Source organism: Carlito syrichta, unplaced genomic scaffold, assembly GCF_000164805.1.
Source record: "Carlito syrichta isolate Samal-C Ts95f unplaced genomic scaffold, Tarsius_syrichta-2.0.1 Scaffold309042, whole genome shotgun sequence".
Classification (NCBI taxonomy): Eukaryota; Metazoa; Chordata; class Mammalia; order Primates; family Tarsiidae; genus Carlito; species Carlito syrichta.
This window is the reverse complement of record NW_007253138.1, coordinates 308,233-416,654: the sequence shown is the minus strand read 5'-3', so window position 1 is coordinate 416,654 and position 108,422 is coordinate 308,233. Positions and strand designations below refer to the sequence as shown.

The following is a 108,422-nucleotide window of genomic DNA, read 5'->3' as shown; positions in this document are numbered from 1 at the left end:
ATATATATATATATATATACACATATATATATATATACACATATATATATATACATATATATATATGAAAATTTGGTTACTAAGTGCATAAATGTTATTATACACATTGAAAATTTCCCTAAAAATAGTTCCCAAGATGATTTAAAATTATTTAGATTTACAAATAGAATAATAAGATTCTATTATTATAATAATAATTAAACTGAATTTTAAAATCATAAGAAAGAAGTAGGTTTTTGGATTTTTAACTTTAATAAATTGCTTGCTAAATTTTTAAGCAAAGTAAGCCTCTGAATAATCTTTTCTGCATACAAAAGTCACTTTTAGGACAAAAATATTCACATTTACTAACTGCTACCTGCAGTACCCTCCTATCAACTCCATAGGGCTAAGAAATACATGTTTTCAATGGACTGCTACATATAAATAAGAACAATTCATGTGAAAAATTGGCTATTTGGTAAAAAAAAAAAAAAAAAGTAAAAAGCCCCAAAATTATGAAGATATACTTAACTCATAGTTTTTAAAAGGCAAAGGCTCAAAGTGATCCCTTCCAGTGTCAGTCGGTGAAAGAGTACTCTCATATGTAGATAAGAATTCAAACTAGATCTACCTTCTTGGAAGACAATTTATTAAAAAACTATCCAATTTTTAAATGCATATATTCTTGAACTTGATGTTTTTTACTTCTGGGAATTTACCATATTTGTATCATTTGTGTATTTTATCCTGCTCATATTTGAATGTGTTCACAAAGGCATTTATCCAAGAATGTTCACTACAGCATTGTTTGTATGAAAAAAATTGGAAACAATCTAAATGACTATCAACAGAGGAGAGGTTAAAAAAAAAAGACTATTATATGCATGCGTTTGGCTTACTATGCAGTACAACCGTTAGAAAGAACAAAGTAGCTCTTTGTGTGTTGACATTAAAAAGCTTAAACTACATTAATGAACAAATAAATAATAAAGTCAAGTACAGAGCCCTTTTTTAATATATATTTTCAAAGTATACTGGAAAAAATATGTTTGTGTGTACATCCAAATGCACATACATATATACATAGAAAATTCGTGGAAGAATATAAACTCACAGATGATTTTTCAAGGTGGTTAACTATAAAGAAGGTGTATTAGTTTGTGAGGGTTACTGTAACAAAGTACCACGAAGTGGCTCATTTAAATAACAGAAATGTATTATCTCACAATGCTAGAGTCTAGAAGTAAGAAATCAAGATGTTGGCCAATTAGGTCCTTCTGAGGACAGAAAAGGAGAATCTATTCCATGCCTCACTTCTAGCTTCTGATAACAGCTAGCAGCTCGTGGCATCCCTTGGCTTATAGAAGTGTCATTCCAATCTCTGTCTCCGTCTTCACATGGCCTTTTTCCTGTGTCTTTGTGTCTTCACATGGCGGTCTTCTTACCAGTACAACAATTGTACTGAATTAGAAGCCCACCCTACTCCAGCATGGCTTCATCTTAACTAATGATGTCTGCAACAATCTTATTTTTAAATATAGTCATAGTCTTACGACTTCAACATCTCTTTTTTAAGGAACACATTCACCTCATAACAAAAGAATATAGCCATTCTAAGCTTGGAGGAAAATCTAAAAATCAATTAATAAGAAAAGACTGCTAGTTAAGTAATCCAGGCATGATTAAGTGTTATTTATGGTCCTGATCCTTTCTAATATAAGCATTTGAAGAACAAATACCATGGTATAAACTGGTTGTCCAAAACTCAACATTATCATTTGGCATTCAATTAATTTTTAACAATGTTTCTCTCTCCCATACAGAAGACTTCCTTTTGGTTCAAAACAGTCTGAAGTTAAAACCCAATTTCCCTCAAGCGATATTTTTGTTTCACGAAGTCCCTTAGCTGGAAGGGCCCGTGGAGAGCTTTTAGTATGTGCCTTCAGTATTTTGACTGTATCTTCAACAAGAGACTCAGTCTTTACTTGAACACCTCTAAAAGTGAAAAATCTACTGCTCCCTGAAGCAGCTCTTTCTATGACAGGATAGTCTTGATGATTAGAAAGAAAATACTGAACTGAATTCTGCCTTCCTAAAATTTACACCAATTTGTCTTTGGTCTGCTATCTAAGCCTCACAAAATTATATATGTGTTACATACACATGAGGGGGATCCCCAAAAAAACAGAACATATTTATTACAAATTATGTAGTTATTCCTACACATTTAAATTTCAGTCACTTTTAAGGTACTCTCTGTTTGATCCAAGACACCTATTGAGGCGCTTTGTCCACTGCTCAGAACAGTTTTTGAACTTATCCATTTTGATACCTTTTAGTGCTTCTGCTGCTTTTTGTTTCACCTTTTCTACATCAGCAAAATGTTTCCCTTTGAAGGCTTTTTTCATCCAGGAAACAAAAAAAAAAAAAATTGCTCAGCACGAGATCAGGTGAATAGGGAGTGTGAAACACAGGGGTCATGTGGTCAAAAACTGCTGAACACTCAGCATAGTGTGGGCAGACGCGCTCGTAAATCACCCATCATGAAATGGGGAAACATACTGAAAGAATCTCAAAAAAAAAAATTCATTGAAGCCAAATGCAGTCTCTCACAACAATGCTAGCTGGTACACTGATGCTGATAGGTTCCTAGAACACTTACCTAGTGGGGGAAGCCTGTACCATAATACAATGGACCCACCATCCAAAAGATAATTCTGGTTTTTTGGAGGTTCTCCCTCTTATTTATACAATATGTATATAAAATAAATATACATAATTTATGTGTATATATACATATATATGTGTGTATATACATATACATATACATACGTGTGTGTGTGTGTGTGTGTGTGTGTGTGTGTATTACATAAACCTTGATACAACTCCTCAAACATTTGGGGGCACCTTTTGTGTTCTATGTCTTATCTGGGTGGCAATTATAACCCAACTTCTCAGAGGTGAATATCAAAAATCAAAATTATAAGTATAATAACTAGATAAGGAAAAAATAGTGAAGCCAGAATGAAAGCATCAGATGGCACAATCTTTGAGCAATAGTAATCAACTGTCAAAAAACAAATAACTGGCCATATACTCATGGACATTGACAAATATTTTGGGTCTTACAAATATATTTGTCACCAGAAAATGCTCATTATGTAATTTGGTCAACATTTTTATAATACTCAATATAAATACAAGTTTAACTTTTCTTTTCTTTGAAACAAGTTCCTCTTATTTCCAGAATGTAACATTTCCGAATGAGGTATATTCTTCTAGGAAGAATGCTAAAAACAAGAAAGTCATTTCACGTATATAAGAAAGAACTTAAAGCCTTAAAAATAATAAGGAAAATTGTGTAGGAATTTTGCCCAGTAAATCTTTTTGAAAATGTAAATGCTCCAGGCAGCTTGAACAAAGGCATAGATTCTATGTGTGAAAAAGTTCCATAAAATTGTGACAAATTGTTCCATTCACAGTTGCTATGCCAATTTTTGTCACACAGTATGAGAGACATTAATAAATATATGTCAGTCTGTCATTTCTTCACAAATACTCCCTTCAGCCAAATAAATAGGCTTGTTTGAGGCTACAATGACCACCTTTGTCTAAGAAACACTCACTCAGTTTGTAGATACATGTTTGCTTGAAGCACCAGTTCACACAAAACTCTTTATACCTGGGAAAATGCAACAGTGATGCCTCTTTGGAAATATGAAACATCTCTAGAACTCTCAGAAATGCTGTTGGAAGGGACAATCATGAATCACTTGAACTTTCAGCAGCTGTCAATCTGAGTGTATACTGTCTAATAAAGATGAAATTCTAGAAGACAAAATGAGCTTAGCACCAAAGTAACTTTGCCACCCAGTTGTGCAGTGAGGTGGCTCAGAAAAGTGAAGCTTCAAATGGACCCCATTTCCTTTTTTTCCAGATGTTATAAAGAAGAATATTTCTTTATTACCACTATAATGTAAATGAAACTTTCCTTGATAGCTAAGGCCTGGAAATAATTCACAGTAAGGATGGGGAAAACGTGTTACTTAAAATATAAGAATTCTACCTTCACAACAATATCCACAAATGGCTTATGATAAAAACTAATGGTTAGACAATCTGTGAGCACATTAATGATTTAACTCTGAAAAAGCAACGCTCAGTCATGGGCTTCTTCCAATGTACTTAAATGGGATTTTCTTACCAAGAAACAGTTCATTCACTTCCTGGCAGTGAGCAGCTTATTGCCAAAGATCAGTTTACTCAGCATTAGAAAGAGACATTATTATCTAGCCTTTTCTAGAATTCATGCTTGAAAACTGGTTTGTAGTTTACGTCTCCATTTTCAAGATAATTTTTGTAGTGATGTATGGCCTCCTTTTAGAATTTAACAAAACCCAGGGAAAATGTAAAATTAAGAAAATTATTAGAAATCTTTTTTTTTTTTTTTTTGAGTTGGAGTCTTACTCTGTCGTCCAGGCTGGAGTGCAGTGGCACACTTACAGCCACTGCAGCCTCAACCCGCTGGGCTCAGGCAATCCTTCCACCTCAGCCTTCCAAGTAGCTGGAACTACAGGTGCATGCCACCATATCCGACTACCTTATTAGAAATCTTAATGAAAGTGTGGTAAAAGTAGGAGTACCTGTGATCAGTATATAGATTAAATTATATTTTGAGTTGAGCTTTTTGCTCATTGTTGTGATCCACTTAGTAGCAAAAAAGATCATGGATGAAAGTGTCACTTATCTGGAGATGTATACTATTAATTTGCTCACAAATTGCCAAAACACATTTTTTTAAAGCACAAAAAACTCATATTACTGTAACCTGCCCTCCCTAATTTTCACTAGTTGTTCAAAGGCAGGGTTTTTTTCTTCTTCTTCTTCTTCTTTTTCTTCTTCCTTTTGGACTGAACATTCTACTCTTTTTTTGAAAAATACTTTCTAAATATTGTCCCTCACTTGACTGTCACAGCCAGAGTTGATTTGGAACTGGGTTTTGCAAAATCAGGGGTTCTACCCAATGATGGTTACTTTGGATTTTGGTTTTGGCGTCGTGGCCTATAGGAATATGGAGGGTTTCCACTTTCCAAGTTTTCTTAACTGACTGGTGACGCATCCTGAAACAAGAATCCCTGTTTTTCTTTTCAATAATTTTTCCCCTTCTGGCAGGGTGGCCTGTGAAACCAAGTTAAAACATGTTATTTCTACACTACCAAACAATGAGTCACACTACCCTTTGCCTTTACCACTACTTTGTCATAAACCTGGGTAAGTGTATTGGTGTACGGAGCTTCTTCAGTCTGCAGCCTATCTTATTAATTTGGAAAAGAAACCATGACTTTTCTACACTGCTTTCATTCTCCTTCCATGACTGTTTCCTCCTTTCTTTGACATTCCCAAGTTCTTACAGTTCTCACCCCTCACACTCTACACGTCCAACTCAGAACTCAAATTCCATTGTATTTCATCACATACTGAGCATATACGAGGGGAATCCAAATAAACCCAGAATTTATTTATTAGAAAATGTATATTTATTCTTACATGTTTAAACTTCAGTCACCTTTAAAGTACTCTCCGTTTGATGCAATACACCTATCAAGACGTTTTTTCCACTGCTCAAAACAGTTCAAAAGCTCAAAACAGCTCAAAAGCTTGCCTATTTTGATGCCTTTTGCTTCTGTCATTTTTTGTTTCACCTCTTTCACATCAGCAAAATGTTTCCTTTTGAGGACTTTTTTTGGAAAGTCTTCAAAACAAAAACCAAACCAAACCCAACCAAACCAACAACAGCAAAAAAATGTTGCTGAGGCAAGATCAGGTGAATAAGGAGGGTGGGACAAAGGGGTCATGCAGTTTCTAGTGAAAAACTGCTGAACACTCAGAGCGGTGTGGGCAGGTGTACTAGTAAATCATGAAATGGGCAAATGCATTGAAAGAATCTCAAAAAAAAAAAAATTCACTGAAACCAAACCCAGCCTCTCACAACAACGCTAGCTGATGCTGAGGGTTTCTAGAATACTTACCCAGTGGGGGAAGCCTGTACTACAAGGGTCCCACCCTCCAAAACATAATTCCATTGGGGGGGTTCTCCCTCATATGTTGTATCTATATTTAACTATGTACTATAACTCCTTGACTTCAAGACTTTCTTGATTGCAAGATGCATCATTATTTAATCTACCCAAAGAAAGAATGGAAATGCTGCCAATTAAAAATCTATACTCGCCACCAAATGCATGACAGATTCTAATTTGAGATACTGAAATGAGAAAAAAAATGCCCAGGGCTCCCTAAGACTGGAGGATGGGAAGAAATGGGGTGAGCTAAGACCAGCTCATGAGTGAACTTGTGTACTGTGCAGGGGAGTTCAGAAATTGACACCAAGGAAGTCCATGAACCAGTGAAGGACTTAAGCATAAGTGAGACGATCAGTTCAATCCTTTATTTAATTTGTTTAACTTGTACTTTGTAAGAATAAAAGTAATCATGTTTAACTTTAAAATGTATATAGCAAGAAAAGGCTTATTATTATGAAAAAACGTTAATTTCCTGCTCCAGCCACCTCACCTTCCAACTCTGATCCTAATAAGAAATCATCTTTCATTCTTTCAGTTGTTTCTTCTTGAAGCTACCTCCATATCTATTTTTAAGCTATGCTGCCGGTTCTTCTTGATATAATAAAGCCCTTTAGCTTCTCCTTTGATCAGTTTTAGATCAGAAGTTCAAGGATGCACAAATATAGTTCACAGAAATTAGGGCAATAACAGAGCCAATAGTAACGAAAATAAGTTTTCAAAAGTAAAATAAAAGATAGCAGACAACTTGGAAATTTTGCAACGTTTCTCAATTTATGTATTGTTATTAATATTATTGTAACCCAAAATGAACAAATCAAGGTATGTTGCTCTTTTTTGACCCTTTCCCAGTTTAACCTAAAGATACTCACCAGTGGTGCTTGTGGCTGCAGTGTTTACTCTACAGGAAAAAAAACAAAATATAGTTGTTCTTCCCCTCCTCCTCCTCCTCCTCCTCCCCCCTCTTCTTCCTCTTTTTCCCTCTTCTCCCTGTCCTCCTCCTCCTCAATAGGGTTAGAGGCTAATTCTATTTAGGAATAACTCCAGGAACAGTTTTTATGTTTTTATTTTCACATTGAAAATCAGTCAAATTGGCTTCAGTCTCAAAGAGCATGTTTATATAAAATTAAATGAACATGGCCGCAAGCGGCATTTTTTTTTTTTCCTAAAAGGGTAAAGGGTTAATTTACAACTTCAGTTATTATCCAGTGATTTTTTAAATTTTTATTTCTGTAGGATTTAACTCTTGTACTCCCATCTGCACCTCTCTCATTTATCCTCTTAGCATTGTTAAAGCACTGTTGTCGGCAGTATAAGTAGTGTTCTTTAATGTGTTTAAATGCTCCACCAGGTAAGCCATCTTTGTATTTTCTTCTCTTCCCCTGGCCAGTTACCACATTAGAATTACTTTGCCAAACGTGCCTCTTCATTCATTCCCTGGTTTCCTCCCTCAGAGACACCTACATCCTTGTTCTCTAGTATGTGTATGACGCAGGGCTGTCATCTTCATCCTCTGGATTCTCTCGGTTATTCTCTTGGGTTGAAAACACTCTTCTTGGATCCTGGGTTACCCCTTATTTTGCTGGAGCACATTTTCCTTCCTAAGGAAGTGTGACAAGTGTAAATTTTCTGAATTTTTTTGGCGGGGGAGGGATTCTAGCATCCCTTTGATTAGTCTTAGTGTGACTCAGTTTGACCAGAGTAGTCTCGGTTTGGCTTGGTGTATTAATAGAAATCTATTTTGGAATAATTTGCTCTCATAAGTATGAGAGGTTTTTTTTTTCCCTCATTTTCTAACATCTGGTGTTAATGTTTAGAAGTGAAATTGCTAAATTTCAGTCTTTGAATGTAATCTTTTTCTCTCTCTGGAAGCATTTTGGATTTTCTCCACAGCTTTGACTTCTGAAATTAAATGAGCTTTGGTGTGAGTCTTTTTCATCCACTGCACTGAATACTCATTTTTTGCCTTTGCCATAGAAGCCTATCCATCAGTTTTGATGAATTTTCTTGTAGACTTTGAAAATTTCTTCCTGTAGCATCTCTTTCTGAAACTCCCACTTATGAGATGTTAGACTCCTTAGACTGATCTTTTATGATTTATATCTTATTCAAATTTTCCATCTCTTCATCTTTGATCCTACTTCTGGGAACATACCTTAGAATTTATTATCCAGCCCTACTATTCATTTTTTATAGAGGGAAGAGCACTACCATATTTTTCATCTCTTTTCACAACAGTCTATTATTGTTTATGGACTTAATAGCCTTACAAATCTCCCAAGACTATTATAAACAGTTTTAGTATTTGTATGATTCCTGTGCTATCTTTGTTTTCTACTCGTCCCTTATTTTCACCTTGTCTGCTTTGGTCTCTCTCTTCCATGGTGAGGGTTTCCCTTCACTTTCTGGTGATCTAAGGTTGTCATTTATATTTAAGTGTGGAGCTTTGGAACCTGGGTGGAAGCTCTGTGCATAGGGCCAGGGTTAGCTGACTTCCCTTCTGAGAGATCCTGTAGAGAACTGGCTATTCTATAAGAGGTTCCTTGATCACTAGTATGTAGGGGTCTTTCTTCTGGGTGATTCAGTTTTTCTAGAGAAGTAATCTTTCTATCTTTTGTCTTGGGGGCAGCTTCCTGGCTGTGGTATTCTGTGCATGGGAAGGAAAATGGAATGGCGACAGGAGGAATCAAACTATTCTAACACTTTGGGAGGCCAGGCAAGTGGACTGCCTGAACCCACGGATCTGAGACCAGCCCAGGCAACTTGGCGAGACCTCATCTCTACAATTAAAAAGAAAAAAAAAAAAAATTAGCCAAGCGTACACCTGTAGTTCCAGCTACTTGGAAGGCTGAAGCGGAAGGATAGCCAGAGCCCAGCAGGTCCACTCTGGGGTGGCCGTGAGCATGCCACTGCACTCCAGCCTGGGTGACAGAGTGAGACTCTAACTCAAAAAAAAAACCCCATTCTAGCATTTTCTAACGAAAGCAGACTTCTATTAGTTCCCCTGTAGTGCACCTTGCGTCTTACCTTCATCCTCCACTATGCTTAGTGTTTTTGTTGTTGTTGTTGTTGTTGTTGTTGTTGTTGAGTTGGAGTCTCACTCTGTCCCCAGACTGGAGTGCAGAGGCTGCTCCCGGCGACCGCAGCCTCGACCTGCTGGGCTCCGGCGATCCTTCCGCCTCAGCCTTCCAAGTAGCCGAATTACAGGCATGCCCTACCATGCCCGGCTGATTTTTTGATTTATTGTAGAGATGAGGTCTCGCTGCCCAGGCGGGTCTCGAACCCTCGGGCTCAGGCAATCCACTCACCTCAGCCTCCCAAAGGTGCGAGATTACAGGCTGAGCCACCGAGCCCGGCTGCTTAGTGTTTTTTAATTACCAACCCTTCTCGCTCCATGTCTGCAATTAATAAATAAAGGTCTTCTGTGGTAATGATGAGAAAAGTGGGGAATACTGTAGTCACTAGTATTCTGTTCATGATGGTCATTGGGGAATTGGAAGGACCTAGTTATCAATGTTCCTTGGGGAGAGGATCAATTTATATAACCTTGCTCTCCACTCCCCAGTCCGTCCCAAGTCTCACCCCTTCATCCACCCACCAGCTACTTCTGTGGTTCTACCCTGTGAATTGCTTTTTCTATGGTGAGTGCACTCCCTGCATGTACATGAGGACTGGATTTTTCTGCTCTCATAAATCAATGTCTACACTTTCATCCATGTTTCATCATTCAATGATCTGTTCAAATAGTTTGCCTGCTGAATCACTTCTTCTATTCTGTCTTTTTGGGTTTATAGCCTTTTGTTCCTATAATAGCAGTTTAGTGAGGGCTTGGAGGAGAGAGAGGATAAAGATGTGAGTTCTGTCTGCCTTCTTTAACTAAATACTGTATTTGCAATTTTGGTTTGCAATGTTTTAGCTTAAGGAATTCCTTTGGCTCATGTATGGAATAAATATATTTTCTAAAGTATAAATTAATAAATATTAGAGACGTAAAGACATGTATGAGAAACATAAAATATTTGAAGTCATAACTATCCTGAAAAATTGAAGTATCAGCCATAGTTCTTAGCTAATACCTGTTCTTTGCTTTCTTCTATCTTTATTATATTTATGACCTTAGTCAAATTTTCTAAAGTCATAAGCCAAAATAGTAATGTGTCAGAAATACCAGAACCCATTACAACTCTCACCCTCGCTCCCAACTTTCTTACTTGGTTTACCTGATGTACTTTCACCAATAAGTCAATGAATTTATTTATAACATTTTAGACTTAGACAAATGTTTATTCTAGGTAAAGGTCAACTTTTCCACTCTTAGCTCAGAAGGAAATAGGCTTTTCCTTTTTCATATTTGGCACAGCACAAGTGAGCTGACAACCAAGGTTTTCAAAATCTTCACTTTGTGGTAGGCTCAGTAAATTAAGTCCAATGCTCACTGTTCTTTTGTTAGATTGAATTCCTCCCTTTTCCTTAAAAACTTCTCAACAAATGCATTCTAAATGGGGCACACCTGAAAAGATTCTAAAACACCCAAAATTATGAAATATAATGTATGTGTCCTCCTCAAAGAAGGAACATACTTTACTTAAAATGCCTTGATAAGCATTTGGAGTGGACAACAAGAACCTGAGGGCATGAGGTGAAAGTAATAAAGAAATGTCAGTGTGTCACCAGCAAGGATTTGGCAGCTGACAGAGACTGGAGGGAACAAACAGAAGAGATACCTAAATCACTTTTCATATGAAAAGAATAGCTATTTGAGAATGAGAAAAGGGAGTGACTGGGAAGGCAAGCAAAGAATAAGACTTTTAATTATAGAAGTATCTAATATCAAAATATGTGCAGTCGTGTCACTTAATGAGAATTTGTTCTGAGAAATGTAAAATTGGTGATTTTGTCGTATGAACATTCTAGAATGTACTTGCACAAACCTAGATGGTGCAGTCTACTGCACCCTTAGGCTGTGTAGTATTGCCTATTGTTCCTAGGCTACAAACCTGTCCAGCATGTTACCATACTGAATACTGCAAGCAATTGAACAACATGGTATTTGTGTATCTAAACATAGAAAAGGTACCACAATAGCTCCACTATCACTAGGTGATAGGAATTTTTCTGCTCCACTATAATCTCATGGGACCACTATGGTATATGTGGTCCATTGTTGACCAAATCATTGTTATTCAGTGCATGACTGTATGTCAAAATAAATATATATGTATTTTAATATACATTAAACTAGCTGGGCATGGGCTCACGCCTATAATCCCAGCACTTTGAGAGTCTGAAGCGAGAGGACTGACTGAGCCCAGGAGCTTGAGACCAGCCCGGGCAGCATGGTGAGACCTCGTCTCTACAATAAATCAAAAAATTAGCCGGGCATGGTGGCGCATGCCTGTAGTTGCAGCTACTTGGAAGGTTGAGGCAGAAAGATCGCCTGAGCCCAGCAGGTTGAGGCTATGGTGGCCATAAGCAGCATGTCACTGCACTCCAGCCTGGGCAACAGAGACTGATTAAGGGGAAAAAAAATTATATATATATATGTAATAAATTCATATATATATATGTCAAAATAAGCTTCATTCCTTTCTACACACCTTCAGAAAAGACTGCTGCAAGCACACAGGTCTTGGTTTAGAAAGGTTTTATGTGGGCATAGAATGAACTGATCAAGGAAGGGTATAAAACAGACATGACAGACAAGGAACAACACAGTGAACCAGGAACTGAAATAAATAATCAGTAGAAGCAAGAACTCCAAGCCAGCAGTGGCCAGGAAAACTGTAAATCATCTCTCCTCAAGAATCCTCAGAGAGACAGGAAGGAACTCAAGGTTCCCACTCAGAGTATATCAGCTGACATCTGGATGAGTTTTATGCAAGATCTTTGAGCCTAAAAAAAAAAAAATGCAAGCAAAGTCTGTAGCTGACTAAAAGAGACTGAATTCTATAATTATTATATATATATTTTATACATATAATTATTTTAGAATTTTATGAGGACCAAATAGAAAAAATATTCACAATATTTTTTAATAATTAAGAACACAATAGCATGCCCACATCCTTTTTGCTGAATATCTTCTAGGGAAAGTTAAATAACTTTTTCGGCAAAAAGTACAGATGGGAGGGAGGCTGGACTAGGTAAGCCCCAGAGTTCCTTAAGATCCTGAGAGGCTGTGGTTCTAAGAGCTATGCAGACTCAACACCATTTCAATTTTCCCCAAAAGTAATTAAACTCATTTAGTGTACAATGCCTCAAAGCTCTCTTAGCAAAGTTCAGTAACATATGGTTGTCCTTATTCCTGTTCAAGCCAGTGATGGGGAAATGGAAGTCTTGCAAAAACTATTCCAGTATTTCCTGTTGGATAAACCCTGTCATTCTCGAAAAACACCAAAAGGAGAAGTGAAGCGAATAAACAGTGGAAAAGCTTCCAAAACCCAGACAGTGTGTGCCAGTTTGGAAGATCAGGGTCGGCCTTTTACACAGAAGTCTCCTCCTGGTCAGGACTGGATTTTTCTTCCTGTGAAAAAGGTCCGAATGTTAAATCATTACATGTATTTGTGATGTTTTCTCATAAACGCCCTCTGGGGACTTGCATTTTAATTCAAGATGCAGGCTTTATTTTAGGGATAAATCAGTAAAAAGGGTCCACACTAACCTGTCATTTTCCTCTTCTATTTTGAAGCTCTTCTTATGGGAGTTAACCTCTCCCAAAAAAAGCATTTGGAAAATTCCTGGTTAGGCCACTTGCTTGTTTTGTGAATGACGTTTGTGGTCAGCTATAACACATATAGCATGCCTTCTTATTGCTGCATTTTTTAATGCATGTTTTTGTTATTTTGGCATTTTTATGGAAGTAATTAAATATTATTTGGTTCCAAGCTGGTGAAGAAACTATGGAAATGGAGAAAATATTCTCTAACTGAAACCCAACAAACATATAACACTACACACACACACACTTATGCATACAATATTCCTAAAATATGTCCAGATATGTTTTTGTTTAACGTGGCTCTTTTTTTTTCTTTTATCTTTTTTTTCCTTTTCTTTCTCCTTCTGTCTCTCTCTCTCTCTCTCTCTCTCTCTCTCTCTCTCTCTCTCTCTCTCTCTCTTTCTTCTGAGAGCATGGAGGGAGAGAAATGAAAGAATATATGATTTCCATTTCACTTTAGACTTATTTCTAATAGAGGCTGCATTGTTTGGATGCCCAAGCCTCCTGCTTTTACCCTGAGTTAAATGTTGCAGAAATGTTTTTTCAGTCTTATTCAGAATGGCTGAAATATTTTTGCAGGGTGTCACTTTCCAAGCCATCATTAATGTTTACAGTTTTAATAGCAAGTTGCATTACTATGGTAACTTTTGTAGGAATATTCTTTCCCCACCTGCCCCACCTTCTCAAAACACATAAAGCTAAAGAGAAAATAAATCCTGGTGTTTAGCCCCAAAATTCCCGATACACTGATAGTATTCAGTAAGTTCCAAAAGTGCCCCTAAAAAGCAAAATGTTTCTTATTTTATTACATCAATTTTATATAGTGTTGTATTATAAAAATTAACAATTTTAAGAGAAACTCTGTTTTTCATTATTAGAAAATTCACCTTCTGTTGACACTCAAAGAGAGGAGAGTATGAAAGAGTAAAATTGGGTCTCATGCCAGAATACATTTTTATGAGGAATTCTACAACTGTTAAAAGAGAAAAAAGTCCATTCAATAATCCATATCTGCCAGTAGATTTAACAAGAGAAAAAAAATCTATTCCATTTAAATACTTCCTAGAAGTTTTAATTGGAATCCCTGGCTTCATTGCTATATAACCCAGTAGTTGAGTCTGCATAATATTTATACTCAAATTGAAGGAAAGTTATATGTGGATACATTTTTAAATACACTGTTTATATCTTGTATTATTATAATAATGATTTATTAAAAACATATTCAGAACACTTTTTTTTTACCTACCTATATTATTTAGTTGCTAGGATACATAAGCAAATAGTCTAATATCATTATTATTAAATAGGTCATAAGTCAGGCGTGGTGGCTCATGCCTGTAATCCCAGCACTTGGAGAGGCTGAGGCGAGAGGATTACCTGAGACCACGGGTTCAAGACCCGCCTAGGTAACATGGCAAGACCTCGTATCTACAATAAATAAAAACAATTAGTTGAGCATTGTGGCACATTCCTGTAGTTCCAGCTACTGAGGCAGAAGGATTGCCTGAGCCCAGCAGGTTTAGGCTGTGGTGGCCATGAGCATGCCACTACACTCCCACCTGGGTGTCGGAGTGAGACTCCAACTCAAAATAAATAAATAAAGTAAACAGGTCACAATCTACTTTCAATTTCACAATGCCAGTGTGTTTATTTCAACTCTGTAGGTATACTATATACTCAATGCAAATAACATCTTCTCTACCTGGTCTTTCATTTGCAATTTGGAGTAGGACTAAGAAACATAAACTTAGCTAATACACACCCTAAAAAATAAGATGATCTCTGACTCAGAGCATTGTTGAATTATTTTCAGTTTAAAACCATTTATGATTTACATAAATCAATTGAAAGCAAAAACATAGGTTTAACTCTCCTCTTCACAACACGAATGTATAATGATAGTTGTTTTTAAAAATAGAGATATTTTAAGAACATTTCTGTCATGAATTGATTTTTATCTCTTTTATCATAATGCACTGCTGGCACGGTGGCTCACGCTTGTCATCCCCTCACTTTGGGAGGCCAAGGCAAGATGATTGCCCAGGAGTCCAAGACCAGCCTGCACAACATGACAAGACTTTGTCTCTACAATAAATCAAAAACTCAGTCTGGTGTAGTCGTACAGTCCTGTAGACTTAGCTATTTGGAAAGCAGAGGCGGCAGGATCACCTGAACCAGCAGGTTGAGGCTGCGATGCCATAGCGGTGATCATGCCACTGCACTCCAGTCTGGACAACAGAGTGAGACTCCAACTCAAAAAAAAAAATAAATAAACCGGGCTCGGTGGCTCAGCCTGTAATCCCACGCCTTTGGGAGGCTGAGGTGAGTGGATTGCCTGAGCCCACGGGTTCGAGACCCGCCTGGGCAGCGAGACCTCATCTCTACAATAAAAATCAAAAGATTAGCCAGGCGTGGTAGCACGTGCCTGTAATTCCGGCTACTTGAAAGGCTGAGGCAGAAGGATCGCCAGAGCCCAGCAGGCGAGGCTGCGGTGGCCAGCAGCGGCCACTGCACTCCAGTTTGGGCGACCTAGTGAGACTCCAATTCAAAAAAAAAAAGAGTACCACACATTTTTCTAGTGTGTCCTCCAAATTTGACATTTGAGAAATTAGGCATCTGCCACAGGACATAATGCCAGTATTAGACACCTGGTCACCTATACACCAATCTTGTATACTCTCTATTAGACTGGAAAAAGTATCTTTTTTTTCCCCAACTTGAGAAATATCCAGCTTTAGGCTTTCTCGTTATGGATAAATTATTCTCTGATTTTGTTTCCCCATTAGCATTTGTGTGTGTATGTGTGTTTTTGAGATGGAGTCTCTGTCACCCAGGCTGGAGTTCAGTGACACGCTCACGGTCACCACAGCCTCGACCTGCTGGGTTCAGGCAATCCTTCTGCCTCAGTCTTCCAAGTAGCTGGAACTACAGGCATGCACCACTACGCCTGGATAATTTTTCTTGATTTATTATAGAGACGAGGTCTCGCCAAGTTGTCCAGGCTGGTCTAGAACCCCTGGGCTCAGGCAATCCTCGCCTCCGTCTCCCAAAGTGCTGGAATTCCAGGCGTGAGTCTCCCGCCCAGCCACATTTGTGTTCTTTAGAGTATCCTCTATTATAATTTAAGAAGATCCATTCAGTTCAATGACAAGTATCTTTACTTACTTCTTTAGTTGGTACAATATTTTTATTGTTTTAAAAATCCTTGGCTGGTCGCGGTAGCTCAAACCTGGAATCCCAGCTCTTTGAAACTCTGAGACGAGAAGATCACCTGAGCCAAGGGATTCGAGAGCATCCTGGGCAACTTGGTGAGACCTCGTCTCTACAATGTATCAAAAAAATAGCCAGGCGTGGTTGTGCACTCCTGTAGTTCTGGCTACTTGAAAGGCTGAGGTGGAAGGATCGCCTGAACCCAGCAGGTAGACGCTGGGATGGCCGTGAGCGTGCCACTGCACTCCAACCAGGACGACAGTGTGAGACTTTGACTCAAAAAAAAAAATCCTTATTATATGTATTATTTTATGTTGTTGTTCAGGCTTACATAGTAGTTCAGCCTGGAGACTACTCAATAAAAATAAATAATACAAATTCTCCAAAAAAGATTATTTCAGCCCGAAATGTTTCCCAATCCAAAAGCTAAGTTTTTTTTTTTTTATTAGGTTCATATCAGGTTTCATTTTTTTGTAAACAGCACTTCCTTGCCAGCCCTACATCTCTATTCCCTCACGTTTTCTCCTTGTTTGCATTGAAGGCTCCATCTCAGTTTGGCTCAGAAATGCTATAACTGGTGGGAATTCCTCAGCTGAAAAGAACCAGATGGCCAGGAAAAGATGTTAATGTTCCCCTTCACATCTCCTCTGGGCAATACTTCTTCACAGGGCACAGGTGTGAGAGACTTACACTAATCCAAATAACAAAGGACAGTTGTCCTATCTTGATGGCAGGCATGAACCAGAAGGATCCTACCATTATGTAGCAAGAAATTAACTTGTTTGGGAAGAGAAGGTTCTAGAGAGAAAAGATGAGGACTATTACATATGGTACCCAAATAATTTTCAGACCTAATTAAAATATTTTAGGCAAAATAGAAATAGAAAACACCATTTGAAATTATATTGCTTAGAGATACTTGGAGATTAAAAGGAATATGCATCTGGGGAGGGGCATTAAAATAAACTAAATCCTTGCTGGGCGCAGTGGTTCACACCTATAATCCCAGCACTTTGGGAGGCCAAAGTGAGAGGATTGCCTGAGCCCACGGGTTTGAGACCAGCCTGGGCAACTTGGTGAGACCTCACATTTACAATAAATTAAAAAATTAGCCAGGCATGGTGGCACGTGCCTATAGTCCCAGTTACTTGGAAGGCTGAGGAGGAAGGTTCACCTGAGCCCAGCAGGTCAAGTCTGTGGTAGCTGTGAGTGTGCCATTGCACTCCAGCCTGGGCAACAGAGTAAGACCCCAACTCAAATAAAATAAATAAAATAAAATAAAAATAAAAAGCATCCATGCTAATAGAGACATGGAAAGTTTAAAATCTCCAATATTTAAAAAAAACTTCTAATATCTATATCCTTCTTTCTTCCCCTTTATCAATATTTCGGAAATCATATAGAATAGTTGAAAAGTCACTGAGCAGAGTAATAAAAGTTAAGAGAATTGGTTTGAATTTTGATATCTTTCCCAGCAGTCAATATGCACTTGAAGGAGTTCCTCACTTCTCTGAGATCCAATTTTATCATCTTAAACCAGAAGCAATGAGAATAGCCTCACTTACAAATAGATACAAGGATCGAATGAGAAAATTCTTAAAAGTTTATTAAACTATAAAGTTGCATGCAAATAATGCAAAATCAGCATCATCTTCGTCACGATCAAAGTTGTTCCCAAGTTCTATCCCATTCCTGTTTCTACCCACGGGTGGAGGTGCTACTTATGCTTGACTAGCAGGAGGAGAAGTGAATGTCCCCTTCCCCAGATGTCAGCAGTGCCTTCACAATGTAGAAGTATCGTTTGCAGTCATCTCCTGGCTACCAAAGATGTCCTTCAAAGGAAATCTACTTGCAGCTTTGTAGGTTGATTTCCTGACTTAATGAAGCCAGCAGGAAAAAAAAAAAAAATACATCAGGGAATGTCCCATCAGATATGCACATGACAGCAATATAGACCTGTTTCTAAGGTTCAGAAGCCAAATAGACTTTGTACCTATTTGTCCTCCTTGGCCCCATGGTGTGAAGCAGACAAGAAATATTAGGTCGTTTGGCAAATCATATGACTCCATCCTGAAATCAGTAATCCAGAGAAAAAAGCACTTGAGGAGCCCAGGGTACCAAAGAAAGGCCCTGGCCTGGGCATTCTGATAAGTGCCAGTGTTGAACAGAGAGTAGTAAAAGTGATATAATTTATCCTTGATCTTGGGAGGTGCTCCTCCAGCACACACAGATGTCTGGGTACACCTCTGAGAGTTGGGGGATAGGGCAATTGGGGAAATAATGCCAAACACTCTTAGTCATAAAGTACTATGATTTTCAGAGTCTGAATTCTGAGCTTCTAACTGCTGAAAGGATATTGATTTTTCTATAAAATATTTTAATGTAGAAAACCCTATAAGATAAATCACAGAAATGCTAGAGAGCGATGCTTTGACTTATCTTCAGTACACAACTGGAAACCTAGTAGTAACTAGTTCATCAGAAATGTAGAATAAATGACTGAATGGAAGGATGCATAGATGGATGAACTCCATGAGATACCAGTGGTAGCAGTGATCTTTATTTTTCTTTCTTACAAAAATTTTCAAACATAAACAAAAATAGAGAGATTTATATATTTAACTCACATGTTCCCGTCACTCTGCTTCAACAATCTTGTTTTGTTTATTTCCTCTTATTTTTAGGTGTGGGCTAGTTTTTTTTTTTTTTTTTAATTTTAAGACACATCATTTCACCCACAAATACTTCACTATACATCTCTAACCCATGAAAATGATGCAATCACACACTTGACAAAATCCACAATTTCGTAATATCTTCTAAAATTTCAATTTCTCTTCCTCAAAAATATCTTCTAACAATTAATTTGTTAGCATGAGAATCATTGGCAGTAGTTGGACACTGCCAGGGAAGGGGGGGGGCACATAACATCAATAAGGGTACTTGATCTCAAGCCAGGAAGAGTGGGGACCAAAGAGAGGCTCAAACATTATTATTATTATTATTTTTGAGTCTGAGTCTCACTCTGTCACCCAGGCTAGAGTGCAATGGCATGCTCACGGCCACTGTGGCCTCAACCTGCTGAACTCAGGTGATCCTTCGACCTCAACTTTCCAAACAACTGGAACCACAGGCATGTGCCACCATGCCCGGCTAATTTTTTGATTTATTGTAGAGACGAGGTCTTGCCATATTGCTCAGGCTGGTCTTGAACCCCTGAGCTCAGGCAATCCTCTCGCCTCTGCCTCCCAAAGTGCTAGGATTACAGGTTTGAGCGACAGTGCCTGGTGAAGCCCAAACTTTACCTGTATGATAACCACCTATCAACCTAATCCTAAATTGTACCCCACATCTTTAAAATAAAATAAAATATAAAATAAATAGATAAAAGCAAAAACTGATAGAACTGAAAAAAAATCAGAATCAACAAGACACACAAAATTGCATTTTTTTGATCCAAGTGTCCATAGGTCTATAATAGTCTTTCCCACCCTACTCCATTTTCTTACGTCATTGAATAGTTGGAGAAAGCAGGTCTTATGCGCTATAGAATGTACCACATTCTGGATTTGGCTGGCATGCTTACTAGTGTCATTTAAGTCAATCTTCTACCTGTGTATTCCCCCCATGCTAATAGATATATCTACAGATTTGATTACATTCAGTATACTTCAAGTCAACTTCATAGTTAACTTGATCATAGAAATGATCTTTTAAAACATACCAAATGGCAGGAATCAATTTGGCCTGTATAGAATATAGTAGGTCTATATTCTGAACCTACTAGAAACCTACTAGAAATCCTCAAATTAACATTCCTCAAATTAAACAATATATACTCTCTTCTTTGGGGGGGAAGGCTGGTTTGTTTTAATGGATCTATGTTGAGGCAACAACGAACTATATGCAGCTATTTTCTCAAACTAGGGACAAGGAAACAGTAGAAGTTGGACAAGTTTCTCTGGCATTTCCCTTGTTAGAGGAAGAGTGTTGTTCATGTGTGGATAAAGATTCCCAAGTTGGAAGAATAGTTGAGAAGGGACAGTTAAATCATAATACTTGGGGACTACAGTGGTTTGCTGGTAGTCATAGTCAATGAAATAAATACATTGCTTAAGGAAACCTTAGGAATCAGCTAACTCTCAGTTCGCCACAAGTGCTATGGAGAAAATGTAAATCAGAGAAGAAGGATAGGGTAGTAGGGCAGTAATTTAAATATAATGGCTGTATTAGCTTTCTAGGGTTGCCATAACAAATTACTTAAAACTAAGTGGTTTAAAATAAATTTATTCTCTCACTGTTCTAGAGATTAGAAGTTCAAAATTGACACCATCAGGGCCATGCTTCCTCCAAAGGCTATTGGGAAGAAACTGTTCTGTGATTCTAGTTTGACTTCTGGTGGTTTCCAGCAATTGTTGATGTTCCTTGGTTTGCACTCACATTCCTCCAAACTCTTCCTCCATTTTCACGTTGCCTTCTTCCTTGGGTGTTCAAATTTCCGCTTTCCTATAAGGAAACTAGTTACTGTATTTAGGGCTCACCTTTATTCAGTTTGGCCTCACTTTAACTTGACCTATTTTTAAATAAAGTAACATTCACAGGTTCCAGGTAGAATTTTTTTCAACCCACTGCAAGGGTCAAAAATACTCTCCATGAGAAAGTGACATCTGAGAAAATATTTAAAGTAGGTAAGGGACCTAGCCAGTCACTAATCTAGAGGACGACAATCCCAGCAAAGAATAGCAAGGGTGAAGGTCTGAGATTTCATTGAGCCTGATGTGTTCAAAGAGTACCAAGTAGACCATTGGTTGAAGTGAAGCAAGTGAAGGGAATATCAGTAGGAGTAGGGGTTAAAAAGTTAAGGTGGGGTTGGGGGAGCAGATCAATAGAGCCTTGGAGGTCATTTGCAAGGACTTTGGCTTTAACTCTGATGAGGATCACTGGCTGCCATGCTGACAACAGACAGTAGGAAAGATAAGAGCAAAACCAATGTGAGGGTATTTCAGTAATCCATGTGAAACACAATGATGACTTGGGCCAAGGTCGTAGAAAAGATGTAGTAAGAAGTTATCAGATAACAAGAATAATACATTAAAATATTTCAAGTTTTTTTCTATCAATAATACTTACCTGCTATATATCCAACTGGTTTGTCACCTATTAATATTCATTACCAAACAATAGAAGCAAGCATCAAAAGTTTAAAAATCCTTTTTATGAAAAAACTTTAAAATGAGAAGAACCTGTTTTCTTTTTTTCCTGTAATTCATAATGATAGCTACCATAGGGCCAAGATTTTATTTTTACATTCATTATTATATTACTTTATCCTCAAAATAAACCTATAGCACAAGCACAATTTTCTATTTTATAAATGAAATTTTTCTTTTTTTGAGATGGAGTCTCACTCTGTCGCCCAGACTAGAGTGCAGTGGCCGCTCCCAGCCACCGCAGCCTCGACCTGCTGGGCTCCGGCGATCCTTCCGCCCCAGCCTTCCAAATAGCCGGAATTACAGGCATGCGCTACCACACCCGGCTGATTTTTTGATTTATTGTAGAGATGAGCTCTCACTGCCCAGGTGGGTCTCGAACCCGCGGGCTCAGGCAATCCACTCACCTCAGCCTCCCAAAGCGCAGGATTACAGGCTGAGCCACCGAGCCTGGCTAAAAGAAAAGTTTAAAGTTTAGAGAAGTTAAGTGATTTATCCAAAGTCATATGAATAGTTAATGATAGACACAGGATTCTTGTTCATGTATGCCTAATCTTAATCCCATGCTATTTCCATTGTGCTACAGTGTTGTATGAAAAGTCATTATTCTACTCAAGTCTCTAACCATTGTGGTCCAGATCTTTAAATACGATGTTCCAGAGAGATTTCATTTGTGATTCTTGATTTTTAACAAGTCAGTTAATCAATTTGACTGATTGTTATTGGTCAGGAATATTTTGGGAAAAGACTCTTCAGTAGTCAACTGTTAGAGAGGAAGAGACTAGTATATGTCTTATAACCAACCAGTGGTGTACTAATGTTCACAAAGAGCCAATTATGCTTATTTCTCCCCAACTCCGTGGTCAGTAATGCCACATGACAGTTTGAAATAAGCCATGGTGGGAATTTCTACCACACAGAAATTAGAAAACACAGAAAATTGAGGTTTTTAAATTCAGATATCCAGTTTACGAGCACATCATTGCCTATAACTCAAACTCAATCACAGCAAAATATAAATGTGTGTTTGTCTGTGTGTGTGTGAGTATGTCAGGGGAGGGAAAGCAAGAAGAGGAAGAAGAGGAGAAGGGAGACAAAAGAGACAGAGCATTATAGATATGCTAGATGTGGTAAATGTCTTAACAGTTTTTAAAACTGCCTGATGTTCAGTGTAAGCTATAAGAACAGTAAATGTCTACTTGTCAGATAAATGTATCTTAAAGTTTATTATTAAGCTTTCAGCAAAAGTAACTATATGACCTATACATTTTCAGCAGCAACATGGAGAATTTCCCTCACCTAGAATAGCCTTCCCAGGTGCTGTTTCTTCAGCAAACACAGTTTTGGTAGGTTCAGTTCTTCCCCAGAAGACCAAAACAACGGCAGCCTAGCAGAAACCCAGTTACGGGTTTTGGCAGCTTTGACTACCCTCTCAGCAGAAGCACATGGTGACATTTCCTTCTCTGGGTTGACATTTCCTTCTCTGGGTTCTCTGAAGGAATGTCCTTTCACCGAAAAAGACTGAGAAGGAGAATCAGTCTGAAAATTGACCAAATAAGTATGATTTATTTGCCATGGGAAAAAAAATTTTAGAGTAGTTTCATTTAATGGTGTTATTATATCTGAAAGCCAGGTAGGCATTGTTAGGGGTCCACTGGTTACTTTGAATAGCCACAACTTGCATCTTCCACCAGTATTCATTCTAAAAACCTGACCAGGAACAGTGGCTCACACCTGTAATCCCAGTATTTGGGGAGGTGGGAAGATTTCTTGAGCCCAGGAGTTCGAGTACAGCTTAGGCAGCACAGTGAGATGTCATCTCTACAAAAAATTAGCTGGGCATGGTAGTACCCACCTGTAATCCCAGCTACTTGGGATGCTGAGGCAGAAGGAGCACCTGAGCGAGGGAGGTCGAGCCATGATTGTGCCACTGCACTCCAGCCTTGTTGACAGAGTGAGACTCTGACAAAATAATAATACTAACAATAATAATAACAACAACCAGTATCTTATATCATCCTATATCTTATATCATACATACACACATCTGCTATTACCTCTACTTCCACCTAAACTCTCTTAAACCCTTTTTCAGAAAGGCTTCTTTTTTCAGTGTCTCTTCATTGCTGTGCTCAGCTATATGTATAACTTCCCATTTTCTCTTCTCCCTCTCACCAGTCATTGTTCAGTCAGGGCCAGACCCAGCCTTAAAGTCTTGTGGCGAAAGTCCAGATACCAGAGATGGCCTGGAAAGGGTGTTAAGGTCACAATCAAAGGCAAAAAAGTGAGTCCAAATGAGGCCACTGCTGCAGGGAAGAGAGAACAACAGGAGCTGAGGTGCAAAGCCAAAGCGGGATGGAGAAGGACAAGGGACCTGAGGGACTGAAGGCATGGAGCAGTGATGAACAAACAGGAGGAACATGATCAGCTTGCATTCCAAAGCTGGATTGGAGAGTCAGTGTCATTTTCAACCTTTTCATTTCATTTCTAACAGCTGTGCATGGGGGGTAAAAGCACAGACCCTAGAACCAGACTACCTCGTGTGAAGGCCGGATCTGCCATTTCCTACTTTGTGACCTTAGTCAGTTTCTTCATTTACAAATTAAACTGATAGGTTTTCACACACAGAATTGTTATTAGGTCTAGATCAATTAATACTGTAAACTGCTTAGAAGAGTGTCCACATAAACAGACATAAGAGTAAAACAGTATACACCCATGGACCCAGTATCAAGGGGAAAAAATGAGCAGTATGACTGGAGCTTTAACTTCCATTTCTCCCTCTACTTTCTCTCAGAGATAGTCACCATCTTGAATTTGTGATTTATCACTTTCATTTTTATATACATTTATATGAATATTTGTATTTCTAAGTAACAGATAATTGGACTTTTCATGTTTTAAACCATATATAAATGACATCATGCTTCTTCTTCTATAACTTGTTCTGCTTACTCAATCCATCTATGGTGATACAAGCAGTTCTGGGCCATACATCCATGACATTCCTGTTATCGTTAGAGTATTCTTTTTTTTTTTTGAATTGGAGTCTCACTCTGTCGCCCAGGCTGGAATGCAGTGGCCGCTCCCAGCCACCGCAGCCTCGACCTGCTGGGCTCCGGCGATCCTTCTGCCTCAGCCTCCCGAGTAGCTGGAATTACAGGTGTGCGCTACCACGCCCGGCTGATTTTTTGATTTATTGTAGAGATGAGGTCTCGCTGCCCAGGCGGGTCTCGAACCCGTGGGCTCAGGCAATTCACTCACCTCAGCCTCCCAAAGGCGCGGGATTACAGGCAGAGCCACCGAGCCTGGCTCGTTAGAGTATTCTTAATTGATGTGTCAACCACAAGTTATTAATCTATTTGCCTATGGATAGACACTCATGTTAGTTCTACATTTGGCAATTCTAAGTATTCTTAGACATATTTCTTGGTTAAATGAGTGAAAGTTAATCTAGGCTGTTTTAGGAGTAAAATTTCTGAGTTTTAGGGTAAGATTATTTTCATATTTAACTGACATTTAAAAAATTCTTCTATGAAGATGTTTGGACAAATTTGCATTATCATTACTGTATTATGTGCTAACTACTACTGTAAAACCTTCAGAAAAACTAATTTATTTAATTCTGATAACAGCACTATGAAGGAAGTTCTGTTATTTCCCTTATGTTATAGAAGTTCTGTAAAATTCTTCAGATCACACAACTGGTAAACCACGGAACTGGGATTTATACCTAGACACACTGTTTCCAGAGTTGTGCTAAATGTAAAATAGAATATAATAAAAAGCCAAGATAATCAGACCCCCAAAATATTACAAGACACATAAAAAAGTTGTATTGAAGGTGATGGAACTTCATATAATCCAGTATGACCTCACTTAAATAATTGCATCTGCAAAGACTTTATTTTCAAGTAAGGCACATTCTGAGGTTCCAGGTGGACATGAATTTTGGGAGGACACTACCCAAGCCAGTACAGGATCCCTTTCTGCCATCTGTGACCAAAGAGAGAAGTTGAATCTACTTTTTTCATGACAAGCCTTTGAATATTTGAAAAAAGCTCTGCTAGTCACAGATCTCCCCTCCCTGTCTGGCTTGCAGGCCTGAGGCTCTCTTGCTCTGGCTGCACATGCCCATTTCAGTGAGGCCACACTCAGAGCTCTCAGTAGCTCATTCCCAGAAGCAACCTTTCCCTGTCCAAGTGCCCCGCTCTGGACATCCTTCCATTTGCTAGTGTCTTTCACATGAGATTGCATGCATAACATAAAATGCTTTACCAGGTGTGGGCAGACCAACACAGGGTTCAGTGAACCTTAAGAGTTGCCATTAACCACTAGGATTTGGATAAATCATGGCTGCATGAGCTGTGCCGTTCTGGATCATTCAGGAGACTTAGCCAGCAGTTCTAACTCTGTCTCCCACTGTATAAACAGAAGTAAATCAGGGTTTCTGCACTAACATTTCTTAACCTTTAGAAACAATAATACTTGCCCTAACCTGTCTGACAATGATGTTGTGAGGATAAATATCAGATTGGTACAGGAGATTGAGATAAAATCCTCAGATGCAAATAAATAGAAAGAATGTTGAATGACTATAAACTGATAATGCAATGGAATTTAGCCTTGTTTTATGCTATGAGGTCCTTTGATAATTCAGTGAAATCTATAGTGTACCTCCCTCAGAAAATGCATATATACATGGACACACACATACACTTCACAATAATCAGGGAGTTAAATCACCCGGCAAGCCTGGGCACAGTGGCTCACACCTATAATCCGAGTACTTTGGGAGGCCTAGATGAGAGGACTGCCTGAGCCTACCGGTTCCAGACCAGCCTGGGCAACTTGGTCAGACCTCATCTCTACGATAAATCAACAAATTAGCTGGGCAGGGTGACTTGGAAGGCTGAGGCGGAAGGATCACCTGAGCCCAGCAAGTCGAAGCTGCAGTGACTGTGAGCATGCCACTGCACTCCAGCCTGGGCAACAGAGTGAGACGCCAACTGAAAAAAAAAAATCACCCTGCAGTCCAGATATCCCTTCCTTTCATTCTTAGTTAAGAAGTGACTTTGAGCCTGAGCATTAAATGAATACAGCAAACGATATTCCGTCTTGATTCACAAATGACTGTTCCTGGTTAGAACTGAGTCTAATAAGCCAGCCCAGAAACATAGGCACATCACATGCACATAATTGGAGTGGAATGATAGAACTGAGTATCTGTGGATAGTTAGACACCTTTCTCAGCAGTAGCAATGGATCTCAGAAGTTAAATGGGGTTGGTTTTTACTGTCCATTTCTCATTTTCTGCCTCCCCCTCTTTTAATATTCCCTTTTCAGCAGAAATGCACTCATCTCTCTTTGATGGAATGAAATTGGTTCATTAAAATAATCCTTGAGCCGGGCTCAGTGGCTCAGCCTGTAATCCCGCGCTTTGGGAGGCTGAGGTGAGTGGATTGCCTGAGCCCGCAGGTTCGAGACCCGCCTGGGCAGGCAAGACCTCATCTCTACAATAAATCAAAAAATCAGTCGAACGTGGTAGCGCGCGCCTGTAATTCCGGCTACTCGGAAGGCCGAGGCAGAAGGATCGCCAGAGCCCAGCAGGTCGAGGCTGCGGTGGCCGGGAGCGGCCAGTGCACTCCAGTCTGGGCGACAGAGTGAGACTCCAACTCAAAACAAAAAAACAAACAAACAAAAAAAACCACAATAATCCTCACTGCCGGGCTCGGTGGCTCAGCCTGTAATCCCACGCCTTTGGGAGGCTGAGGTGAGTGGATTGCCTGAGCTCGCGGGTTCAAGACCTACCTGGGCAACTTGGCGAGACCTCATCTCTACAATAAATCAAAAATTAGCTGGGCGTGGTAGCACGCGCCTGTGGTTCCGGCTACTTGGAAGGCTGAGGCGGAAGGATCGCCGGAGCCCAGCAGGTCAAGGCTGCGGTGGCCGGAGTGAGACTCCAACTCAAAAAAAAAAAAAATAAATAAAAATAAATAATAATCCTCACTAATATGTTAGAAAATCAGGGTTTCGGAATACACTACCCAAGAGGTCTTAAATTTCACTACAGTGAAAGGAACACAGTTATCTAAACACATGATTTCCTAAAAATGGGATTTCTGAGATTGGTGCTGGAAATGATTTGGGACACGAACACCTTTCCAGCAATAATGTATTTTTGGCATACTGTCTACATAATTTATTGCATTTTTATAGCCTCAGACTTTCCAAAGTCCTTTCACAAATATGATTTTCTTTGACTTTCAAAATTGTTAAAATAGGAGGGGGATATGGGAGAATGCCCATTTCATAGATAAACAAATTGAGTACTTGAGGACTCGGGTCCTAAATATGACAGTTAGTAAGAGATGGAGCCAGTATTTTGATTCAGATCTGGTTCTAAATCTCACTTTTCTTTACTATATCATGAAGGCAATTATGCATCTAATATAAAAATTCTAATTTTCAAATGGCCACTTTGAAACAAAGCTGTACCTCGGGGATGCTAGAGGGTTGTCCCAGGAGTTAGAAGTCCTATATTCTTCTCTCTTTCTAAGTATCTCCAAACTAAGTGCAGGGTAGAGTTGACAACTGCCTCCACCTGCTCAAACAACAAGGGAGGCCGGGCTCTGTGGCTCAGCCTGTAATCCCGTGCTTTGGGAGGCCAAGCTGAGTGAATTGCCAGATCCGCCTGGGCAACTTGGCGAGGCCTCATCTCTACAATTAAAAAAAAAAAAAAAAAATTAGCCAGATGTGGTAGCATGCGCCTGTAGTTCCAGCTACTTGGAAGGCTGAGGCGGAAGGATCGCCTAAGCCCAGCAGGTTGAGGCTGCGGTGGCCCAGAACGTGCCACTGCACTCCAGTCTGGGTGACAGAGTGAGACTCCAACTCAAAAAACAAACAAACAAACAAAAAACCCAAAAAACAAGGGAAAAAATCTGCCCCTCCTCTTGCAGAGATGCCTGAGATCTCTTAAACATTTAGAAGTGCCTTTTTATTCTACAGTTAGAGATAGGAGTGAAAATGCAAATATCTGGGTATATTTCAATGCAAATGACTGCTATCAGATCTTTGAAACAAGCTTTGATGGGGGAGTGGGCAGGGAGGGGAAGACACCACTAGAGCCCGGATCATGTCTGAGGTTTCAGGGAGCCAAGCTGGTGGTTGACCACTTGCGGCCCCTGTCTCTCAAACTTGTGGCTTTGATTATGAGTGAATCCCTGTCTTAATCTCTCTGCATAGTTCTTATCCCATACAGGAGAACAAAATGAGTAGCCTCTTGGCCTCAGGAGATATGCAGTGTTCTTCAAAGTGTGTCACTGAGAACATGGCAGCAGATTTACCCAGAAATGCAAATTAAACACATAGATCCCTAGTAACCCTTCCCTTCCCCCCAACACACACACACACACACACACACACACACACACACACACACACACACATTTCCTCAGGGTTCTCTGAGGCTGGGCCCAGGAATTTGCCCTTGCAGTCAGCTTCCAGGATGGCTGTTATGAACTTTAAAATGTGAGAACTATTATTCTAGAGGCTGAAACAAGCATTCAGAATGCTGATGAATACTCACTTTTGAAAGACACACAGGTAGACCTCCATGAAAGCTATTTTGAGAGATTTCTTTTACATCTCTTCTCTCTCCTCATCTTAAAACCATTAATGTGCATATATCATTTCTCTTATGCATCACTTTGAAGCATAAATGTGATGTATATCTACATCTGTATACAAGTTATTTTCATTTCTTTTCCCTTTTTGCATGACTCCCACCCCATTTCTCTGTCTTTGTCTCCACCAGTTCCCTAATAATCCATACTGAAACCCAGTCTCTAGTCTCCCTTATTATCCCATGAATACACACACAAACATATATTCTCAAACATATAGGAATAGATATTGCTTTTTGTATCACTAAAATAGAAACTTATTTTACATTCTTTTCTGTGTCTTGCTATTCTCACTCAATAAAACCTATAGAATCACTCCCATATTACCTGATTTGACTCCAATTTATTCTTTTCTTTTCTTTTTTTTTTGAGTTGGAGTCACACTCGGTCGCCGAGACTGGAGTGCAGTGGCTGCTCCTGGCCACCGCAGCCTCGCCTGCTGGGCTCCGGTGGTCCTTCCGCCTCAGCCTTCCGAGTAGCCGGAATTACAGGCACACACTACCACTCACGGCTGATTTTTTGATTTATTGTAGAGATGAGGTCCTGCTGCCCAGGAGGGTCTCGAACCCGCGAGCTCAGGCAATCCACTCACCTCAGCCTCCCAAAGGCGTGGGATTACAGGCTGAGCCACCGAGCCCGGCTCAATTTATTCTTTTCAATGGTTGCATATGACTTCACAGTGAGGGAGAGCCATAACCTATTCGGTCATTCCCCATTGATAAGCATACTTGGTTTCCAGGTTCCAGCTGCTATGAAAAATACAGCAATTAACATTCTTGTATTTTATACATATGCTTTATTTTTAGAGGACAGATTCTTACTGGTGGGATAAAGAACTGTATGTGTTTTATATAATGACAACTCATATTAGTATTGTAAGTTTATATGTATTTTTATATATTGTTGTTTTTGATCATTCTTGCCAGCTTTCTTTCCAAATAAGACAATATTTATCTGAGTGGCAATCCACACGAGTGTTTTTTGCCCTTAACAATTTGGCATTATCAATTCTTACATTGGTAAGCAAAGTGTAATTAGTTATATAACGGTATAATATTGAATTTTAAGTGTTTTTCATTTTTAAATGGTTCAATTTTTTCAAGTTCTCTTGTGCTTTACTGTCTGAGTTTCACTAATATTGTACAAAACAAAAAAAATATGTATTGAGTTCTGAGATGTTGCAGGGTTGTAGTCAAGAAAGCAATTGAAAGTAAGAAAATAAAACAAATGAAACTACCCTTCAGATACTTTAGATTAGATAGACAGACAGAAATATGAAAAAGCAGAAGCCAAATCTGATAGGGTCAGCTTTCTGCAATGTTCAATATATAGGAGCAGTCAACGTCAATGGACATTTTCTGGGAATAATAGTCATTGTCTTCTTTTTAAATATAAAAACAACATGGAGGAGGAATAAAAAGAGTTAAATAAGGCCTTTCTAGATTCACTTCAACCAATCCTTGTTTGATTTGAACATCCCTAAGTGTCCAGGAAGCCATCAAGCTGTACTGTTTGCCTTATGGCCAATTCCAAAGTTCCATTTATGATTAATGAAAAATGGCAGAATTCAAAACAGGAAGTTTAAAGAAGACAACAACAGGAAAGAACGGGATAGAAGAAGTAGAGAAAGAAGAGAGAAAGTATTAGGTCTGTGAGTTAAAAGGGGAAAACAGCTTAATTATGGGAGAAAAGACACACACATAGGATAGCTCAAACAGGCAGAGTTGCTGTGGAAGCACATTCCAGGAAAATCTTAAGAGATTACTTTAATAATAAACCATGCATTCTTCAGCAAGCCATCACGGGATTAACTACCCCTTTCCTAGGCTGAGAGCACAGTCGTTTGTTTTACTTTATTTTTTCCTTATCCCTCCCAGGCAGGTTTTATTCAAGGGACAACTGTCATTCAAGGACCATAATTTTTCAAACATTGCATTGAATTTTCCTCACCTCAAGTTTCTAAACATGAATTTCAGTGGTGATAAGAATATATCACAGTTTAAGTAGGGTGAGTGTCTGGGGTGGGCTCCAGAGGCAAGGAAGCAAGGATGATCATTTTAGACCTACTGAAAAATGAACAACTTAGACGTTACAAAGAAATGTTTCACCAGGGATAAAAAGAGTTAAATTTATTTTCATTCTTTTTTTTTTCTTAATGTGAGCAGGATATTGAATTACTGCCAGAAGCAATATCAGTGGCCTAGAGGTATAAAAATACACATCAAACCAGAACTCTCCACTGTGGACTCTTCAGATTTCTGGGTAAAACAAGAAGTATCCATTTTAAGTTGCATGTGTGAGCCCACTGCTCATAAATGAACTGCTTCTAAAATCTTCCTTGAAACTGCAGCTCATAGCAGATGAAATCATTTTCTTCCTCTGGCTTCTTAGACAATTCCTTCCATTTGGTGGGGTAGAGAAAACATAATTTAACTTTCTTGGTAAGCATCTTCCAATTTAAAAAATAGGCTTGGGTGGGCATTTCTGAGTTGAGAAAATATTACATACTGAGGTTGAAAGACAGACCCATTTCTTTAAAATTGTCAAAACCTCATTTGCCTGAAATCAGTGGCCCTTTTCCCAGCTACTTTAGAAATGAAACCATCCCTTTGGACTTCTAAATTTTAGAAATAAAACCCTTATAACATACCAGAGTTAAAGCTCTCTGCAAAAAATACCATTCTAGGACTCAAATTTATACACCTCTTGTCATTCACATGAAGTCTTTTAAAAACAATAATAGCAAATTACCTCAGAGAAATATTGAAAACTGTCATCACCACCCTCCCCACTTCCACACGCCTCGGTGTCTGACGATGAGAAATATTAGAAGCCAGGGGAGCAGACTTCTTGGCCAGCTGGGCTGCTCTGCACCCTCAGTCCCGCCTGCACAGTGACTGTTCCAAGCCTGACCTACTTGAAAGTAGACACTGTCACTCACATTGAGCCACCCCCAAATTACACAGTGGCTTTGCAATCGGGGCTAGGCGTGGACCACAAAATACATCCTTGGGGTCCCACGAGCCCGATTTGAACCCTCGGTTTCCAGAGGTAAAATGCAAATCCGCTGTATTGCTTACTCAGTAAAATCAATAACCCCCTCCCATCCAGGATATAATTGGCATTTTCTCGTTTACTACAAGTTGCTCCGACTTAAAAGAAAAGGAACAAGAAAACAAAGGAGACATGACTTTCACGAGAATAATTTCATAATTCTTAAAAGAGCAACTTTTTCAAGGAGCTTCTGCGGATGTTTTACAATTGTTCCTGATTTGAAAATCTGGAGAAAATGACTTCCCAGCTTGTTAAAGTTCATGAACATACTCTATGGAGTGCCTTCTACTGCTGAGTACTGGATGTCAATACTTTTAAATATTTTCTTACTGCTCATGTTTTTCACAGAGGTATGGAAAAATGCTATGCAAATTAGTGCCGATAAAGTCCTTTTATGTGTCGACATGTGGATGTGTAGCCACTAAAGGAAGCCAACATATATGTAAGCTCTGTTTATATCAGAAATATAGCTTATTTGGATAGGTTATATCGACGTGAACTTGTTTTGTTTATATCGATTTCACAGACAGAATGTTGTTTTTATATCTGTATATACAGGATTATATTTTATATATAAATAGAGTATGTTTTACATATACACCAATAGATCTCCGCAATTGAAGGGCATCCAAGTCTGCAAATGCAAGAGACACTCACTTCCTTAAAGGAGGCAACCGCACGTGCAACTTGAGACACAGCAGATCTGAGCTAGGACCCACGGCTCCCAGCAGGAAAGTCAGGAGTCAAGTCAGCCCTTTGTCCGAAGGGCCCCAACGGGCTGGGATGACTTCGCGTGCCACATCACTCAAAGTGGCAATCCAGGGAACGGATTTGCGAAGTGCAGCTTGGCGGGTCCCACCCCTTGCCTCCCGAGTTTCCCCTTCCTGTCCTTATTTGCACCCTCCCCCCGGCCCCCGGCCCCGCCCGCGTCGGTCGGGGGCTTCTGACTTCGCTCTCAGACGCGTCTCCGCCGCGTCGCTGGGCTCCCTGCGACCGCCCCCAGCTGGCGGGGCCCGCGGAGACCTGGGGCGCCGGGTCCTCTGCGCGGCGGCGGCGCTAGGTAATAAACAGTTAAGTTTGGAAGACTCAGCAGACACGTTGAGGGGGAGTTACCAAGCCCAGGCAGCAAAAACATCCCGGCACATTCCTGGGGAGTCCTCAGCTGCCAGCATCTGATTAGAACCATATCTCTCGTCGGGAGTGGCCGCGCGGTTCCGAGGCTCCCGGCCGGCGGCTATTTAAGCGGGGCCCGCCGTGTCGCCTGCGAGGCTGCCTGGACGCTCCGGGCGCGGGGACGTCATGCTGGCTTCGCAGACGCGCTGCTAGCCCGTGAGTAGCTTTCAGACCCTGCTTCTCTCTGGCTCCATTCTTTGCGATCTCCTTCTCTCTTTTGCGCCCCCCACACCACCAGCACCCCCGCTACCTTTCTTCGGGCACAGACCTCGGGCGGTGGAGAATCTTCGAAATGAGACCGTGTCCTTGGGGAAACGAGGTGTTGTGGCCTGCCATCTGAGGAATGCTCCCACGGAATGCGTTTTACCTTTGGGGACTCCAGATGCCCAGCTTGTGACATTTAACAAGCGCCTCCGTGTGTGTGTGTGTGTGTGTGTGTGTGTGTGTGTGTGTGTGTGTGTGTGTCGTGTTTAAAAAGTCTGAGGGCAGCCCTGGGAGGACGCTGCTGTGGCTGCTGACCGCCTAATTAACTCCTCAAAGGGTGTTTATTTTTGCCGTGTGACAAAGCCTGGGGACCTGGTTTGTGAGAAGCTTTTTCCTGGTGACTGACAACATATGGCATTAAAATGTGAACTTTGTCTTACACCGGCATTCCTAAGGAAGTATCTGCCCAAGGGACTTAACAAACTTGTTTTAAATCCCTGGAGCAGGGAGCAGGGTTTAAATGGTGCTTGCCTGTCTGCTGTAAGCTGGTTAAAAAGATTAAGTAAGAATTCTTGAAAAGGGGGGGAAAATGAATGGGTTAAAACCTTGGAGCCCCAGTCAACATAGCGGTTTTCATAGCATAGAGCTGACTCTGTTATTTGTTTCGGCTGTCTTTCCCTCTTGACTTAATTCTGAGCCTGGAATTCAGGTCCGCAGTCAGTTTCAGCAGGGAGCTGCTTGAGTCCAAAGGGAAATTTAACTGGATTAAAAACACTTAAAGAATCTGGATGTTATCTCTACCCGATCCACCCCCCACCTTTTCCCCTTTCTTTTGAGTTTGTATTTGGAAGGAAGGGAGCCCGTCTGTAAAACGAGAAGAGCAGAAACAAGCTTCCAGACACATGGAAAGACTTAAAAATTATGGAGGGGAGACTTCATGAATAGTAAATGTTGCTATTCCTCTATAAAGTGACTTAATGAAAAAATTTCTGGCCTTAATCAGGGAAAGCAGGGGAGTGGGGGAGAGGGAGGCAAGACATAACTAAAGCAGACAGAAGTCATGGCAGAGGAAAGGAGGCAGCAACATAAACGCCTTGAGATGTCTGATAAGGCTCCTGGAGTGGCTTTGATGAGATGTATAATTGATCCTCCTTATAGTCTTGAGGTTGGCTTCTTGCACTGAAGCACCCACTGGCTGTTGGGGCAGGAGGTACTAGCTGGGGATGAGAAAGCACTGCAGGTCTCAAACGGCTTACTGCCATGCTGCTCCTTACCTTGGGTAGGCAGCTCTTCTCTGGACCAGGTGCCCCGCCCACCCCAGGTTCCTGTCTCCTCTCAGGGAAGGGCCTCAGTGACACTGTAAGGGGGTTTATTGCTTTGAGAATTCAGGAGGATTTGAGGCTTGAGCCCTTCTTTATCTTTGGGGAAGGATCTTTTTGGTGAAGTGTTAGGTATGTTATACTTCCTACAACATGGAGAGTACAGTGAGCGGAGTCTCCTAGAGAAAGCATAACGGAGACCTGGGAGTCTTCTCCAATCTGTGTTTCTGGGACGGACCACTTCCTCCTGAGTCCTAATCACTTTTCTCCTAAGGCCAACTGGATTATTTTTCTTGTTATTGTAAACAACTTCCTCCTTCCCATCCCTGGCTCGATCAGTCCCTTCTTATCGAAATGACTACCCTAGAAGCTGATTCTTCTTAAGCTACATTCTCCTATGTTTTAATGTATGACCAGGGTAAATAGATGGTAGAGGAATGTCTCCCAACTTTGAGTTTGAACACATATGTATTTGCCATTCTGGGGATCTTAGACATAGCTGATCTTCACCTGAGGATATAAGTGAGGAAGGAGAACACTTGTTTAAAAGCCTCGACTAATTTGTTAAGGACAAAATCCAGAATTTGCATTTCTACTCAAGACTTTTTGTAGTTTTAGATTAAACTGAAAGTCCAAATTCCTGTGCATTAGGCTGTTTGCTGTCTTGCTCCAAAGGTTGAATGGATTTCAGCTGCATTGTTTGGGTTGAAGGGTATTGCTTTTAAGGTACTTCTTGGCAGGAAGGTGGTAGAGGGACCTCTGGCAACTGCTGACCAGCTGGTTGGGGGTGCTATTTATTGGCCTGCTCAACCATGCCTCAATTACCTGAAGAGTAAGAGAGCAAGAAAACATCTGCCTTGCCGAGTGACTCCTGGCCAGCAGGAGGCTTTGTGGAGACATGGACTCTTGGCGGTACAGTGAATGCATGCTATTTTCTTTCTGTTTCTACCCTCATATGTCCATAAGCCTAGTTTGCTACCATCAATATTTTACCTGGATGGTTTTGAAGGTTCCATGTGTTTCTCTTCCTTATTCTCTTGTCTTGAGGATATAATTATTGCTTTTCGTATCAACAAAGCTGAGATGCTGAAACACAGGCTGCTGAAGACTGAGCTCTCCTGGGGTTTTGAGTTGCCCTAATGCTCATCAGAACACACTTCCCCAGCTGGAAAGGTTTGAAAGCTGACTAGCCAGGGAGGGTAAGGTAACTAAGGAAACACATAAGGTTTTCTACCCTTCAGACAGAACCAGAATGGGAACCAGATTGGCAATATGAAACACCTGAGCAACAGGATGTGGTATTTTAAAATTCTCACTGGTGCTGCTATGTAATTCTGAAGTTGAAGCTGTGCCACTGAATTGCCCAGAGGTTGGCCGAAATCACCATTTAGATGAAATAGTTTTCACATCAGAGATGTGTATTTAAGAGAAAACTAACTCATGCTAATATATTATGACTGAATTAATCATGGAAATCAGAAGGAAAGCAAGCTACCACGTCTTTTCCTAGAGACAGAAAACAGGCCAATTCATGGCGAGGAGAACAAATGATGCCAAGTGTGGACACAGAGGGCTAACATGCGCACGCTAGCTATCTCTCACCTGGCACAATTGGGTAATGGTTGAGCGCACAGGTTCTGAAGTACCAATGCTCAAATCCCAGCTGCAGGTGACATGGCCTTGGGCACATTGCATAACCTCTGCATACTTCAGTTTTTGTATCTGGAGAGACTAGTAGTACATACTTAGAAAACTTTAAACCATCATATTTTGAAGCCTTTGTCTGTTTTTGTTTTTATCCCCCGCAAACAACTGAATTATGTGTCTTTGTGAAAACTAAAGGCAAATGGAAAATTTCTTTATCAAAATTGGATACCTCTCACCTACCTGAAAAAGGTTAATTATTCAAGCACTTAATATTAACAAAGCCAACATGTTTGCTTGTGCTCGTGCTAGAACAGACAGGGAGTTACTCTGTGTTCTCAGCACTTTCCTTTGGTCAAGCTGACCTCACTGGTCTCATTTAAGTTTCCCCCTACACCCTCTCAGACTCCCTACAGAGAAGGAGCAATTCTTCCCCCCTGAAGTCAGCATTATAACAGAAGGAAGTGGGAAGGGAGGGACCACCCAGACTAAACTGAGTGACTAGGCTAGAAATAAAAATTCTTCAGAATGTGTGCAGGCCCCATACTCTCCTTGCCCACATAGCTGGGCAGGTTGCCGTGGTTACTCTCCTTCCCATATCCTTCTACCCTGGAAGGAAGTCTGCTTCTCTAGGGCAAGCAGAATCTGAATAAATTGCTTCCTGGTCTAAAAATGGAAGTTCCTGAGTGAAGCAAAACCTCCTATCTACTTGTATCGCCCCCTCCCCCAATTTGTTTTAATCCCAATACTTAATTTTCTAACCTTACTTGTTCTTACATCATCTGGATAGCAAAACACAAAAGCTTATGAAATTTCAGGAACATAAAATTTACTGCCTCAATATAGAAGCAGCCTGGCAATTTTTTTTCTATCAGTACAAGTTAGCTAGGGGCAAGTGACTTTTAATTGCCTTAAACTGATAAGAATTCTGAGTGAATGGGGCAGGCTGAGTGTTAAGTTGTAAAGTTAGCAGGAAGCGGAATGTGTGAGTAGTGCCACTTAGATTTTCAAGTAACCACAGAGTACAAGGAGCACGTAAAAATGGGAAGTAAGAATCCTAGAAAGCTGGCTTTGAAACACTGTTCAACCTGGAAGAAATTTTGGTAATGGAGATATGGTTTAAGATTTTCTCTTGGTAAAAAGCTACCCTCTTTGTCCCTAGCAATATGATGCAAAATGTTAATCCCCCAAAGATTTACATCTTTATGTGACAGATGAGGTGCAGTGTGTCAGTTCAATTTAACAAATTAATTCAGCCTTTCAAGATTGGACACTTAGCTTGGTGTGTGTTCCACAGCTAGAGAGAACTCATGTAACACATGGTTCTCGGAGTATGGTCCTCAGACCAGCAGCAGCAATATCACCTGGGGATTTGTCCGAATTGCAAACTCTCCTACCCCTGCCCAGATCTACTGAGCCAAACTCTGGCTATAGAGCCCATTCAGCTGTATTCCAGCTAGCCCTCTGTGCGATCTAAGAGTAACTTCTAAAATTCAGCTGTTTTACGATTCAGTTGTTTAGTGAAAAGCATAACAAAGTATTTAAATTACTTCAGTTATAGAAATAATAAAGCATAAAGCATTTAAACACAATGCAGTTTCCCTAAATCTTAGGACACAAAAAGATGAAAAGCCATAGACCTTGGACATATTCTTCTGTATCCCAAGTATTACTTTCTAGATCCTAGGAAAACCAATATACTTTTTGGTTTTATCTCATCACTTCACTTCTAAATCCTTTCCCCTCTGCTGAGGTTTTTAAAGCGTATAATTAATCTCCATTTATTAGGAGACTGTCCCAGTTACTTCTTTTAAAAAGATTCCAGTAAACTAGATCATTACCCTTGAACCAGATGGCTTTCTTTAACCTATAAACTTTTTATTTTGTTTTTCATGCCATGTCCAGAAGTACAGATGAAGGCCTCTCTATAAATGAATCTACTTCACTTAGTTTTTACAGAGCTTTATGCCCCCATGAAGCACTGCCCCATTCACTTATTTGACTTTCACTTTACATAACTTGCAATTGAAAAGATATCTTCATTTCTTGGCTCCAGTATGATCAGTATCTTGCCCAAGGTCAGTGGTAGAGTCAGGATTCAAGCATGAATCCTTATGATTTGCCTCTTGGTGTTTATCTTAATACTTAGCAATTACCTATTATTTAAAGTATGATATTAGATTGGCAATTTAAAAACTCACAGTGAGAAGAAATTGAGAAGAAAGTCTTCCTCACCTGAGGCAAAGAACATGGAATCTGGAGTTCAACAGACTTGCATGGGAATGGCAGCACTGCCATTTCTTAGATATGACTCTCAATGTCTCTGACTCTTAGTTGCCTCACTAACATTGAAAATAGTCCTAAGAATGTGTGATGTTAAACAGAGATCATATCTCAAGCTGAAAAATGCCAGGGTGTGATCTAGAAGTATCTCATTGGAATTCTGGTTTTGAGGAACCAACATAAGTTAGTGGTTAAGAGCTTGAGTTCTAAGCTGCAAATGACAATATCCACAACCCAGCTTTGCCCTGTAAGACAGGCTATGCCTGAGCTTCATTTCTTCATTCAAAAAAAAAGAGTGGTCTCAATTTTAAAAGTAAAGAAGAAGCCTCTAAAAAGTGAAAACTGAAACAAAAGCAAAGTCTTAGAACTGCTGCTTTGCTGCTTTAGAAATGTACCTGTCCTGGAATTACAATTCTCAATGCAATAAGCTGATATATATAGAAAATGGTCTTTTCTCATTGTTTGTGAGTATCAGGCAAGCTAAATTCTAGAGATGGACACATTCAGCTGAAAATTAGAAGACTGTCTTTCCTATAGACTATGAGACTATTAAATGTGAATATCAAGCAGGAGAAGGGGGCAGGGCTTCCTCAGTCAGCAGAACCACACAACTGTTACCTTATAACCACTTAAACCTCATCTGGCCAGGACAGTTGGGTCCTCCTAAGTCTAGAGTTAAGCCACACTCAAAGAACTGGAAAGTGAAGTATAACTTTGTCCCCAACTGTGTCCATATTGAACACAGCTGCCTTCTCTGTTCTAAGCATTTCATCCAAATGACCTCACTTATTTTTCATATTTAAAGTGTCCTATTAGGAAGCCAAGACCTGTTCTAATCTTCTGTAATATGTCATTCAGATACTATAGTGCTTTTTGTTACCATTTAGTGCAGCAAAATAAGCCAAATGTCTTTGAACATATGTCAGAGTGCTGGCATAGTCATATGGAGAACGCTAAACCAGTTTGACTTTGTGGTGTGATGTTAAACTATCAGGGAAACATACAATTGCCATCTAGGTCAGAGGATCAGAAGTCACAGTGGTTACATATAGATGCTCAAATATCTGTCCTTTAAAAGCAAGTCTCAGTTGTGCTTTAATCACATTAGTATCGAATTTTGATGTTATTGTTTTTGGTTGTTCTCTCTCACCCCTTAGATCTAAAATTAAACAACTTGAATGCAATTTCATTTTTGAAGTAGAAACAAATATGTAGCCGATTGAACAGGCTCTTCCATCAATAGTTGGTTGATAATAAGGAGGTTCAATATTGATTTTTGCCTGGGCCAAGTTTCATCTATAGCTGAGGCTTTTCTGAAAACATACATGTACTAGAATTGGAATGACATATCATTTGATTTGCTGTCCAAGCTGCCTTCTGAAGGATATCTTGGTGCAGAGATGCTTGTTTAACTGCCTGATAACTTGTTCTTTGGGATTTCTGATTTATCTTGCTGTCTAAAGTTCCTAGTGACTAAAAGTTGGTGGTGATTGAAAGTTGGGTGCAAATATTTACCTTACACCTGCTAGGGAACACAGAGATGTCAATTGCTGCCTACAAATAATTCAGAAAAGAAAAACTACTCAACTAGCATATGGTTTTATTGTAGTTAAATGCTACAGAGTGTTACATGGGTCTGAAGGAAGTAAAAGACACTGATGTGTTAATGAAGTTGACCTTTAAAGGAACAATGGAAGTCAAATAAGCAAAGGTAGGAATAGAAAACAGAAGCCAGGAGCAAATCATGCAGGTGGGTGAATATACAATGTGCCCAAAGAACATTGGCCCGTTTGGTCAAGAGAGAGTACAGGGGTGGCAGAGAGCCGAAAAGGTGACAGAATTTGTAAAGGAGAGATAAATTGCACGGAGTTGTGGATTTCAGCACAAGAACTTGGATCTTTATTTGCTAAGCAGGTATCTTCATGAAAGCAGAAAAACAAAATGCTGACTCAGATAAGATAACCTGGCTACGTCAACAGAAGGAGTTTGAGTGGAGACTGCTTAGCAATTGTAGAAAAACCTGTATTTCATTAAAAATCAGCCATGTAGAGAAAATGTTTGCCCAACCTAATATTGAGGAGCAAAGGGAAATATGTATGACCTCTAATATTTTAAGTGCACTGCTCTTTAACAGATTGCATAGAGCCTAGAAAAGTAGGGCAAAAATTCCCTGCCCTCAAAAACTTTGCTGAATTGAGGAAAGAGTTCTGCTTTAATCAGGGAACGGGGTCTTGGCAAATGTAGAAAAATAATATGGCTAGTGAGAGGCCAGTAAGGACTTCCTTGAGACCTCACATCTTGAGTGGACTTTGAATGAAGGTCTGAATTCAAGTAGATGAAGGCAGTTAAGTATTACAACCTAGGCTGGCAATGTAAGAAGATAATGGTGTTTTTTCAGGGGAAACAAGAGATCAGCCTTTCTGGAGAGCAGGTGGCTGAGTATATGCAGTTTCCAACCTGATTAGGAAGGCTTTAAATCTCAGCTTGAGTGTGAATAGAAGAATTGAACACTGATATCTGATTAATACAAAATCAGAATAGCTAGGAGGCCAGTAGGGCATGGCTACAAAAATTCAGCCATAAAGTTAATACAGTATTAACTAGAGTCTCTTACAGCTTAGATTCTCATTGAAGCCATTTGGAGAAGCTGGAAGGAAGAGTTTTTGATGCAAGTGTTTTATATAATGTTTTAAGTGCACTGCTAAGGATTACCTATGCTACGTGTGTAGAAAAGCTCAAAATACACTGTAATGTGAATCAGTCAATCACGAGAAACAATGTGTGTGACACAAAGTGGGATGGCTTTTTGGGGAGAAGGAACTCAGCGGTGGCATAGGCAAGGTTGGGGAGGAATGCTGGCACTAAGTAAAACCAAATATGACGGGGAAGGAGGAGAGGTATGAAAATAAAGGGTAATTATGAAAAATAGAGGTTCAGAGATTCGCTAGATTCAGTAGACATGTAAACAGTTTAGGACAAAATCTTAACTTCATTTTAAGCTGCAGACAATACTATTATGGATCTTTTAGGCACCTCTATGTACAAATAAATTCTGTAATTTTCTTCCCAGTTAGTGTATAGTCATGCAAATTTTCTGTTTTGTGTACAAGAACTCTTTCATAGACACAATGGGCACAAAAATTTTCTGCTTTAGGATCTGAACTCTTACACTTCATGCAGCCAATATTTGTGGAGAACTCACTATTTGGGGTGATAATGAAGTCCATTTTCTTGGTGAAGGCTGACATTAACCAAGTGCTACCTGGTAGTTCCTTGCTAATGCTCTTGTAACTTGGTAGTGCTCCTTAAATAACCAAAGCCAGCTGCAGTTATGTTTTCATAATTTTGTTACATTGAAATCTGAGATTCAGGGTTTGGCCTGATATGAAAGTGATACTATTGTATTCTTAGAAAATCTGGTAATTAAGAGTTCCACAGAACAGATCTGGTTCAAAAACGAAGAAGTTCCCATCACCTCTGAATTGCTTGTACTTTTGCAGTGACAAAACTGAATGCCAAATGAGCTTAGTGTTTCCTTCTGATGTTTGTGAAGGTAACCTTGATTCAGAACTTTGGATCTTAAGATAATTTTGCAGGAATCATCACCAATGTTTTTTAATAGCCTCATGTACTACCAAACTCTTCTCTTCCGCTGGCACTGCCTCGTGGATGCTCTTCCAGATTGCAGTATGGTTACAGGAAACTCATAAACATTAAACATAAATATCCCCATCTAATTCATGTCTCAAGTATATATCATTATTTTAAAACTGCTGCAGAGGGTAATTAACCCTTAAGACAAAATTTGGATCTTTCCATAGAAGCTAATCAGTAAGAAAGTGATTTATGTGGAATTCCTTGAAGTAATGCTAATTTTGCTTTCTCTTACTAAGCATTATTAATGGCAGTGATGCTTTCTACCCTACTCAGAAACATTTCCTCCAAAACACTTAGCATCAGTTGTAACTGACTTGCTTGTTCTTTCTCCCCTGCCCATACCTAAGCCCCCTAAGGGTAGAGCTACATCTGTTTTGTCACTATGTACATAGCATAATGCTTGGCACATAGTAGGTGTTCCATAAACAATAGCTAGATGGCTAGATGAATGAGTAACTCAAACCACTCTCATTTACAATGTTAATTGGACTCTATTGTGGAATAAACAACTGAAAACTTTAGCTTGCCTTATCATCTGTTGGTCTATGTAAAGCAGTTCTGAGACCTCTACCCCCTTTTTTTTTTAACTTTAAGGTTACTTATAATGAGCAATATCCATATGTTCTTCTAGTTTATATCTGCTTAAAGCCTGAGAAAGGCAGACAGGCTGTTACTGAAATTCTCCAGATGGTGTGGTCTTTCCAAGCTGCTGGTTTAACTTTTACCAATGGAGTATTCATCATTGCTCATACATCTATCTGATCTGATGGATGTGATCACCTGGCTAACAATAGTTTGTAGTGAAGACTTTTCAACAGGATATTTCATCCAGAAACAACTTTTTATTGTCCTTCTGTTTCTCCTTTTAAAAGGGCCCACAAAATGTGTTTATAAAATAACTAATAAAAATTGAGAAAAAAGCTGAGCACTGGATAATTAAGACTACATTTAGACTTCATACCATTTCTACCCAAATCAAAGAAAACTTTTTAAAAAAAATTTTCTGTGCAAGCCAGGCTCGGTGGCTCAGCCTGTAATCCCGCACCTTTGGGAGCCTGAGGTGAGTGGATTGCCTGAGCCCGCGGGTTCGAGACCCGCCTGGGCAACTTGGCAAGACCTCATCTCTACAATAAATCAAAAATTATAGCTGGGTGTGGTAGCGCGCGCCTGTAGTTCCAGCTACTTGGAAGGTTGAGGCGGAAGGATTGCCGGAGCCCAGCAGGTCGAGGCTGCGGTGGCCGGGAGCGGCCACTGCACTCTAGTCTGGGCGACAGAGTGAGACTCCAACTCAAAAAATAAAAATAAATGAATAAAAAATTTTCTGTGCAGTTGTATTGTGAGTTAAGATATAATATCCATCAGACTCTTGAAAATGCTAAAATTAAGTTGCCAACTCGTTATTATCTGTAAGACCCCACTGTGTCCAAAAACCACAGGCTAGAAACCAATAATCCATGCCCTGACCAACTTTCAAAATCCTAGCATAAAAGAGTTTTGTGAACCCTGTTTACCATCTGATTCAAATCTTACCACTGAATTTCTAATACTTTAGAAGCTTTTCCCAACAACTTTGGATAGGAATCAGTTAATGATGGCTAAGATGATAGTGCAGAAAGCTGACTATGGGCGGCATTCTATATGCTTTCAAATGTTCTCCTTATGTAATAGTTTCTCTTGGCTGTCTAGTTTAATTTAAAGTAGTTGAGTCCTAGAGTGTCTTCATGAATCTGTCTTTAGCCCAAGTTAGACTATAGACTTAATGGCTACATTTTAAGTATTGCTATCTGACAAATTAGCACATCTCTAAAAAAAAAAAAAAAATCTAACTTTAAAAATACAGAAAGGCAGGCATATATCACTTAATTATCACTTATTCTAAAGGTATAAGAAGCAGAAATCTGTCTCTCATCCTTCTACCACTTTTCTTAACCAGCATTTTCTTGGCAATGATCTTTCTAGACTTTTGACTGTTCTATGGAAAAATATATAATATGGGAAAAGATGATATATTCTACTTCCAACAAGAAGCTATAATGACATGACTATTTTAGTCAACAGCTGCCTTTTACAAAATAATGTTCTTTTTTTTGTTTTTAAGAGGTTCACACTTCAAAATATTTCCTATATGTAAATGTTTATAAAATGAACATTAGGGGAGTCCTTTATAAGATGAAATGAATCTTAGAATTAAGACTGTAAGAAATAAAAGCCGCCGGGTTCGGTGGCTCAGCCTGTAATCCTGCGCCTTTGGGAGGCTGAGGTGAGTGGATTGCCTGAGCCCGCGGGTTCGAGACCCACCTGGGCAGCGAGACCTCATCTCTACAATAAATAAAAAAATCAGCCGGGCATGGTAGCGCATGCCTGTAATTCCCGGCTACTTGGAAGGCTGAGGCGGAAGGATCGCCAGAGCCTAGCAGGTCGAGGCTGCGGTGACCGGGAGTATCCCACTGCCCTCCAGTCTGGGCGACAGAGTGAGACTCCAACTCAAAAAAAAAAAAAAAAAAAAGACATAAAAGCCTTTGGCTTTTTAAAAAGCCACCTCCAGGACACTTTATTTGAAGTCTGAGGGTCACTGAGCATCACAGCTTGGCAAGATGGGATAACCTTGAATCTAACATTTGAAATTGTTAGACCTTAACCTTTCAATTAAAAGGCTTTGTTTCCAGAAGATTTGCCAAGTATTTAAATGAAAGAAGCCGGCAGTGTTGAATCACTCAAAGTGGCAAGACCATGCAACAATTACACTACAAAGCTATGTGACTCTTTGATGCCATGTCCCTGTACTCACATTTGTCAGCACCGCAACCTCCACACCATCACTCAGAACCTCAAAGTCTTCCCGTTACTGTCTGGACAAAACAGAATGCTGTAAACCCACCCTAATCCAACCTGACCCACCTTTCAACCTTTTCCCCTAGCATAACCAAGCACAGGCCCTGTATTCTAGCCAAGTAGACATGAATAATCCTTTACACATTGCTATTAATTCTTTTTCTCCAAAGGTATTTTCTGGCTAATGCACATTGCACCTATCTTTGGAAAACTAGCTTGAATCTCTCTTTTGCCTGTGTTGTTTGAAAACAAATAAATTAAAGCATATGTATTAGACCTGGGAAACTTTCAGAAGGTGGCTTCATTCTTGTGCTTCTGCTTCTTTTCTGGTCAAATAGGGATGATGATACCTTCTTTAGAGGATTCAATGAGAAAGCCTTAGCATCATGTCTGGCATATAGTAAGCATTCAATAAATTTGACTTTTAAAAATCTAACACTTTTTTCTGTGTTTCTAAGGAAACTGCCCAAGCCACCCTGAGCCCTGCACTCCCAAATTCACTTTAATCCGCACTTCTTTTTTCCCAGAGTATTTTTCGTCTTTAATCCCTGTGTGTTTTGCTCCCTGCTAGTAAAAACCCTGTAAGGGAACAGATCTTTATTTTGCTCATTGATGCATCCCAAGCTCAAGACGAATATCTTGCCTGTCACATAGTATGGATGCAGATTTATTACAGGAATTATTAACTTACTGGTACAGATCACTGGCATTCAGGAACAAACTTGGTTTCTAGCTCCTAAATATCTAGTGACTGAGCTGGGATCAGTCACTAGACCCCTTTGTGCTCTGAACAAAAAAGGCTGCAGTATTTGAAGACCTTTTTATTTTCTAATGGTCCTGGCTTCAGAGCAAAATCTAGGGCCGCTAATGACTTACATTTGCATTATCACTCTGATGGGGAACAATGTAAGATAAAGATAAACTTTTTTTTGAGTTGGAGTCTCACTCTGTTGCCCAGACTGGAGTGCAGTGGCATGCTTCCGGCCACTGCAGCCTGGACCTGCTGGGCTCCGGGGATCCTTCCTCCTCAGCCTTCCAAGTAGTCAGAACTACAGGTGTGCACTACCACCCCCAACTAATTTTTGATTTATTGTATAGATGAGGTCTCACCAAGTTGCCTGGGTGGGTCTTGAACCCTGGGGCTCAGGCAATACCCTCACCTAGGCCTCCCAAAGTGCTGGGATTACAGGCTGAGCCACCTAGCCTGGCCAAAGAATCAGATTCCCCTCAAGGGAATTTCTTAGATAAAGGTGTAAATGACTGGTCACTGGAGCACAAAGGTGGGAATTACAGTCATTGCTAAAGGAAGGAGGGAAGGAGGAGGGCTGAGAGGCACACCACCACACACAGGTTCCAGGTCCACTATTAGGGGGAAGAGGGCCTGCTAGAAGCCCAAACCTCACATGCACGCAATTTGCTTGTGTAGTAAATGTTCACATCTACCCCATAACTCTCAAATAAATTTTTAAAAACATGCAAGTTATGGATGGCATTTAAGGTAGGGAACCTCAACACTGGAGAGATTGACTTGGAGAAAGAAACTTTATTTACATCCCACATTTGATAATTAACCCTAAAAATAGAAGTTTGCTTATTTTAGAGAGACTAAGCAAACTTGCTAATGTTTCTCTCACTGTTTTCCTTGGTGGAATAATTGTGTATATGCTTCTGGAGTGTGTCAGTTAAGGAATACATTGCTAGCTAAAAAAACATTGCAACTATAAACATTTTCCTAATTTCAAATTTTGCTGCACTAAAAGGCTTCTGTGGGATGTAGAAGGGCTTGGTCACTACTTTTTGAGGATTTGTCTTAACCTCCTTGTCTGCAATCTTGAGTCTTTTTAATAAAGATTGGATTAGGAACTTAATAGTAGTTTTCAAAGAAGACTTATCTTTGCATAGGGCTATAGAGTTCAGCTAAGGAAACAAATGATCTAATTGCATTCTCTGAAGCTAGAAATGCCTTCATAATAGGAATAGAAAATAGCAGATGCCACCATGGAGTGCATCCTCCTAAAGCTTCAAGGACCAACTCAGGTTACTTTTATTGAATGACCATGATAACAATCATACAGAGAGGCTCAAAATGGAGCCCCTATCTAATCACTTATGTCCATCCCTCATTTTTCTTAAGTATTAAGTGTCAGTTGCTTAACAGGTACAGAATTTTGCAACAGGTCATTAGTGGTTCTGAGAACAGAGGAGACTGCTCTGACAACATAAAAGCAATGAAACATCTTGCTCAAATGTTACATTTTTTATTAACCAAGGACACTTCCTTTATAGTGACTCATTGATTTTGGCATTCCTGTGTAGACTAACCAGAAACCTTTTTATAGTTCAGTATAAATATGAACAATTTAAAAAGGGCCAAGAAGTTTCAGCTGAAGCTCAGCTAAGTGGCATTTGATGAATAATCATTCCTATGAGTTCACCTCATGGTTAGAACTATATACCAGAGAGTCACCCCCATGATTAGTCATCTTAAAGAGGTTGTGAAACCTGATAAGAATGGTATGCATTCAACAAGCCTGGAGAAGGAAGAACCTTCATTCCATCTGCTTACTCTAGAAGAGTCTCCCAGGGTTGTCAGATTTTTAACCAACCTTCTGCCCTAAAGTCAAGCCTTGACCATTCAAATGATATGTACAACTCTGAGGGATTGGAAATAATAACTTTTAGTGAAAAGAACAAATAACACAATTCTAGCCAATCTTCTGTGAAACAGAAAATATGATATAATTCCTAGAGTTTTTTTTTAACGCAACTGACAATTCAGTAATCTCACCATTAACATAAACCAAACTCATTTAATACAGTAATCTCATCATTAACATAAACCAAACTCATTTAACATGGAAGGAGCAGAGGGTTACTGAGTATTAGATGCACTATAAAACCATCTGCAGCTGGAGATGATTCTGAGTAGCACATTTTAAAAGATACAGACACAGATCTAATAAATGAGTTTTTATAGTCTAGAAAAGCAGAAAAACTCAATTGTCCTAGTATATAACTTTTTCATTTCAAATAAGCTAAGCCCCTTGGGAAGTTATAATTCATTTGGTTCTCTGTGATCTGATGATTTGTTTAATAAAAGCATTGCCTTTTAAAATATCCAAACTGAGTTGTTTATCAGACTAGTAGTATAAGGCTATAAGAAACAGCATATTGCATGGGATCTTACTTCATATTATACATTTAAGACACTATTACTTAAATCTAGTAGAATAATATCTAGATCAAAAGTAAAAAAGTTGGACTTGAGGAAGCAAACCAGTATTTTTCTAGGATTGTCAAAATCATTGATTAATACCTTCTCAGAAGCTTATCTAAAAAATAAATAAATAAATGGAATAGTCAAGGCTTGAGCCTTTTGAAATGTTGTCTAAGGCCATAACCAGATAGGTAGATATTCTTGGATATCATGTTATATAGCTCGTATAAATTTGATTTTTTTCCCCCTTCTTCATCCCTAGGATGATTAGAGATGGCTTAAAGAGGTGACTAAGGAAAAAAATCCTGTGGAATATGTGTATTAGAAAATCTTCAAAATCACTCTTTAAATCCCAAAATAAACTTTTTGAAATCTGTATAGATCAAGGTGACAACCTGAGGTCTTTAAGTTCTTAGATTATTACAACCAAGAAAGAAGACAGTGAGTTGTACATTTGTTTTCTAAGATGTTTTAGTTCTCAGATACACCATCATCCACTTTAAGAGTGGTATAGAAATTGACTTCCTGAAGTCTTCTTTAGATTAGGAACAATGTTTAATGCTTGGAATCACAAAAGGGTGATTATCTTCTGAAATCGCTACTACATATAAGGTTCCTTGAATTTCTCTTCCAAACTTGCTGATTGTGCTTTCTTATTCTGAAGGCAGATGTCTAGCCATGTTGGTGGAAGCGTAGACCAATTAATGGTGATGACTTACATGATTTTAACAGGTATAATTTTGAGTACATTAACTTGGATTTATATATAGAATTCATGAAACAAAATCTGCCTCATTTGCTTAGACTCCATTAGCAAAAGTCTAATGTTAATGGTAGGTGTTTCACTATAATTGGAACTTTCCATATTTGTCTGTATCTGCAGTTAATAAACTGGACACAGATATTTCAATACATTAGAATACTTGTCATTCAATGTAATTGCTCCAATTGTGCAGCTAATAAAATCCCACATCTGTTTCATATAGCATGGGTTAGTATGCTGTCATTTAGGATTTTTCCATCCTTCACTTTAAATGTACACTTACTTAGTTCCACATACATATTTCATCCACTACCATTTCCCAAAAGATGAGAGAATGATGGATATGAACTTTTGCTCAAAAATACTTGTCCAGCTGGGCTTGGTGGCTCAGCCTGTAATCTCAGCACTTTGGGAGGCTGAGGCAAGTGGATTGCCTGAGCCTGCAGGTTCGAGACCAGCCTGGGCAACTTGGCGAGAACTTGTCTCTACAATTAAAAAAAAAAAAAATTAGCTGGGCATGATAACGCATGCCTGTAGGTTCAGCTACTTGGAAGGTTGAGGCAGAAGGATCACCGGAGTCCAGCAGGTCGAGGCTGCCTTGGCCGTGAGCATGCCACTGCACTCCAGCCTGGGCTAATAGGAACACCAGTATTCTTAGAGATAAGGCCCAAATGCCCTGTTGATTGTGAGTATCTTCCTCAACCAGAATAGATCATATCAGATGTAGGAATGTGATCTAATGGCAAATCTCTCGTGGAAGGTTAATGCCAACTTTAGGGGCATAGTGTACTGAAAAGGTCACCTAGAACCTAGAGATATCTTAGAATCAGATAATTTAAACTGATCTATTGGTGAGTCTGTATAACTAATAATTTTTTTTCATGACTTTAGTCTAGATACAGAAATGTAACAAAAAATAAGTTCCACCTGTCTATATACAATTACTGCATATACCCTAGTTTGCCTGCTTTGTGCTAATGTTACAAGGCAGCTGTATTCTTCTTCCTTTAAAGTCTTAAACAGTATGTCTCTGAAACATGAGTTGCAGAAAGGGTATAGCAACACTCAAGCAACTGCTTTGAGGATTATAGAAATGTGGGACTCTGCCTGGAAAGGGAAACCACATTGGGATTTTATATAATTCATCCAAGCTATTAAAAAAGAAACCAAATATCAGGCAGTATTTCTTGCACTAGTTTTTGGAAAAGGAAAAGTTTCATATCACCTGCCCGCTTTTTAAAGTGCCCTGGTATATATCATAAAATAATTCTTCTAGCTTATGTGACTCTTCACTTACAGCTTAACGTTTAAAACACAGATGCTTCGAAATAATATGCTTTCTTTAACTCTTCTAACATCTACATAGACTTTCAGGATGACTACTGTCATGGCACTTTAATAGAAAGTGGGAAGTGTTTAACAATTAGAATTTATGTGCCTATGTGTCATAGGTGAAGTCACAGAGGAACACTGATGAAAAAATGATTGTATCCTGAAGTCCATATGCAACACTGCACATCCACATTGACTTAATTCAGGATGATTTCGTATAGGAAGGAGAAAGCACAACTTCATGTTGTATATTCTAGGAAATAAACTGTCAAGATTCATATCTATGTGTCATCTAGAAACTAGCCTGGAACTAAGAAAAGGAGTTAGTTTGGATAGAAGTATCTAATATAGCTTAGGAAGGATAGACAAGAATAGGATAGTTTGAGGAAGTAGATAAAGATACGAAGGAGGATTGGGTAGTGTAAGCATGTTGGCCTGACTCATTAGCTTTCACTACCTTTTGCTGTGAGGATCAAACATAACATTCATTGTGTATTTAGATGCAAAATGTAGAGTAAAACTCATGTATTTACTGTGTTTTTATGTCAGTTCCGCAGTGCTTCTTCTCAAATCACTGCCCCAAAGTTCCCACAATAGAAACATTCTAGAGACGTCCATGCCAGTAGCAATATTTTTAAAAATATTAAAAACACTGACCATTGCTTTGTTAAGCTCTGGTGTCTCCACGTGGCTCTTTGAGCTATGACTGCCATGTTTCCTTAGCTTTGGCCCCCTCCCCTACCTTGGGGAGGTGAGTCAACTTCTCTTGCTCTCTCTCTCTTTCTCTGTAACTTACTTTCTCAATAAATTTTTCTTGAAAACTTTAAAAAAATAAAAAATTAAAATAAAAATGCTAAAATTGTTCGTGTAGCTTGTTCAGTCTTTACATTTTCTTCCTTTGTGTTTAGGAGAAGAGGGAAGCAGAATGAAGTATAGGATCCTATTTGACCATCTAATGATACAAAATAGAATTCTTATAAATTCAGATTTTAAAACTTGTTTATTCTATTGACCCATTCCAGTTGTCTGTGAACACTTTAGCTTTTAAAAATTTTTCTTCCATGTGCTTTTTTGGTGTATGGGTTGGTCACTTGGGAACTAGAAGTACCAAACCCTATGAGGTCCCTTCCTGCTGTTGCCACCACAGCATGCCTCCAGTCTCATTGCAGCCAGCCAGCACAGGTGACTGTGTTGTCACTAAAACCTGGTGGGTTTTATCCACCAAAGAAAGTACTCCGGTGACCAGGACAGGTGTGGCTATCTACGGTCCTGCAGTAGTGTGTTCAGTTGCAGGGAGAAGTGCTCTGTAGAGTTCTATCATGTCCACACAGGCCCTCTGGTCACACAGCTATTTCAGTGTGTTCATGTGTGCCACATACTAGTTATTGCACTGAGCCAGGCCCAAAGTGCCCAGGGATCTTTTTGGAGAAAAGGTTTCAGATGAGAAACCTGATGCTTGAGCCCAGGTCTTTAGTCAAGACTGCCTACCTTCTATCCATGGGGAGTTTCCCTGGGTCCCCTGCCATGTGTCAGACCACTTCAATCCATTCATCATTTCCCAGAAATGCTTTGGCTCACTGTACAAACTTGCCCACCAGGTTCCCAGCCACCTCGGAGCTTGGAGCTCTAAAGCCCAAGGCATATGAGGAAGCGTAGCCTTTGCCAAGTCCCTCTCTCTCCCAAATAAAGCCATATTATCCTTTCTCCTAGAATAATAGTTTCATAATAGCCTTTCCTCTGAATTAATGGGAATCGCTCATGGCTCCTTCCATAGGTGACTTGATATCTCTTTAAACAGAAAGAGAAGCAGTTAATGAGGGTGATTCAAGGTGGTACTTAATACTGTGATTTTGGACTTAGTGATTCAGTGATTACCTTGCAAATCTCTCTTCTCTACATGGCTCTAGAGGACAAGTACTCAAGGGAGAATAGCATATAAGGAAAGAAATATCACATCATTAGAGGGAATCACTGCCTAGCAACCTCCAAATGCTGAGCTCTGGTAAAGCTGTGTTGCAGCACACTATACATTAAACCAGAAATTCCCTCTTCTCTTTTCCACTCAAGTTGTGCCTGCAACATTGCCCTGCCCAACTCATTTGAGATATACAGACAGCCTTTACCTAAGGTTGAGCCACATCCAAATGGTCCCTGGTGTAAGGCAGAGCATAACCCAAATGATCCAGTGCCAGCAATGTAAAGCAATGACAGAAATGTGATTTTTTTCAACCTTTGTAGTTCCCATAAACCAAAGCTTCAATGTTACTTCCTTCCCTTTGTAGAAGTGAGTTAAAGGAGAAAGTTGTATTCCAGTGTTCCTGCTCTGTTTCCTGTAAGCCAGAAGAGGTTATAGTTGAGAACTAGGGTGGAATAAAAGTTTCTTCTCCCACAGTGATTGGCTGGGACATTAAAGCTGAAATGGTTATACTCTCTAATGTCAATTAATTCAGCCTCATGTGTTCATATTCACAAAAATTCCACATGATCAAAAGACCAAAAGGACATTCCAACACTACCCTCTTTCTTAGAATCTGAATAAGTGTAAGGAGGGATTCTAGAATCAATCCTCTATGCGTGTCTTTGTTCGTACAGGCATATTAACTTGCACCCAGCTTTGCCAAGATGCTAGAGCATACTCATTATGAAGACTACACTTTCTATTTCTTCCAAGTCCAGTGGAGTTAAGTGTTCAAAGTAATAGCCATTGTACTGAAACAACTAAGAATATGATTGCAAAATTTATTATAAACTTAATACTGCAGTTAAACATGTGAACACTTTTCAGACACTTCCAGTGAATTGGGTGGTGCTGGCCAGACTAAAGAATGGGCCCTTATTTGGGTGCATAAAGCTCCTTTAAAGCTTAAACTCTCCTAAACATTCTTGATGATGACTATTTCTTATCTCTAATGGGAGAGATTTATAATAAAAAGTTAGGTTTTAAAAAATGGGTGGAGGTGGATACAAAATTAGGAGAGGTTCATAATGAGTCAAGAGTATTAAAAGTTGCCAACTTAAGAACTCAGATTTCTTATCATGTAAAAAAAAATAATAATAAATAGAAGGCCAAATACTGAATAGCAGAGAATGTACCGAAATAAATTTAAACGCTTTGATCTGTGAGTTGCGTCTCAGCCCTAGCCAAAGTAGCCAAATCAACATCAATGAGACAGTTTAACTCCTACTATCTAGGCTAAGAGAACTCCAGTGCCGATGTATAATTAGACCACGTAAAATCCTTTTTCTGTTTTGGTTCAGAAAGCATTTATAAAATATTATGTTCAAACTATACTGTTAAGTTATCTTCTTAATATTTTGCTTTGTGTATCTACTAAACGGAAGGCGTTTTTGTTTCAGCCCCCACGTAATGGGCTTTGTACAGCCTGCTTAAAAAATAGTTTAAGAAAACTGACGTATATGATTTCTAGGAATAAGGCATTAGAATCTCATGCTAGGATCTAGACCTTTCCTGGTACCAGCTCTCTTCTAACCTGCTATTTAACAATTAGACAAATCATGTACTCTTTCTTACCCTCAGTTTCCTACTAGGTATAATGAAAGGGTATGAACAAATTACTCCCTAGGCTTCTTCCATCTTAGTAGTCTAACCCACTTGGTATTTTAAGCAAAAGATTGTTGAAGTAGACCATTTGACCTTAAACGTGTGAGTACATTGAAATCATCTTAAAATATATTGATTTCTGGGTCTCTACTCCCAGAGATTCTGAATTAATTGATCTGAGTATGGCATAAACATCAATGTCTTATGAGCTTACCAGTAAACGTTCCCCAGGTGATGTGAGGTAGATCATCTAAAGTGTCCGTGATAATGACGTGAGCATGAATTTGACTCACAATTCATTAGAACAGGCCTCTCTGGGAAACTCAGAGTAGATTTTGTTCCTAGAGTCCTGTTCCCAGCAGAACTTACCTTCCACGGGCACAGATTTCAGAGTTGGGCAGGTGGTGGCTCTCACGTTGGTAAACACTCACTTTTTCACCTGAGCTTTATTCATTAGAATACTACATCATTCCATGTTTCTATTTACTAGACATTTGCACATTTGTTCTTACTGTTCTACAAGTGGTTAAATGCTTACTGTGGAAAAGCAGTGTTACAAACAACACAAAACTCTACACAACGCATAGCTTCCATGAAACCTAGCTTGAGTTTAATCATAGTTACCATTTGTTACGCACCTTCTGTGTTAGGCACAGAGATCTCTACATAAGTTCTTATTTTTTTTTAACAGCTTAGAAAACTATTTTCTATTTACAGATGAAGAAATGAACATTAGTTAAGTTGCCCCAGGCCACAGAGCTAGAAAATGGTGAATCTTGAGTAGGGGGGGACTCCCAGGCCTGAGCTCTTAACTACTAAGCTATCTCACCTCTACCCAAAATCAACTGTATGAGAGATCTATAAGACTGTTCTGATTGGTTCACAAAAAGCTTCTTGGTTCACAGTTTTATATACCTTCTAGGTCCCACCACATCCTTTTCAAGGGTTAAAAGCAATGAAACATGCTGCTGTAAATGCATAACTTGTGTACAGCTCATTGACTCAGGCATGGTCTATTACCGAGGCCCCCACAGCAGTGTCAGCATTTATAAGAAAATCTTCTAAGGACGCCTTTTCAGTATGCATTAACATAGTCTCATTCCCCCAGTGAAACAGGTTGCAAAAATCTTACTGTATGCTCAATGTGGGCTTTGCAGAGAATAACCTTCCTGGAAGCATAGGAATCTAAAGCAGTTAAGAGAGGGAAACTTTGCCTCAAGTATCCAAAACCTAACTTTGCTACAGCATCACTGGCAATCCTCCTTATTCTCTATTTAGAAGATAGCACTGAAGGCTATTTACTGCCCTCTTGGACCCAGAGGTCTGTCTTCGAGGTTAATATTTCACATGTCCTAATTCAGCACTTCAAATGAGGCAGGCAGAAAGTTCCAAAGGACAAGGAAGTACATTCTCTGTCCAGCAAAGATATTTACTCGTATGTTGCTTTGTTTTCGGGTCTCCTTAATTCCCTTCCTTGTTTCTAATTTATGTGACTCCTTATGAAAAATTAACTGGTATGTTAAAGTCAACAGGATTATGACTTTTTGAAAACAGTTTATAAAACACAGGCTAAAATCAGTGGGATTTAAGAAAGGAAAAAGACAAGAAAAATAGCATATATAACAGAAGAAGGAACAAAGACTATTCTCAGTTTTGAATTCAGCAGCTTATTAGAAATTGATCTTGTGTTGCTGTGTCCATTTCATTAATCATAAAATAGAGACACATCCTGTTTCATGGGGCTTTCCGAATAAGTGTTTTCAGTGCTTAGTGTTTGTCCCATTCTCCGTAACATTAAAAACAGATTCTCTACCATCTGTGAAATAGGACTATCATTAAGTCTCTAATTCAAGTTACTCCTTTTACCAGCATTTGAGACTGACCAAGCACACTGCTGCCTGCTCTGTATGATCACTCCAAGAAGATAGGCTTAGAGGTCAGAAGCGGGGAGGATGGTTGGCAAGTGTGTACCATAATATTTTTTCAGAACCCTGGAATCATTAAGTAGTACCACTGCTAATGCAATACATTCCTACTGGATAAGCAGGTACAGAAAGGTGACAGCCCAACTCTATCCTTACAGAGCCTAGAATGGTCATAGTCTACCATGCTAGCTTTTGCAGTATTCAAATGCTAGATATTTTATATGAATCATTTTAGCATGAAACAAATTATAGCTGATTTTTATTAGTGCAAAGGATATAGTGCTTCTAAGATGACTCATGTGGTCTTCTGGTATATATATCTCTCAGAGCCTTCTCAGAAATCAAGAGAGATGTTGCAAGATCCAAAATCTCTCCTAGTCATCTGTTTCTAGTGCTGTGAAAAAGGGAAATATCTTCATTTTTCAGGGATGTTTGTATTAAGTCCAAAATCCAAGTTAGAGATCTTCATTCAAATGGAAGTTAGCTTTATTAATCTAGCAAAACCTCCTTTACTATATTCTGTTATATATGAGGCCTTAAGAAGGAGTTAGGAATATAGGATCATTTTGTTTCCAGTTGTGTCATCTTATGTCTTTAAGCAAACCTTCTTCCACCCACCGTATGTCAGATGATGACTTGGATATTTGACAAGTTTCTAATGGGGGACTTGTTCTTTAAATCTTGGAGGACTAGAGAACTATCTACATGTGTAACTGGATGTACACTTTTGTTAAAATCTTTCAGTAATCTTGGATATTTCTTTTGTAAAGGAGTGTGTAGTCTTGGAGCCTCTGGGCAGAGTCTACCTTCCAACTGTTTCAGGAAACTGAGATATATTTTCAATTGTATGGCCTATAATGGAGACCCACCGTTAATTGTTGCAACCCAAAATACACATTCATTTTCTTTAGAGAATTTATTATGCTAAAAGAACTTTTTCTCCCTGTTTTTTTCCTCCCATGTCTCTTGTAACTGCTCATCTCCAAATGGTGAAAGGATATAGTCAAAGGAAATCAAATACCTTTAAAACAATCCAGTGCTGTGAAAAGTTGTATTTAAATGTTGGAGGAGAGAAGTTTTTGTTGTAAAAACTTACATCAAGGTAGCACCGCTCACTCTGGAGCGCTTCCATTTGGCCCAGTCTGCCAACATTAGACTTATACCTGGTCTTGATTTGGAAAGTAGTTATGTCTTGTGTTACTTTTATGACTAAACCCACATGCCACCATCCCCTCCCCTAAAGCTCTCAAAGTACTTTGTGGCACTTCTCAAATTCCTTTCAAATAGACTCACTTTAGAGTACAAATGGCCAGATTTAATGAGCTAAGTCTTTTTCTTGTCAGAAATAATATCCTGTAGGAAAGTATGATATCAGGCTTCAAAGATGGGTGACAGACTCTTATGCCCTAGTTACTTTTTCAGCTAGTAATTTTCAACCCGTTCTGGACCATCTTGCCTCTGCTATCAATGCATGCATTGTTGAACCCAACATAACACTGACTTAAGCAAGACAGACTTGAAGGTATATTCACACACATACCTCAGATGCCTCCCATGAAAAGAACAGAACGTATTGGAATACATTCGTATAATTTTTATTCTTGACCTAGGAAATTAAAAGTGGCTCCGTCAAAGTACATAAATATAGCCTTGAAAGCCAAAACAGTATAGTTTTTTGTTTGTTTGTTTGTTTGTTGAGTTGGAGTCGCACTCTGTCGCCCAGACTGGAGTGCAGTGGCTGCTCCTGGCCACTGCAGCCTCGACCTGCTGGGCTCTGGCGATCCTTCCGCCTCAGCCTTCCAAGTAGCCGGAACTACAGGCATGCGCTACCATGCCCAGCTGATTTTTTTTTTATTTATTGTAGAGATGAGGTCTCGCTGCCCAGGCAGGTCTCGAACCCGCGGGCTCAGGCAATCCACTCACCTCAGCCTCCCAAAGGCGCGGGATTACAGGCTGAGCCACTGAGCCCGGCTAGTATAGTTTTTTAAAACATATAAGGATTGATGTTTAAATGAAGCCCTTGAATCTGTCACATTTAAAGTATTTTTAAAGAACAGCTTTTCATAGTGTAAAATCAAAACAGATTAGCATTGCCATTGTATCGTTTGGAGCCCAGTCCACCCTAGTTATTTTAAAAGATCTTAATGTTTAGCATCCACTAGGTATAAAGTTGGTATAAAACTGAGAGAGAGTAAGGAAGGAACACCGAATCATCACTGGGTAAGCACATTACAAAAAGCAGCTACCATCCCTGTGGTTGGGGCACAATGGAAAGAAACTGAGATCACCAAAGCTTAGAAGCTTGGAAGAAGGTGTCTTAGAAGCCTGCTGCTCAGCTAGGGCTGGAGTCCCTGTGCTCTGAGGACCTGAGATCCACATGGGCTGATGCTGGTGTCTCCATGAAGGGCACAATGAGGCTAGTTCTGCAAGTGTAAAACCGATTTAGCCGCTGTTTTAGGAAGAAACTCTTGCTGCTGGGGTGAAAAAGCTCTCTGCTAGAGTCATACCTAAACGAGCCACAAATCTTGAGGAAGCTCATGTGGAGTAAACAGAAATGTATATGTCCCTTCTCCAGTTTGGCAGTCTCCCTGTAGCACCCCCTACTGGTGGAGCTAGCATGCAGTCAGCTGGCAAAGCAGAAAGTTTGCACAAACCTAGGCCCAACCTCCTAATGCCAGGCATAGAAGGGTGATTCTGAAGCTGAGACAACTTAATCATTGGCACAGACCACCCCTCTAGCCACCTCTCTAGCTACTCAGCATCCATGCACATCGTTCTGCATATTTCAATGTCTTCCCCTACAACTAAACAAGTGTTTCCATCTAAAAAGATGTAACTATCACTCATTCAGAGGATGTTTTCTCACCTTCTTCCCACACTGGTGAATAGGAAATAAGGAACCAGGTAATATGTACAAAAGTATACACATAAAAAGCAAGGAAGAAAACATGTATAGCTATAACAGTTCTCATTACCATCTACACAGATAGCATCTGTGTGCCAGACATTGAGAAATGAGTATCCTACTTTCAAGATTTAAGTCAAGTGGATGCACAGATAAGTAAGTAGAACTGTGTGTAAATTTTGCAGTGACCATGTTTCTTTCTTTCTTTCTTTCTTTCTTTCTTTCTTTCTTTCTTTCTTTCTTTCTTTCTTTCTTTCTTTCTTTTCTTTCTTTCTTTTCTTTCTTTCTTTCTTTCTTCTTTCTTCTTTCTTCCTTTCTTCCTTTCTTCCTTCCTTCCTTCCTTCCTTCCTTCCTTCCTTCCTTCCTTCCTTCCTTCCTTCCTTCCTTCTTTCTTTCTTTCTTTCTTTCTTTCTTTCTTTCTTTCTGTCTCTCTCTCTCTTCCCTCCCCCAGGCTGGAGTGCAGTGGCATGCTCACAACCACCGCAGGCTCTGCCCACTGGGCTCAGGCAATCCTTCTGCGTCAACTTCCCAAGTAGCTGGAACTATAGGCGCATGCCACCATGCCCGTCTAATTTTTTTATTTTTGTAGAGATGAGGTCTCACCAGGTTGCCCAGGCTGTTCTTGAACCTCTGGGTTCAGGCAATTCTCTTGCCTCCGCCTTCCAAAGTGCTAGGATTTCAGGTGTGAGCCACCGTGCCCAGCGACCATGTGTATTTCTTTTTCTTTCTTTTTTTTTTTTTTTGAGTTGGAGTCTCCCTCTGTTGCCCAGACTGGAGTGCAGTGGCCGCTTCTGGCCACCACAGCCTCGACCTGCTGGGCTCCGGTGATCCTTCCACCTCAGCCTTCCAGGTAGCTGGAATTACAGGCATGTGCTACCACGCCCGACTGATTTTTTGATTTATTGTAGAGATGAGGTCTCGCTGCCCAGGCGGGTCTCGAACCCACGGGTTCAGGCAATCCACTCACCTCAGCCTCCCAAAGGCGCAGGATTACAGGCTGAGCCACCGAGCCCGGCTGACCATGTGTATTTCAAGGGAAGAAGGGAAAGCTTCCGCGAGAGGTCTTACTTATTGTCTCTAGGATCAAATCTGCAGTGAACATGGCGTGAGGGGGAGCTCAGCAGTTTGGGAGTAGAAGGTGTGAAAGGGGTTGGTATGCAGGAGTGAGAAGAAATGAGGTTGAGGACAAGGAGAAGTAACATATTTAAGAGCCTCACATACAAAATGAAAAACTTCTATAGGTTTGTCCTAAAGTCAAAGGGGAACCATCACGGGATTAAGTAGAAAAGTTTCCAGCTTTATTCTGATATTTAGAGGAAACTTCATTCTATAAAAAAATCCAGATTACCTCAATTTGGCAAATACAAACTATGGACTGGAGTTTCAAGGTCATTATGGGAGCAAAAAGTAGAAGGGTTAAAAAGGCTCACAAATAGCCGGGCTCAGTGGCTCAGCCTGTAATCCCAAGCCTTTGGGAGGCTGAGATGAGTAGATTGCCTGAGCCCGTGGGTTTGAGACCCGCCTGGGCAGCGAGACCTCATCTCTACAATAAATCAAAAAATCAGCCGGGTGTGGTAGCGCATGCCTGTAATTCCGGCTACTTGGAAGGCTGAGGCAGAAGGATCACCGGAGCCCAGCAGGTCAAGGCTGGGTGGCCAGGAGCGGCCACTGCACTCCAGTCTGGGCGACAGAGTGAGACTCCACCTCAAAAAAAAAAAAAAAAAAAAAGGCTCACAAATGATACAGGTGCCTGATGCATGCAGTAGATACATCCAAAAGGATAAGAAGTAAAGAAATTGCATTTGGTCAGGAGGCCCATTAACAGTTGAAGTTGACTTTCTGAAAATAGAGTTGAGATTCACAGTCCTTTGAGAGGAAGGGAATATGAAAAGGCAGGGGGTTCAGGAATCCACCCATTTTAGAAGTTTAATCCTGGCTGAGCTCGGTGGCTCAGCCTATAATCCCAGCACTTTGGGAGGCCAAGGTGAGTGGATTGCTTGAGCCCTCGAGTTCGGGACCCGCCCAGGCAACTTGGAGAGACCTCGTCTCTACAAATAAAAAATTAGCCGGGTGTGGTAGCTCACACCTGTAGTTCCGGCTACTTGGAAGGCTGAGGTGGAAGGATCACTGGAGTCCAGCAGGGCAAGGCTGCGGTGGCCCAGAGTCTGAGTGACAGAGTGAGACTCCAACTCAAAAAAATAAGGTTTAATTCTGAAAGGATTATGAGATGGTCATCAGAGGGCTACAGGGCCATATGGAAGTGATTTCCTTTTTTCTCAGATGAGATATGAACAATTTATAAAGGAAAGGGCCCTCTAGGGAGAAGGGGAGGATGCAAAGAATGAATGTCAGTGTGCCCCTTACGTCAGAGCTTAATCTCACCACCTGATGCTTTTAATGTAGGTAAATAGCCACTTGATTTAGAATAAATTGTCTGAAATTTAAAAAATAATTATTAGCCTGAAATCAGAAGAGTGTGTATAGGAGATTTATGTATCATGTTGCCAGAAGACAAAACTGGGACCCACTGAAACTAATCAAAGCATACAGAATAAAGGTGTTATATTTATTTGTTAAGGCTGCTGTAACAAATTACTACAAACTGGGTGGCATAAAGCAACAGAACATTTGTTCTCTTATGGTCCTGGAGACAAAAAGTAAAAAATCAAGAAGTCAGCTGGGTTTGTTCCTTCCAGAAGTTCTGAGGAAGAACCCGTTCCATGCCCCTCTCCTAGCTTCTGGTGGGTGGTGGCAATTCTTGGCTTTCCTTGGCTTGGAGGTGCATCAGTCCAATCTCTACCTACATCTTCACTTCATCTTCTCCTCTGTGTCTCTGGATCTCAAAATTTCCCGTATCTTTCTTTCATAAAGATGTCTGTCATTGGATTTAAGACCTCCCTAAATCCAAGATGATCTCATCTTAAGATCTTAAATTAATTATTACTACAGAGACTCTTTTCCCAAATAAAATTGCATTCAAATATTCAGGACATTAAATGAGGTTAGCACTTGGACATGTTATTTGGGGGGTTACTACAGGTATATAATAAAGCATCTCTGTGGCAAGAATGCAGCTTCTCAGGTGAGATTCATCAGTGTAGTGTTGAGAAACTCTGGCTTGGGGCCAGTCTGGTTTAGAAACCTGGTTCTACCTCTTAGCAGGTGTGTAGTTTTAACATCTCTGTGCCTTGACTTTCTCTCTGAAACATGAAATACTCACAGGGCTACTATGAATTTTTTAGAGTTAATACAAATAAAAGGTTAATAGTGCCTGGTGCCCAACTAAGTCTTGAATTACCTACGGCTTTGAGTCTTCTACTAAGAAAGACTTTCAGCAGCAAAACAGTTTGTTTATGTAGCTGCCAACTAGTCAGGTGTCTTTGAGCAATATTAACTACTAAATCTCCAAGTAAAACAATTCAGACAACCTTAACCATACATAGATTGTATGCATGCATTTAAAAACTGTTAAGATTATAAAAAATATTAAAAACTCAAAGGTGGAGGAATTTAAGTATTGACCTCTCGGAAAACGTGAGATCTGTGAAGCAAGCTAAGTGCAATTTGAGCTGAGTAAAAACTTGAAACTCGTTTTATATTCTTTAAATATCTAAAAAGCAGCATATATTCCCATGCAGTGGGCTTGGTCCTTCAATGAAAAAGCTCACATAAATGGGTGATTTAGGCAAAGAATGAAGAGGGCTTTTTTTTGGTGGAGAAGTGTACCATTCATAGGTGGTCTTAACAGGCTTATGGAACAATGGATGGCTTTTCTTCGCCTTTGGTCTTCAGTCAATGTAGAAAATTAATCCTCTCATTCTAGCTCTCTCTAGAACTATGTAGAAAACGTTGACTCCTGGGAGGTGAAAGAAACTTTTGAAACCTTAGATCGCTTTTCATGTTTACAACAGCTGCGTTTTCTTGTTTTTCCTACTGTGATGCATGGGGAAAGGACTTTTTGCAACCACTGTTTGAAGGATGGTAATGCAAAATAATAGCACAAAAGTATTTCTACTCAATAAATTGCACAACTGGTACTCCATACATTCATTCCTTTTCCAACACATGTAAATGTTAACAACAAACATGGAAATCTTTTAAAGCATTGTGCTTGAATAGCCCTGGAGAGCATATGCAGAATATTTTTTAAAAACAGTTGTCCATGTAAATAAGATAAAATGTAAAACTCTACTGTTGTTTCTGCCTTTAAAGTTAGGTGATTTTGTGAAGAACTGAAATCTACAATGCCCAATTTCAGACCAGTTGCAATCTTATCAGGCTCAGCATTCAATTTATTTCTATTTTGCTATGAAACCTAGCAAGTTTTTTGATCCTATCTTTAGTACTAGATTTTTATGCCAAAGTTCTAATGCAAACTGCCGAGCTAGATAATCATTAAATGTTACTAGATATCTAGTGCTTAAAGCAAAACCTATTAAGCACACATGTTCCATTTTGGAAACTACAAAGGAAATGGCCTACCCACTCCCCCGCTTTCAGAGTTCAGTCCAATAGAGGAGGAGAAGGAACAAAATGAATCTAAAGAACTACAAGAGAAAGTCACTAGTTGTAGGGCTGTTATGGCAGAAAGTCTAGGTTTGCTGCGTTCTGGTCTCACTATGTCTCTAAACTCTGCCTACAGGTGTCTGTGGTAGGTTATGTTTATTTGAGACGACTCCATTGGAGATCGCCTGGTATCACCAAGTGTCCACCGGTGCTGGGGTTTGCTGCCGGATTTCTTGCCATGTCTAACGAAGTGGAAACAAGCACAACCAATGGTCAGCCTGACCAACAGGCTGCATCAAAAGCTCCATCGAAGAAGGAAAAGAAGAAAGGTATGGAGAGATTCTCTTGAGGCCCATGAAGAAAGTGAGAGGTGGTTACCTCTGGACAAATGTGAGATTCAGGGTAAAGCGAGGCCAGGTGTGGTGGCTTATGCCTGTAATCCTAGCGCTTAGGGAGGCCAAGGCAGGAGGATCATTTGAGCCTGAGAGATCAAGATCAGCCTAGGCAATGTAGCAAGACCCTGTCTTTACAAAAGAAATAAAAAGTTAGCCAGACATGGTGGCATGTGCCTGTAGTCCCATTACTTGGAGGGGATGAAGAGGGTGGATCCCTTCAGCCCAGGAGGTTAAGATTGCAGTGAGTCATGATGGTGTCATTGCACTCCAGCCTGGGCAACAGAATGAGACCCCAATTCAATATATATATAACAGAGTAAAACGAGAGGTGTCTCTTGCCTTGCTTCAACCTCAGCTTAATCTCAAGTTCTCTTAAACAGGAAAGCTGTACTTTGTTAGAAAAGATTGGTTCACCATGCAGGAAGTAAGACACATCTCTGAATCTGTGATTGACCCAACTTAGATCCTGCTGGGAAACTCTCACAGCATCTCGATTAGTTAATAATACAACTGTCAATTATTATATGACTATCTTTCAGTAATCTATTTACCACTTTGCTTTACTAAAGCCACTGTTTAAAAAAAAAATTTTATTAGACCCTCTTCTATGGACTTGAAGTAACACTGGAAAGTGCTAGAGTCCTTAATCATTCAAAGCTTGAGAATATGCCATGACTTGCTTATCTTTCACTATTATACTTTAATTCTGGTCATGAGATAGAACAGGCCATTTAAGAGAAGCTCAGGGCCAGGTGTGGTGGCTCAAGCCTGTAATCCCAGCACTTTGAGAGGCCGAGGCAAGAGGGTTGCCTACGCTCAGGGTTCGAGACCAGCCTGGGCAACTGGTGAGACCTCGTCTCTAAAAATAAATAAAAAAATAAGCCAGGCGTGGTAGCGTGCACCTATAGCTCCAGCTACTTGGAAGGCTGAGGCAGAAGGATCGCCTGAGCCTAGCAGGTTGAGGCTGCAGTGGCCGTGAGTGTGCCACTGCACTCCAGCCTGGGTGTCAGAGTGAGACTCTGACTCAAAAAAGAAAGAAAGAAAGAAAGAGAAGCAAAGGAGGCTACAAACATGGGATAATTCTTACCTTAATAATTTTTAAAAGAATTTGCCCATAATTCCTTTCTGCCTTATCAATGTTAGTAAATTGCATGATGGCTTATTTCTCTTTCATTAAAAATATGTATATTACCCTCTTTACATTCTTGCAAAGCCTTAAGAAAGGCACGGTGAAGAGTATCCTCAACTCCTACCTCACATATTCCTATGTTACCCATAATTCAGTCACTTTTGCACTTCTAAGAGTTTAATTTCTGCCAGGCCTAACTCCATACACAGTGCATAGTGAAGCATGATTTTTCTCGAAGTAAGAATAAGACCGTGTAGAGCACTGCACATATGATCAATTATAGTGAAATTGGGGTTTATACTACTTAAATTTTGTAGATTCTGGAGCAAACTTGGTCATGACTAGGACTGGTATTTAAATATAAACTTTATCCTGTATTTCTTTCTTTTCTCAGGCTCTGAAAAGACAGATGACTATCTCTTGGCTAGGTTTAAAGGTGATGGTGTAAAATACAAGGCCAAACTGATTGGCATTGATGATGTGCCAGATGCAAGAGGGGATAAGATGAGCCAAGATTCTATGATGAAACTAAAGGTAAGAGGGGAAAAGATGCTTTGTCTGAATACTAAGCAAAAATACCTTAGAGAGAATCCTATTAGAAGCTCTTGTTGACCTAAATTTCAATTATTTGAGAAACTCTTCTAAGCACATAATTATCTAGTAGTGCCTTATTTTTTTTTCTGAGAAGCCATGAATGTGTTTGCATATTTTTTTTTTTTTTTTAGAAAGTAGGCTTTATTGAGAGAACAGAAAATCTCCCACAGTGGGAGAAGACTGAAGGGGTTGCCCATGTTTGCATATTTCAAGTGCTGTGCTAGAGACCAAATTTAACCAAGTGTAACAAGACTCTAGATGCCTTTCCCTTTTGGCAGACTCAGCATTTGGTTGAACCAAGCCTATCCCTACCATTTCCCTCCTTATATGATTCTAAATGCTGTGTCCTAATGTGTATATTATTTGTCACACTATATGTGGAGAACATGGAATATCTTATCTTAGACCCAGTGAGGGTCTGGTAAAATTTAGGATTCTAAATGGAAATGAATGTTTCTTAGTTTTAGCCTTTCTGTTTTTTTTTTTTAATTTTAAAATTTAGCCAGGCTTGGTGACTCAGCCTATAATCCTGCGCTTTGGGAGGCTGAGGTGAGTGGATTGCCTGAGCCCGTGGGTTCAAGACCCGCCTGGGCAACTTGGCAAGACCTCATCTCTACAATAAGTCAAAAATTAGCCGGGCATGGTAGCGCATGCCTGTAGTTCCAGCTACTTGGAAGGCTGAGGCGGAAGGATCGTCAGAGCCCAGCAGGTGAGGCTGTGGTGGCCGGGAGTATCCGGGAGTATCCACTGCACTCCAGCCTGGGCGACAGAGTGAGACTCCAACTCAAAAATAAAATTTTTTTTTTAATTTAGTACTCTGTCACTAAATGACACTAATTAAATAAATAATGCAAAACCTAGAAGAAACATCTTTAAAGAACTTCCAGTTCAGTTTCCTTACCTTTACCGATGACTATGACAAGGGTACGATAATTACACTTGACCAAGTTTGCATAGCCAACTAAAGGGTGCCCTGGCTCATGTCTTTCATGTCATCTTTCAGTGCAAATTCATTCATAGATGTCAAACCAAGCTGAAAACAAAGCTCATTGTCTTTTAAAATTTTAGTGTTAAAAGCAGTGTAGGGTGTTTTAATTAGATTTTTCTTATTTTCCCAACCTCATCAGGGAATGGCGGCAGCTGGTCGGTCTCAGGGACAACACAAACAAAGGATCTGGGTCAACATTTCCTTATCTGGGATAAAAATAATTGATGAGAAAACTGGGGTAAGAATTCATGCTCACTGATACCTATCTGATCACATGAGTATGACCAACAGTTTTTGCTACTTGAATTTTGACTTCCCTTTTTCCTTCTCAAATTTCTGTAGGGGAAAATATATATATATATTTATGTTACTTCTCTAGAAGTAGCAGGCAGAAAACAGAATAGGAGGTAAGGAGTCGAGATAATTTATTTTGAAATGTATTTCCTATAATAAATATGAATCTAAGTCTATAAACACAGGTATGCCATAAATATCATTTGGGTATTTTTGGACCACAGGTATGCAGGAGGAATGAGATTAATCTTTTTTGTTTGGTCTGGTTTGGTTGTTTTTTGTGTCAGAGTCTCACTCTGTCACTCAGGCTAGAGTGCAGTGGCACTATCAGCTCACTGCAGCCTCACTTCCTGGGCTTAGGTGATCCTTCTACTACAGCCTTTCAAGTAGCTAGAACTACAGGTACATGCCACCATGCCTGTCTAATTTTTTGATTTTTTTTTTAGAGACAAGTTCTCACTGTGTGTGCAAGCTAGTCTCGAACTCCTGGGTTCAAGCAACCCTTTTGCCTCAGCCTCCCAAAGTGCTGGGATTACAGGCATAAGTCACTGTGTCTGGCCTAGATTAATCTTAACCCCTGGTTTGTGACACTTTTATAGGTCTATGCATGTCCTTTATTTTATTTTAATATATTGATTACATGTGAACTTACCAGCTAAACTGAAGCTAGAACATTGTTCATAACACATCCAGTTTATTTTTTTCATCTTTCTTTCCCTGTCTCCTCACCCCACAAATATATTCTTGCTCATTTTTTGTGGTTGCTGCTGTTCTATATCACATGAACAGTCTTGCTTGCTTTCTTTTGTTTTTGAGTCTTTTTGTAAAGCTGTCATATTTCAAGTCATCTGAAATTTTTTTTTCTTTACTCAGTGTACCATCATAAGGCTCATTCATTTAAAAATGTTATTTGTAGCTCATTTTCATTGTTGTAAAATATTCTATTTTATCCAGGTATTGTGAGGAGAACTTCAGTTATTGTTCATCCCTTCCTAGAGATACCCATTATCATACAAAATTTACCTGTGAGACCCAGAGCCCTGGCACCTGCTGCATCCTCACTCAGCCTGCTGGTTCTTAGGTCCTCAGGAACTGCTGTCTCCACCATTCTCCCTTATCTCTCGACTCTCATTTTCCCAAACCCAGTAGTGAATGGCAGCAGATTTCTCTCACAAGTTTCTCTCTCTCCTCAAATTTTCTTCTTTTCTTTTCTTTTTTTTTTTTTTGAGTTGGAGTCTTATTCCATTGTCCAGACTAGAGTACAGCTCACGGCCACCCCAGCATCAATATGCTGAGCTCCGGCCATCCTTCCGCCTCAGCCTTTCAAGTAGCCGATACTACAGGCGCGCGCTAAAATGCCCAGCTAATTTTTGACCCATTGTAGAGACAAGGGCTCGCCAAGTTGCCAGGGCTGATCTTGAACCCATGGGCTCAGGCAGTCCTCTCGCCTCAGCCTCCCAAAGTGCTGGGATTACAGGCTGAGCCACTTAGACCAGCCCTCAAACTTTCAAAGATACTCAATGTAAACATTTCAATAGGCATTTGGAAACAAGCCAAGACACACTCTGCTACCTATAAATATCTCTAAAGAGTTTAACCCTGCTACCTATTTGAAAGGATCAAGAGAAATGGGAGAAAAGAGATGGGAAGACACTAGTAAGCTAATAAAGTCGCTGCCCCAGGTAGCTCCTGGACAGTGACATAGACTGTCTATGTGAAGTTGAGAAATACCAGATGACAGCGTTTGGTCACTGCCGGAATATACTGAAGATACTTGATCCAATAACACATAGGATGGTTCCTTGGCCATTCTGAGTCATCATCAGAGAAACCCTGAGAAACACTCCTCTAGCTTAATTATGCTGTTCACTTCAGTTTGTCTCTGAGTTGGGAAAGTAGACCTACTTGGGCCTGTTTAAGGGTTATATGTTCCCTCTTCACTTTAGAAATTCTTGGTCTCCTAATCCTGAGTTCTTCCTTGCTGTGTGGCATCACATCATTGGAGTAGGGAGAATCAGATATTAATATTTTAAGAAGGGACATTCTTTTCACTTTTGCTTCCTGTTTTTTTCTTTTGGAGCCCTCTTTTAAGCAGGGATAATGTTCCAGCCTTCGACCAGAGACTAAAAGCCTGTCCTTAAATAGCTAAAGACTAAAAGTTTTACTTTTCATATATGCCTTCATATATGATGCTCAGCTGTGATAACCTGAAAATGGATTCCAGCTTTCTCAACAAATCATTATTTGTATTCCTTTTTAAGGTAATAGAGCATGAACATCCAGTAAATAAGATTTCTTTCATTGCCCGAGATGTGACAGACAACCGGGCATTTGGTTACGTGTGTGGAGGAGAAGGACAACATCAGTTTTTTGCCATAAAAACAGGGCAACAGGTGAGCTTAGTAAGTCTTGACATATACTTGGGGACTTGTCCTCTGTTGTGGGCATAGGGCTGTCTGTCACTCAACTAGAAAACTTGCTAGGAACAATTGGATGTAGAAGGGCTAAATAATGATTCAGAGAATTACTATCTGTATTAACCTAAGGAATATTTAAAAATCATTGATACCCATGTAGTGCATGGCACAAGGATTGTTAAGAATGGACTTTCTTATAAGGTCAGTGCTGATTTTAAAACCACAGTGAATTCATGTCAGAAACTTTGAAGGGACTTGGTACCTCTTGTTTGGCCATGGCTCCTCTTATTTTCTCTAATTACTTATTAACCCTGTTCTCCTTTATGAACCTAATGTTGGAGGTTGGGGTGATGGAATCCCCTACAATCCGGGGGAAGGTAGCAAGGAATTTTTTTAAAAAGACTAACCAGAACAGATGGGGGATAAAGGGAAGAAAATATGAAGATTAAAATGCTGATAACAATGCTTTGCCTTGATTCAGGCTGAACCATTGGTTGTTGATCTTAAAGACCTTTTTCAAGTTATCTATAATGTAAAGAAAAAGGAAGAAGAAAAGAAAAAGGTAAGTGCTACCTGATAAAGGGTCTAATGAACTTAAAACTATATTCAGGACCGTGATTCTTGATATGTATGCATAGGGCTTGTCTGAAGAATTAATGTCTTTGTGACTCTTCAAAAAATAAAAAGTATAGAAATGTATTATGTGCTCTTCCCAATATAGCAATGGATGGATGTTGTGGTTAGACACTTTGGATTTTCAGTCCCTGGCTTTTATTTTGTATTCCTATAAGCTTCATTTGGACTCTAGGAAATATGCAGAGCAACCAAGTTTAAATCCAGTAGCTCTATTCAAATTTAGTATTGATAAGAAAAGGGGAGAGGAATATAAGGCAGAAATATTATGCAACACCCACTCTTGCCTTATGCCTGTGAACCCATAGGTACGTTTGTTCTTTTAACTCTTTTTGGCTACAAATACTAAGATCACTGAATTTGTATCTTTCTTTTTAGACAGAAGAAGCCAACAAAGCAGTCGAGGTAAAACTGTATTTTTATTTCTTGTGAACTGAGTGTGTGATGTGTATAAGCCCCTTCTTTTTTTGCTAACTGCCCAAGCACTCTCCCTGCCTAGCTTATTACTACTCTGTGTTGATGGCCTCTCTGGTCATGGACACTATATGGTTAAATGATCAGTGCCAAGATCATAACTACTTAGCAGTAGGCAATAAATTTTATAGGGAAAACTCAGCAACTAAACCCTTAAATATTTGCCATCTTTTCAGAATGGGAACGAGAACCTACTGACTCTTGATGACCAAGCTAATAAACTGAAATTGGTATGTATGTGACATTTAACAATTCTTACTTATCTGAATACGGGTTCTACTTTCTGTAGATGTTGCTAATGCCGAATCTGTATTGAATCTGTATGAAAAACCAATTGCAGCAACTATTTTCCTAAACAGTAGTGTAACATTAATGTCAATATGCAAAGCAATCTTTTTAGTAGACACACCTGAATCTAATTGAAACACTTTTTAAGGGTGTGGACCAGATGGATTTGTTTGGGGACATGTCGACACTTCCTGACCTAAATAGCTTAATAACAAATCGGTAAAATGAAAATCCAACTGTGACAACTGTTTTCCTAAACTTGTTTAGGAAACAAACAATTACAACAATATACAAAGTAATCTTTTTTAGTAGACACATCTGAATCTAATCCAAATACTTTTTTAAGGGTGTTGACCAGATGGATTTGTTTGGGGACATGTCTACACCTCCTGACCTAAATAGTCCAACAGTAAGTGTTTGTTTTTAAATTTGCAATGTAATAAAAATGGCATCTATAACTCAAATTGGCAATTAACCAGAAATCTTGAACATCTCATTGAAACTTGCAAAGTGACTGCTGATTTTTGCCCATGAAGTGTAAATGACTTTTAGAATAGATTTGAATCTAAAGTAACTGTGGGAACCTATCGGCGCTAATTCAGATATCTTAATGTTGCTTAGAGGTTAAAACTGAGCAATAGGTCAGGCAATGTAGCCTCCTTGGTATCACTTAGGATCAGAAGGCGGAGCTTGAATAATAGTCCTTGACATAAGCTTACCTGAAGGAAAGTAGAATTGTTAGATGATTACTCACAAGGCCTCCTGGCCTCTTCATTTATTTCCTTCCCACTCTGTGGGTTGCAATTTAGCAGAATAAGTTTGGTGTGAAGTAAGACTTAAAACAAATAAGAGGTTCACTTATGTTTAACCAAAGCCTGTCCTTGTTAGAAAATTGTTCATTCTTTATAGGATTTTATAGTATATTAAGTTTTTTCAATATTGATTGATCTGTAACAATGTTATGAGAATGGATTTCCTTTACAGATAAGAAAATAGTGGTTCAGAAAAAAAAAAAATACTGATTTACCAGGAAAGAGGTCCTTATCAAGGCTTAAGCCCAAGTCTTTCAGACCTTCCAAAACAAGCCTTTAAAAAAAAAAAAATCCTTGTAATTTGAAAGACTTCTTACAACTTCTTTGATGTATTTAATAGTTTCTTGAGTACTACAGCAGTGAGAAAGATGCCCCAAATCAATGACATTATGGAATTTACTGTCTAACAGGGTGACCAACATTAAAACTAATCACAATGCCTGTTAATTGATGTTGCTTACAGAATATTTGTCTAGTTTAGAAGTTCAGATCATGATAAAGTAAGTTTCTAGATTTGATTATGAAAGATGAGAAGGCAATTATGAGACAAAAAGAGAGTTAGTCTAAAAATAATGGGGGAAATGTCTAGTTAGGAATCTCTTACATCAGAAAATCATCAAGGAAACCTACATGACCAAGAAGGACACAGGAATTCAACTAGCAGACCAAAGATTGGGTAAGATTCTGACTTCCTGGAGTACTGCAGAGAATGCCAGGCCCGTAACTTCTCACTGCAGAAAACTTCCAGATCAAATGAGATGGAGAGGAACAAAGGGTTCCTGCACTCTTCTCTGACCTCAACAAATGAGAATCACAATGCGTTGTGGCATTTTAAAGTCCCTAAAAAGTCTATAATAAAGAAAGTTTAGTATTCTTTTTAGCAGCAAATCCTAACTCACCTGTCTATAAAATTTTTCTTTCTTCATAATGATCATTATTATTCTAAGGATAAACATTTTGAAATATTAAATTAAAAGACCCTGAGAGGTCCATCATAGCTCTGAGATCCTTTTGATTCCTGGGCAACTTTGTTCTCGCCTCCATTAGTGGCCTCTTCCCCAGAGTAAATCAGTATCTAAATGACCTACTTCCCAAGTATAACTGACATTCAAACAAGTACTTGAAAGAGAGCAAAGCACTCAAGATATGAAATGGAATTCCAATAATATAGGCAAGGAAGCACCGACTAATCTGCTTGTGTAGACTTCTAGAAAGTTCTAAAAAGGAAATGAAAAGCAACATTGGTATTCTTGAGCTTCATTTTTATTAGACTTCAAGCAGTCTAAGAATTTTTGATTTCTAGAAATTCAACTTTCAGTTAAACTAACAATAAATTAAAGTAATAAATACCATCAAAAATAGGTGATCTCTGAAAATTAGGAGAAAGCTAAGAGGGCTGAGTATGTGCTGGTTAGACTTTACACCATGTTCTTAAATATTGACTCAGTATTCACAGGTTACAAAATATATTTATTTCTGATTTCTAAACCCAGCATATTTTCAAATATTCAACCCTTGTAAAACCAGCATATTTAAAAATATTCAACTTTTTTTTTAACAATTGCTCTAAAAGATGTATAGGCAGAAAGAAATGTAAATTACCTAGACTTTATTAGTGGTTCCAGGTGGCTATTACTCCCCCCAAATTTATACAGAAAAGAGTGACATCCCCTAGAACATAAATTGTATTGGAAAACCACTTGCTACATACTGCATCTGAAGAACAAAAAGAGAAGAAAAACATAAAAAGACAAGTTCTCTAACTTTAAAAATTTGACCACTTGAAAGCACTGTTATTATATGAAGAACATAAGGCAAAATCTTCCATCAAGGAAATTAAATCTGGTACAAGGAATGGAATCTGAGTACAAAGTACAAGTGTCGTGTACACCCTTGCATACACTCCACATGATTCCATGGGGTGGACCCAGAGGAAGTGGAAATAGAAACATCAGTGGGAAAGGACTTTGTAAGGAATCTGAATTTGGGTCTTTGAAGTGTTTAGGAAAAGAGACAGTAGTAATGCTAGAAACAAATTGGGTCCTATTGTGGATCCTTTTGAAAGTTGGCCTAAGCCGGGCTCGGTGGCTCAGCCTGTAATCCCGCGCCTTTGGGAGGCGGAGGTGAGTGGATTGCCTGAGCCTGCGGGTCTGAGACCCGCCTGGGCAGCGAGACCTCATCTCTACAATAAATCAAAAAATCAGCCGGGCCTGGTAGCGCATGCCTGTAATTCCGGCTACTGGAAGGCTGAGGCGGAAGGATCGCTGGAACCCAGCAGGTCGAAGTTGCGGTGGCCGGGAGCGGCCACTGCACTCCAGTCTGGGCGACAGAGTGAGACTCCAACTCAAAAAAAAAAAGAAAGTTGGCCTAAGGAAGCTTATTTTAATACAGGGAGCAGTCCAAAGCCACCCAAAGCTTCGAGTAGGGAAGTCCTCGATTTAGCAAACTGGAATGGGTAAGTGAGATCAGCTATCCAGAGAAGAGATAAGCTATGGAACTCAGTATTTTAAACTTTGTCTTTGTGCAGGCTCCCCTTTGATTGCCTGCATGGCCCCCTTACTGAAGCCCCTTAAGATCAGGGACTGCCACTCACTTTCATGTCTCCAGAGCCTGCCACTCAGGAGTGGATACATCTTTGACAGCCAAACAGAGAGTTAATGAAGTTCTGGCCAAGGGGTGGATGCAGAGTCTTAAGTTTTTCAGTTATAGTCTATGAACTTCATTCTTAATATTGGATTAACAACAAACCCAACCTGAGGAGAGCCTTATACATTTTACTTATAGGGTAACTATTCAGAAGTCTAACATTGTGGCTCCTGTTTGGTGACCTAAGAACTTCTTCTGAAGTATTTGAAAAAGGAGAACTCTACCAGCTGTGAACACCCAACTGTTCTAACCCAGAGGTGGCTCTAATTAAATGAATAAATATTGAAATCACAAGCTTTTGCAATCCATTTTATCCTACCTTTTGATTGTATAAAGATCCCTACATTAAGAGATCTTAATTTTGATTTTAAAAGTTTTTTGATTAAAAAAAGATTTTTTAAAAATTATAAACTCTTTCTTGTGCCCAATTCTTCTTATAAAGAGAAAACCTGGCTTTTACAATTTGTGTTTTTATACTTCACAGTAAAGGAAGCCAATACATAGTTAGAATACCATTTATGTCTGATTCCGCTGTCCCTTCTATGGCCATGACATAGGACCTAAACTTTATAAAGGTTTGGTGTTTTTCTCTAAAAGTCAAGGAGGCCTATTTGAGCCCTTTTTCTACTTACTAGTTTGAAAATTCTCTTGAAGTTGTTGTTTTCCTAATGATCAAAATACTGGTATTCTGCCCAGAGTAATGTTAGACATCTACTCTAACCTCCACTTCAGGTAGACATTTTTTATTGTTTATATGCTTTTCTGGCTAGTATAATTAAGTAGTATTTAATGGATCAAAGTCAGTCAAAAGGAAGGGCTGTCAGTATGGAAGCTGCATCCTAGGGTGAATCATAATTAATTATGTCATTAACTGAAATAAAGACATATCAGATTCATCAAATTTGCTGCTTTTATGCTGAGAAGAAGTTTTTATCTAATAATTGAAAACCCCAGAAATTAACATATCAGAGAAATGATTAAACAGGAATAGAATTAGTAGAGCTATGCATTTGATATGTCTTTTAAATTAACTCTTAAACTCACATCTCTGTCTTATACAGTAGTCCCCTTTATCTTCAATTTAACTTTCCACGGTTTCAGTTACTCACAATCTCAATCAGAAAATAAATGAGTACTGTACCTTTGAGTAAGATATTCTGTGAGACCATATTCACATAATTTTTATTACAGTAATTGTTATAATTGTTTTATTTTATTATGTTATTGCTGTTAATCTCTTATTGCATCTAATTTATAAATTAAACCTATCTTGGCCAGGCTTGGTGGCTCAGCCTGTAATCCTAGTGCTTTGGGAGACTGAGGTGAGTGCATTGCCTGAGCCCGCAGGTTCGAGACCTGCCTGGGCAACTTGGCGAGACCTCATCTCTACAATAAAAATTTTAAAAAAAATTAGCCGGGCGTGGTAGCGCGCACCTGTAGTTCTAGCTACTTGGAAGGCTGAGGCGGAAGGATCGCCGGAGCCCAGCAGGTCGAAGTTGTAGTGGCTGGGAGTGGCCACTGCACTCCAGTCTGGGTGACAGAGTGAGACTCCAACTGAAAAGAAAAAAAAAAATTAAACTTATCTTATGTATGTATTTATGGAGAAAAATACTAGATGTAGAATTTGATACTATCTACGGTTTCAAGAATCCACTGGGGGACTACTGTATATAAACTAAACATTAGTTATTGGTTGACTTTAAGCACTAGCTAGATGAAATATTGTCACAATACAGGCAACTCTAAGCAATGTTATGAAAAGATGTACAAGTATGAGAGCTTAATAGGTAATATATTAGATTGGTATTTTGGGTGTTGTTTTCATAGGACATAGACAAAAAGCGTATGCCCATAGGAGAAGCTAGGATGATGTGGATGAGAGTCCTGCTTGACTATCACCTTCAACAAGAGCCTTTAATAGGTAAAGAGGCATACCTGAAGGCTGTGATATAGAGGAAAATCATTTTTGCCTAGAGGAGAGAACTGAGCCAATTTTAGGACAATATATTTGACCTTAAACTTTATCACAATCAGAACTATAAATATGAACATATTTGCCAATGAATTTGCTCATTTGGAGAGGTAATGCTACATGAATCTGGGGGTATCTCAGAAGGGATTATATGTGCATCAAGTAGGAAGTGGGGCTAGCCTTCTGAGGTCACTTACTTTCAAGCTCAACATACTTTGGTAGTCATTTAGAGTGACTCCCAATCAATTCCCTTTAAGACTCAAAATCACAAATTGAAACAATGCTGAAAATGAACTCAGACAGTCTGAACCAGTGTGAACCAGGGTAAGCAGAGACATGAAGTAAGCAACAGTCAGATTTTACTTAATGAAGTTAAAATTTTACTTAATGAAGTTAAGACTGAAATAAAAGGGCATGAGGTCTGGGAGAGTTAGGGAAGACCTAGTCTACAGAGAGAGAGTAATGGAGTCAGGAGTTAATAGAAGGTAATAGTCAACCGGTTTGTCAAGACCCAGTTCTAATGGAAATTTGAATAATCCTGGTCATCTTATATAGTTTTCTCATTTGGAGTCACAGCATTGACTAACACTTTCTTTTTTTTTTTTTTTCTTTCCAAATGTGATAGGAAAGCAAAGATATCCTGTTAGTGGATCTAAACTCTGAAATCGACACCAATCAGAATTCTTTAAGAGAAAATCCATTCTTAACAAATGGCATCACCTCCTGCTCTCTTCCTCGACCAAAGCCTCAGGCATCCTTCTTGCCTGAAAATGCCTTTTCTGCCAATCTCAACTTCTTTCCCACCCCTAATCCTGATCCTTTCCGTGATGATCCTTTCGCACAGCCAGACCAATCGACACCCTCTTCGTTTGATTCTCTCAAATCTCCAGATCAGAAGAAAGAGAATTTGAGTAGCTTGTCTACTCCACTGAGTAATGGGCCCCTGAATGGTGATGTTGATTACTTTGGTCAGCAATTTGACCAGATCTCTAACCGGACTGGCAAACAGGAAGCCCAGGCAGGCCCGTGGCCCTTTTCCAGTTCGCAAACCCAGCCAGCAGTGAGAACTCAAAATGGGGTATCTGAAAGAGAACAGAACGGCTTCCATGTCAAATCCTCCCCGAACCCTTTTGTGGGAAGCCCTCCCAAAGGACTGTCCGTACCGAATGGCGTAAAGCAGGACTTGGAAAGCTCTGTCCAGTCCTCATCACATGACTCCATAGCCATTATCCCACCTCCACAAAGTACCAAACCAGGAAGAGGCAGAAGGACTGCTAAGGTGAATTGTCTTCTCCACATATCCATTAGCAGAGTGCATGCTCGGTACCAAAGGGTGGTGTGATGCGAGCTCTCTTTCCTGCTGTTCTCGTAGTTTCCTGTGTGGCTGTGATATAGAAGGTGGGATAAGGCACATCGGTTCTCCAGGAATACTTTCCTCTAATCGCCACCTTTTAAAGCTTCTCAGCAGTGTTTGTCACACCCTGCTTTCCGTTTGCATGTCTTGTCACTTACGATCAAACTAAACACAAGTTTTTCCATTTTTAATGCTGCTATGCTTCTGTGCCTCTGGTAAGTTTGATCGTCGTGTTCTGGGATGGGAGGGTAAGAGTTCTTGTGATTCCCTTTGGACTTTCCCCACACTAACACACGCCTTACACTGTACTGCACTGTCCGAGGTGGTAGTGTAAGATTCTCGAGCTTGTCTCTTTTAAATGCTGACTGAATAACCCATTGTCTTAGAAGAAATTTATGTGTTTACTATTACCCCTACTATGACCAGCTTCATTCTAAAGCATCTTAAAATGCAGTTTCTTTTAAAAGCTCTCATAGGCATATGCAGGCTTGTCTAATGACTTAAGACTGTGTTTTCTCTATAGATAGAGATATAGATAGGCTGATTTAAATACAATGAAATGATCAAAAATATTTAGCATACTTATTTATAGTTTCCCACTTTTTTCTCCCTGGCTTCAAGCTTTCAGCTGATAAAGAGACCAGACCAGTACAAATGTATAAATAAGCACATTATAATTTGCGAGCTCTAGGTTGTATCAGTCACTAAGACCCAACAGTCTTTCCATTGTAGGAATCTTGTCCTTTTTTCCCCCTCTTCTTTTGATCTTTTTAGTAGTAGTAGTAGTAGTAGTAGTAGTAGTAGTAGTAGTAGTTTGTCAGTAATAGGAAAAAAGTGTTCCTTGTTATGGCTCTCAAATTTGGGGTAAAGAGTAGAAGACAGACTGAAGCTGTATTTCACTGTTATTGAGTAACTAACTCTTCTCCCTCCCTCCCTGTCCTGTCAGTCTCCAGCCAGTGACTTGCTTGCATCAGACATCTTTGCTCCTCCCATCTCAGAACCTCCAGGCCAGACGTCACCCACAGGACAATCTGCAACCCTACAGACAAACCCTCTGGATCTCTTCAAAACAAGTACTTCTGCCCCAGTGGGGCCTCTTGTGGGTCTAGGTAGGTACCTAGAGATAGAGTTAGGTATGGCTCTGTTGTTTTCTCTTATAAAGTGACTATGTATAAGAGAAAGGCACTTTGTATCCATAGAAGGTTCCACAGGCATAAGATCTGAGCAGCCTAGGGAGCTCCTCTCCCTCTGTTACTCCTGTACAAGCCTACTCCCATTTGATACTCTTGACTTGAACTGAAATTTGGTTTCTTGAGCTGGCGATGCAAGCAATCTGTTTTCAGTATTGCACTTACCTGAACCAAGTGGGAATGGTATCCTGGAAGACGGTTGTAAGGGATTCTGAAACTCACACCACCTTCAGTGGCAAAAGGGGGTTGAGATGAGAGAGCCTCTTCCATCATATGTAGTAACATGCATGTCTTTCATGTTATTTGCCATAATAGGTCAAAGGTCTATGTTCTATCAACATTCATATCCCTCTTGGAAGGGATACATATGAAAAAGTATAAGTCGTAATGTGAACGTGCTAGGTCCTGGGCCCAGCTCTGTTCCTAGGCATAGGGTAATGGTGGGGCAGGCGTACATGCTGATCAGTCTCTGAATACTTCAGCCTTAGCAGCTCCCTGCCAATATTTTGGCCAGCTTGACTGTCATGCTAGAGCTAGAACATAAGTCCTAGAAAGCCAAAGTTGAAAAGCACACAGCCAGGCTCAGTGGCTCAGCCTGTAATCCCGCACCTTGGGAGGCTGAGGTGAATGGATTGCCTGAGCCTGCGGGTTCGAGACCCTCCTGGGCAACTTGGCGAGACCTCATCTCTACAATAAATCAAAAATCAACCGGGCATGGTAGTGCGCGCCTGTAGTTCCAGCTACTTGGAAGTCTGCAGCGGAAGGATCGCCAGTGCCCAGCAGGCGAGGCTGCGGTGGCTGGGAGTGGCCACTGCACTCCAGTCAGGGCGACAGAGTGAGACTCCAACTCAAAAAAAAAGAAAAGCACAGAGACTAGGCAAGAGACGGAATTTTATAAGATATCTAGGATGTATTGGTACTCTTATTCATAAACAGCCATTAACTCGTGTGAGCCACTAACCACTCTGTGTGAGGATGATGGGAAGGCCACTTATCTGAGGACTGGCTCTGCTATTCTTCCACAGCCTCCACTTCTTTTCAGACTCATGGTACATTTTCAGAAACTCTGACAATAGTCTTTGCTATCCTGCTGGGGACTCTCTTTATTTTATTGCTTCTTGGCATCTCTACAAACTCCAAATAGACTCTGACTTGGGAGGTAGAAGACTATAGATAAAGAAGGACTCTCCTCCCCTTTGGTAAAATTTGATCAGGGATCTTGGCTTTCTCTGCCTCCTACAGTCAATCATTAGGATCCTAATTCTCTCTCTCTCTCTCTCTCTCTCTCTCTCTCTCTCTCTCTCTCTCTGCTGTTTTCCTTCAAAGGAAAATATTTTGATTCTTTTACAAGAATCAAATCTGGAGTAGGATGGCCAGGGGGATCGTTACCTAACTGCTGAGTGACTGAAATCCATGTGGATGTGAGAAGCTAGCTTGTCCCAGGTCTTTGCTCATCTCGATTTATACCATCAAGAGACTCTCCCCAAACTCTTTGTCTCCTGGAGGCATCTTCCTTTCTGCATCACTTTCTTTCCTGCACCCCCAAGTTGAGCTGGTTGGTGCCTTACCCTTGCAGAAGAGCAGAGAACTTGCAATGCAATGTCTGCAACTAGATCACATCACAGGGCTTTGGATCTAATATCAATGCCCTGAAGAATTTTTACAGCCAATATTTAACAAGTCAGCCTGAAAATACAGCTGGACCCTATAACTGTTTATTTATTCAGACGAAGTGAAGCTTTTTGGCGAGGTGCCCCTGTGGAGGCCTTGGGGTATACAACTGCAGAATACTGATGATTCTTCCAAGTTTGGATATGGGACTCAAACTGAGCCCTACAGTATAGTCCCTGTCCACTAGCAGCAATCCTCAGCCAAACCATGGAAGGTTGTAGGTCTGGCTTCCGCTAGACCCAGCTGGGGGACTGTCTCCCCTGGAGAACTGGGGAGGTGGGGGTGGGGAGAGGGTATTGTAGGAGGCTGAGCCCTCAGCTTCTACTTGCTACCCTGTATTTTAATCTAGCTTCAGAAGGCAATAAAATTGATGTTTTATACTCATGCTCCTTTTTTTCCCTCTGTCCTCTACTTTCTCCAGGTATGCCTTAAATGTCTTGAAATACAATGTGTGGAATCTAGTGGGTGGGAGTGAAGAATTGCATAAGTATAGACTGAGAGAGCCTTGAATTCCTGGCAAATATATTTTTCTCTTTTGCAAACACCACTTTCACTAATACGATCTATGACCAAAACTATGTATTTTCCTAAGGAAAGACAAGTAGTCCATCATGAAAAATGATAAAATTCTACCAGAAGGTCTCTCTCCAACTGGTAGACATCATTAGTGAGTAATCCATCGTCTGTTAATAAAACTTAAATAGATTTGTTTTAAAATGCTTGCAATAACTTTGTTCAAACTAAATTCACTTTTAGAGCCTGTATTATAGAATCTGAGAGAAATTTACCCTTGATTTATTATGAAAGGAGTATATTCTTTAGTGCAAATGAAGTCTAATTTCTGTGTTAGTGAAATAAGTATTTGAATTTACATACTATTTTAAAATAAAAAGAGTCCTGTGCCTTGCTGCCAAGGAGGCAGAATGGGCAGATAAGGTGCTGGATTTTCTGGATTTAGAGCCAGTGTGCCTGACTCTCTAATGTCACAGACTGTTAACTTCCTAATTTTAATTAATGTTCTTGTACGCAATTTTCTCACCTCCAAAATAAGCATGTTGACAGTAAAATAGCCTTTTCTGAACCCCACTACTCTCTGTGAGTATGTGAGTACCCTATATGTATTCATGGCCAGATGGTCAGTGTCCATGATTAAAGGGTGGAGTCAAGGAGAACCAATATCCCATACTAAGATCTAAGACAGAATGTCATGCTCCATCAGCCCTAAATACCATTGTCAAAGCAAGGTATTTCTCACTCTGGAAACAAAAACATTCCTAATCAAGTTTGAAGGCCTTTTCTTAGTTGGATTAGAAAACTTTCATAACTAAAGAATGCTGAACTTAACTGGGTGTGGTGGTTCATGCTTGTAATCCCAGAGTTTTAGGAGACAAAGGTGAGAGGATTGCCTGAGCCCAAGATTTCGAGACCAGCCTGAGCAACTTGGCAAGACGTCGTCTCTACAATAAATAAAAAAATTAGCCAGGCGCGGTGATGCATGCCTAAGGTTCCAGCTACTTGGAAGGCTGAGGCGGAAGGATCGCCTGAGCCCAGCAGTGGCCAGCGGTAGTCATGAGCGTGCCACTGCACTCAGCCTGGGCAACAGAGTGAGACTCCAACTCAAAAAAAAAAAAAAAAAAATGCTGAACTCTAAGTCTCAAAGCAAGTAGATTTCAAGAGTAGAGCATCTCTCAACAATGTGAGGCTGAAATAGGTTTTGTGTTTTGTTGTTGTTGTTAGTGGTGACAGTTTAACTGAATCGTTAATACATTTGGGAAGAGGGAGGGAAGAAAAATGCCCTCAGTATTAGAACAAGATGCAGGCAATGAGCCTTTCAAGAAGAGGGCAATCATTGGAGAGACTGGGTTCTGGCGTTTTAACTAATTCATGCTGAACACGGCAGAGCTGCAGGAGATGGAGCCCTCATTCAGCACAAAATCAGATGCTCTGACACAGGCCATTAACTACCTTGGGAGATTTTTGTTTCCTATTGTCCTCTTTTCCTCCCTTTCTCTTTTAAATACTCTTTTCTAACTTCTGGCAAGGTTTAGTGAATGACACATGGCAGGAAGCACTTTTATTTGAAACAGCCCTCCCAGGATAACAGCCTTTCTTCCATTTTTATATATAAAAGTCTAAAACTATCTTGGCATCAGCCAAACTTTATCTTCCCTTTATATAGCTGTGTCAACCTTGGCAGCATTCAAAAGTGAGGAAACTTTGAACTGGTTTCTTCAGGATGCAAGCATGTTGAGGCCGTATGCACATGTGCGACCCCTGGTTTCCATAAGACTCCAGAAATGAGCCAGCTGCCGAATGAAAAGACCAAATCCATGACTCAGAAAGCCCAATGGGATTATCTTAATTAACTACTTCATAATCAGCGTGACTTGTATTTGTAAATGTATTCATTCGACAAATAAGTTCCTGTTATTGACCAGCACTGTACTAGTTGTTTAAGATATATCAGACACATCAGACGACTAATGTCTGTATGATAAAGGCTCAATTTTCCTTAACTAAGATCAACTTTTCATGACTAAGTACTTACAGACTGCATTATACTTCTAATGAGGAATGTTAAAAAGACGTGATAGAAAGAAAATGGACTCCAAGCCAGGCGGTGGCTCATGCCTGTAATCTCCATACTTTGGGAGGCAGAGGCGAGAGGATTGCCTAAATCCAGGGGTTTGAGACCAGCCTGGGCAACTTGGCAAGACCTCATCTTTACAATAAATCAAAAAATTAGCTGGGTGTGGTGGCGCATGCTTGTGGTTCCAGCTACTTGGAAGGCTGAGATGGAAGGATCACCTGAGCCCAGCAGGTCAAGGCTTTGGTGGCCATGTGCATGCCACTGCACTCCAGCCTGGGCAACAGAGTGAGACTCCTACTCAAAAAGAAAGAAAGAAGGAAGAAAGGAAGGAAGGAGGGAAGGAAGGAGGGAGGGAAGGAAGGAAGGAAATGGGCTCTAAAATGTGACCAACATTTGCATGCTTGCTGTACAGTATGCTCATGAATCTTTACAGTGATTTAATCTCTCAGAGCTTTTATCCTTCCCATGTGGGCAGGGCTGGATGGAGGTGTTTGCCATGTAGATGTTTTTAAATGCTTCCCTCACCCCTCCCCCTCCCACCCCAGAGTTGTGGTTTCTGAAATTCAAGAATACTCTCCAAGACTATCTCCTCATGGGTACTTTCTTTCTCTCCGGTCAGGTGCTGTACCAGCCACACTCCCTCAGGCAGCACCATGGAGCACAGCCTCCTTGGTCTTCAACCAGTCTTCAGTGGTTCCAGGAGCCATGATGGGGGGTCAACCTTCAGGTTTTGGTCAGCCTGTTGTTTTTGGTACAAGCCCAGCTGTTCCAGCTTGGAACCAGCCTTCATCTTTTGCAGCCTCCACTACCCCTCCAGCGCCTGCCGTTTGGGGTCCTCCTGCATCTGTGGCACCCAATGCTTGGTCAGCAACGAGCCCTTTGGGAAATCCTTTTCAGAGCAATATTTTTCCAGCTCCTGCCATGTCCACTCAGCCCCCTTCCATGCTCTCTTCTCTCCTGGCCGCTCCTCCTCAGCCACCTCCCAGAATCGGCCCTGCCAAGGACATCTCCAGTGATGCCTTCACAGCCTTAGACCCGCTTGGGGATAAAGAAGTCAAGGAAGTGAAAGAAATGTTTAAGGACTTCCAACTGCGGCAGCCTCCTGCTGTCCCTGCACGGAAGGGAGAGCAGACTCCCGCTGGGACCTCAAGTGCCTTCTCCAGTTATTTCAACAGCAAAGTTGGCATTCCTCAGGAGAACGCAGACCATGATGACTTTGATGCTAACCAACTATTGAACAAGATCAATGGTAAGCTACTCACCACTTTGCCTGCTGTACCAACAAATAATTCCATTGTCATGGCCCATTTCTAAGGACTGACCCAATGCTGCCCTCTAGTGACAGTTCTTAAAAGGGCTGCCAAGAGCTCTTGAAATGGGATGGGTGGTGGCTCGCACCCATATTCCATGGCCTTAAATGAAGACATCCTGAATCTCTTCCACTTCAGATAAACATGCATGGCTTTCTCTCCTGAGAAGGGGTAAGCTTGCTGTAGTAATTATTGGGAGTCCTAGTATTTATTTGACTGGGAATTTTGTTCCACTGATGTAAATTTTCAAAGCATGGAACTAAATGTCAAAAAGTTGACTAGAGGATTGGCCCATATTTGAGAAAAGTTTGTCTACTTATTGCTTGGATTCTTTGTTTTCTAGAACCACCAAAGCCAGCTCCCAGACAAGGTGCCCTGCCAGTTACCAAATCTGCTGACAATGCGTTTGAGAACCCTTTCTCTAAAGATTCTTTCAGTTCATCGCAAACTTCTGTAAGTATCAGCTGTTAGAAAGTACAGCCTGTAATCCCAGCACTTTGGGAAGCTGAGGCGAGTGGATTGCCTGAGGCCACAGCTTTGAGACCAGCCTGGGCAACTTGGCGAGACCTCGTCTCCACTATTAAAAAAAAAATAAAAATGAGCCGGGTGTGGTAGCGCGAGCCTGCAGTTCTGCCTACTTGGAAGGCTGAGGCGGAAAGATCGCCGGAGCCCAGCGGGACAACGCTGGGGTAGCCATGAGTGGGCCACTGCCGTCCAGCCTGGGCAACGGAGTAAGACTCCAACTCGAATAAATGAATGAATGAATGAATGTACAGGCCGCATACAGCTGCCGCCTCCTGAGTTTACCATGCGTTTATAATAACTTTCTGATGGTAAAGCATGTTTGATTAGGATTTATCATTGAGAACTTTCACAGTATATAATTCATTTAAACTGGGGAAAGATTATTTTTATAGGAACACCTATCTTCTGAATTTGAAAAATAATATCACATAGAAAACGCCTTTTGTATCTCACTGACTCGTGAAGATTTTTGGGAGAAAATCTAGCTGAAATACTATCTTTAAAATCTTTCAAATATTCAAGTTTTGTTGTTTGTTCTCTGGTTTTGCAGGGAGGGGAGTCAGAATCTCACTCTGTTGCTTTGGCCAGAGTGCAGTGGGATATTCACAGCTACCCCAGCCTCAACCTGTGAGCTCAAGCGATCCTTCCACCTCAGCTTTCCAAGTAGCTGGAACCACAGTCACATGCCACCACCCATCTTATGTTTTTTTTTGTTTTAATTATTTATCCCAGGCTTGGCGGCTAAGCCTGTAATCCCACGCCTTTGGGAGGCTGAGGTGAGTGGATTGCCTGAGCCCGCAGGTTCGAGACCCTCCTGGGCAACTTGGCGAGACCTCATCTCTACAATAAATCAAAAAAATTAGGCTGGTGTGGTAGCACGTGCCTGTAGTTCCAGCTACTTGGAAGGCTGAGGCGGAAGGATCGCCAGAGCCCAGCAGATCGAGGCCGTGGTGGCCAGGAGGGGTCACTGCACTCCAGCCTGGGCGACAGTGAGACTCCAACTCAAAAATATATATATATCTATTTATTATAGAGACAAGGTCTTGCCAAGTTGTCCAGGCTGGTCTCAAATCCCAGGGCTCAGGCAATCCTTTTGGTTCCCTCTCCCAAACTGCTGGGATAACAGGTGTGAGCCACTGTGCCCTGCTGAATATTTCAGCTCTTAATTTTCCACCAAGGGGTTCTGTAGTGTATAAAAATAATACTTCCCATTTGGGGAAGGCAAATGTGATTAATCTGAACTTTGATTTTATACATCATCATCTACAAGCAGGTGGGCACAAATCATTGTAGACCCATACAAATGTCTGCTTGGCCTGTGACCTAAGTAATTTTTAAAGGAACTTGGGAAGTCTTAATTGCAGATTTTTTTCTTATGACTATAATTATATTTATTGACTGGATGGTTTTAACTCCTTAGGTGGCTTCTCCTCAACCTGTTTCTTCTGATATATATAGGGATCCTTTTGGAAATCCTTTTGCCTAACTTCTGTAAGTAAAAGATCCTATTAAACATGGCACAGGGTATAATGGGTGAAATTTAAATTTTAGAATTGGAAAGAGGGTAAATATGTATAATTTAGGAAGAACAGACATGGAAAGCTATACTTAGGCTGAGCACTTAAGAATAGAATTCTTAAACACATCAAAAAATAGTAATGTACCCATGGAGATGTGGATTTCTGTCTTATCGTATGTTTTTGATTTTTCATTCCTGTGTGGTAGTAAAACTCAAAATAACACATAACAGCATTCTAGCCCTTTTACTTTTATAGTGAAATGATTGCAAAGCGTCCTAGCAAGAACTTGGTTTCCTATCAAAGGTTCAAATTCCAAAGACCTTCTGAAGCTGCCACACAAGTCAGTTAAAATAATGATGATCACAACTCTGGTGCCATTTATTTCTTTGTGTGCAATCTCAAAGTTCACTCTGAAATTGTCTGAATAGTATTAAATTTAGAGGTTTTAACAGCTGATAAATAGCTCATAAGCAATAGAAAATTCAAAATGAATCTGAAAATTGATGTTTCTTTGTCTAGTGGACTTTATCCTGGATAAGTTCTTAAGAATAATCACCTATGCAACCCTGTGGGGGTTCAGTATAACCCTTTCTTTCTCAGCAGCAAGTGGCAGCAGCTTTGTTCTGATCATAAGAGACTGAATTTAGTAAGGAAAAGGAGGCATATCTCCATTTTAGAGAAGGTGGGGCACAGCTGGTAGGGGTAGAACAATAGAAAAAATGAAAAAACCAGCTGGACTTGGTGGCTCAGCCTGTAATCCCAGCATTTTGGGAGGCTGAGGCAAGTGGATTGCCTGAGCTTGTGGGTTCGAGACCAACCCGGGCAACTTGGTGAGACCTCGTCTCTACAATAAATTTTTTTTTTAAATTTGCTGGGCATTGTAGTTCCAGCTATTTGGGAGGCTGAGGCAGAAGGATCACTTAAATCCAGCAGGTCAATGCTGGGGTGGCCTTGAGCATACCATTCACTCCAGCCTGGGCAATGGAGTAAGACTCCAACTCAAAAAAAAAAAAAAAAAGAGAGAGAGAGAATGAAAAACCTGCAAACATTTTACTTACTCTTGCCTCATCCAAGCAGAACTACTGTACTATGACTTGACCCATCTTGAATTTGTTTTTAAATAGATACACATCTTAAATGATAAGATTGAGTTTTTATGCATTTGGATTAATCTCCTTCCCCAGTTCTACAATTACTGTTTCTTATGGTACCTTTCCTTAAATTCTGCTTCAGAGAACTGTGTAAGTTAAAAAATGTTAATTCTTGAGCCCTATCCCAGCCCTATCCCAGTCTTTGGCACTGAGGATTAGCTTCTTTTTTAGCAAGAGTCTAATGATTCTAATAAAGCAGTGTAATAGATCTTAAGAGGTAGAAGTCTCAGCAAAGACTCATTCTCACCCTTCACTCAAGGGGAGGCATACCCAAACACATAGAAAGGAATAAACTACACTAGGAGTCAGACAGATTGTTTGTACTAAATTGAATTAACTAGATTTTGGAAGCCTTTTCTTCTTCAGGTTACGAAGGCAGGATAGTTTAGGTCAACCTGCTAAATTAGTAGATTGGGAGAACTATCATGGGAGAAAACGGCTAACATAATTATAATAAAATACATATATATAAATTATAATTATTATTCGAGTCAGAGTCTCACTCTGTCGCCCAGGCTGGAGTGCAGGGGCACATTCATGGCCCTGACAGCCTTGACCTGCTGGGCTCAGGCACTCCTTCTGCCTCTGTCTCCTGAGTAGCTGGGACTGCAGAAGCAAGCAACCATGCCCAGCTAAATTTTTAATTTATTATAGAGGCAAGGTCTCACCATCTTGCTTGCCGAAGCTGGTCTCAAACCCCTGAGCTCAGGAATTTTCTCTTGCCTCCACCTCCCAAGGTGTTGGGATTACAGGTGTGAGCCGCCACTCCCAGTCTGGCTAACCTTATTGAACATTTGTGTTTATCACTGTATTACATGTTCTACATGTATTACCTTGTTCAATCCTCACATCAACCCTAAGAAATACTGTGACTTACATTTTTAATAATGACCTGATAATCAGTACATTTATATTTACTTCAAAAATTCTTATCACAGGTTTCTTTTTCCTTCTCCATACTGCTGTAGGAACTTGGTCTGCTGACAATCCAGAGAAACAAAAAGGTTGGCCTTAGTAGTCAAGGACAAAGCTAATAGCCAGACATGTCCTGATCTCTGCCCTTGTTCCAGCTTTGACATATTATCTGTTGCGTTATTTTTTTGTTGCCTCTTTCACTTGTAAAATGCTTTTCACTTTCTGTCTAGGTTAAAGCTAAACTGAATCTATGGCTTTAAGTAAATTAAGATCCTGAACTCTCTAGCTTAAATGTAAATGAAGTACAGTAGTTTCCCTATGGAACCCTTGTCTATTGTGTCCCTAGAGTCTTCTAGAATACTCTACCTTCTACTCTTTGGATGGAAGATACAGCCCCCACAGCCCTTCGTATCATAAAGTTTTGAATAAATTTTCAAAACCTTACTGTTCAAAGTTGTTCGAGGGTTCTGTTTTGGAGCATAAAGATCATAGTGGAACAAGGCGTCTTCTTAAAATAAATTTTGCTTCAGATTGTCACTTATAGAAAATGTCTCCTTTGATACTTTATAATCTAATGCACTTAAGGACCTTTTTAAAGATATAGCTTCTCCTGTTACTGAAGATCAGTGTCTCCAAGATTGTTCTTTCTCCAATCTCTGTTGGCTGTTGCAGATAAGGAAAAAGCAATATTTATCTCTCTTCTCCTTTTCCCTCTGATTCTTTTTCCAGTCAGTTTTGCTCCTAGGTTCATATAGCATTTCCTCCCTTTCACAAGCAACAGACTTTCATGGGGCAAAAAAATATCTAATGATTCACATACCTGGAGCCTCTCTTCAGTCTCAGTAACTGGTAGCCCCAGTAGCTAAACTTGCAAATGGGCACAACATGTATCCTTCCTGTGGAAGAGGAGGCCATTCTCTTGAGCTGAAGTTCTGGAAGAGCAATTCAAGTTGAAGAGAAATTGAACTCAACTCAGCAATGAAGGACTGTATTGTGAAGAACAACACAGCTAAATGTGATTGTGCCAAACACATCAGGTGCTTAATCAGGGTCATGCTAGGCCTTTATCAAGTCATTGGAAAATTGTCTTGAAGCTGCAGTCTCATAGTAGGAAGATAAATGGGGGAGGGGAAAGCTGTAAAGCAATTATTTGGGATTATCATTGAAAACCTAATGTCTGCAGTATTTTTCTCCTCCTAACCTTGGACAGTTTCCCAGATTATTTTCTTCCTATTGTAAGCACAGTTCTGAAGAGTTTGTTCTTGCCAAAATGGGTTTTGTTTTGTTTATGTTGGGTTTCTAATGTTGTCTCTTGACCCTAATGCTCAGGTTCTTGTGGGTGTTAATCCACCACATACAATGTTCCCTTGAGGTGAAAGAAGAGGATGACTGCCCAGGATCTAAACAAGAGGGTGGCCTCATGAACCTCTATTGATTAGCCCCAAGTAGTCTAAGCTAAAATCCTGTGGTTGTACATTTAATGGTAATAGCTGATCCTATATGGCATCATTTAACGTCTGGCTTTCTACTCAGTCATTATAAACACAGACTTGAAATAGTATGTTAAATGTCCAAATACCCAAATGTGCTCAACTGGAGGTAACTATTTCTAAGTAGTTGAATTTTTGAAAGTCATGATCAGTCACACAACTGTCTGTACATACTTATTTCTTGTGCACTTTTCTGTATGCAAATAAATCTATAAATTTACTCGTTTCAATAAACTGGAATGACAGACTCTCATGTGTTACCATCAGTCTATTCTACCATTTGACCCCTACTTTGAGTTGACATTAGGGTCTAAGTTGAGCAAATGTTAGTCATAATTCATTTTCTACTGTCACAAAGATAAAGAGAAACTAGAATCTGTGAACTAGGACAATAAGTAAATTGGCATCCAGTATTTTTCAATGCCTCATTCTCCTCTCTCAGACCCGTATATCTCCCTTCCTGGAGTTTAGTGGAGTCCTGTAGATAAGACCTGCACCAGGACAACTTCAACTGACATCCACTATAAAATCATTCATTGGTGCACTCTTGGTTCATAGCTTTTACTCTTTGCTGCCTCTTGTTTTTTATTCAGTTGTATTTGACCTCACCAAGACACAACTGTATGGACTGGTCTAGGCTAGTTCAGACCACTCAGGAGATCTGCTGTATGAGGTGGAAAGGTCGATGATTAGACATTTTTAACATTAAGACACTTTTAAGCACTCCCATCTAGTATAAAAGTTCAAGGTTCTCATTCATTTCAAGACCTGCAGTTACAGAGTATCCCAGGGTGGGCCTTGCTTGGCTATAGTCCTGGTGTTAAACCCAACTTCTCTAAGGAGTAAGATAAACTTGGGAGTAGGGGTCATCTGTTGGTGTGTATTATTTTGGAAGGCTCAGTAGTATTGCCTTACCATTCCCCTTAGCTGAAACATTTGGTCTTTTTCTGATAACAGTGAGATGGAATATAAAGAAATAGACTCCACACAAAAGCAGCTTTCAGGAGAACTGAAAGTAAGCCACAGATGAGCCGGAGAAGGCTGCTGATAAGAACATGTTGCACAAATTATCTGGCTTATCCAGGTGCTCTGCAGTGTGTCTAACCTGTTGAGCCTGTGTGCTATCTTCACGTGGCTTAATCTGTAAGATCTCACCAGGGATTAACTCTTGCTCCTATGTACAAGACATTCATTTCACTGCTGCAGGAACTAATGTTGGCCAAGCACAGAGAGGTGCTTACTGATATGTCCCTGCAAAGCACCAGCAGACTTATTCCTTATACAGTCAGCCCTCCTATCAGATTCCACATCCACAGATTCAATCAATCACAGATGGAAAATAAAATAAAAACTATATAGTATAACAACTATTCACATAGCATTTATATTAGATTAGATATAAGTAATCTGGAGATATTTAAATAATATAGGAGGATGTGTGAAGTTTATATGCAAATATTGCACCTTTTTATATAAGGAACTTGATCACCCAAGGATCTTGGTACTTGCATAGGGTCCTGGATCCAGTCCCCTGCAGATACCGAGGACAACTGTAGTCTGTTTAGCAGCAGTGGTATTCACACTTGTGTGCTGGACATTCAGATTTTCGTGGTAATTCTGTTACCTTGAAAAGAGTTTTTTGTTCAGGCATCAAATATATTTAAGCTAAAAGCTGAACTTTAACAGCCAGCGTGCACCCAAATTTCTCACTTAAAAACAGTACAAGGAAGAGGCATAGATTTTCCCAAGCTAATCTTACATCTGTGAGGTGCAAAATATCTTCATTCCACTGATACCATTCACAGACATGTGAGGTGGGGTCTGTTCCTGTCGCAGCTCATGGAGAGGGTCATCCATGCTTTAAAATAACCATATTCTGCCCCAACTCTTAAGGGAGTGGTTTCCATGGGTATGTTACTATAAAACTGTGTAGCAGAGAGAGCCTTTCAACCAGTGATCTCAGACTCCGCCATTAAAATGATCATCGTGTCCAGAGAGAACCAAACAGAGGGCAATTCTGTGTCTTTCCTGTGCCGAAATCGAGGATGGGAAAGAACAGAGACATAGTGAACTCAGAAGTTTGGCTGACCCTGGAATAACCTGAGGAGTGAGGACTCTGATCCATGTTACCGGAATAGGGGATAGGTTCAATACAGTCTTCTAGTAAAAGACTTTGGCTGCTTCAAAATCCCTGGTAAATATTTAAGCTAGTGCCATTTGAGAAGATTGCTAAATAATAAAACATCTCATTCTTGCTTGGCAATGGTATGTCTTTAACTAATTCTCTTCTACCCAAATTAACAAAAACCCATGTTCTAAGTTGATGTGCCAAACGTGCACGAGCACAGGTAGTATGCCGGCAGCAGCTCTGTTAACATGTCCTAATTACAGCAATGCTGATGGACAAGAGCCAGCCATTTGGCATCTCACCTGATGAGCGGTCAAACCCCTCATTTGCCCTTGCTTCACTGAAATTGTGTACTGTAATTCATTACTAAACCCCTACCTCGTACTGAAATCCTACAAGTTCCAGTCTCCAGGGAAACCACGTTGTGGGTTATTCAGGGGCAAAGAAGCTAGTCATCTGCAGTGACCAACGATGGAGCTATTATTATACACATTAATGAAAGACAGCAGCCCAACTCAAATTCCTTGTGATCATGTTTTCCTTGAGATATTGGTTGTGGAGTTTCCTGTCAACCCTCTATCCATTTGGTTGACTTCAACCATATTATTTTATCTTACTTGTAAGAAAGAGGAATTATCCCTGTTCCAAAGGACAGAGGGTGACCTTTGGAACTGAGTAGAGGGCGTGTCTGAGGTATATCTGCTTATACAGATTGACCATCATAGAGCCTTTTGTTTTGGGACAGCTGAGACCAGAGCGACAGGCATAGGAACTAACAAAGAGGAGGGAATGGAAGGGTTGATTGGACGTTTACCTCCCACTTTCCTTATTGGCCTGAAAGATTGGTTTAGGACATTAGTGGTAAGAAGTGATAGTGGTAGAAGCTGCAGGAGAAATATTTTTTGATGAAAGACCCTGTGCTTAAGCAAGCAGTTCACATTCTACATATCTATTAGGAATGAGTCAACTACTAGTAACAGACAGTCTCACGGTGGCAAAAATTAGTAAGTGTCTTAGATCAGGCTGCTATAACAAGAACACCATAGATTGGGTGATTTAAACAGCAAACATTTCTTTCTCACAGTTCTAGAGTCTGAGAAGTCTAAGATCAAGGCATTGGCAGATCCTGTATCTGGGAAAGTTCCTCTTCCTGGTTTGCAGACAATTATTTTCTCCTTGTGTCCTCACGTGGTGAAGAAAGAAAGCTTTTGTCTCTTTCTCTTCTTATAAAGGCACTAATCACATAACAGGGTCTCCCTCATGGTTTCATCTAACCTTAATTGCCTCTCAAAGGCCCCACTTCTAATACCATCCTACTTGGAGTAGGATTTCAACATATAGACTTGAAATCCATAGGAAGACACAAACATATAGTCCATAGCAGTAGGGATATATTTTTTCTCACAAAAAAAAATTTAGTTTGATGGCTGCTGGTGTTGTCTCAGAAGCTCAACAAGACCCTCAGAAACATAGACACTTTCTTAACTTTTCACTCTGTCTGGTAGCCTTTGGCTTTCTGTTCTTATGCTTATTACCTAACAGTCACAAAGTGGCTGCTTAGCTTCAAATATGACGTTATTGCTCAAGGTGGGTAGAAAGGAAAAAGGTAGCACAACCCATGTTCGCTCCAGCATTTCAGTTTTTTCCAGGGATTCCCAGTAGACTTCAGCCATGTCTCATCAGCAAGAAGTAGGTCACACAGCCAATGCTAGATGCAAGAAAGGCTGAGAAATCAAGCTTTTAGCTTTAGCAACTTCTATAGTGAAGGTAGTTAATAAAGAGGCAGGGCCAACTACATAAGTTGCAGGGCTCAGGACAAAATTAAAATATGGAGTCCATTGTTCAAAAGGCAGGGGGAAAATACCATTAAAATCACTAAAGTATAAAACCTTTTCCTTTCTTCTGCAGTCTCTCTCTCTTCACTTGCAGAAGTATGTTTTATTTGCTATTTCGTATATTTTATTTGCAATTTAATGTATTAAGTAAAGACAAATTAAAATTTTTAAATTTTAGAATGGATTTTACCACTAACCTGTAACTCATATGTGGAATCACCAAAATGACACAATTTGTATTTAATAACTTGCATATGCACGTGTATTTGTGTACGCATTTTATTCTTACCAGAACAGTGAAAACACTACACAAAATGAACTCAACTGTTTTTATATCACTTCTTGACACACGTATATTCTGTCAATACTCTCTACCTTTAGCTCACTGGTGAGTAAAGAAACATTGAACTATGGGTTGCCCCATCTTTTTTTTTTTTTTTTCCTTCTCTGTCATTATTTTCAGTGTCACTTCTTGTTTAATGCAGGGCAGTAACACCGATAAGAAATATATGACAATGTTTCTTGGTCATTTGTGTTTCCTTTTCTTGGGAGCAACTTCTGGTTCAAACTGAAAGTGTGCCTACCCCTCTGCCCCCACCCACCTGCTCAGTTATAAACGTAACACACGTTCCTTATAGTCATTTTCATTCTGAGTTGCTGAATGCCCCTACATCGTGAGTCCACCCGTCTTCTGTGCCCATGGAGTAACACAAATACTGTGTGGAATGGGGCACCGTGGAAGAAGAGAGACATTGTGCTCAACTCACATGCATGCTCCATTCTCCCACTAGATTTGGCTTCCAAAACAAAAGTTCCAACATAAAATTATTAAGAATGTCTAGATGGCAAGAACAACACGTTAAGCCAAGCGTGAGGCTCTTCTGAGTTCTGAGCCCTGTGTTACCATCCAGGTTGTATACCCACGAAGCCAGGCCTGGCGAGAGGGCCTTTGGAAATGGGTGACAAACTAGCCATTGGCTCTCCTCTATGCCTGAGTGATCATTTAACCTAAAGTTGGCACATGCCCAGGCACAGATTGCAGAAGTCTTGGTTCCACAGCACCCTCAGAGCAGGAGAGAAGCATAGACACAGAGAGCATAGTCAGCAAAGCCGATGGCTGGGCACTTTGACTGGAAGGTGTAAGCTAAAGAATGCAGAGGATGGGTTTCTATGTGTTAGTACCACGGGGATTACTAGAAATAATAAAGGTTCAAAGGGGGCCTGGGAACCAAAAGCCACTGCATAATGAGGAAGTTGATCCCCATGTGGCCTTTCCAAAGCTCATTTTCAGGATGAATTAAGCATCACTTCGAGGTTTGAATTTTCCTGTTACAAATGCAGCACATCAGTTTAATCTCAGTCCATGCTAGTTCAGGAATTTCCCATCAGCATGTATAAGTAAGAGTTTTCAATGTAAACCTCACATTGCTCATAATAAAAAAAATAGGTTGTAGGCAATGTTCTCTCAAATTTTTCTACATTATAAAAAAGAAAGCATTTCACAATCAGGCTGAGTGTGTGTTGTATAGTCACATAGTCAGCTGGAAAGACTGTTTACATAGGCACATTTTATAACAATGATACTGTTGTATAGTTTCATCAAAATCTAACTTTCAGTACTAGTGTGCTCTTAATGAATGGGATCAAAGTTATGGATCAATGAAAACACAATTCATTTTGCACAGCACTTTGAAAATTCTCTAAGATCTTCTTCCTAAGACCTTCAGCTGCATCTGTAGCTGAAGCTTTAAGTTGAGAATGTAGGATCTGCTCCTCTTTCCTATAGGGCTTGGTGATTCTCCCTGATGCCTCAGTGCCCACCTTGATTCATGCTAACACCATAAATTCCTAAGTTCTGACTGTAAGAGCCTTTCCATCCTTGTCCTCAGCTCTAGGGTTATGTCAACTTGCTGTAGCAAACCTCCCAGCAAGCCTGCCAGTTCCCTTCCCCATTCCTCCTTAGGATAGAGGGGAACTCATTGATATCCTTTGTGGTATATGACAGCCAAAGAAACCAAGGAAACCAAAGTCAGTGTCTCTTTCTCTACCACACCATATGGTACAACCACTTTTATTCAGAATTGACTTTCTCCATATTGTGAAAGTCTGGCAGAGTCCCAGATAGCAAGAACAGAAACATCTATTTTTTACCTTAATCTGTTAAATATGCTGACCCCATCCTGGAACTTGGCCCCAAAGTGTTGTGCAAAGTTCATGTCTCTCAGCCTGCCTCTCCCACCTCTAGTCCTCTTCCTCTCACAATTTCTCTGAGCTGGAGAAAGGTCTTTTCACATTCTCTGCATCACAACCTAGTTGTCCCCGCTGCTTTGAGATTCGCAGTTGATCAATTGCTTCTTTATTTCACCATCTCTTTCCCTGAGCAATTAACCTCAAGGTTCAGTCTTGAAGTTGCCAAGTATCAAGAAAACACAATTCTAAAAGTTTTAAGATTTGTATGCCATTATCACCTCTTATATTTAGTTAGGTTTACATGTAGAAAATGTTTGGTAAAGCTGAAAATAATTTGATCCTCAGATATGTTCTCCTTTTGTCAAACTTCCAAGTTCCAGAAACCAAATATATCTGAACTGAGTTAAATCAACAATTATCCAGTAACTATGGAGTCACTACAGAGTAACCATTATGAGCATGCTTAATACTTGGTATACTGTCAAAATATTGATACAGTAGATAACAAGGGTGGCCTTCAGGTTTGAGAACCAGAAAGACAGGATGTATGATGGCTCATTGACCAAAACAAGGACTATAAAAAGAAGAGTTTCCTCGACAGAGACAAGGCAGGAATTATGTGTTTGACTTTAGATATGGCAAGTTCGATTTATTATGAACAAATCAAGGTTCACCTGGAGATTTCTTAGAAGTACTTGAGGACTGTTACCCTGGAAAGTGTTTTGTTATTATTATTATTATCACTTCTAGGAGTCTATACTTTCAAAACAAGAATTCAGGAGATTCTAGTAAAGAGACTTCAACAGGCCACTCTCTGAGTCCTCTGGATCTGAAGATAGGTTTAACTTAAAGAGTGGATAAGAATCACCTCCCTCCCCACTGTCCCACCCTGAGGAATCCAGCATTTGTGCAATGGGCAGGGAAGACAGGCAAATGAAATAGAACAGAAGAATGAGGAGATGCCTTGCCACAGAAGTCAAGGGGACTGAGAGTGTTAAAGCATGGAAAATGGCCAGCACAGTGAAATGCCTCAAAGAGGTTCAAGAAGTATCTGTTAAATTTAGCAACAAAGAGGTCTCCAATGGAGCAGGAGAGGCAGAGGGCAGACTTCAAGAGGTTGGACATGACCATGCCGTAAGAAGGATGATACAGACTGCAAAAGTTTAGCCAAAAAGGGGAGTAGCAATAAGAGAAAAACCAAAGAATTATGTAGAATTTTTTTGAAGACAGAACTTGAGTTTTGTTCACAGGCTGAGGAGAAGGAAGTGATTAAAATGGAGGTATTGAGCATATCAAAGAGAGAACTAATTCAACAGAATTCCAGAAAGTTAGCCTGGGAGTGTAGAACGTCAGATTTTCCTAAATAAAAGCAGGCCTCTTCTTCTGAGATTTGATTGAGATGCAGAGAAGCTGACATGAGAGGAACCATAGGAAACTGAAGGAATTTCTGGGTTTTCTGGGGAAGTGGTGCTAAGTATTATTATTATTATTATTATTACACAAAAAACATAATTCACTACCACGAATTTTCCAAAAAATTGAGACCAAGGGAATGGAAAAGGTCACTGACTGATGAAACCTTTGAGGACCCTCAGCAAGGTGGAAAGCCCTAGAATCAGAGCTTAAGGACATGACTTGTTTAAATCTCACTTCTGCTACTTCTCTATATGTAGCCTTTGTTGTATTTCTCCATCTCTGAATCTCATCTGTGAAACTAGACTAAAAGCTTACCTTTTGTAGAGTTGAGAGGATTGAGTAAGGAATTTTATAGCAGAGTATTCCATAAGCTACATTACATAAATAATAATAATAACAATATTAAGCCGGGCTCGGTGGCTCAGCCTGTAATCCCGCGCCTTTGGGAGGCTGAGGTGAGTGGATTGCCTGAGCCCGCGGGTTCGAGACCCGCCTGGGCAGCGAGACCTCATCTCTACAATAAATCAAAAAATTAGCTGGGCGTGGTAGCACGCGCCTGTAATTCCGGCTACTTGGAAGGCTGAGGCGGAAGGATCACCAGAGCCCAGCAGGTCGAGGCTGCGGTGGCCGGGAGCGGCCACTGCACTCCCGTCTGGGCGACAGAGTGAGACTCCAACTCAAAAAAAAAAAAAAAAAAAAAAAAAAAAAAAAAATAACAATATTAATAGTGTGAGGAAAAAAGCCTGAGATGTAGAGCCAGATATAATAAGTTCAAATTCCAGTTACTCATCATTGGTTGATGCTGGACAAATAATGTAATCTCAGTGTATCCTTAGGTATAAAATGGGTTATTTTGAGGATTGAATGAGATTTTATATATATATATATAGCCTGGCACATTATAGATGTTCAAGAAACATGTATCTGTTTTGTTCTTTGGAAGCCATTGTACAAATTAAAATGTTATTATTTTCACTTCTCTAACCTAATGTATCATGATGCTTCATTCCTCCAAGATACAGTCAGAAACATAAGCCTCATTTCAAAACATGCCATATACATGATAGATGCTAAGGGCAAGGATGAATTAAAAGCTCTACAAAAACGTAAGACAGGCTGGGCTTGGTAGCTCTTGCCTGTATTTCCAGCACTTTGGCAGGCCAAAGCAGGAGAACTGCTTGAGGTCAGGCATTCAAGACCTGTCTGGGCAACATGGAGAGACCTGCCTTGGTGAAAAAATTAGCTGGGTATGGTGGCATGCACCTGTGTTTCCAGCTGAGTTAGGAGGATCTCTTGAGCTCAGGAGTTTGAGGCTGAAGTGAATTATGATCACACCACTGCACTCCAACCTGAGAGACAAAACAAGACCCTTGTTTTGTCTCCAAAAAAAGCATGTTATATTATTTATATTTTACATATTTTATATTATTAATATATCTACTAATATCATACATACCACTATGTACCCAATCCTGACTTGTACCCCACATCTTTAAAAGAAAAACATCTATTAATATCTATCTATTATAGATAATATATAATTAATATAGTATTATTATACTTCACTGCCCCCATTATTTTGCTACATTACATTTAGCCTGAACTATGGTGATAAAAATAAATAAAACTGAACAATTCAGCATAACCTCCTGTTCAAATCAGCCAGCCAGGAAACACCACCCCCCCCTTCCTCCATATCTCCTCCATCGAGTTTATCTCCAAGGAGGCAGATAATTTTTCAGTCTCCAGTCACATATACTTATCAAGCATAATTAGCACAAAATCTAATCAGTTAGTATCAAATCTAGTTAGCATAAAACATCATCCTATCTTGACTACTTTTAAGTTCTTATTTCCATAGGTGTCCTGGTAGGGTCCAAAGAGACTATGTAAGCGTCCTCAACATTGCTATGTCATATTTGAAAGTTTTGTACTACATCCAGATACAGCTTACCTGTCATTAGCTAAGACTCTCAGAAAATGTCCTTCAGGTGTGTACTTATCATGAAATAAGCAAATGTGTTGAAAGAATCTCAAAAAAAAAATTCTCTGAAGTTGAACACAGGCTCTCACACAATGCTAGCTTGTACACTGATGCCGATGAGTTCCTAGAACACTTACCTAGTGGGGGAAGCCTGTACTACAAGGGGCCCACCCTCCAAAAAATAATTCCAGTTTTTTGGGGTCCCCTTTTGTAAGATAGACAGGTGGTACCTTAGCAAACCAAAAAGCTTTTGCATAGCAAAATAAACCCTCAAGAGAGTAAAGAGACAACCCACAGAATGGGAAAAAAAAATTTGCAAGCTATGAGCCTGACAAAGGCCTAACATCCACGATCTATAAGGAACTCAATCAACCTGAAAGGAAAAAACAAACAATCCTATTAAAAAATGGGTGAAGGACATGAACAGACACTTCTCAAAGGATGACATACAAGCAGCCAATAGACACCTGAAAAAATTCTCAGTCTTACTAATCATCAGAAAAATGCATGTCAAAACTGCAGTGAGATACCACCTAACCCTAGTAAGAATAGCTATCATTAATAAGTCAAAAAAGAAAAAAAAAAAAAAGGTGCTGGTGCAGCTGCAGAGAAAAGGGGGTGCTTCTGCACTGTTGGTTGGAAAATAAGCTATTTCAGTCTCAATGGAAAGCAGTGTGGCAATTTCTCAAACAACTAAAAATTGAGCTTCCATATAATTCAGTAATTCTTCTCCTGAGAACATACCCAGAAGAACATAAATCACCCTACCAAAAGGATACCTACACATGCATGCTTATTGCCGCATTATTCACAATGGCAAAAATATGGAACCAACCCATACGCCCATCAAAAGTGGATTGGATAAAGAAAATATGGTACATATACACCATGAAATATTATGCAGCCATGCAGAAGAACAAAATCATGGCCTTTGCAGCAATTTGGCTGCAGTTGGAGACTGTCATAAGAGGGCCCTGAATATTAGTCACACTCGCACCTGGGTGGGACTGGCAGTTGCTGGACACTGCTAGGGGAGGGAGGGAGAAAGAAGAGTGGCACATGGCAACACAGTGTGTACCTGGCCCACTGCCAAAGGGATAGAGGGCCAGCTAGAAGCCCAAACTTCACCTTCATGCCGCCTACTTATGGAGCAAATTCACATTTGTACTCCACAATATTAATTTTTAAAAAAATTCTCCACTGAGTCTATAAAAAAGAGCTAGGTTTGTAAATACATTCTACACTTCAACTTGCCCACAAATAAATTATTTTCAGATTGGAAAAAAAATGTTGAGATATCTATGTCAGTGCCTTCCTTTCCATTGAGTGCAGTTCTTTACTAATTTTGAGTTTATTCCTCCATAAGAATCACCCACAGACTTTTTTCCCAAAATGACACTCCCTCATCCTCTCTCCCAGAGTCTTTCAAGATGAGAACTGCCGGGGACATTTTTGTTTGTTCTCATTCAGCACTGCTGCTAATCTTAGCCACTTTAGCATTCACAAACTCCTTACCCACATATACTTGTCAACATGAGAAATCAGGAGGTCAAGAAGTAGCAAATCACAAAATGACTCTCCTTGGCTTGGACTTCAGCATCCATGCAGCCCAAATTGACAAAAGCCCTGAGTGCAAACAAACAGTAACTATCCCTGGCCCTCTGGTTCCCTGGCCCTTTGCAAATAAATGCCTTTGGTGACCTGGTCGGCCACCCCACTTGGAGCTGCCCAGTAAGAACAGCATGCCTGCCTACTGGAACTTGGCCTTTGCAATCTGCATCTTAGAAATACACGTCCTCACTGCAGAGCCCACTCCCAGGTGAGTCAGTCACTTTTCTGTTTGCCTCTGGAATTTCACTGTGAGACTGGTATTTCAAGGTTTACTTCTCAGCAGCAAAGTAGGTAAATATGTTAATCCACATTGTTATGTACAAAGTCTGGGAATTTAAACTTAGAAAAGAGGTAAGATAATGCATAGGATACATCTTTGCGAGTTTTCTGGGGAGGGTTGCTGCTGTTTTTGGGGATTTCTCTTAACAAGGCATTCAAATGTTTAGATTGAGATATTCTTTAAATACTTGGAATTACAAAATAAAACTTGTTTTCATCAGCACATGATAAACCTGGGTTTACATGTGCTAATGTCTACATAATGTTTACATAAGCTAATATCTACAAAGCTTAAAACTGAGGAAGTTAATGTCTAATACTCGGCCTCAATGTCTAATACTTTTAACTTTTGGATACTTCACTCTTTTGCCTCCATATTAGGCAAAGGTTAACCATTTTGCTTCTTTTTCTTGTTGTTTCAAGTTGTGTCCAGAATCACATATGGTTTAGGGTCATTTGGGGTTTAGGGTCGTATGCTCCATTCTGATCAAATTTATATTCATATTCAACCTTTTTTTTTTTTTTTTTTTGAGTCACGGTCACCTAGGCTGGAGTGCAGTGGCACAATCACAGTTCACTGCAGGTTCATATTCCTGGTTCATATTCCTCAAGCCATCCTCCTGCCTTAGCCTCCTGAGTAGGTGGGACTACTTGCACACACCACCACAACCAGCTAATTTTCAATTTTTTGTAGAGACAAGGTCTCACTATGTTATGTATTGTATGTTCATTCAAGAAGAACGGTGGTGATGACAACCTGCTGACCTGTCAGTCATGCTTCCAGCAAAGACAGTTCTCCTTTTTCTGTGATTCTTACCAGGATCTCAAGGCCCTTGCCAAGCCTATCCAGGAAAGAAATCATCCAGACAGTGGGTGCTTACTGAACATCTACACTTAGAACTTAGAAAAGTTTAAATTCCAGTCTGGACAACAGAGTGAGACTCCAAGTCAAAAAAAAAAGAAAGAAAGAAATATTCCTGACTTCAATAGTTCAGCCATGGAGAAATGTCTGCCCAAACACTGTTCCTCTGCCCAGACATAACCGTAATCAGCATCCAATTCACTTTTAGTCATTTGACTTTTGGTTTTACCAAATTCTGTTTGTTTTTCTTTTCTTTTCTTTTCTTTTCTTTTTTTTTGAGTTGGAGTCTCACCCTGTCACCCAGACTGGAGTGCAGTGGCCGCTCCCGGCCACTGCAGCCTCAACCTGCTGGGCTCCAGCGACCCCTCTGCCTCAGCCTTCCAAGTAGCTGGAACTACAGGTGCGCACTACCACACCCAGTTAATTTTTGATTCATTGTAGAGATGAGGTCTCGCCAAGTTGCCCAGGCGGGTCTTGAACCCACGGGCTCAGGCAATCCACTCACCTCAGCCTCCCAAAGCACTGGGATTACAAGCTGAGCCACCAAGTCCGGCTCCAAATTCTGTTTTTAAACTCTGATGTCCATCTCCAGCACATCTTTGCCTGCCTCTCACTTGCAGCTGGAGACAGCCATTCAATCCGGGCTCCACTCATCAAGTGGTTTGCTTTCAGGGATGATCCTCCAGGATGCACAATCTTCCAGATCTTCCAGGGTCTTCCACATAGAGGTCTACACAGACCAGCACAGGCCCCAGGTTAAGTGCTCAGCCAGACTTTCCTTCACCTGTCACGTCCCTTTCCTGCATTATTTGAAAAGCATTGTATCATTGAGAAAGCATTTTTGTTCAGTGGTCAACTGGGTCCAAAAGGGATGGGGAAAGGCAGCTACTACTGCAAGTTGTTCTAGCCCTCTTGAACTTAACCTGAACCTTTCTTATTCTATAATAATAATAATAATTTAAACAACACATTCCTAGATTGTGACTCCTGCTGATCAAAAATGAGAGGCTGTGGGGAAGGCTTCAATTGCTTTGAAGTGCACACCCCCTGGGTCCTTGCCACATTCAGCTGTTTCAGGGAGGAGTGAAAAGCCCCCTTGGCTGGCCCCCTAGCTCTGAGAAGCTGCATGGTTGAGTTTGGTTTGGCTTTGTGGGCTCCCACCGCCATGCCCTGACGAGTTTATCAAGGTTGCCCCACTCTGAACACTCTGTGCTCTGCCCTTTGACAGAGGATTAAGGTCAAACAGAGTGTTCAGAGACATCAGTCGTGAGACAAATCATTTGCTTAAATAATAGCTAACTGAAATTTGCAATTAATTTTTTTTAAAACATAAATTTCAGCCAGGTACCCCGGCTCACACGTGTAATCCCAGCTGTTCCAGAGGTCAAGGTAGAAGTATCACTTGAGCCCAAGAGCTCGAGACCACCCTGCACAACATAGTGAGACCTTGTCTCTATAAAAAATTAAAGATTAGCTGGGTGTGGTGGTGTCTGCAAGTAGTCCTACCTACGCAGGCGGCTAAGGCAGGAGGATGGCTTGAGCCCAGGAATATGAGGCTGCAGTGAACTGTGATTGTGCCACTGCACTCCAGCCTGGGTGACTCTGACTCAAAAAAAATAAATGAATATGAATATAAATTTGATCAGAAGGGAGCATTCTTCTGGAGTTGGTCTTTCCAATTACAGGCCAAGATGCCATTACTAATCAAGTATGTCATTTGAGGTAGGTTGCTCGGCCTCTCTGTATCTTGGTTCTCTCATCTGTAAATTCACTTCCTAGGGCTGCCGTAATAAAGTACCACAAACTGGGTGACTTCACACAACAGATTGAATCAACTGTCTCATTGTTCTGAAGGATGGAAGTTCGAAATCAAGGTGTTGGCAGGGCCATGCTACCTCAAAGACTCTGGATAGGGTTCTCCCTAGCTTCTGGTGGTGACTGGTAGTCCTTGGCTCTCCTTGACTTGCAGCTACATCATTCCAATCTCTGCCCTCCAGCCACATGGCTGCGTTCATATCATAATAAAAACTTCCTCTTTATAAAAGGATACCCATCATATTGAACTCGGGCCCACTCTAATAATTTTACTTTGACTTCATTAAGTCAAAGTAAAGATGCTATTTCCAAATAAGGTCACATTCTTAGGATTTGGGGGCTTAGGACTTCAATCTACCTTTTGGGGGAGGGGGTTGATACTGTTCAACCCATAGCACTGATAATGATAGCATCTATCTACTAAGTTTTTGGTGAACATTACATGGTTATACGCGTGATGTACTTATAATGCATTTATAACATTCCTGTCACATGGTAAGAACTCAATAAATGCCAGGTATTTCTTAAAAAATAGCAAAAACTTGCTGTTGCTTTCACTTTGACATGCTTTCTTTTTAGGTGGGAGGGGTTGGAGATACATCTAGACTTCAGGGTTATCACATGGCCGCATACTTTCATTTGACGCCATAGCTACAGTGAGCTATTGCTACTGGGAAACTGTTGGGAGTTTCTATTTTTATTTGATGCTGATTCTAACTGTGTGTGTGTGTGTGTGTGTGTGTGTGTGTGTTTATTTTATTATAAAGATGTGGGGTACAAATCAGGATTAGGTACATAAGTTCTGTATGTGCAGGTGAAGTTTGAAGTTTGGGCCTCCACTGGTCCTCATTTCCCCTGGATTAGGATCAGGTACCCTTTGTGTTGTCATGTGTTTCACTCCTCCAACAACATCCTCCCCTCCCCTGGCAGTGTCCCACAACTGTCGATCCCTCCCTTGTGCTATTGTGATTAGTGTTCAGGTCCCACTTATGAGTGAGAACATGTGGTGTTTGGCTCTTTGTTTCTGTGATAGATCACTAAGAATGATTGTCTCCAATTTCATCCAATTTGCTGAGAAGTTCATGATTTTGTCCTTCTTTATGACTGTGTAATATTCCATCATGTATATGTGCCACATTTTTAAAATTCAGTCTACTTTTGATCAGCAGAGTTGGTTCTAGCTATCATTTTGTTTTGTTTTGTTTTGTTTTGTTTTACAAAGACTAGTGTGCTGTGAGGGGATATCATCTCTTATGTTTCTCAAGGTAGAACAGAAATGTTAAAAGCCACTGTGAGAGTGGAATAATAGTTCAGAGCACAGTTCCTAGAGGCAGGTGGCCATGATTTGATTCCAGGCTCCACCATTTACTAGTTCTGTGCTGTAGGTAAATTTCTTACTTCTCTAAACCTGTTCCTCACCTGCAAAATGGGAATAATCATATGATCTGCTTTGAGCAATACCTGAGATTACAAACACAGCATGCTTAGCACAGAATCAGACAAACATTAATACTCTATGGGTGTAGTTTTCATTATATTTTTTCTTCTTAATTTGTGAATAACGAAATATTCACATGGCTCAAAGATCAAAAAATAAAACAAGGTATAATTGAGCATCTTGCTTTCCCCACTCATAACTTTTCATGAAATCTGTGTTATTATTTACAAAATACTTAAAACACTTCTCTCCTCCCCACTCAATTTAAACACAGGGAGCCACATTTGTGAGTTTCTTGTATATCCTTTCAGTATTTCTTTTTAGGTTAAAGCATAGAGACATATATAAACTTATTATCCCTTCTTTTTAAAAAAAGTATCATATTACACATATTATTTTGTGCTGTGCTTTCTTACTTACCTTACATATAATACACATCCTGGAGAACTTTCTGTGTCAACAGGAGGGAGCTTCCTCATTCTCTTCATAGCTGATTGATTTTTCATGTGTGGATAGACAGCTGAGGTAACTTGTCTCTAACTGACACACATTTGGGTTGTTTCCAGTCTTTTTTAACTGGAAATAATGTTGCAATGAATGTCCTTATTTAAATGTCATTTTGTAAGTGGATGGGTGTACCTTAGGATTTAATTCCCAGAAATGATACACTTTACCGCAATCACCCTATTTGTATTATTTTGCACTTTCACCAGCAGGGTAAGAGTATGCTTGCTTCCCAAAACCTCAGCAACTGGCACTGTAGGCCAATGTTTTTATCTGTCTGTCTCATAGGTGAAAAAACGGTATCTGGTCAGAGTTTTAATTTGTCTTTCTCTTATTGAGTCAGGTTGTACATTGTTTAATATATTTAAAGGCCATATGTAGATTTTTCTTTGTGAACTGACTATATCCTTTGCCCATTTGTCTTTCTCACACAGATTTCTATGATCACCTTATAAATTAGTTGTTTGCCTCAGATATGAGTTATAAATGTCATCCCAGTGTGTCATTCACCCTTTGACTTTGTATATGGTTTGTTTTGGTTGAGTTATAATTTTCATATTTAATGTATTCTTCACTTTTCAAATAGCAAAGGAGTAATAGACTGTAAGTTAGAAGGCCTGTGAGCAACTCATTATGTGGGCTCTGGAAAGAAACATATTGCGTTTGAATCTCAACTCTGCTATCTAGTAGCTACTGTGTAACCTGAGGGAAATTTCTTACCATTTCTGTAGCTCAGTGTCTCTTCTTTAAAGTATGATAATAATAGTAATAGGTATTTTAGAGGTGATGTAAGAATTAAGTGAGTTAATAAACATAAAGACTTAAGGGGCCAGGCACTGTGGTTCATACCTGTAATCCCAGCATTTAAGGAGGCCAGGATGGAAGGATTGCTTGATTCCAGGAGTTCGAGATCAACCTGGGCAACACAATGTGACCTAGTGTTTAAAAAAAAATTTTTTTTTTGAGTTGGAGTTTCACTCTGTCACCCAGGGTGGGGTGCAGTGGCACGCTCACAGCCACCACAGCCTCGACTGCTGGGCTCAGGAGATCCTACCATCTCAACCTTCCAAGTAGCCAGAACTACAGGTGTGCACTACCACACCCAGCTAATTTTTTGATTTACTGTAGAGACGAGGTCTCACCATGTTTTCCAGGTTGGTCTTGAACCCGCAGGCTCAGGCAATCCTCTTACTTTGGCCTCCCAAAGTGTTGGGATTATAGGCTTGCACCACCATGCCCAGCCAAAAATATTTTTTAAATTAGTTGGGTATGGTAGCATGTGCCTGCAGTCCTGGCTACTAGGAAAGTTGAGGCAGAAGTTTCACCTGAGTCCAAGAGTTCAAGACTGTGATGAGCCATGATCATTCTACTATACTCCAACCCGAGCAGTAGAGTAAGACCCTCAACGCAAAAAAAAAAAAGAAAAACAAAGCTTAAGGAAAAAGTTCAGAAATAAACATTTATAAATATATCAATAATTACTTAATCTATTTTAGTTAAATTTATCTCAACAATCTGGAAAAATATTCAAACACCCATTCATAGAAAAGTTGGGCCTAACAAACTGAAGATATACAAAATGTTGTTTTTTTTATTTTCATTTTCTTTTTTTTTTTTTTTATTTATTTTTGAATTGAAGTCTCACTCTGTCACCCAGTCTGGAGTGCGGTGGCATGATCACGGCCACCGTAGCCTCAACCCGCTGGGCTCAGGTGATACTCTTGCTTCAGCCTTCCAAGCAGCTGGAATTACAGGCATGCACCACCATGCCTGGCTAATTTTTTTTATTATTTATTTATTGTGGAGATGAGGTCTTGCCAAGTTGCCCAGGCTGGTCTCGAACCCGTGGCTCAGGCAATCCTCTCAACTCAGCCTCCCAAAGTGCTGGGATTATAGGCGTGAGCCACTGCGCCCGGCTTCATTTTCAATACAAGCAAGTAGATATGTATTTATCAACTACTATCAACCAAATTTTGTCATTTGTTTATTCATTGACTTATAGCAAATAGTTATCGAGTTTGCAGCATGGGCCAGACATTATGTCAAGAGTTTCAGTATTGTGTTGAACACATTACTGAGGGTCCCTGCCCTCACCAGGCTTAGAATCTAGAGAGGAATGCTAACAAGGAAATGACAATTGCGACTCAGTCAAGTTTTGTGAGTGAAGCCCACGAGGTTCAGGAAGCCGTGTCCCTGTGAGGCTTCACCAGTCCTCTTGGACACCAGCTCCCTCTGCTCTAGCCTTTGTTCCTTGGATTCTGCCCCCTCTCCGCATCATCAGTATCTCCCTTTGTACTGATTCTCATCAGCATACACACATGCTGTAACATTTCCTTTAAATGTTGGCCAAGTCCTCCATATGACTCTAGGCACACTCCCTCGTGGTGTGAAATACCACTCATAGCACAACATCTCTCACATCTATATCTACAGTTCAGATCTCCTTCCTGAGCCCAAGGTCCAGTTGCTTAGTAAGCATCTCTTCTTGAAAGTCTAATAGGCAGCCGGGCTCGGCGGCTCAGCCTGTAATCCCATGCTTTGGGAGGCTGAGGTAAGTGAATTGCCTGAGCCCGCGGGTTCGAGACTCACCTGGGCAACTTGGCGAGACCTCATCTCTACAATAAATCACAAAAATCAGCCGGGCGTTGTAGCGCGTGCCTGTACTTCCAGCTACTTGGAAGGCTGAGGTGGAAGGATTGCCGGAGCCCAGCAGGTCGAAGCTGCAGTGGCCGGGAGCA

General features: G+C 40.1%; 2 protein-coding genes across 2 annotated transcripts in view; both read left to right on the top strand.

Moving 5' to 3' along the window:
- Positions 1-32,838: 32,838 nt before the first annotated feature.
- DAB2 (DAB2, clathrin adaptor protein) lies at positions 32,839-88,576 on the top strand. Its single transcript, XM_021716866.1, has 16 exons — positions 32,839-33,271; positions 34,157-34,350; positions 63,401-63,593; positions 65,183-65,322; positions 66,510-66,608; positions 68,926-69,057; positions 69,563-69,643; positions 70,093-70,119; positions 70,365-70,418; positions 70,823-70,885; positions 76,532-77,185; positions 78,207-78,369; positions 83,331-83,960; positions 84,365-84,474; positions 85,967-86,037; positions 88,186-88,576. Exons 2-15 carry the CDS (start codon positions 34,297-34,299, stop codon positions 86,030-86,032), a joined length of 2,466 nt encoding a protein of 821 aa, XP_021572541.1. The 5' UTR covers positions 32,839-33,271; positions 34,157-34,296; the 3' UTR covers positions 86,033-86,037; positions 88,186-88,576.
- Positions 88,577-100,892: 12,316 nt separating this feature from the next.
- The window catches only part of C9 (complement C9), a 72,715-nt gene continuing 65,185 nt past the window's right edge, over positions 100,893-108,422 (top strand). Inside the window, exon 1 of the mRNA XM_021716867.1 lies at positions 100,893-100,994. Coding sequence (XP_021572542.1) covers positions 100,918-100,994 — 77 coding nt within the window. The 5' untranslated portion in view covers positions 100,893-100,917. The remainder of the gene's footprint in view (positions 100,995-108,422) is intronic.

Excerpts from the sequence above, each read along its gene's own strand:
- DAB2 (XM_021716866.1), top strand. The coding sequence starts at position 34,297 with ATGAAAAAATTTCTGGCCTTAATCAGGGAAAGCAGGGGAGTGGGGGAG. Across the intron at positions 34,351-63,400 it reads GGGGAGTGGGGGAGAGGGAG|GTGTCTGTGGTAGGTTATGT; the intron begins GCAAGACATAAC and ends CTCTGCCTACAG. Across the intron at positions 69,058-69,562 it reads CCATAAAAACAGGGCAACAG|GCTGAACCATTGGTTGTTGA; the intron begins GTGAGCTTAGTA and ends GCCTTGATTCAG.